We start from the raw sequence: 144,179 nt of genomic DNA on the forward strand, positions 1-144,179 counted from the left end.
GTCCCTTAGCTCACAGGCTGACCATCTCAAATCAGTTAAAAAGAGTTAAAGAAGGACTGGGTCTAAGCTTTCTATTCCTAAATGTGTTATACTGGTACAATGCCTATGAGAGTAACAATATTTGTCTCACTCTTATATCATTAAGAAGCTCATGCCAATGAAAACCTTAAAATTTGTAATCAAAGTAAATTGGTGCCATTTAAGAATTTATATCTTCATCTTAATACTGATTATACAAATTTCTACTAATAGGTGATGGTTATGCAATAAATCCTAGCTAATCCTCTCTATTCCCACAAAACCACTACTTTTCCCTAGAAAGACAGCCCAACATTTACCACCTTAGTCCCCAAGCCCAGGGAATAGGGGCGCTGACTCTTCATTAGCTTCTTCAAGCTGATTATGGGCATTGAGATATTAGAAGAGGAGTGGGGGGAAGAGCAAATTGATAAGCCTCTGATGCTGTGTCTTCACTGCCTCCAGATGGAATTCCCAGACCTCAGAGGTTTGAGCAGGACTGCCCAGCTTGCTTGTTGAGTAGATACACCAAGGCTGATCATTCTGCAATATACAATTCTCAAAACAAATTTTAGTATCAAGATAGTTTTTTTTAAGAGGGCTGACATTTTATTAAGATTGTTGGTTCTACTTGCTTTTCTATTTTCCCCTCTTTTATTGGATATAATATTTACATTTCAAATTTTATCCCCTTACCATATTTCCTCCACCACCCAGGAACCCCTTATCCCATCCCACCTGTCCAGATTACCTTACATGGATAACTGGCTTTCAAAACATCAGAAATCCTTAGAATTGACATGACAAACATTTCAGTATTAATGTTCATTTTCATTAGAGACCTGTCTGCTCTGGACAGCTTCCTATGTTAAATTCTAAGAAGAAATTGAGCATCTTTGGAGTTACTCCAGTTGTGGTGAGACAGCCACTAGGCAAGAATTGCCTCTTTCCATCTACAGACAAATTACTGTCCAGAAAAGGACACACTTGCAGAATAGTCGACTGATTATATCTGCCTAGACAGAGTAATCAGCCCTTAATAATTCTGCAGCACTACGGTCTGTCAGATGATCCTGGGCCAGAAGGCGGAAGAACAGATGCTCCAACGTTTTGAAGTAGAGGGACTGTCCAGGTGTTCAGAGGTCTCTGTAAATTGGCTAAATTTTAGAAGCTATGCTTTGTGCCTCCCACAATTGTAGTTAACTCAGTCATTCTGGATCTCTGAAGGGGTTGAAAATTTATAGCCTCATAGCCAATCCTGGCTATTTACCTTGAGAGAAAAGATTTGAGTGGATGGTTGTCAACTGACACTCATCCTAAAGCCAGGTTCAGAACTAAATGTTTTAGTTAGGATAGACGACAGAGGTGCTGGTTAGTCAACAAAATGATGGACTGGGTATTAGGACTATCTTGTTCCTCACTGGTACAAATCGGCATAATTATGCTCTAATTGTATTTTGAGAGAAAAGTTTCATTTTAACAGGAAGGGTGATATGTAGGTGGAGCTAAGGTGGGAGGAGTACTGAGAGGAAGAGTAAGAAGAGGAGGAGAAGAAGGAGAGGAGAAGCTAGGTGATGAAAGAGAGAAAGAGGTGGGAGACAGGGAGGCAGACGTTCATGTATCTCCACCAGTCAAAGATAGTTGATATATCTTGGTTGGGTAGTGGGTTACACCTCTGATTGAGCAATACCAAACTTATAAAGCCTATGATTAACATTTTTTTAAATGTATAAATGCAAAAAGGAAAAGGGGGCATGGGATAAGGGTTTTCTAAGTGGGGGAATGGGGAAAGGGGATGGCATCTAAAGTGTAAATAAAATATCTAATAAAAAAAAAGGAAAAAATGTATGAAAGCAAAAAGGAGAAGTGGGGATGGAATAGGGGTTTTCTATGGAGGGGAAATGGGGGCATGGGATAGGGGTTTTCTAAGTGGGGGAATGGGGAAAGGGGATGGCATCTAAAGTATAAATAAAATATCTAATAAAAAAAGGAAAAAATGTATGAAAGCAAAAAGGAGAAGTGGGGATGGAATAGGGGTTTTCTATGGAGGGGAAATGGGGAAAGGGGATGGCATCTGAAGTGTAAATAAAATATTCAATAAAAATTTTTTAAAGAGAAAAAAAATAAAATAAAATATTTTCCCAATCAAAAAAAAAAAAAAAGATCTTTTTCCAATCTGTCGGTTACCATTTTGTTCTATTGAGAGTGTCTTTTGCTTTACAGAATCTTTCAGTTTTATGAGATCCCACTTGTCAATAGTTAATATTTGAGCCTGAATCATTGGTGTTCTTTTCAGAAAATTTTCTACTGGGCCAATGAGTTCTAGGCTCTTTCCCACTTTCTCTTCTATCGAATTCACTGTATATAGTTTTATGTGGAGGTCCCTAATCTATTTGGACTTGAGCTTTGTAAAAGGAGATAAGAATGGATTGATTTGCATTCTTCTACATGCTGACCTCCACTTGAGCCAACACCATTTGTTGAAAATGTCTTCTTTCCATTGGGTGGTTTTGGCTTCTTTGTCAAAGATCAGGTGACCATAAGTGTTTGGGTTTATTTCTGTGTGTTTAATTCTATTCAGTTTATCTACCTGTCTGTTTCTGTACCAATACCATATAGTTTTAATCACTATTGCTTTGTAGTACAGCTTGAGTTCAGGCATGGTGATTCCCCCAGTTGTTCTTTTATTGTTCAGAATGTTTTTTAGTATCCTGAGTTTTTTTGTTATTCCAGATGAATTTGAGAATGGAATTGAACTGAATCTGTAGATTGCTTTTGATCAGATGGCCATCTTCAGTATGTTAATCCTGCTAATCTACATGTATGGGGAATCTTTCTGTTTTCTGAAGTCTTCTTCAATTTCTTTCATCAGAGACTTAAATCTCCTGTCATATATATCTTACACGTGCTTGGTTAGAGTTACGCCATGATATTTTATAATGTTTATGAGAATTGAGAAGAGTATCATTTCCCTAATTTCTTTCTCAGCCCATTTATCCTTTGAGTAGAGCAAGGCTACTGGTTTGTTTGAGTTAATTTATATCCACCCACATTGCTAAAGTTGTTTTTCAGCTGTAAAAGTTCTCTGGTAGAATTTTTGGTGTCACTTAAATATACTATCATATATCATTTATAAATAATGATAACTTGAATTCTTCCTTTCCAATTTGTATTCCTTTGACCTCTTTTTGTTGTCTAATTGCTCTGACTAGAACTTTGAGCATGGTGTTGACTAGACTGGGAGAGAGTGGGCAGCCTTGACTTGTCCCTGATTTTAGTGGGATTGCTTGAATTTTCTTTCCATTTAGTTTTATGTTGGCTATTGTTTTGCTGTATATAATTTTTATTGTGTTTAGGTATGTACATTGAATTCCTGATCTTTTCAAGACTTTTGATATGAACGGATGTTTTATTTTTGTCAAATGATTTTTCAGCATCAACTGAGATCATCATGCTGATTTTTTTTTTTAGTTTGTTTAAATAGTGGATTACACTGACAGCTACCCATATATTGAATCATCCCTGCATCCTTGGGATGAAACTTACTTAATCATGGTAAATGATCGTTTTGATGTGTTCTTGGAGTCAGTTTGCAAGAATTTTATTGAGTATTGTTGCATCAATATTCATAAGGGAGATTGGTCTGAAGTTCTCTTTCTTTGTTTGGTCTGTGTGGTTTTGGGATCAGCATAACTGTGGATTCATAGGACAAATTAGGTAGTGTTCCTTCTGTTTCTATTTTGTGGAATAGTTTGAAGAGTATTGGAATTGGATCATCTTTGAAGGTCTGATAAAATTCTTCACTAAAACAATCTAAAACAATCTGTCCCTGGGCTTTTTTTTTTTTTTGGTTGGGAGACTTTTAATAAATGCTTCAATTTCCTTAAGAATTATGGGACTGTTTAAATGGTTTATCTGATGCTGTTTTAACTTTGATACCTGGTACCTGTCTAGAAAAATCATCTATTTTGTCTAGATTTTTCAGGTTTGTTGAGTATAGGATTTTGCAGTAGGATCTGATGATTTTTTAATTACCTCTGTTTCTGTTGTTATGTCTCCCTTTTCAGTTCTGATTTTATTAATTTGGATACTGTCTCTGTGCCCTCTGGTTAGTCTGGCTAAGGGTTTATCTATCTTGTTGATTTTCTCAAAGAACCTGCTCCTGATTTTGTTGATTCTTTGTATAGTTCTCTTTGTCTCTACTTGGTTGATTTCAGCCCTGAGGTTGATTATTTCTTCCGGCCTACTCCTCTTGGGTTTATTTGTTTCTTTTTGTTCTAAAGCTTTCAGATATACTGTTAAGCTGCTAGTGTATGCTCTCTCCAGTTTCTTTTTGGAGGCACTCAGAGCTATGTGTTTTCTTTTTAGCACTGCCTTCATTGTATCCGTAAGTTTAGGTATGTTGTGCCTACATTTTCATTGAATTCTAAAAAGTAATTTCTTTCTTTATTTCTTCCCTGACCAAGATATCACTGAATAGAGTTGTTCAGCTTCCATATGTATGTGGGTTTTCTATTGTTTTTGCGGTTATTGAAGACCAGCCGTAGTCTGTGGGTGATCTGGTAGGATGCATGGGATTATTTCAATTCTTTTTGTACTGGTTGAGGCTTGTTTTGTGACTGATTATATGGTCAGTTTTGGAGTAGGTACCATGAGGTACTGAGAAAAAGGTTTATTTTTTTGTTGTTTTAAGGTGAAGTGTTATGTAGATATATGTTAAGTCCATTTGATTTCTAACTTCTGTTAGTTTCACTGTGACTCTGTTTAGTTTTTGATTCCACCATCTGTCCTTTGGTGAGAGTGGGGTGTTAAAGTCTCCCACTATTATTGTGTGAGATTCAATGTGCTCTTTGAGCTTTAGTAACATTTCTTTTACAAGCATGTGTGCCTTGCATTTGGGGCATACAGGTTGAGAATTGAGAGTTCATCTTGGTAGATTTTCTTTTGATGAGTATGAAATACCCTTCCTCAACTTTTTTGACAACTTTTGGTTGAAAGTCAATTTTATTTGATAGTAGAATGGCTACTTCAGCTTGTTTCTTGAGACCATCTGCTTCAAAAAAAAATTCCCATCCTTTTACTCTGAGGTAGTGTCTGTCTTTCTGAGGTGTGTTTCCTGTATGCAGCAAAATGCTGGGTCCTGTTTACATATCCAGTCTGTTAGTCTATATCTTTTTATTGGGGAATTGAGTCCATTGGCGTTAAGAAATATTAAGGACCAATGATTGTTGCTTTCTGTTATTTTTGTTGTAAGAAGTAGAATTATCTTTCTATGGTTCTCTTCTTTTGGATTTCTTGTGAGAAGATTAACTTTTTGGTTTTTCTTGGGTGTAGTTTTCTTCCATGCATGGGAGTTTTTCTTCTATTACTCAGAATACCCATGATACAACTCACAAAACTTGTGGAGCTTAAGAAGTAGGAAGACCAAAGTGTGAATGCTTCAATCCTACTGAGAAGGGGAAAAATAATTAAGGGAGGTAGTGGGTGGGAGGGGCTTGGGAGAGAGATGAAGGGGAGGGAACAAGGGGGGGTAAGATCAGGTATGTGAAGGGACAGGAGAGAAATATAGAGCGTCAGGAAATTGAACAGAAATATGTATCATTAGGGGATAGGGAACTGGTAGCCACTAGAACATCCCAGATGCTAGGGAAGCAAGAGGCTCCCAGGACCAAACTGGGATGATATCAGCTGAAATACCCAACAAAAGGGAGATAGAACTGGTAGATACCATATCCAGTAGATAGGCATGCTCCCCAGTTGAGGAATGGGGGCACCCACTCATCTCAAATATTTTTAACCTTGAATTGGTCCTGTCCAAAGGAAAGACAGGGATAAAAATGGAACAGAGACTGAAAAAAGGCCACCCAGAGATCGATCCCATCTGCAAGCACAAAACCCAGACACTATTGATGATGCCAAGAAGCACTTGCTGACAGGATCCTGATGTGTCTGTTCCCTGAGAATTTCTACCAATTTCTGACCAATATAAATGCAGATATTCACAGTCAACCATCAGACTGAGCCCAGGGACCCCAATGGAAGAGCTAAAGGAAGGACTGAAGGAGCTGAAGGGGATTGCAACACCATAGGAAGAGCAACAAAATCAACAAACTGGAATCCATAGAGCTCCCAGGGACTAAACCACCAATAAGGAGTGTACAGGGAGGGATTCATGACTCCAGATACATATGTAGCAGAGGGTGGCCTTATCTGACATCAGTGGGAGGGGCGGCTTTTGGTCCTGTGCAGGCTCAATGCCCCAGAGTAGGGGGATACTAGAGTGGTGAGTCAAGAGTGGGTGAGTGGGTAAGCACCCTCAAGAGGCAAAGGTGAGGGAGTAGATGGGGGATGGGATGGGTGGGTTGTGGAGGGGTAACCAGGATGGGGTATATCATTTGAAATATAACAAATAGAATAATTAATTTTTTTAAAAAAGTTTAAAATGTTCATTCCTTAAAGGAACATATCTTGTACCTCTTCCTCCCAAGGCTCAGAGATCATTTTGGAGAAGGAGTAGAAAGGCTATATGAGAGTCAGAGGATGGAAACAAAACTGGACGTCTGTATATCAGATGGATCCCCAAGTGGGACAGTCTGTGGATGGCCTTTCCTTCAGCCTTTGCTCTACACTTTGTCACCATATTTCCTTTAGACAGGAGCAATTCTGGGTTAAAAGTTTTGAGATGGGTGGGTGGCCTCCTCCCTCAATAAGGGGGAGCAGTTTGCCTCACCTCTGGATATGGTCTCTACAGGTTCTTCCTCCCCTTTGTTGGGTACTTCAGCTAATGTCATCCCTGTGGGATCCTGGGAGGCTCTTGCTTTCCTGGTATCTGGGACTTGATGGTGGTCCTGTGAAGGCTCTATGCCCAGTGTAGGGGAATGCCATGGTGGAAAGGTTGGAGTGGGTGGGTGGTTGGGGGAGTACCCTCATAGTAGCATGGGGAGGGAGGATGGGATAGGGGGGTTCTGGAGGGGAAACCTGGAAATGATATAACATTTGAAATGTAAATACAAAAAAAATCCGATTAAAAAATTTTAAAAAAGAACAAGGCAGCTGCACATATTGGTGTTTGCATCTGCTCCCATCAGATGTCAAAGGAAACCTCTCTGATGATGATTGAGCTAGGGGCCAATCTATGAATTTCTTTTTTTCTTTTCTTTACTTTTTTTTTCTTCTCTTGTTTGTTTGTTTGTTTGTTTGTTTTGGTCAGTATGTGTTTGGTTCTACCCTAGGTCTCTGAGCCATCCAGCTTCTGGTTCCTGGCCATTCAGGCGGCATCCTGCCTGGGCTTCCTCTTGTGGCCTTGGCTTCAAGTTAGATAAGTCAAACTCCCACAGGCTCTGGGCCACCATGGCCCCAGCACATCTTGTAGGCAGGACGTGGTTCGAAGGTTTCATGATGGGGTTGGTCAGTCCCACCTCTGGTAGCCCAGCTTGCTTACAGAAGATGGCCAGTTCAGATTCCATAGCCTCCTTACTAGGGTCACCCTCATAGGTTTTAGAAAGTTTCGAGCCCTCTAGGTTCCCACATTGCCCCCCAAATGACTGCTCTTCCAGTCATCTATATTTTCCCTCATATTTAATTTTAATTACTGACAAGTTCTTTTGTGTGTACATTGTTTTTGTGATCGTGTTTGATCCTGCTTACTCCGTCTTATCCCTTCCACTCCTGCTCCTTTGCTTTCTCCAATTAATTCCCGACCTGTTTTCATGTATTCTTTTTGTGACTCACTGAGTCTAATTAGACTTGCTTTCCTGAGAACTGATGATGGTAGGTCTGTCAGTTACTGGATCTTGAGCAACTTCCCAGGCTATACACGGAAAAAAGTGCCCCTCTGCAGCAGCCACTAACTACAAGCGTATTCAAGTAAGGTGAGGCCACTTGAGCCACTTGTCTGTCCATGAGGGGTGTTGAAGTACTCAGTTTTGCGTAAGACTTGTTCAGGCAGCCACAGCTACTTTCTGTTCAGGATTGCAATGGTCCTGTCACAAAAAGACAGCATTTTATAACAAGTGCTCTGCATCCTCGGGCTCTTTGCTTCCTGTTCATTCGTTGGGGAACTCCTTTGAGTTTTCTAAGGGGTTATTTAGATGTATTGTTTAGGGGTAGACAACAGCAGTCCCTTATGGCCAGTAGATTGATCATGTGTCTCTGCATTAATCAGAAATGAAATCAGTACAAATTTGTATATATAAACATACACATTAGAAGCCAGTTTGACCACATATCCATTCAGTTAAGCAATAGTAGTAAATGCTTACCTTCCCCATGACTTTGTGACCTTCCCAGCTACTGGTTTTTGAATAAGTTTATAGTAACTGGCATGTATTCCCCCCATGGAATAAGCAGGTTTCCAATCCAATGAGAAAGCAGATGAGAAAATGTAGAGTTTTAAGCATTTGTAATGAAACCAGACTGTTTTATCCTTTCAAAAAGTTTCTGAAAATCTATAGTTCTGATAATTTTACTAAGCTAAACAGAAAAAGGTTCATTTGTTTCCAAAATGAAAGACGGAACCTCTATGCCAGAAGCCCACATTCCACAAAATTGTTTTCTATTTCAGAAAGGTCACAGTTGACAATAACATACTAACTTTTCAAACACGGAGCTGGCAAATGCATTAAGATTTCTCATTGGAATTCCACACTTTAATAGTTTAGTGAATGTGTCTGTGTGTGTGTCTCTCTCCCTCTCTCATACACTTTTTTCTCTCTCTGTGTATAATAAGCTGTAACTCATGCATATTACCATTGTAAAACTGCATTTGACAGTGTATTTTAGTATGTATTAAATTACTATTGTGTCCCAGGGCTCCTTGTAGGAGCACTACTACTCAGTGATGAACTCATTATTGATATTCAGGAATTCCCTTGCTACCTATAGCAAGCTAGTATTTCGATGCCCAAAGTGTTAGATTAACAGATATAATTAGATTTGTCACTGCATTAACATTATATTTTCCCCATAAATATTGAAAAAATATGTACTCAGACCTAGAGGGAAAGAATATATTCTTAAGTATAGAAATGAAGAAGCCATTGTATACTTATAATTCTGGGAGTAAAGGTTCAATACAAGCCAGCACAAGTCATAGTTGGGTGTATATCAACTATTGCTTTTACAACCCAAATAAAAATGAAGTCTACTTTTTTGTTATTTTTCTCCTTTTTATTGAAATTTTTTCTTTTCCCACATAATGTGCCCTGATTAGGTTTTCTTCTCCTACTCCACCGAGTTCTTCCCTATCTCCCCTCCCATCCAGATTAGAAAGGAACCTCATTAGAAAGGAACAAGCTCCTAAGAGATAATAATAAAATACAACAAAACAAAATATAATAAAATAGAACCAAAAGAGTAATATCTGACTTGGACAAGATAAACCAACAGAAAGAAAAAAAAAAGGCCCAAGGCATGGTAGAAGAATCAGAGAAGGTCTCATTTGCACAATCAGGAATCCAATTACAAAACAAACAAACAAACAAAACAAAAAACCCCAAACAACAAAACAAACAAAACTAAACTTGAAGTCATAATATCCACTACTTGGTGCAGACAGGTACAGAACCTGTGCTTGATGCTTCAGTCTCTGTGAGTTGTCAAGGACCCTTTACCCTTTATCATATTAATTTAAAGGTTTTTGTTTGCTTGATATCATCCACACCCTGAGACTCTTAACATTCTTTCTACTTCTACCTTGGCTGGGTTCCCTGAGCCCTGAGGCAGGGATTTGTAGAGACTTCCCATTCATGGCTAAATGTTTCAAGGTCTGCAATTCTGAAGATAAAGTCTGGGCTGGTTCCTGTATTTGTTACATCTGAAGCAAGAGGAAAGTTCTCTGAGGATGGCTGAGCATGGTACTGGTATTTGTTGTAGATTGTTTGTTTGTTTCATTTGTTTTTGACCAGTAGTATTTGGTATTACCCTATTCTCTGATTCTTGGGTCACCCAAGCAGTGTCCCGTATAAGTTTCATTTCATGGAGTGGACCTTAGTCAAATCAGATATTGATAAATTACTTCCATAAGCTTGGTGCCACTAGTCCCTAGCTTATCTTGCAGGCAGGACACCATTGTAGATCAAAGGGTCTGTGGCTGGATTTGTGTTTACTTTTCTTCCTATACCAAAGACGTAAGAACATAGGAGTGAAAGCTCTATGTAGGTACCAGCTCCAGTTCTCCAAGTTCAATGAGGTGTATAGGTGTTGTTTTAAGGAACGGGGCTTTGCATCAGGTTGCCATACTATCCCTCAAATGCCTCTTAATTTTAGCTGTTTTTCCAAGTTTTCAGAAAGGAAAGGGTGAGCCTATTCATCAGTAAGCCTCCTAAATGACAATTACATCTGGTAAGTAAAAGTTTTTACCTGGATGGCTGAGGAGGGTTAGAACAGGAGGATCAAATGGAGATAGGGTGAGGAGATGGACTTAAGAAAAAACTGGGTGTTTTGGCTCAAAATTCCTCTTCAAGCTGACTGATTCAAACTCACTTCTCTTGGCTTCAGACTGATTGATCTGCTTGGCCTCCAACTCTGACAATTTGTTTTAACCATCTGGGTCCTTCTCATTCTCTGGCTCATTTTGTCTTCACTTACAACCTGTCCTTGTAAAACTGTCCCAGCAAAACTTCCTTCTTCTCCTCCTCCTCTTCCTCCTCCTCCTCCTCCTCCTCCTCCTCCTCTTCCTCCTCCTCCTCCTCCTCCTCCTTCTCTCTCTCTCTCTCTCTCTCTCTCTCTCTCTCTCTCTCTCTCTCTCTCTCTCTCTCTCTCTCTCTCCACATCTCTTTTAAGTCTTCTTTATTTTCTGTGATGTTCTGTTCAGTGTTGGGCATATCCTATCTCTGACTCATTCTTTCAAACCCTTCTCTGGTTCATCCATTGGTGATGTTGCTTTGGTCATTGGCTACATTTGAAAATTTAAAAATGTTGATTTTTTTCCACATTTATTGTTTTCTTGCAAGAAATAAAAACTTCTCTGATCATACTAGGGATATTTTCTTGTGTTGAAATAGTCTCTATGGTAAAAGTAAAATACATGGTTGATTTATTCTGTTGATTGTTTATTTTCAGACTATGTAAGTTGGTATTCTATGGATACAAGAAAAATAGCTTCCACTGACGTTTATGTTTAGGAGTAGATCTCTTTGAGGATCTTGACTCAACTTAGAAAATTTTGTATTTAATATGTTTCCATCTTTCACATCTATTATTATATTTGGGAGCCTTTGTGTATTTTTGGCATGAACATATTAGTCTTCAAAAGTTTCCTCTTTATTATAACACAATGACAAAACCTCTTCTTATTCATTTTCTATCTATAACCTGGAGTTAGCTATTTCCCCCAAGGTTTCCGGTTATCATTTGTGGAGGATAGATTTTTAACGTTTATGTATAATTTATAGTTTTCATTCTAAATTATTTTACAGGAAAGTGGTATTATTCAGTGTTAATTTAGGTTTATTCTAATGTCAGTTAAACATGAACAAACTAGAGCATTACAGAATATACGTTCTTTGGGGGTTTTGTGTATATGCAATTCAGAAGACAAACAGAAAAATCTTGTTGAACTAACAGCATTATTTTAATATCACATTATATTTTTGATGAAATTAAATTGTAGCTCATACATGAGTATGACATCAGTAGCATATTGGATGTGGCTTGCCCTGTTGTGTGTATGAGATGACTCACTCCACCCATCACTCTAAGTACCAAGATATTTTATTATGCACAGCACACTGGGTAGTACCATATAATTTACAAATGAATTCTCACTCTTGTTTCAAATCATCCCAGAACAATTAAAACAGTATTATCTAGTGTCAACATGTTTGTAAACAGAAATATAAATATGAATGTTGACAGTGTATGACAGTATTTATTTGTAAAGTGTTTTAGGTGACCCAGAATTTGCTTATGTTCATTCATTTTGTATTATTCCGTGGGAGTTGCCTAGGTTACAGTGAAAGAGAGAAGAGAAATACAGTTCATATACGAGATTCCGTTTAAAGCGAATATAGCTGATGACAAACTGTGACTGCAGAATCATTTAAGAAAAAAGAGACAGAAATATTTGATTTCTAAATGTACCGTAGCAATTCACTATTAGTTGGCTGAGGTTATTGAAGAAATCAGTGGGAGTGAATTAGACAATCTACAAAACAAAGCACACTATAAATTATACAATTTATAGAACCTGATTATATTATTGGTTCTAGTTATATTATTGGAGCTAGTATGAAACTGTAGAGGCACTAAACTATCAACATATAAGCAACAGTTAATATATTTTGAAAACATCACAAAAAATTGCTTCATGCTTTTTTATCCCATGTGGTAGTCACTTTCCTCCTTTAAATGAGTATCTTTTTATGGTTTGATTTGATTAGAATTATTTTTATTTTATTAAATTGGGTTATATGAAAGAAAAACAAATCAGAGGAACATTACAATGGTCTCACTTGCTGAGAGCATCAAGTAAGAATGGAGTGTGGAGACTCAATTCTGTACGTTTTTTTCTGGCTTGAAATTTTGGGATGTCATGACTAAACAGACACAAAAGGATTGCTTAGTATAGTGTTATAGTAATGCAAAGGAGATGGGCTGTGAATTGGAACAAAGGATTGTGAGTTTGGTGAGTTCTACAGATGTTAAGGAGGTAGAATTCTTGTGACATTTTGATTGGCCAGATGTTTAAGGAAAGGAGAGAAAAGATGGATTTGAAATTATTCAAAATTATCAAAGTGCTGCCATTCACAAGGTCACACACACACACACACGCACACACACACACACACAACCCCACTTTCTTTCCAAGTTTCTTCTAAGTATTCAGTTGGAAATGTCACAGAAAAAGACCATTAAGCAGGATTTGGCAAAGTATTAAATACAGAAATATGCCATTCTATACACTCATAAAAATACCTTTTTTCATCTAGGAAAGAAAATAGGAAGTGTAAAGACAGCTAAACAGATGAACAAACTATGACCCATAAGTCAAATCTGGATATGGACAAGTGTCATTTTCTTCTTCCTCTTCCTCTTCTTTCTCTTCCTCCTCCTCCTTTCCCTTCTTGTCCTCCTTCTCCTCTGGCCTCCTGGTCAAATAGTACTCAAGGGTGTCATATCTTTCTAGACATCTAAAACCTCCCTAGAGGTATATAGTTCTAGATAACTGGATAAACGATCACAATTATCTAGAAAAAAAACATCTTTTAAAATATTATTTACTCAACAATTACAAGTTACCCTTCCCTTCTCCCTGTTTAAATAGTGCTATAGAGTGAGTGATCATATAATAAGGCTTAATTCTCAGAACATAAGACAAGTTAAAATTACAACCTAGTTCATACCTCCTTTTCTGTCACATTTCATTTTTTTTTTTTTTTTTTTTTGCACATCGCCAAATTTTTCACCTTTTTACTTTATGCACCCAGAAGTTAAATATTCCGGAATATTTAGTGTTCATTTCATTTAGTTCCCCTGTCTACCTTTTTATTTTTGTGTTTTAAAACTTTCTTCCTTAAATTATCTCCATTATAAAAGTAATGAAGGGGTGAAGAGGGAACATGCAAATCATATCCGTGGACTGGCAATATCTCCGTGGTCTCCAGGGCGGCAAGTGCACACAGACACACATAGAGATAGTTTTAAATGACAACTAATATGTATTGGAGGTGAGAAGAGAGAGAGAGAGAGAGAGAGAGAGAGAGAGAGAAAGAGAGAGAGTTAGTTTTAAATGACATCTAATGTCTACTAGAGGTCCAGCGAGTGGTCATTCCGCTTTTCCCTCTTTCCCTTCATCCCGTCTGGGAAACCTGGAAAACAAAAATCTTCCCACGGAAACTCCTCAGGGACGTCCGAAGATCGGAGCTTGCGCACTCGGACTCCACCGGCGGCGCAGCCTTTCGCTGCCTAGTCCGCGGGGTCTCCTAGCACGAAGCCAGCGCGGGCTCCACGGTCGGCGTGGCGCGCGCGTGCGCGCGGTCCCCCCTTTGGCCCCCTACCCTGCAGCAAGGGTAGCGTGACGTAATGCAACCTCAGCATGTAGGAGCGCTATAAAGCGGGACGAGGCGGCGCGCCTCTCAGACGCAGAGTAGCTCGTGATTGGCTCGGGCTGCGGAACCTCGGAATCCCGAACGCCAGGACCTTCCAGGTCCACGGCTGCCGCCCCCCCGCGGCAGTGGAGAGCCCGGCCTCCGACTGACTGGCGGCGGGGGAAGGCGGTGACGGTGGCGGCCCCGCGGCGGCGGTGACAGGTAAGGAGACTCCTGAGGAGAAACTCGGGAGCGGCGGCTCTGCCACGCTCAGCGTGTCTCCGTGAGGGGAGAGGCTCCCACCCAGCGTCTCGGGGAGGGCGAAGGGAACAATGGAAGTGGCGTCTAGTCCCCGAGCTTCACCTCTGCCTCCGGAGCCCCGGCTTCCTCCTCCTCCGCCACCGGAGGCCAGGGAAAGGTTGGGAAGTGAGGGTCTCCTCCTCGGTCAGCCCCCTCCTCCCCTGGCTCGGAGCCCCCCGGGGGGAAGCTAGAGCCGTCGTTGTGGCCGTCGGTGGTTTAGGGTGACAGGAAAATGGCGGAAAACAAAACGGTGGAGAGTGCGGCGTCCCCTTGGCATTTTCTCTCAGCGACCCCCCCACCCCCTCCACGTTCCTCTCGCCCGCGCCCCCACGTCGTTGCGGCCGCTCGCGCGGCGGGGCGGCGGTTGACGGGAGCCTTCGGCAAGGCACGCCCGAGGGCTAGCAGGCTCCGCGCTGCTCAAAGTGGCCCGGGGCCGGGTGAAAGGAGGGAGTGGGGTTCCGGGAGCCGTCAGAGCCAGGCTGTGTGTGTGTGTGTCTGTGTGTGGGGGGGTGCCGAGTGCGGCACCAGTCGCCTCAGCCCGATCACCACCATTTTGCCTGGTGGCCGGCTCCCACGTACGGCGGGGCCCGCCGGAGGAGCGAGGGGCGGTGAGCCGGCTGGGCGGCGCGGGGCGGGGGCAGCGCCGGTGACCGCTGCGCCGCGGGGGAGCGGGGAGGGCGCCGCGGGGGACGCCTCCTAGGCTGGGTCTCAGCGCTCCGCTGCGAACGCTCGCCCCGCTCGCTCGCTGGCTCCGCTTGCTCGCCCCGCTCGCTGGCTCTCTTGTTCTTGTTCGCTGGAACATCAGTCGGCTGGGCGACAGCGGAAAGGGCACGTGTGTGCGTTCTGCTGGAAATGATGGAAACTTGGCACGATCGTGGGAAAGGGAGACTTCTGCGGGAAGAGTGCAGCGTCCAAAGCTGCAATATTGCTACTTGCCAGGGCTCCTTTGTCTATCTCCGCAAATACTACTTTCCCATTCTCTTGTCCAGCCGCGTTACCATCATTTCTCTTCCTAGCCCTTGCCCTGTTGACAGCGCAGAGAAGCTCGCTCCCCAACGAGCTGTTTAGAGGAGACCCAGGAGAGTGAATTTTGATTTTTGTGTTTTCGGCTGCCCGTGCATTGATAGAAGGGTGTTTACTTGAAGTGTACTTGCTTGGTTTATCTCACTCAGTTCGATAATCGTCTGTGGTACTCTTGAGAAGGCTGAGAAGCTTAGCTATCTATTGGTTATTAAATACCATACTGCTCTTCCCTTCTTACATTATTTATTATTGATCTTATTGAAACTTGCTATATGTGGCAAAGTATTCCACTTTATTTCTTTGCTATTCGAACAGTATGGTACTTCCCATAATACTTGCCCTGTATGTTGTAGTCTTTACACTTCATTGAGTGCTAGGGCAGATTTTTCTGTGTGGATTTGGCAAAGATAAACCTTGCTCTTGCCTTTTCTTTACTTTCCAAAATAAGGTGTGTTTTTAAAAAACAATTTAAAGAACATTTGGGCTTAGTCAAGCAGTTGAAGGCTAAATGTAATAATATTTTTATATTGTAGTAGGTGTTGGGGGGAATGTCTGGGGGCATCCCTTTGGCTGCTTTTTAGAGCATGTGAGCTTTTTGAAACCTCACCTTACAAGTTGAAGAGTAAAGAAGAACATTCTTAAGTTGTGTAAGAGATTTGGCTAAAAATGTCTTGAACTATCTGATTTCTATTTCCATAATAGGTAAAGACGGTTTTCCCAAAGAAAATGCATTGTTTTGAAGGAAAAAAATAAGAAATTTTGCAGAGTTTACTTTTCAATCCCTAAGAAGATCTACAATTTTTCTTCAGTCCACTTTGTAAAAGGTGATTAACAAATTACTTATTCTTTTCTTGAGTAATTACATAAAAAGTTAAACCATAGAATGGCATTTATAATTGTTTTATTAGTTATCTGATAAGGCAAGCAAATGACAAAATTGTCCACATAGTATACTTTTAAGTGTCAAAAATAAATCCTTATGGTACTTTTATTGAAATATATGGATATAAAGGTAATTTATGGTGAGCTCCATTGGCCTTTTGTCCTCATCTTGGATGACAGCTAGTCAGAAAGCATACTAATTTGAAAGAAAGGCAAAATACAGCTAAGAAGTCCCCTCCAATAATTTTGCTCTCACACAATTTACGTAATTATTTTCCTACTTAGACACAATTATCCACTGATAGAGCATATTTTTGTGTCCAAAGTATACAGCTTAAATGTTTAATAAAGAGAACTCCAAGACTCTTCTGCCTGTTGGGTAGCTGTTTCTGTACAGCAGGGGTGGGGGTGGAGGGAAGCTTAGCCATACCCTAGTACTTAAGAACTTATTTTGTTTGTGTGACATTGTTCTAAAATTTTCATTATGGACATACCTTTGTGTGATATGGGTCAATATAACAAACACTTCTGAGTAGCAATAAGATAAATACCTTTAAAAATACACACATTTTTATTGTTTGGTTAGAATCTTTTGTTGCTAGGGCAATGCACGTGTGATATGCATTATAAGTAATACATTGAGTGACAACCTCTGGCTTTCTCTTTTATATTGCTTGGTTGCCCTAATGTAGGAAATGAAAAGGGTTCAACTATTATTTAAAAAATTCCGTGAGAATAGCATTATTTTTATTAACATTACTGAAAAATATCAGTGTACAATTCTAAATATTTATATGTGATTGATCTTATCTTTAACCATATTTAGGAAGCTGTCATGTTTCATGAGTCCTCAAAACTGTGACACAAGAGAATGTAGTAGAGTGAGGCCAGAAGTCCTTACTGGTTCAAAGAACTCCGGGGAAACTTGTGATAGAACATTTTGCATTATAAGTAGAAACCCAGGAACCAGAGGTGAATACAATATCTGCAGAGCTCCGCTGCAGGGCTGATCTGGTTCTGGAAGAAATGGATGAGAGCTACTGGATGAAATTCACTAATACTAGACACCCGAGTCCTCTAGTAATGTATAAATATCACAACTATTAATCTGTCGTCATCTTTTCATGTATTAAGTATATTTTAACTGGACCTCAGTCTTGCAGTTTTGTTCTTTTGCTTGTTTTTTAGTCATATTCCTATGGCTCATTACCATAACTGTGCCTCATTTTCTGTTACCTTGGCTTTACTTCCACTTGTCCCTCTTACTTATGGTTCTCACATAAAGCATCTAAGCAGTTTTGAATATTTCTTTTGTAATGAGCTTTGCATACCTGATTGAAATACATAATTTCTATTGTATTTTCTCAAAACAACTAACTTGAAATAAATGCATTTAAACTCTTTTCCAAACCATTTGTTTTACAGATACTTGTGAATGAGCTTTGCTAAGAATGGATTCAGGTGGTGGAAGTCTTGGATTGCACACTTCAGATGCTAGAATGGCTCATACCATGATTATGCAGGATTTTGGTAAAGCATTTTCTTTGTTGTACTTAATTATTATAAAGTAAGAACATATTAAAATAAACCAAGGAATTATAATTACAATGAAGTTTTTAACTTGGAAAATAAGATTGCACAGTTTGTTTTATTAAAGGCATGTATAAAAACCTATTTAAGGTTACATACTTTGTGAAAAGGTTGAAATAAAGATTTTGGATATAAAAGTAGTATTTTAGTAGAAATGAAAAACTATGCATAAGTGCTTAATTGTATCATGTGATAGTATATATTAGTTTTCAGATATAGAAAATGTTAAATCATATTAAGTTGCATTGTTCACAAAGCTAAAATGGGAAGTGCTTCTGTCAATACAAAAAAATAAGATGATTATAAAGACATAAAAGTAAATCATACACTTGGCAATCATGTCCAGATACCATTTCCTCAAGGTTATTACCAATAGAATACACTTCTTTTTAAAAGGTTTATTTATTTGTGTGTGTGTGTGTGTGTGAGAGAGAGAGAGAGAGAGAGAGAGAGAGAGAGTGAGTTTGTCTGTCTGTCTGTCTGTCTGTCTGTGTCACATGTGTGTTGGTACCCAGACAATCCATAAGCAGACCTTGAATTTCCTGGTGCCAGAGTTGTGGATTGCTGTGAGCTGTCTGACATGGGTGCTTAGAACTGAACTCAGGTCCTTTAAGAGCTAGCTAGCACTCTTAACGATTGAGCAATTTCTTCAGCCCAGCTTTTCCTTTTTCCCCCCTAATAAAAGATTCCTTACTTTTATGCCCATTTTTAGTAGCCTTAAGAGAGTAATAATCATTTTGATGAATATTTTAAACTATATTAATAGTCTAAAATACCCTAAATTTTAGGAAGCTTTGTCTGAGTTTTAGAGGAGATAGAAGCATCCAAATTAAAAGAGGCAGGGATGGGATACTAAGAATTGAAGAAAGGATAGGAATAAATGAAAATAGAAATGATAAATTGGTGTAAGAAGGACACAGGACCCATAGGTTAATGTGGAGTTGGTGAAGCTGAAATCAGTGACGGGGGACTACAACTAGTAATACTTTGCTCAATTAAGAAGACGCTGCTATTATTCTCAGTGTAGTGTAATATGCCATTTGCTGCACTATTTTAAGGTTCACAGTAATAAGAATTAGAGGAAGTATATTCTAGTCTTGACAGTAATGTTATTGGCTGAATTACTAATCAACTTTTATAACGAGGAGGTTGACCTAACATTTAAGGTCCTCTTCTATGATTATTTGACATTTGTCAGATTAATACAGTAGGTTACTTCTAAGGTTGAATTTAGTAAGGATTGAGATGATTTTTAAGACGATATATGGAGTTATGAATTTATTCTCCTAAAAGTTATTAATTTATTGAGTGGGTATTGTTGTTTATGAATGATTTAGAAATGATTTGGGGTGGGTAAAAATGTACAGGATTGTGCTCATTAATCTTTGCTGGTGACATGACAGGTTTGAGAGGATCTTTAGAGGTTATCAAAGCACATGCTTGCATATATCTGTTAGTGTGTTTTTACAGAGGATTGAGTGGGACTAAAGACCCAGCTTACACATGAGCATCTCCATCCAACAAGGGATCTTAGGGCATGCAATAAAATAGGGAGAATGGAGGATGCCTGCTACCACAGGTATACTTTCTGTCTGCTTCCTTTTCTCCGTGAGGTTAGCTGCTTTGCTTTACTACATGCTCCCTGCATTCACTCACTGAGGCCAGACCCAGCAGTCCTCTGCTGTATATGTATTGGGGGCCTCATATTAGCTGGTGTATGCTGCCTGTGCTTCAGTGTCCGAGAGATCTCTGGTCCAGATTAGTTGAGACTACTGGTCTTCCTATGGGGTAGTCCTCCTCCACAACTTCAACCATTTCCTAATTCAACCACAGGGGTCCCAGACTTCAGTCCATTGGTTGGGTGTAAGTATCTGCTTCTGTCTCAGTCAACTGCTTGTTGGACCTCTCTGAGGGGAGCCATGCTAGGCTCCTGTTTGTAAGCACACCATAACATCAGTAATAGTGTCAGGCCTTGGAGCCTCACCTTGAGCAGGATTCCAATTTGGGCCTATCACTGGACCTCCTTTCCCTAGGGCTCTTCTCCATTTTTGTCCCTGGAGTTCTTTAGACAGGAACAATTCTGGGTCAAGAGTTTTTGACTGTGGGATGGCAATCTTATCCCTCCACTTGATGCCCTGTCTTTCTGCTGAAGGTGGGCTCTACAAGTTCTCTCTCCCTACTGTAGGGCATTTCATCTAAGGTCCCTCCCTTTGAATCCTGGGCATCTCTCACCTCCCAGGTCTCTGGTACATTCTAGAGGTTCCCCCCTCCTCCTACCTCCTGAGGTTGCCTATTTCCATTCTTTCTACTGGCCCTCAGAGCTTCACTCCTGTCCTGATCATGTTCCCCCTTTCCCCTTCTTCTCCCCCCTCCTACCCAGATCCCTCCCTCTGTCTGCCTATGATGTATATTCTCTTTGTCTATCAGTTTTGTAGAGTTATGGTTATGTCTTTACTTTCATTTTTTTAGATTATAATATAATTACAGTATTTCTGTCTTCCCTTTTCTCTCTCCAAACCATCTCCTGCATCTTTCCTTGATCTCTTTTAAGTTCATGACCTCATTTTTCATTGATGTATATTTCTAAATATTCTTCATGCATGTATATTCCTAAATATAACCTGCTAAGTCTCTGTAAGATTACTTGTATATATAGTTTCATTACTGACTGTTTGGTATTGTATAAGCAATTGGTGTGCTCTTCTCTGAGGAAGACTATTTCTCTCCCACTCTGAGTATTCCTTAGTTTTCCTGTAGTTCCTTGTGTAGGGGTGAGGCCTTGTGTCCATTTTGCCATGACTATTGTTATGTTCTTTTGATGTAATTTAGGATTTTGGTAAAAAAATTTAAGAATGTTGAAAAAGATTTAGAATAGCTGAAAGGGAGGTTGGGTGTGTTGGCATGTGCCTGTAATTCCCGAACTCCTGAGGCAAAGTCAGGTCAATCAAGAGTTCAAGGTCAGCCTTGACTGAATAGCCAGTTTGAAGCCAGCCTGAACTGCATGAGGCCCTGTCTCAAAAGTCAGTACAATAACAATGATCCCAGAGTCTTGGTTGAAAAATCAGCTTCTTTTTTCATTCTTAGCCTTTAATCATTAATAATATAAGCTGGTTTTCATCTTTAACTTCCTGATGAATTGACTATAAGTTGCTTGTATATCTTTACAAAGATAATAGTATCTTTACATTCTTTTAGATAGTACTTTATAAAAAATCATTTGACCTAATGAGTGATCATTAGGTTAAAAAGGCTGTGTACTGGACCATTTCATGTAGATAATACATTTTAAGTAGACCCATAAACTCATATGTACCACTGTAGGATGGAAGAATTTAAAATTCCTCAATAAGGGAATTTATCTTTTTACAGTATGTACAAGCAAGTGGGACTTGGTGCTTACTATGCTTCTCAAAAGAAAAATTAACCCTTTCTCCCTCTTTCAAACTTACTAATATTGTCAAGCTAAATCCTAGTCTAATGTGAGTTAAGATTCTTTCCTCCTAAATCAGGTGTTAAAAGGTTCTAAGGTTAAGTGATATAGCAATTCTTTTTTTTTTTTTTTTTTTTTTTTTTTTTTTTTTTTTTTTTTTTTTTTTTTGGTTTTTTGAGACAGGGTTTCTCTGCGTAGCCTTGGCTGTCCTGGAACTCACTCTGTAGACCAGGCTGGCCTCGAACTCAGAAATCCGCCTGCCTCTGCCTCCCAAGTGCTGGGATTAAAGGCGTGCGCCACCACTGCCCGGCACTAGCGATTCTTTTAAGTTAAAAAAAACCTTAGTGGAACGTCTGTATATTTGTATATTTGTATATTGTATTTGTATATTTGTCATATAATGTATTAATTTATAACAATATCCTGTTGCTTCTTTTTTTTTTCAAAAATTATAGTCATAGAGAGTGGGAAAATTACTATTCATTCTTCCCAGTGCTAGTATACTATTTAACATTTGTATAATACCAAACTCAATAATATTAAAGTTTTAGATAATTCCTGTTCTTTAAAACTATATACCTCATCCATTTTCTATCATTTGAACATATATTTGTGTGTGGATTTTAATTTTTATTTATATCTTGTTTTTTAATTATTTATTTACAATTCAGCCATTGTCTCCCCTCTCGATCCCCTCTCCCACAGTTCCTCATCCCATTTCTCCTCCTAGCCTCCAAGAGGGTGCTCAACCTCCACTCCCCACTAGACCTGCCTCTTTCCTGGAGACGCAAGTCTCTATAGGATGAGACACATCTTCTCCCATTGAGACCAGACCAGGCAGTCCTCAGCTACATATGTACTAGGGGCCTCAGACTGGCCCATGTATGCTCCTGGTTGATGGTTAAGTTTCTGGGAGCTCCCTGAGGTCTGGATTAGTGGGGACTGTTGGTCTTCCTATGGAGTTACTCACCCCTTCAACTTCTTCAATCCTTTCCCTAATTCAAACACAGGGGTCCCTGACTTCAGTTCAATGGTCGGGTATAAGTATCTGCTTCTGTCTCACTCAGCTGCTGGGAGGACCTCTCAGAGGACAGCCTTGCTAGGCTTCTGTCTGTAAGCACATCATAGCATCAATAATAGTGTCAGGCCTTGGTGCCCCCCACCCCCATGAAATGGATCCAAAGTTGGGTCTGTCACTGGATTGCCTTACCTTCCCTTCAGTCTTTTCTCCATTTTTGTCCCCGCAGTTCTTTTAGACAGGAACAATTTTGGGTCAGAAGTTTTGACTGTAGATTAGTAACCCTATACCTCCACTTGAGTCCCTGTGTCTCTACTGTAGGTGGACTCTTCAAGTTCCCTCTCCCCACTGCTGGGGATTTTGGGTAAGGTCACCCCTATCGAATCCTGAGAGTCTCACCTCTCAGGTCTCTGGTACTTTCTAGAGGATCCCTCCCCACTTTCTACCCCCAGGGGCTGCATATTTCCATTCACTTTCTTGGCCCTCTGAGCTTCTCTCCTGCCCCCCCCACCTGATCCTGTTCTCCTTTTCCCTTCCTGTCTTTCCCTTCCCTCTACTTCCTGTGATTATTTTGTACCCTTTCTAAGTAGGATTTAAACATACTTGCTTGGACCTTCCTATCTGTTAAACTTCTTGTGGTCTGTAGGTTGTATCCTAGGTATTGAGTACTTTTTGGCTAATATCCACTTATCAGTGAGTACATACCATTCATGTCCTTTGGGTCTGGGTTATCTCATTTAGGATTATATTTTCTAGATCCATCCATTTGCCTGAAAAATTCATGATGTCCTTGATTTTAGTAGCTGAATAGTATTGCACTTTGTAAATGAACCACAATTTCTGTATCTATTCCTCTGTTGAAGGACATCTGGGTTGTTTCCAGCTTCTAGCTATTACAAATAAGGCTGCTGTGCACACAGTGGAGCATGTGTTTTCGATCTTAGCCATTCTGATAGGTGTAAGGTGGAATCTCAAGGTTGTTTTGATTTGCATTTCCTTGATGACTAACAAGTTTGAACACTTCCACTTCATTAAGTGCTTCTTTGCCTTTGGAGATCCTTCTGCTGTGAATTCTCTGTTTATCTCTGTACTCCGTTTTTAAGATTGGGTTATTTAGGTTTTTGGAGGTTAGCTTCTTGAGTTCTTTATATATTTTGGATATTAGCCCTTTATCAGATGTAGGGTTAGTGAAGATTTTTTTTCCCAATCTGTAGGTTTCTGATTTGTCCTATTGCCTGTCTTTTGCCTTACAGAAGCTTTTCAGTTTCATGAAGTCCCATTTATCAATTGTTGATCTTAGAACCTGAGCTGTTGGTGTTTTGTTCAGGAAATTTCCCCCTGTGCCAATGAGTTCGAGGTTCTTTCCCACTTTCTTTTCTATTAGATTCACACTTTATCTGGTTGTATGTTGAAGTCCTTGATCCACTTGGACTTGAGCTTTGTGCAAGATAATAAATATGGATCTATTTTCATTCTTCTACATAAAGACCACCAATTAGACCAGCATCATTTGTTGAAGATGCTTTCTTTTTGCCACTGGATGTTTTTGTCCTCTTCGTCAAAGATCAAGTGTCTATAGGTATATGGGTTTATGTTTGAGTCTTTGATTCTATTCCATTGATCGAGCTGTCTGTCTCTATACCAATACCATGTGGTCTTTATCACTACTGTTTTGTCATACAGCTTGAGGTCAAGTGTTGTGATTCCCCAGATCTTTTACTGTTGAGAATCATTTTGGCTATCCTGGATTTTTTGTTTTTCCATATAAAGTTTTCCATGTCTGTGAAGAATTGTGCTGGAATTTTGATGGGGATTGAAATTGAATTTGTAGATTGCTTTTGGTAAGATGGACATTTATTTGTGTGTCAATTTCAATTTTTTGTTTTATCTTACTCTTATTTCATATATGTATCACTTTCATTCTGACTATTCTCACCTTTTACTTCTTACCACCCCGTTCACTCTTCCTCGCAACAATTTTCTCACATTCATATCTTTTTATTTCACATTGTGACCTACCAAGATTATCCAGAGCCATCTTTGTGATGGAGTTTAGAGCTAACCTTTGGAGTCTGGTAATATGTGGAGAGGTTATACAGCCAAAGACAGTGATTTCCCTCTCTCCCATATTCTATACGTAGCTAATAGATGAGAGGTAGATAGATCCCCAAGAGCAGTTCTCCTTTCTTTGACTGTTGACACCAGCTGGTCTTGTATGGGTCCAATACAGGTTATGAGAGTTAAAAATTACAATAGTCTAGGTAATGCTATTTGTAACAGTTCACCCTTAGCTTTGGATCTTATGTATATCTAACTCTCTTACCATCTCTTTTTTAGTGTTCCACTGGCTTTTGAAGTGGTGACTTAAGTAATTTTTTAGGGAAAGGCCCACATCTGTCATTTATTTTTTTCATTTTGAGTAGCAGGTCCAAGTTAGGATAAATTTCCATAGATTTTTTTTTTTTCTGGTTGTTGGTTGTATCAGCACCTTACTTGTATTTATCACTGAGTAATAAATTCTGTGGAAAGAATATAGCAGTGTTGATTTAACCAAACATTTATTTGCTGATGGATTGATATTTGGATAATGTTTATTTTCTACTATTATAAATAACAGCTATTGTGAACTATTGTGAATATTTAAGTGTAGTTTTGTATAAACATGTTTTACATTTTCTGGGGAGAAATGCCCTATTTGCAATTGTTGGTTTGTATAGAAAATGAATGTTTAGTTTTGTCATAAACTGTCAAAAACTATTTTTCTGAATGGCTATTAACATTTTGCATTTCCCCAAACACGTACGAGACATATATTCTCTCTGTTTACAAGCTTGGTTTTTATTTTAGTTATTTTAATTAGAGTATAGAGATTTCTCATTTTGACGTTTTTGCTTTTAAAGGACAAATTTTTCTAACATCTTTATTGAGATTTTTTTTGGTTTTTTGCGTTTTTACACTGACCTTTAGCCCTATTCCAAATAATGATGGTATTTTTAGTACAGTTATCAACAATGCTTTTAAATTTTTAATCAAGACATCTAGTACATATTTAAACTATTTTATGTAAGTAGATATTAATTATACATAATGCTTTATTAATAAAATAACTTTACCTTTTTTGAATAATTGTTTGTATTGTAGTGGCTGGAATGGCTGGTACTGCACATATCGATGGAGACCATATTGTAGTTTCAGTTCCTGAAGCTGTATTAGTTTCTGATGTTGTCACAGATGATGGGATAACTCTCGATCATGGCCTTGCAGCTGAAGTTGTCCACGGGCCTGATATTATTACAGAAACTGATGTAGTAACAGAAGGGGTGATTGTTCCTGAAGCTGTTCTTGAAGCTGATGTTGCCATTGAAGAAGATTTGGAAGAAGATGATGGAGATCATATCTTGACTTCTGAGCTAATTACAGAAACCGTTAGGGTACCTGAGCAGGTTTTTGTGGCTGATCTTGTTTCTGGTCCTGATGGACATTTGGGACATGTAGTCCAAGATTGTGTTTCAGGTGTTGACTCTCCCACAATGGTATCAGAAGAAGTTCTTGTAACTAATTCAGATACAGAAACTGTGATTCAAGCAGCTGGTGGTGTTCCTGGTTCTACTGTTACCATAAAAACTGAAGATGATGATGATGATGATGTCAAGAGCACTTCTGAAGACTACTTAATGATATCTTGTAAGTGAAACATAAAATCAATTGCTTGAGATATTAATTTCTATAATATGGAAAGTTATTCTGAGATCAAAGAGAAATTCAATAGCAGTAATAGAAAAATCTTTTTGAAAATAATTTCAAAGCTGTGGTGTTGAGATACCTTTTGGGTTTACCTATATTTTTAATATACTCTGAAATTGCACACCAGAGTAAAGTGGAAGTCAATTAATGTTGTAGAATAAGTATATTTTTGAAAGGCCCAACAGAAACATTAACTAATACAAAATTTTAATGATAAATTATATAATTTCAAAGTGAGAGTTAAATTATGTTGTCTATGCTTTTAAAAAACATAACAGGTACTGGTATTGTCAATAAGCATTTATATAAGAACCTAAGCATAATGTATTTAGATATAAGTTATATGAATTTTTAAAATATTTGTTAAAGCATAAACTTAGTTTGTGTCCTTTCATTCTTTCTAGATTTATGTTTATTCTGCTTGAATGATTATGTATAGTATATGCAAAACTATTTGATGCATTTACTTCAGACTGCTTTGAGGTCTTTACAGCATTCCATTTGAAAGAATAAAATAGGAATATTTTATTATCAGTTTGGGTGTTAGATTTGCAAGAAAAACTATCAAAGATAATAAAAACATCATGTTTTTATGTTTATAAAAGGAGGGAATCCTTCTAGTAGGGGACTTGACTTGAATGTAATCCCTCCTCAGCACACGTGAATGTGGATGTACACATGCACATAGGCCTGTGCAAAAGGAGTGGATATGTTCTTCATAAAGTTTGAAGGAATCATGCTACAAATAGAAAAGGATTAGTTGCATGAGGTCCTGTTTATCAATTTTTGATCTTAGAGCGTGAGCCATTGGTGTTCTGTTCAGGAAACCCCCCCCCCACCCCAGCCATGCCAATGAGTTCAAGGCTCTTTCCCACCTTCTCTTCTATTAGATCCAGTGTATGTGGTTTTATGTTAAGGTTCTTGATCCACTTGGAATTGAGCTTTGTGCAAGGTGACAAATATGGGTCTATTTTCATTTTTCTACATACTGACTACCAGTTAGACCATCTCCATTTATTGAAGATACTTTCTTTTTTTGATTGTATATTTTTGGCTTCTTTGTCAAAGATCAAGTGTTCTTAAGTGTGTGGTTTTATTTCTGGGTCTTCAATTCTATTCCATTGATGTTTTTTGAGGCAGTTTCACATAGTGCAAGCTGGCCTTAAAGTTGTCAGGCACCCAGGATTACCCTTGAACTTCTGATCCTATGAATCCTATGAACTCTTGATTCTGTGTTGAGAGCATTAAGATTGTAGGTATATGCTATCAAGGCCAGCCTGGAAATACTTTGCCACTAAATATTTACATTTTCTCTAACACTACTAAAAGTGTTTGAGGGTGTAAATATGATCAAAATACGTTATATACATATATGGAAATGTTGTGAAACATGTTACTTTGTAAAAATTAGTATATACTAATAAAATTATATGTTATGTATACAAATAAGCAAAAACTAGGTACTTATATTATTCATGGATGTTTTGATTTTCATACCTTAAGTTCATGGGTTCTATGTATGTGCTTCTAAGTCCAATTGAAAAACTTTTTTTCAGAAAAATATTTTGCATATAAATCATAGAAAACATCTAAGGTATGACTACTCAGAATTTTCCCACATTTTGACTGTTTTTACATTTGAACTAGTTACTCTGAATATTTTTTTCTCTTCTTTTAAATCTTCATTTCATTACCTTTTGGTGTCCAGTGGCCATTGAGTCTTTCAAGAAATTATAGAATAAATTGCTATGAAAAAATCCATTTTAAACCAAGATGTCCTTTACTTTTTATCCTCAAAGTATAGACTTTCCAAAATATTTAAGGGCTGAAGTTGAAGACTTAACAGATTCTAGCTTCCTCTTAGGGTACTTTTAGGTCTTGTTAGGATAGGCTTTATAGTTACAGAATTGCTTTTCTCTGCATCTGAATTCAGTCCATATTCAAACTAAACCTTACACCTTCTTTATCCTACCACATGTCTAACATTGTCCACTTGTGCTAAGTAGCTTTGGAATTAATATACAATAACTATGTTTGTCTAATGTTCCAGTTGAACTCTTTTTAAAAAAAATCTAATATTTAAGACATTTTGGGTGATTGTTTCCTTTGTGAAAAGCTTCACTGGAATGAGGAATTTCCTTTATAATGATGCACTATAATGTAACTAAGACTTTTTGCTAAAGAAAGTGAATTCATATAGGAAAGTACCATTCAAACCTCACAAATTTTAATAATAAAAGAAAAATGTTGATATCTTTGCATCATTAAAAATATAACTAGTTTACCAAGATAGAACTTATATACTACAAAATTCCCCTATCTAAAGATTTAAATTGTTTGTTCATTACCACTTCAATTTAAAAGGTTTTAATTATGACAAAATTAAACCTGATAAGCTCTTGAAGTTAATCCCTACTCTATTCATTCTCAGGCAACAGTAACTCTGGTATATAAATTTTGCCTATTTTATTTATATATTTCATGTGAATGGAATCATGTAATATGTGACCATTCCTTTCTGTCTTCTTTGTGTTTCTCAAAGGTCATCCATATCATAGTATTGATCATGTGTGGCATTGATGTTATTACTAAATGAGATTCTATTATACATGTATACTCATTTTGTCACCAGTTCATCAGTTGATGTATACTTTTATGGTTTCTACTTCTTAATTAGTATGAATAAGGATGATAGGAAAAGTGTGTACAAGTTTTTCTGGGGGTAAATATTTTGACTTCTTTTGGCTATGTACCTGAGAAATTTAAGTATGATTTTTGTTTTTCTCATTTTCTGCATTACAAAAGAGATTTTTGCTTAGTGTTTAATCACAATATTATATTAGTATGTTGTATAGTTATATAATACCCACAACATAATCTTATTGATGTACCATAAACATGGCCAAACTCAAAAGCCTATATGTGGCTTTAAAAAGGAGGTCATTAATTTATTAGGTATGTGGGATTGGATATAGAAGCATAAGAGGCATGAAGGAAATGATATAATTACATTTAAAATAAAATTTTCAAGATTAGTAATACACTGTATATTCTGATAAGATGAAATTTTAATCAAATTGTGCCAGCGATCTACAAAAATATAAACAAACAAAAAACCTTCCAGCCTTTTCTGTGCTGCCAAACAGTGTACCTTACTTATATTGTCTTTAATTCTAAAAGAATTTTTTAGGTGTGTTATATTGCTCACTTAAAAGTGGGTCAAGAATCAGTATGGTGGGGTATGCTTTAAGATAAACAAAAATTAAGCTTGAATATCATTCACTTTTTATCTCTATTAAAAACAGTCATTGAAAAGTAGTGCTATTCCTATAGTCAAGGTACATTCCTATAATCTCAGTACTAGAGAGGCAAGGTAGGAAATTTGCCAGCTGTAGGCCTGCTTGGGTTACATAGACATAGCTCTATGTCCTCAAAATAGGAAGAAAAATATTTGAGAATTTATCAAGTCATTTGCTTTCCTAGTAAAACTTTGTAAATGTTATAGTTTCTATAACCAATAATACAAAATAAATATTGGTAAAGCTAAACTCTTCAAAGTACACACCCGTTTAAAAAATATCTATTATTTATTAGATGAAAGTACAGAACAAATTCAGTTTCTCCACACATTTAAAATGCTTAATCTAAGCAGAAAACAGTGGATACATTAAAGTATGAAGCTTTTTTAAAAGCAAAAGTAAAATCAGAAAAATGCCAACAGAAAAAGCAGTGAGGCCATATCAACTATAATTTGAATATTTAAAGGTAAAATTGTGGTGCATAGTTTAGAATTACTCCCAAAATCTATTTTATTACCTGGATCTTACATTTCAATTATAATTTTAAATTAGTGTGATCTAGACAGAAATATGTCTACTTAACCTATTTGCATGTAATAATGAAGTATTTATTAAGTGAGGGTATTTTATTGTCAACTTTGTATTTTGGACCTTTTGACTTTTTTTTTCTTTTCTTTTCTTTTCTTTTCTTTTCTTTTCTTTTCTTTTTTTTTTCTTTTTTGATACACAGTTTCTCTGTTAGCCTTGGCTGTCCTGGAACTCACTCTGTAGACCAGGCTGGCCTCGAACTCAGAAATCCACCTGCCTCTGCCTCCCAAGTGCTGGGATTAAAGGCATGTGCCACCACTGCCCGGCGGACATTTTTTTTTTTAATAAACACTTTTAAAATTGATGAATGAGCAACTTCTTTTTCCTTAATATTTTGTTTGTTTTAGTATTTATATTATCTCATTTTATTTATTATATATATGTGAGATGTATATATATATATATATATATATATGAAAAACCATTAAACAATAACATATTTCATCATCTTAATTCATGACATTGTCACCCCAGAATTGCTAAAAGTGTAATAATATGGTTAGGAGCTATAGTGAGATGGAAATATTAGGTCATTCTTGTATCAGTTAAGTGCTAGCTTTCATTGGCAATAGAATATTCAAACTTTTAAATAGAATGGAATGATTTATGTTTAAACAAGGTAAAAAAAAAGCCTTTCAGAGTTAAAATAATTTGTGAAATGTCTTGTTTTCCATTTCATATGGGCAAAACATTTTTAAGACATATCAAAGGTGAAACTGAACTAGGTAAAGTATATACTTTGACTCCTTTAGATCTACATAAAATTTTAAGTACCAAGGTTATAGCTCTTTAATGCATCTTATTTTTCATAGTTTTAAAATTGTAAGATTTATTCAAGAGCTTCGGTATTTTTATGGTTCAAGTATGGTATTCTGAAGTATGTAATAGCATGATTTTGCTTTAGATTATGCTTTAGTTTTTATAGGAACAAGATTTAAATTAAAATACTAGAGACAATATTTACAGGGGATATGTTGCTTGAATATGACTTATGGTTAGTACAAGATTATTTAAGAGTATATATTTCATAGTTCATGTATAGTTTTCATGTGACATGCCATCTCATCCTCAGAGACTGTAGAACAGAATAAGATTGTATATGTATAATAAAATCTTTAGTGATAGTCTCAAATATGGTTGCTTCATCTTTTTGTATTACTTTTCTAATATGCTCTGAAGCACCAGGTTTTTCATAAGGAAAAAATACCATGAAGCTAAGTATTTTCATTTATACTTTTAAAGCAAAGCATATATAAATTTACACACAAAAAGCTTGTGTTTTTCTTCGAATGCTTCAAAAGGAATATGAACTCTCAGATAATATTTTCTGGATGATTTATGAAGTATTTTTTAACTAAAATTATTTGGACTTTTCTTATCATTTAAAATAATAGGTTTGATTCATTAATTGGCCTTAGAAACAACTGCTTTTTAATTTGGGGTTTGTTTATGTGAACTTATTTTATGGAAGGTATTTTTTTTGTTATTGATCTTAGTGATAAGATTTTATAGGATCTTATTTAAAATGCAGGCTATGCTTCATATCTTAATTGCATATGAAGCAAATACCTAACTAGATAGCTTGATGTTTCAGTGAATATAGAAACATCATATTAAAAAAGCAAAGACACCGTATTTGAAGTCACCACTTATATTTATATTAAAATTATATTCTCTGAAGTTTTAGGAATTACATTAATATCACAGGGGTAGTGTATATGAACTGTAGTGAATAGATATTTATAAACTGCCAAAATCACAAGTCATATTTAAGAAATATGGCCTATGTAAATACATGTTTGCTATATTAAATTTCAGTGCTTCTTACACAGAAACATAGTTTGGGTAATGTTAATTTAAAAAAATATTTTAATGCAATTTTGATCCTGTTATAGCTGATCTTGAGTATTATTTTTCCATGAAACATACCATTTTTAGTGACTGCACAATAGATCACTAAGGGAATATAGCAGGTAGTTGTTTAAAACATTATTTTGTCATTATGCTTAACACTCATTAAATGTCAGTAGTACTTTTACTGAAATAGTTTCCTTTATATTTTGCAGTGGATGATGTGGGAGAGAAGTTAGAGCATATGGGGAACACACCATTAAAAATTGGTAGCGATGGTTCACAAGAAGATGTTAAAGAAGATGGATTTGGTTCAGAAGTGATAAAAGTATATATATTTAAAGCAGAGGCTGAAGATGATGTTGAAATAGGTACAAAATTATTTTAATTCCATGATACAAGAGACATTAGAATTCTTATCTTTCATGGGGATTATTCTAAAATTGTCAAGAGACAAAAATGTTCATAGGCTTCTTAGTGTATTTTTAAAACTGTATATGAATATCTACATATAAAGTGGGAATGGGGAAAATGTCACTCAGATTTTTTCAGCTATGAAACTATTATGGCAGAAAGTTTTGAAACAAATGAAAATAATTTGTATCAGAATAAAGATTATGATGAATGTGTAAAAGCATTGATGACGTAGGAAGGTATTTTGGATTTTAAACCTACTTCTAGCACTTAAATGAAAAAAAAAAACCTTCAATAACTTGTATGTTCTCCCTACTACCTTGTTTCTTCATCTGTATGATGGCCATAATGACAATGACATAAGGTTTTTATGAGAAATGAATGGGCAAATATATATGAAATTATTATAGTGCTTGTCACATAAATGTGATATAACTGTTAACTGAAACAAATGATGAGTGTTTAAGGTATAATTTATATGAGTATTTTAATGGCACTTTGAAGTTTGTTAGAATATTTATATACCCTGTATATCCTCATTAATTCAGAGATTTATTCCATGATATATTTTTAGTTTATGTGTGTTTTAATTTTTAAGGTGGGACAGAAATTGTCACAGAGAGTGAATACACCAGTGGACATTCTGTAGCTGGAGTGCTTGACCAGAGCCGAATGCAGAGAGAGAAAATGGTTTACATGGCAGTGAAAGATTCTTCCCAAGAAGAGGATGATATCAGTAAGATAAAAGGCTTATAATGACTTATAAGAAGCAATAATACAACTTTGAAAGCAATTGATAACAACCATAGATGTACTGGATAACAGCTAAGTTAAAAACAATAAGCCCGTTCTTGCAAATATGGGTCCTTTTAGACATTCCTGAGCCAATATGTTACTCAGATAAGAATACATGAACAATACTCAAATAATATGTTACAAAGAGATGAAGAGTTTATAGTTTTGATGTAATGAAGTTCAAAATATATAGAAATCAAATCATATATTAAATGTATTATATATTATATACATGTATAGTGCACATAAATTCACACAGTCATATAAACACAGGCATAAATTTAAAAATATTTAGATCTGTTAAGTTTCATTTCATGTTAATAATTAATCTCTGAGGTAGAAAATATTATTTTTTATAAGGCAAGTAAATCCTCAGGGAAAATAAGTTGCCCAAGACTGTTACCACACTAGAACTTAAGCATTTGTCTAACTCTACTGCCGATGTTTCCTCTACATGGCAGTAAGCACTTTTGGCCTATCTGGATTTAGCAGTGAAAGGGCTAACTGGTTGATCTCCTGTCACTGAAATATTGGGTGGGTAAGTATTTATACAAGCTGTTCTGCTAGGATATTATGCTGTTCATGGGTAATTGTTTCCTGGGACTCAGGATCACAAGGTAAAATATCCTATTCACATTTGCTTTCTTTTGTCATTTTTCATGCTTTTTGTTTATTTTTCAAGACATTTTATTCTTTTCCTACATTGTCTTCATCTCATTATTCAGTCTTGTCTGAGATTGTATTTGTTTCTTTGCCGTGCTGACAAAACACTATTTTATCACACAAGGGCAAGAGCCTTTTTTTTTCACAGAATTATCTTGATAGTGCTATGTTCTATTTATGCTGCAGTCTAATAACTATTCCTCATGTCTTTCTCTAGCAACCATAGAGAGCTGAATTCTACTTCCATATCACAGCTGAAACTATCAAAACATTTGCTGCTAGGGAATAAAAACGTTTATTTAAGTAATGTTGGTTTCATCTTAAATCTTAAATTTTTAAACTCACTAATTAAATAAGAGGCATGGTAGGTTATGGGAAACTGAGGTATAGGTTTATCTAATGCCATAATTAGATAGGAACATGGAAAACTTAAACCAGCATCTATGGCTATTAAAGAGGAGAAACAAGAAAATATCTTTTCTCAATTGTTTTTATATATTTCTTTTATAATAAATAGATGATAACATGTTTTTAATTATAGGAAAGGCATAAATTAAATTTGATGTTATATTTATGACATTAAATAGAAATATTTTTCACAAAAGTATATAAATTTTCCCTTTATGTTTAAATATTTTAAACCCAATACTATTATCTTTAAATAGTTTTATTCTCTTAGTAGTATACTTAAAACTTTAGCTTCTTGAAGAGTGTCTACTAATTTTTGACAACAGCATTTTATATTTTATGTACATATATATGTATAATGATTATAATTATTTTTAAGTTTATTCAATGACTAGTATATTGATTATTAATCATTATACTAATACTACTATCAAAATAGTATGGGAAAACATTTCTTACTCTATATTATATTGAAAATACTTTCTGACTTTCAAAAAAATCAGGAAAATTTATAGAATAGCACACTTTTCATAAGTTTCCAGTGCATTATGTGTTATAAGACCCTCTTCAAGCATAAATGTTTTATAGATTTAAAAGCCATTTTTAGAGCCAGGCGTGATGGTGCATGTGTCCTGTAATTCCAGGATACAGAAGGCTAAAGCAATAGGATTGTAAGTTTTAGATCAGCTTTGGCTGCAGAGCAAGACCTTGTCTCATAAAGAAAAACAAGCCATTTTTATGGGACTCATTTTTAATATAGGACATGAATAATTTGGGGAAAATTTGTTTTTAGGAGCACTACTTTCCAAAAATATTGAATATAAACTTAATTTAAATTTATACATTTGAAATCAACTAAGATGAAATCTTCAAAACCTAAAGTTTTAAATTGTTTGGAATTTTTACCCATTTATTAAATACTTGAGATTGTAAACAAGTAATTATTTCCAAAATTTAGGTTATGCTGAAATACCAAATGAACTGTACATGGAAGTCATTATAGGGGAAGAGGAAGGAAGTCTCCTTGAGATTCAGCTTGAGGACTCTGATGATAATAAAACAGGTTCCCCTGTTGTCTATCCTGCATCATATGGTAGGACACTAGTATTTTTACCTAAGTACGTAAAGTATGTATTGACTATGCCTTTGAGCAATTAGATATTCTGTGTTATAATGCCACGGTGTGTTGGCTAATTGAATAAAATATTCTGCAGTAAATTGATTCATCACCAGTTACTTTACATGACTTTTTATTACATATCTTATACCACTAAACCTTGCTTAATGCATTTTTGTTAGAATATATTCTAAATCCTACCTGTGTAAGTGAGCAACATAAAATATTTTATTTTGCTGAAATAGAAGTGATCTTTAAAAATTTATCCTCTTTTACAAAAATATATTTCAATTGTTGACACACAAAAAATAAAATTGAAGTTCTGGGAAAAAAATCACATTCTTTAGAATGTATGTTAATTCATTAAGTTTTGTTACCCCATTATGTCTTTTGTTAATTTCATTATTTTTATGTAGCTTACACTTTCCAAACTTCCAGTGTACAATGCATTAATTTATTTAAAGTTTTCTCAAAGTTTTTCATTCAGAAGTCATGCATGTATTTGAACATCATCATTGCTAAGGATATTTTGCAGAAATAGCTACTCAGTTTTTACTTAAGGTGTATAACTGTTCTAGATATTTCTGATTGTAAGGAGGCAGATAATAGTCCCTATTTTCAGTGGAGGGGATTGTTCAATTTTTGGAAGTTTTCAATAGCAAGTGTATTTTATTGAGAAATTGGTGGCAATAGTAAAACTTTATAAACTAAAATATAATCTGGTGGTAGTTCTGTAGGGAGTATATCAATTTATAACTAGTCCTTTTTTGTAGATGAAAGACGAGTTTCCCGAAGGTATGAAGATTGTCAAGCAACAGGTGAGAGAGCATTGTGTAGGAGACAAATTAAATGTACTACTTGATAAGTGAAAACTAATTAGATTATGACTTTAGACAAATTTGTTGGATTTACCTAGTAGAACTTATATAGGAGTTTGCCTCTTAACAACCAACATGTACATACAATGTTTATTAATTTGTGAATGAAATCTATTTTGAATTTCCCTGATGATACAAGTATTAGACAATTTAACACATGGGAAATAAAAGGTTGCTATAGAAAAAATTATACAAAATACTTGAAGAGAAAATGAGTAAGTGTTCATATCAATCAATTGTTAATGTCATTCTTGGATTAAAACTGTCTTCTTAATTTCTATGATCAAATCTAATATGTATATATCATAAATTTATGTCCCAGCTTACTAATAACATTTTTAGTTTAATAGAATTTAGTGTTATTCTGTGATAGATTGGTTTCTTTTCCTTAAAGGAGACTTTTATTTCATGACAAATTATATAATTATTGTTTCTTCCATTGTATAGTTTGACTCTAAAATGTAGGTTTAATACAAATAAAAACACATATATCACAGCACATATGCTAGTCTGACGATTTTATAGATTTAAAATATTAATGTGTGTCTTAGTTCCTGTTATATTGCTGTGAAGAGCTGTGATCAAGTCAATTTTTATTAAAGAAAGCATTTAATTGGGGACTTGTTTATAGTTTCAAAGGGTTAGTCCATTATCATCATGGCAGGAAACATGACAGCAGGCAAATAGCAGGCTTGGGGATGGCAACTTAACCTCCTTATCTACAGGCAGGCAGGTCAGCAGAGAGAAGCTGCATTTAGGGTGGGGTTTTGACACCTCACAGCCTACTCCCACATTCTCCTATAAGGCCACATGCCTCCAACAAGGCTCCTAATCCTTCCCAAACAGTTCCACTAACTGAGAACCAAACATTCAAACATACTAGCCTGTGAAGTCCATGCTCTTTCAATCCACCACAATGTAATTATATGATAGGATAGACTTTCAAGAACTCGTCTTATTAAAGACTTTATTTTGAATGTACTGATCACATTGAAATTACTTGTCATGTCCGTTTTAATACCAAACGTCAGTCTAAAGAATAAATTTTGTATTATATGCATTATTCTAACCTATATATGGATCATCTGTTTTACTTATAACTACCATGGCTGCATTTGTGAAAGTAATTTTTACTCAACAGCTATAATAATCTCCCAAAGGTTTACTACTGAATAAGCTTATCCTTTCTAATTCTTTCTAAACTCTGAACCTAACTCTGGCAATCTATTCCAATCTTCTGGCTCCTTATTCTTTGGCTCCTTCTGTCTTCACCTACCACCTGTCTCTGTAAGAGTATCCAAGTAAAACTGCCTCCTCTCCCTATCTCTCTGTTCTTCTCTCTTAAATTGCTTCTCTTTCCTGTGCTATTCTTTTAAGTAGTCTCTCTTTTCTGCCCCATTCTCCTGAGAGTTGGACATATCCTATTTCTGACTCTGCCTCAAAACTTTCTCTGATTCATCAGTTTGTCTGCCCCTCACTTTTAAATGTGGTTGCTTCTTTCTACAGCTAACCTTACCTTCCTTGTTAGAGATTAAAGGTGTGTACTAAGGGCACTGTCTGTATTTGAGAAATAAGGATTAAAGGTGTACCATTCCAGCTGGATCACAGAACCTAGAAAGTCTTTGGATGTGATGCCTTGCCACAGTAGCCATGTTGCTGGTTTAAAATTCATTTACATATATTGACTAACTTAGTTATATATATTCCGTGACAAATTCCTTCAATTTTCTCAGGTTCTACTTATGAAAAGTTGGTTTGATGCCATAAATTTGTATAGGTTCTTAAAATAATGTTTCTTATGTTAATCTTACCAGTTACTCCTTTAGGATGGTCATGTTGAAGTAACTTAAGTTGTATACTATCATACCAATGTGCTTGCATGTACACAAGAGAATATGAATTAAATTAATGAGAACTAGTGAGAAAATGTGTATACTTTGTGAAATTTAACACCATAATTTAGTAGTGTCACCTGAAGTAATTTACCTACCAAAACCCCCCAAATAGAAATATATGCGGTTCAACAGTTTTTTTTCTATTTGTTTTCAGGAAACACTTTTGACTCAGCATTAGAAAACAGAAGCACTACAGCAGCACAGTACCTTCAAATTTGTGATAGCATGAACACAAATAAAGTACTTAAACAAAAAATCAAGAAGAGGAGAAGGGGAGAAACAAGGCAGTGGCAAACAGGTAAGATATTTCTGTTTTATGAATATTATAGTAATTTTATATGTAATTTTATCTAATACAAGGAAAAAAATCAATGTTTGCATGATAGTTATACCCCTGTATAACCCTGTATATTATATAGATAATTACATATATATTAAGATTTACTTTAAGTCATGTTTTATGTGTGTGTGCATGTGTGTGCCTGTGTGTCTTGTGTGTGTATATGTTTGTGGAGGCCAGTTATAGGTAGTTGTGAACTGCCTGAAATGGGTACAGAAAAACAAACTAAGATCCTTTGCAAGAACATCAAGTATTTTTAATCACTAAGGTATTTCTCTGGCCCTGATAATTATATTTAAACAGTAATATGATTGATGCTTTAAAAGGGCATATTTTCCCCTTATTCAAAAGATATTTTAAAGACAATCTTCAGATGGGTTTAATTATAAAGATGCTTGATGGGGCTGGAGAGATGGCTCAGCGGTTAAGAGCACTGACTGCTCTTCCAGAGGTCCTGAGTTTAATTCCCAGCAACCACATGGTGGCTCACAACCATCTGTAATGGGATCTGATGCCCTCTTCTGGTGTGTCAGAAGACAGTGATGGTGTGCTACATAGAATAAATAAATAAATAAATAAATAAATAAATAAATAAATAAATAAATATGCTTGATTCTTTTTTTGTATTTTATGGCATAGATGAGTAGTCTAGAGAGCCACTTATTCAGTAAACAACTTTACTACAAAAATTTTGTAGTATGCATTTTTATTATATAAGGCTTTTTATTCAACTAGTATTTTCACATAGTAAATTTTTGCTAGTTTCAAGAAACTGTTTCAGAAAACTTTTTAAAGAAGTGTGATCATGATTTCCTTTTCCCCCCTTCCAGCTGTTATAATAGGTCCTGATGGACAGCCCTTGACAGTATACCCTTGCCATATTTGCACAAAAAAGTTTAAATCCAGGGGATTCTTAAAAAGACACATGAAGAATCATCCTGATCATTTGATGAGAAAGAAGTATCAGTGTACAGATTGTGACTTTACAACTAACAAGAAAGTGAGTTTCCATAACCACTTAGAAAGCCATAAGCTCATAAACAAAGTTGATAAAACCCATGAATTTACAGAATACACTCGAAGATACAGAGAAGCTAGTCCACTGAGTTCAAACAAACTCATTTTAAGAGACAAGGAACCGAAGATGCACAAGTGCAAGTACTGTGATTATGAAACTGCTGAACAAGGACTGTTAAATAGACATTTGCTGGCTGTTCATAGCAAGAGTTTTCCTCATGTTTGTGTTGAGTGTGGAAAGGGTTTTCGTCATCCTTCTGAACTCAAGAAACATATGAGAACCCATACTGGTGAGAAGCCATATCAGTGTCGGTATTGTGCATTCAGGTGTGCAGATCAATCAAATCTGAAAACTCACATTAAATCTAAGCATGGTAGCAACTTGCCATATAAATGTGAGCATTGTCCTCAAGCATTTGGTGATGAGAGAGAGCTTCAACGACATCTGGATTTGTTTCAAGGACATAAGACACACCAATGTCCTCATTGTGATCATAAGAGCACCAACTCAAGTGACCTTAAGCGGCACATCATATCTGTCCATACCAAGGACTTTCCTCACAAATGTGAAGTCTGTGATAAAGGTTTTCATCGTCCTTCAGAGCTCAAAAAACATAGTGATATTCATAAGGGTAGGAAGATTCATCAGTGTAGGCATTGTGACTTTAAAACATCAGATCCATTTATTCTTAGTGGCCATATCCTTTCAGTTCATACTAAGGATCAGTCATTGAAGTGTAAAAGGTGCAAGAGAGGATTCAGACAACAGAATGAGCTGAAGAAGCACATGAAGACTCATACTGGAAGGAAGATTTACCAATGTGAATATTGTGAATACAGCACCACAGATGCATCTGGCTTCAAACGACATGTGATTTCAATACATACAAAAGACTATCCACACAGGTGTGAATTCTGCAAGAAGGGATTCCGAAGACCATCAGAAAAAAACCAGCATATAATGAGGCACCACAAGGAGACTCTTATATAGTAACATCGATATAAGGAAAGAAGTTATTTACAAAATGAAACACACTATTTGGGAGGAAAATCTCACTGTTTTATCTGGTTTCAAAGCTTGATATTAAATCATAAATTTACATTCTTTGTATTAAAGATCTTAAAATATCTGGACTAGAAAGGCAATGTCATAGCCCTTTGAAAATTACCTTAAAAATTTAAGAAGTACCATAGTATGGTTGCAGAGGAACTTAACTGTATTTAACAGTATTATATGCATAACTAAACTACTGAGGGGGAGAGTTAAGACACCATATTTGATTGATCACACTAGAGATAAGTGTTTCTGAAAGGAGAATACATAATTGATTTAGAAATGCTTTGCTGTAGCAAGCAGCCTCACTTCTATGCAATTTTAGAAATAGGGTGGGGAAAGAAAATGCAGTCATCCATCAGTCACTTAGTCATTGAACCCTTTATATTGTACCTGGACATTGGATTCCAGAAATGGCAAATGTTTTGTGTATTTGTTACAAGGAATCTCACTCTGAAAAAAACAAGTTACAATGATTCAGTCCTAGTTTAAAAAATAAGAACTTGAGAGTTGTTGATATTTTATCACAAAATATGAAGTTTAAGACATAGCATTCTGTGCTGAAAAGTGAAGTGAAATATAAGAAATAAAAAGTTCCAGTTTTGATGTTCAAGTAGATTCAGTATGGCATATATGATAAAAATGTATTCGAGTCAAATGTGGCTAAAATGGATGCAAGTATGTTAAAAAGTCAACATTATGTTTCTTATAATCTAAATGTTAAACTGAGAGAACAGTTTTCTTAAATATTAAAATATTTAGAATTTTTAGGGCAGTTTTAATAAGTATGACTGTTCAAGTCTTACTTGCTCTAATGTTTAAAGGTGCAATTTTATGCCATTATTGAAAAATTAATTTTTAAACTCTATATACCATATTCTTAACATAAATTTTCAATGAGGTGGTATTTATGCAGTATTTAACAGAACAATATGCTGCCAATAGAGTTTGGAGGTGGGTATTCATTTTACAGTGTATAAATTTAAAATATGCATCCCTTAACAACGCTTTGTGTTAGCATGCTGCAAATCAAAATGGCGCTTAATATTAAAACCTGGTGTAGGGAATTTTAATGAAAATCCTGTTCATAAATGTAATGCATATGATGTGTACTTTTAAGTTTTAGTTGCCCTAATTTAGTTTATATTCAGCTACTCAGCATATGTAATTTTACTTCATGCTATATTGTGGCTTTGTGTTTTAAGTAATATTCACATTTCTGTTTTTGCACCAGATAAGAATCTGTTACTTGAAAATAAATTTTTTATCTTTCTTAACTTCAGAATACTAAATTTGGAAAATCTACTAAACTTGTGTGTTATGTGGCTGTAAATGATGTACACGCTGTAAAATAAGATTGTTACTGTTATGTGGACTTATTATTTCTAAATGTTACTCATCGAAAGGAGCATACAATAAAAAGCATTTATTGCACTTCAAAGTTTTATAAGTTTATTTAAAGTTCTGCTGTAATTTAAATTCCACATTAAAGACTTTTCATTTAAAGTTTCTCTTAAGGCAGTTTGATCATTAAATATGTTTTGTTGAAATTTTTGTGTTAATGTGAGTTATGGATTTAAACAGTCATGATTACATCATATTTATTCCTCAACAATAGGTATCATTTGATAAAACCATGATGAAATGTTATAAATAAAGGTCCTCATTTTAAGACCTGAGATTGACTATTAGAAAGGAAACTAAAAATTTTTAAACTGTTTACATGAGTTCAGAGAAATGAGAATATTTATTTTCCCAATATACATTTAAAAAGTAAAGTATTGATTCAATTATTTGGAAGTTGTTACTGAAAATAAGCATAACATAATTTGATATTTTCCAATAATTTTTATTTAACAGGATTCATATTGTCATAAACATTAAAATTTTGCCAATTGAATGATTCTTTAAAGCCCATTAGCAGCAGAAGAAACCTCTTACCTTCGTGTATTAGACCAGTGCTCCACAAATTATAAGGTTCACCTAGAGATCTTATTAATTTGAATTTAGTTGTAGTAATTACAGTTTTACATTTCCAGTAAGATCACCTGTTGTGCTTTTGAGTAATGAATGTTAGATGAAAAGCATCTAGTATTACTCTAGAAAACATTGGTGCTCTTGATTAAATAACTGGGTAAGTGGATAAAGAAAATCCATATTAGGGATATGCCATTAAGAAAAAGAAAGGAAACCTATAAATACAAATAATCTGAGATAAAATAACCTGTTGTGAGACAATGAGTTAGTAGGACTGATAAGGGATGGAGTCTTAGAAGTTTCTAGTAGAAAACCATTGTAGGCTTAAAAGAAGTGAACACAATTTTTTTTGTTTGTTTATATTCAAAGATCATTTTGGAGAGTGTAAGGACTATTATCACAGTTGCTGAGGGAAGCAAGGTACCATATAAGAAGTTGTTCATGGTTATAGTGAAATTGAACAAAATATCTATTTATTTACTTATAAATAAATGGTCCCTAAAAATTTAGTCCACGCAAGATAGAAATCACATTATAAGTTAAAGATTGTCCTTAAAAGAATAGGTTTTCCTGGCACATGACTGCCCTGAATACCTGTAAGGGACTTACACTGTAAAGTCCCTTTTACAGACTAGTTCATAGCCATCATGTGCAGTTAAAATTGTTCAACTCCATTTTTAAGTGATCTGTGGCATGAGCAATGTATCAGGAATTATTTTCCCAGAAAGAGCCCTTGAATTCTCTGATGTCTCAAACAGGAAAACTTTCAATATCAACTTTGTGCCATCCATAAAAACTTATATATATATATATATACAAATTCAAGAATAGCTTTTATGTAGCCACTTAGACATCTTCAATGATTAACATTACTTGACAATGCTTGTTTCATTTATATTATTCCCCTAACAATGAAGGTAAAGTTAGTTTGTAGAAGGAAGCAACCTTATTTCAAAGTGAAATGTAATAAAGGGGCAAAGTGATGAAACTGCGAAAAGATTTCACAGAATGATTCAGAGACAGGATGTGCCCAGCTCTCAAGAGAACAAACAGGAAAGAGGCTACTTAAAAGAGTGCAGAGTGAGTTAGGAGTGGGGGAAATTCAGTAAGTGCAGTTCTCTTGAGTTCAGGCAGTGCAGTGGAGTTGAATTCAGTTGAATTCAGTTTGTACAGTTCATCAAGTGCATGTCAGCAGAGTTAGTTTGAGGACAAACAGAGAAATTCAGTCAGAATCCAAGAGAAGCCAGTTTGAATGAGTTTGCTTGGAGAGTTTTGAGCCAGAACAGCTGAGTTGAACCAGCCAGCCAGAGAACAGAAGGAACTAGAAAGGGTGAGCTTATTCAGCAGTAAGCCTATGAGATGAAAATTATATATGGTGAATAAACATTACATTTAAAATCATGTCTTTATACATTTTCAGGTAACTATTCCAAAGGGAATATTGTTTCATTAAAGATTGAACCGGTTGGCAATATTAATAGTGCCTCATATATCACTTACTGTAAGTCATACCTCCCATCTGATTTACAAACTATTATCCTAGGAACAGATATTTTCCACAATATGATTGTCTCATTGGACTCCTTTAGGAAACTACATTAAAATACCTATATAGTCTTTCATTTAAACACATTGGTTTCCTTTTTATGTGTTTGAACCATATAGAGTATTCAACACTGATTGCATTAACAATCTATAAAAATAAGGCATTATATTGTAAAGTCTCCCCCATTAAAGGATCTCTGTAGCATGAATTTCAAAACACGTAATATGTTGGGATGGGTAAAAAAAGGTTTATAAGCACATTTTTTTTTTTTTTTTAATTTTAGAGACATGGCTCCTTTGTGTAGCCCTGGCTATCTTGGATCTCATTTATACACTAGGCTGTCTTCAAACTCAGAGGTCTACTTGTTTCTACCTCCCAAGTGCTGAGATTAAAGGCATATGCCACTATGCCTGCCTTTTTATAAACACATTCTTAATAAGATGAATTCAAGAAAATTACTGAGACTGACAATCGATACTATCATGTAATTGTATCACATAACAATCTCATTATTCCTTTGTAGAATAAAAAGTTATGTCTTGTTCTAGAGTAAATATTAGGCACTTTTTACCGAAATACTATATTTACTATTTATCCTAAAGTAAGCATGAAACAATATATTTTTCAGTTGAACAAAAATTACTACAAAATCAAGTAAATTTTGTAATGGTGTATCCTGGTGAAGATGGGTCATTTGAAGAAAGCATTTGAAAACATTTACTTTCAAAAGAATTTCTATTTTCCAAAGGAAAATTATAAGTTATAATAATGAGAAAGAAAGAAATGCAAAGACAGACTTTTGCTAAGTTGATGTAAATTTGATAGTTAAATAATTTTTAAAAATTGTGCTCCTTTCATATTGTTCATGTTTGAAAAAAGTAATATGACTAAAGCACCAGTACCAAGATGGGAAGAAAATATCTTAGCAAACCATGTTTAGGCTTAGAAAACTAAATTTGTAAGCAAAGGTATATTTTGCACCAGCTGGATATCAAACTTTTGTTAAAGTTCCACCTCGTTTAGGCTACATGAAGAAGAATTTTCTTTTGTGCTTATGTTACAGAATTGCCTCTTAGCTCCTATATAAATATTCAAAGGATAAAAAACTTCCTGGTAAAATAGGATGATAAGCTAAAAGTCTTTTCTATTTGAAGTTCCACAAAGACAATACAGATGCTTAACATATTTTATTTAGACACATAAGAATATTTTGCATGACACCCTCCAGTCTCCATTTTATTTGACAAATCTAAAGTGAAAACATATGGAAATAGAAATGAGATAAACGGACATTTTCACCTGATGCCTCTGGAGTTTTCATTGAGTAACTACATGGACTTGGTGAATATAGGAAGCACCCTATGTAAAAATAGCAGGTTAGATTCTACACTGTCTGCATTTAGAGTTTAAACACAAAGGTTTTTTTCCCCTCTCATTTGCATGGTGTTTTATTAAATACATCAATGTATAAAAACCTCATGTCTCCTGAATGACTGGGGGAACTCATCTCCAGAATTAAATGTATAATTTAATTAATATCACTTTTATTCCTCTTATTTCTGTTGGTCTTAAAACATTGGTAAAAATAATGAGAAACTTTTATATGACTCTAATTCACTATCATAGATCAAACAGACTGTCTTCTTAATTGCTCTTTAATTCTGGATATCGTTAGTTTTCAGTAATTTTAAAAAAGACTTACTCTCATTTTCAAACTGCAATTATGGCATTTTTTTCTCTCAAGGTAATTAAAACATTCAATTGTAACTTTTGTAATAGATGAAAAACAATACTCTTTTGCCATAATTGCATATATGAGTAGCTAGCAAAGGGGGGAAGTTATCTGTTCATAAAAAGGAGTGGAATTGTAAGAATATGAAGCATTAACATTTTCTACCATAAAATATTAATAAAATAGAAATTTTATTCGTGTCAGAGAATAATGCTTATCTTAAGTATTATAAGAATATAAATAAGACTTAATTTCATATCAAGACCTTTTAAGTATTTCTAACTCATAGGTCTAGTTCGTATAGTACCACAGCCATGCTTATATTAACTGCTTCTTAGAATAATTAGAATATGCCTATAAAGCATTGAAGAATTTTATAAAGGTTTCTGTAGATACTTTAGTACATAACTATGAACTAAACATGTAACCTGAATATCTTTGTTACAGTAATCCTAATTTGATGAACAAAGTTTTGTACCTTTTGATTGGGTTATATTATGAAATTTCATTATTGTAATATAATAAACAAATACTTGTATCACTTTGTAAAGTCATTGTAACTCAACTAACAAATTTCTAACTACATCAAAGACTATAAAATATTCTCCAAGTAAGATACAGATATCAAGTATCTTTTACTGCTAATTTTGTTATTTAAAGATTTTATGACTATGCAAAATTTCAATGCTATGTCTATATATCACTATGAAAAATTCTACATTCTTATTGCCCCACTACTACAGTACAGTATAATGTTTTTTACAAAGTGAATGGGATCACTTGCAGAAAATATTTTTTGAAAGAACATATTTTCCCAGGTACTAACATGTACTTAGAACCAAGTTGCGCAATGTATAATTAATTAATGCATTTATTTAAAAGATATTTGCTCATATCAATGATTAACAAAATTAACCTCCACCTTTGACTCAGCTGTTTCCAAGATTTTTTAGCACTGTTGTACTCTTTTTAGTCATAAGCTCAATGTGAGAAAAGTAAATTTAGGCTGTATATTTCATGTTCTATTTAACCTATATTTTTAAATTTAATTGTTATTTGCCCCCTTTTTGCTGGAAAACAGGACTGAATCCTGTAGCTAAGTTGCACATTTAACATAATATAATAACTTGCAAAGACTCTATTGTATGTATAAGTTCAACATATTGGAAGCACCTCATATAAAAATAGCAGGTTAGGTTTTACACTGTCTGCAACCAGAGTTTAAACACAAACGTTATTTTTTCTCCCATTTGCATGGTGTTTTATCAAATATATCAATGTGTAAAAAAAAAAAAAAAGACCTCAGATCTCCTGAATGACTGGGGAAATTCATCTCCAGAAGTAAATCATCCCATTAAATCCATGGGGTAGTACCATGATTCACAATTTGATTGCAGTTAGCAATAGAAAATGACAATTAAAATATTTATGCAGACAATGAAAATTTCCTTTGGGTTGTAGTATTGTAGAATGGATCCATTCATGGCTAGAAAAGAAAAAAATGTATCTTAAAATCGGTTCACAGTTATTTTTTAAAATACTGCCATTATTACATGTACATAGTTACTAAAAAATATTCAGTTGAGTATGTATACTGCAAACAGAAATGTATCTCACTTTTATATACTATTTTATAGAGTATTCAATAAAATGATAATCTCCAACTTAAGGAATGTGTTTTAAATGACTGTAAGGCAAGAGGGGGGAGGTTGGATACAATTTGTTCTTATTGCAATATTTAGAGGTTAAATATGTGGTAAAATATGTCAACTAATAAATGCAGTTCTATCATTTATGAACTTATTGAATATATTTGGGACTTCTTCCTCTATACTCTTTTTCAACCCTAACTATAGATTTCATTAGAGACAGAAGAAATGGCTATAATACTAGAGCCTTTAATTCCACAGATTCTCACACTATTGTTACTGCATGTAGTCAAGCAATTGTTTTTTATTTGTTTTTAGATTTATTTATTTTATGTGTGTGAGCACACTGTAGCTGTCTTCAGACACACCAGAAGAGGACATTGAATCCTATTACAGATAGGTGCAAAGCACCATGTGATGCCTGGGAATTGAACTCAGGACCTCTGAAAGAGCAGTCAGTGCTCTTAACTGCTGAGCTATCTCTCCAGCCTCATCAAGCAATTTTTTGAATCTTAACTTTTAGGATCAAATTATCCTTTAGTGAAAGTTTTTATCCTGTGCAGACATATTTTTGCTACTAATCTGATTCTTAAGTTATCAAGCACTTTTTCTCACTTGATAATTAGTAATATTTTTTCAACAAGATTAAACTTTTTTTCAAAAAGATTAAACTATGTATGTATTTTCATTTTTGTTGGAGATTTACTACACACTGCTTACTCTCACTGATTAGTTAAAATATTGATGCCTTTTACTGTAAAAAAATTAAAACTGAAATCATCATGATTTCTTATTACTACTGAAGTATTTGAGCTTGTTTGGCTATAAGATAAATACTTTTCTCTTTTCTTTTTTTCTTTTCTTTCTTTTTTTTCTTTCTGTGTCCCCCAACTTTTTTTTCCAAGAGAGGGTTTTACTATGTAGCCCTGGCTGTCATGGAACTTAGTGTGGGCTCAAACTCACAAAGATCTGTCTGCCTCTGCCTTACACGTGCTGGAAACAAAGGAATGTGTCACCACTGCCCAAGATATATATTTTTTTAATGCATTATCTAACAACTATTGAATTTTAGTAACAGCATAAGTAAACTGTAATTTTAAGGTGCAGTATTTTTTCAACATATATATTAAAGCACAATGAAATGTAAAAAAAAAATTATAAACCTTTGTTTCCAAATTCCACACATATGCTCAAAATCACAAATCTCAAAAACCAAAACATTATTAATAAACTGGATGCCCTCCTCATGCTCCCTTTCAATCTGCCTCTACTTTTTGAGATTAAGCACTTTCTTGAGTTTACTAACTATGGAATATATATATATATATATGCCATTTGACAGGTAGATGATAACAACACTGAAGTTACTGTTTTGAATAAAATTATGTATGGTTTGAAAGCTGAGATTCTAAAATTTCTCTGTCCATTGTACAGGAGGAACGTTTCACATTCCTGTGCTCATGATCAGTAAATTACTATTAAAATATCTTGCAAGATTATAGAAGTATATAATTGAGAAAAATGAAAGAGCATTTTTAAATATTAGCAAGTTTTCTCAAGCTCAGAACTAATTAAAATTTGGGGGTCAGATGATTTTTTTTTATAAAGGAGTGTCCTGCACACTATAGGATTCATGGCAGCACTTTGGTCTATACCCAGTAGAAGTCAATATAGTTGACCTCTGCTGAAAGCTGAAAATGTCCAAATACAGTAAATGTTCTGGAGTTGGAAAGTAGATATCACTGTAGAGACTACTGTGCTGGAGAATATATATTTCCTCTATGAAGATCATTATACTAAAGGTTAACAAAGCAGTAAAAGTCTTAAGAATGTAGCTGGCATCCATGTACAAGAAGAGATTTTAAAATAATCAGCCTTGTAGTAATGGGTGAATTATTTAAAATGGTGTTGATATTTATTTTATCTGGTCATGTTGGAGGAGGAAGTTGATGTAAGTAAATTTTAGAGTAGATGTTACTGGCATGGTTATTCAGCTCCACATTAAACCCCAGAATTTAAACCTGGAGTATTTTACAGTCTAGATAGAAAATAGATACAAATCTCTTTTCCATTTTTAAAGAAATAAAAGGTAATAAATATCCACATTCAAGATTACAAGACAAATTCTATCAGTACATGCACATTTATGTTTCATTCCTCTTCAAATTGTCTATGACATCTAATATTTTACCTAATTTTTAAAGCTATAAATATGTAATTAAAACAGGGTAGAAATACCCAAATAAACTTACACAAGTCCATTTGTCTTCAGTTTTCTCAATCACAATAGTTTGCGTATCACTCCCTGGTGGTATATATTCATAGTCATCGTACAGGAGACCTAGGATTGGATATTGTGTTCTGTACCTATGCACCAAAACCAGAGTTATAAAATAACTTTCATTTGTAGTTGCTCCTATTTCTATTTCCCTGTTTAAGTCCATTTATTACTGAATGATTAGTTTCAAATGAAATGCCTTCTGAAATATAAAAATACAACTCTTTTATGTTTAAAAGGGAGGAACATGTACCTCTGAGTCTGATAGATCACTGGTACCACAGAACAATAATACATAGAAAAAATAAAATAAGTACCATAATTGCTGAGCTCACTGCTTGGAGTTTTTCATGTTTACAGGATAGGAAAAGGAAAGTCAACTGGATTCTAGAAAGTTTATCAAGTTAAAGTGACACAATAATGCATGTCACAGTCATATCTTGTGTGGTAGAACTGTCTAGTGATGTTTCATATATAGAAAAAAAGCAGTATCCTGCCTCTGCCCTAGTCACCAACACTTCCAGATATTCCTTCCCAAATATGTTCCAAAACACTAATTAAAAATTTCCCCAAATAAATAATTCTTAAGTTATATTGTACCATTATAAGTAGGCTAATAAAATCTTGTCTTGCTATACTACATGTAGTATGTGAGTTATTCTTTAATGTATCTGTACTTTATATGCTAATCAGTCACTGACTCAGCTTTTTTTATTATCAGATCAATTGGTGATATCACACATAACCATTTTATTTTCTAAAGCGCATAATTAGCGATGCTTAAAATTCAGATGTATACATTCTTTAAATGAACAGACTTAAAACATCTGCACTTAATGAAAAATTATATGCTGATCTTTATAATATATGTTTTAAAATAAAAAAAAAAACAAAGTTTATATAAGAGTTTATATTATCCAAGGTTTCAGGCATACATTGTAATTAGTGAAGCATATACCTTTCACATAAAGGGTTACTAATCTCAATTTGAATAATCAGGGCAAGATAAAGACTGTTTTCCACAACTTAGTACAATCAAATATCTATCAACTGATAGCCCCAATGTCATAAACAACTGATTATTTGTTTTTATTTCTATAATATTTAACATACTGTAAATATGATACAGAATTATCCTAACCATGATATCAATATCTTTTTAAAATATTCCTTCTCCAGTAGATTGCTGACAAGTAAAATGATCTAAACCCTTTTTAGTGATATGCACATCAACTAAGAGAATAATACCTTAAATTTTATAATAACTTGGCACATTAAAATGTTATTTTAAAGTACATTACTTTTTTGTGGTGATTGTAGTCCTTCCTCCACCAGAGGATTGGTTATGGGATGAATATATTTCTTGTCTCAACTTTGAGAGTTCCTTACAAATAAAACACAGTAATCATTTAAATAGAAATATAAGCATTAGGTAATAAGATTACTAAGGACAACCCCAACCACTCCTCCTGTTTTATAATTCTACTAATGTTGATCCACAGTAGCCAAAATTTTATACACGCCTTTTAAGAATTCCACAAACTGAGGTAGGATGTTGACAATTGGATGGACATTGTTGTCAGTATGAAGATGTAATTTTTTGGTTTTGTTCTGAGCAGTTGAAAAGTAAGGCCAATTAATAATAATAACAACAACAACAACAACAATAATAATAATAATAATAATAGTGAAATTTCTACAAGGCAGTAAATTCAGAGTCCTAACAAATTTATTATTAATGTTACTGTGAGTATCATTTTTAAAATAATAGTAGTTTCTTTAGAACTTATTATATACCATATTCTGGGCTACATGCTGCTGATTCAATGTAGATCCTTAATGAAGGAAGAGTTCATGATCTAACAATGATCTCACAGGCTTTAGAGAATTTCACAGAATTTCACAGAATTTAGAGAATGTTAAAATAAATCCAGTGTCTTAGAAATAGTAAATGTACAGCACCCATCTTTTTTTAACTTCAATTCCTTCTTTCATTTCATTAAGTGTAAATTTTACTATTCATATACATACATTAATATGAAGTAAAGTATATATTGGAAATGTGTCCTTTCTTTGGTGTTTTGATTAGGCGCCTTGAACACATAAACCATCATTCCCACTCAATGTGTCCTTTCCTAACCCATGGGAATTATTTATTATACAGAACTTAATTGTACCTTTGCATTTTCTCTCCTTTTTCTTACCTCTGATTGACGCTTTATTAGTGAATCCTTCTCTTCCAGCAAACTTGTCAATTCATGAAGCTTGAATTGGAAATCACTACAACTTCCTTCTCTTTTTGAAACATCTTTTTGGTACTGGTTTAATTGGGACTAAGGATTTAGAAATAATAATTATTATAATGCTTTTAAAAATACAATTTAACTGCAATATAGTATAATTAGGTCAAGTCACATAGCTAGTCATATAATAAAAACTAATATATCAGTTTTCATAAATGTCTATAGAATTTCATTGACATTAAATATAATTTGAAATGCCAGAAGTTTCTCATCTTAAAAGCTGTGTTCGCCATTTATGATTAGTACTATCTAAGCAAATGCTTTAGGCCATAGCAATAAAATAAAGCTAAGAAAAAAGGCACTTTCTCAAAAACAAATTAAGGCACCTTCAATCTTAATGTTATGCTGTTCATTCACAATGTTATGCTTTCACTTAATGTTATACTTTCAGTTCACAAAATGACTCCTGATGCATGTCTTAACTGAATATTCACAGCATCCCAGGGAGATAAGCATCTCAGAAGTAATCCAGACTAACATAATAACAGCTGCAACTCAAAGCAAAGATCCTGAGGACAAACCTTCTCTTCCTCATGTCCACATATGTAGATATAGAAGCTGCCAGGCTACGTGCTATTAATAATGTTAGGTTGGATAAAGAGAAAATCAGTAGAAGAAATTTGGTAGAATGATCAGGAGGCCTATTAACAAATTAAGTTTTGTTTAATTTCTTTTAGAAAAAAATCACTAATATTAAGAGAGAAAAATCATTGGCCATTTCATCTCTCAAGATATTTAAATGTCAGGGCTGAACAGATGGCTCAGGCACTAAGAACACTGGCTGCTCTTCCAGAGGACCCAGGTTCAATCTCTAGCACCCACGTGGCAGCTCACAAGGGCCTTTAAACTCCAGTTCCAGGGGATCCAAGATCTTCACAGAGATAGCTCAACAATCCACAGAAAATAAAAATAAATCAATCATAAGATAGTTAAATGTATTTGTCTACATTTAAGACTCAGTAAATTAAGGGTTAGTTATATCAATTCAACATAGAATTGTAACTAAACATACTATATACTTACTCTTGCAAGTATCCTAATTTTGTTGTCCATTTTAGGTAAACAAAGTCCAGCATAATTTTCATGAGTAACAAAACTCTTAATATGTATAATTGTTAAAATACAGAGAACAAATGATTGTGATGTGTTCAGCCACAATTGATAGGTGTAAAACACAATTTTTGAACCTAAGCTTCGGGGAATATCAAGAGAGAGGGGGCAGTAAGATTGTAAGTAAGTAAGTAAGCCACAGGACAAATAAATTTGCTGTGAGATTGACTCTTACAGCAATGGCTGGGAAAATTCACTCATGATGCCTCCATATGGCTTCCTAAACAAGACCTAAAGAGAGATAGTATCAATAGGCATGCTAACATAAAAAAAAAATCTCACCAGGCCCCATCCATAGACAACTACAGGCAACTAAGAAATGCAGACAATGGGAGAAATAGGTTTCCCTATGTATACATCCCTTAATTGGTTATTCAGTACTGAATGGTCTGCCTCAAAATTATACAGTAACACTAAATAAGGTGAGTAGGTTGTATTTATGTATTTAGGCATTTGTAAAAATATGTAATAAGATTTTTTAAAAAAGCATGGATCTGAAGAACAAGCAAGGGATGGTGTACAGAAGAGACTGGAAAGAGGAAAGAGAAGGGGGAAATGGTGTAATATTTTTTAACCAAAATATTTATAATCACCCATCTAAACTATGGCTTAGCTGTACAGTGTTACATATTACTCTTCTCTGAATAAGCATGCATTAAGCAATATTATGAAGGACCCTTCACCCATCTCCCAAAAAAATGTTGTTAAAAATTAATAAAAATCAAGACAATGAAATTAATGTCCTTTTTGACCAACTGAGAAAAAATAACCTAAAGTATAAAATAATTTAATTTGAAGTACCAACTAGAAGTTTTGCTGCTTTTTTAATATACAGAAGTATAAGAAAAGCTTTTAGAAAATATAAAAAAGTCTTCAATTTAGCTTTTCTTTATTTCTTTAACATTGTAGCAATATTTATTTATCTTTTTAATAATATCCAGGAAATGGAGTGGGGATGATAGTGATAATTATAATTTTAATAAAAATGTACCTTATACCTTATCTATACATGTATGATAAATATATGTGCATGCTTATATGTGTATGCAGAGGCTAGAAAACGGTAATAGATTTCAGAGAGCTGTAGTTACAAGCATTTGAAGAAAGAAATGCATGGCTTCATACATGGGTGTTGGTACCTAAGCTCTGTTTCTCATGGTTGAACAGCAAGTTTTTTTTTTTTTTTAATCTCTGAGTTATCTCTCAAGGCCCAACAATCATTATTGTTTTAAAAAGTCTCTGTAGACAATTTTATGCAATGTAGGATCAACATACCCTTAGCTTGCTTATTTCTCTATCTTTCTCAAGTCTCAAATTTTTTACCATCTCCATATAATGGTTGCCAATCTCATCCATTTTAGCCTGTAGTATCGGGCCTGTGCAAGTCTCAGACACCTAAACAAACAAACAAACAAAAAAAAAACAAAATAGCTTTCTGTAATTAGGTTGTTAAGAAGGAAATAAATATTAGGTTTCAAGATTTATTACAACATGAATACCATGTGATTAAATAAGACATTGAAATAATAAAAATGATCTTGAGAGGCAGTTTGATAAGGTTCAAATGTCAGCATGACACAACTTTCACTTAAGGTCAACAGAAAGGAGTCCAAGTACTACTCAAGGTGAAGTTTGTGTATTCTATTAACAATTATAGCTTTGTAACTACATAACTGATGCAATTCTATAAAATTTAGTACCTGTATTCTAAGGTTTTTATTCTCTTGCTCTAAATTACGTTTACAATACTCAAGTTCTTTTAGTCTGTATTCCATGTCCGACAGTGTATGTCGAAGAGAAAGGTTATTTTCTTCCAATGTCTGACACTTTGAACTTGAGTCTTGAAGTCCTTGCTGTAAAGAAGACACAAATCCATAAGAAAAATACATTTTGAGTTGACAAAGTAAGTGTTCTTTTAAGTGATTCATTGAAAAATATAAAGCAAAACTTCAAACTAAATCTTTTAGATTCTTGTCTTTAGATAATATTTTAAACATCATACATTTTAATCTTTTCTCTAATTGTATTTGTCTAACAAGTAAAAAGGAATAACATTTATGTAAAAATTTCAGTCCCAATTTAGTTATTAGATCCTTGTTAGTCTGAGTACATCATACTATACTAGCAGTCTCTAAATTGATTTTGCCCTTCATTGTGCTTAATAGATTAACTTCATAAAATCTTTGGGAAAGTCATGAGACCAAAGGGAGAGAATGAACTCTGAAGGCTCATCATTGTTTGGTTAGAATTATCTCTGCTCAAACAACATAGAATGCCTATAGAGTTCATTTTTATGTTTATCCTGTACACAAACATAAAATGTACAATTTTTCCCATTTAGCACACATCATTAGATTAAATGACTGAGTCAACTTAGACTTTCAGTGACAATTCTTGTGGCCTCAAAATGTAGAGAACTGTGTACTTTGTATACTATATAACATATAAGGTTGCCTATTTTTTGAGAGGATATTCAGTTGATGAAAATATGCAAAGCTGTTCAACTCTCAGATGAACAATTTGTCCCATCACACTTTAGTATGGTCTGTATTGTATTTCAGGACTTCAATGTGCCAGTAATTGTGCCCCTACAAAAGACAATAACTTACTTGCTGTTGGCGATTATTTGCTCTCACTGATGCCAAGAGTTCTTCATACTCTTTTATTTGATTTTCTTTGAATGCCAAGTCCTTTTCAAGTCTTATCTTGTCATTTTCCAGTGACTAAAGGCATAAATTACTTATTAGGACTCAGAGTTATATAAAATTGTTAACAGGTAATGTCTTGATCATGTTGTAAAATTTAAATAAAAACTCGTTTCATCTGTAATTGCTTAACAAAGTGGAATTCTTCAAAGTCAAGAGAAATATAAGATACAAATGTACAAACTTTGAAAACCTGTATTGAAAGGACTTTTGATGGATTGGCTACTGCTAAGTGCAATGAAGCAGAATGCTCTGAATAATTTTTATGTTTTATTTCAATCTACAAAGACTTCTTAATCTCAGGAGGTGGAAAATCTTCAAATTAAAATTTAGCTACATTTATGAGACTGCAGAACCTAACCTGAAAAGTAGGGAAAGACACTCAAAAGTCCTTGAGGTGTTTTTCACTAGAGTGAAATTTCACCAGAATGTATCGAGCTGATGGCACCAAAAATATCAATTAAAATTAAAAAAATAAAATAGGTTAAGCATTGGGAGGAAGGGGTTTTCAAGTTGTTTTCTTTAAAAAGAAATTTAAAATATTCTTTACCATTACAGAAAAGAAGAAAAATTTTATTAAATAACTACAGTTGTTCTAATTTTGTAGACAACTCTGCCTTTAAGCATTAAATTACCTTAGTGGGAAATTAAATGATTCGTACATATCAACACACATTCATGTACTCATGAGGCAGTTCTTTCTCTTATTTCAATGCTAATTAGCTGTTTCACAAAATAATTCATCTCTATGGATGAGTAACATTTCTGTTTTACAATCTATTTTTTAAAGTATATTGAACATTTTTCATCTCTGTGTGAAGAAGCTAACCATCAGAAAACAGGGGAGAGAAATATCAAAATAAATCTTACTGTCAAATCATTTTGAAGATGTCCAAGTTCCTCCCGTATGTTGCTAAATGTGGACAGCACTAGTCTCAGGGACTTATCAGACATACTCCTCATCTGGAGGAAGAAACACATCGAGGGTTTGTTTTTTACTAATGCTTCAAAATGGTCAAGACTAGAAAGTGTAGCTTGTTTCTTTGTATTTTTATTCTACTGGTCCAAAAATACTTAAAATTTTTTTTAGTTTTAATACAACATTTTTGGAGATAGTTCCTCAAAGTGTAGCCTTGACAGGCTTGGAATTTGTTTTGTAGATAAAGCAGGCTGGCCTTGAACTCACAAGAGATCCACTAGCTCCTCCCTCCCAAATGCTGGGACTAAAGGCCTGTGCACCAGCACACCCAGCATTTTATACATGTTTTCAATCAAAATAATTTCATCACTTTCCCCTTTCTTTTGCCTCCCTCTAGACCCTTCCATGCACTCTCTTCAGAACCCCTCACATGTCCCTCTGAATACTCTCTTAAGCAAGTCAAGCAACATTCCTGAAAAGATTTTAACTAAGCCTTTGAACAACTTTTTTTTCATTTGCATGAAAAAAGTAGTCTCCTTCTCACAGCAGAATTCTATCATCAAATTTTAGCTTTTGCTTTTATTCTTTATTTAAATGATTAGTGAAGAGATGACACACTTAATCTTCAAGCCATAAAAAGAACTTGCCTAAGTGTGCTGTGATGTCTATGGATTCTGCCTGAGGTGTGAAGAATTAAGTTTTATGTGGACTACAGGTTTCTTTGCCTTAAGCTACTCCAATTGTAGTTTTCAGGCAGTAACTTGCCTTGAGTGACTCCACCACCACTCCATTCCCCAGCTCATTGTTACATCTAAATTGTAGGCTATCTCACAACACAATTCTTAAAACGATGTGCTTATTTTACATCGTGCGTATGAGTGTATGCATGTATGTATACATATGCATCACATGAGTGCTTGGTGCCTGTGGAGGCAAGAAAAGGGCATCAAATCTCCTGGAAGTGTAGTTACTGAGTGTTGTTAACTTCTATGTGGGTGCTTAGAACTCAACACTAGTTCTCTACTATAGGAAAAAATGGTTCATCTGTCCTGCCTCTCAAAATCACACAGGGCTGTTGAGGCAGAGTAGCAAACAGAACTAGTTACCTGATACCAATGACACCCTGTTTAGTTTGTTGTAAGCAAATAACCACCTACCTACACAGCAAGAACTATGAAGAAAAATAAATCATCTGTCAAGGTTTTCAACCTTAGGGTTGCAACCACTTTGGGGGTAAAATATCAGATATCCTGAATATCAGATATTTATATTATAAATCATAACAGTAGCAAAATTATAGTTATGAAGTTGCAACAAAATAATTTTATGGTTGCAGGTCACCAGAATATGAAGAACTGTATTAAAAGGTTGTAACTTAAAGAAGGTTCAGAACTACTTAATTAGATGAGTCAAATATCATCACCTATAAACTTCTACAACTAAAATTAAATTAAGAATACACAGAAATATAGGCATATAAAAATCATATTAAAAAACCCAAGTTCAAATGTCTATCATACACACCAGATTAAAGAAGGATGGGACACACATATAAAAGGTAGCAAACCTCACACGGATGGGTGCAGGCTTATTGACATATAATTAGATCATGTTGTAGATGGATCATGCTTATCAATAAGTGATAAACTTTCAGATCTGACCTGAGAAATACAGCTCATAATAGTTCTATCTTCCTGACATGCTTCAATGTAATTGATATTAATTGGGAAAGCCTCATATAGACTATACTAGAACATGCATACTCATTGAACCATGTAGACTTTGGATAGATTTTTGTCTTGCAAAACTCCTTCAGGACAGGGTTTCTTAATATCTTCCCTAACTACCTCCAATGTCTCTCATTGTATGAATGCTCAGGCCTTTAGTTAGACTTCTTTGAATCACATAGTCATTTTAATGATTTCTTAGCGTGACTGAAGATCACAAGCATTTATACATAAAAAATATTGAAAGCTCAAGATAATGAAAGAAACAATGCAGAAAACTGTTAGACAATTAATATTTGATTCAAACCAAACTCCACAACAGGTTGGTTTGGAGAAATTCTCTTATCTTACCTAAGGATAAGAGGATGAGAAATAAGCCCAAATTTCTGCCAGTATCAGAATTTAAAGAGATACACCAACACTACTTATTAAGTTCACATCAGGAAAAACAGAGTTGAGAAATGAGACTTTCATCCTAACAGTACAAAAATGATACCCCAAGCTCTGTCATATCAACTGATACCATAAAGCCTTCTGTTGTATCATGTGTAGAAAGGCCAATTAGAAGAACATTCACTTCCACTTGGCAGTAATAGAAACTTTCCCACTTCCTCTGATTGTTTACCATAGGAGGTAACCTTCTAAAACAAGATATCCGGATAAGACTTTCATGTGTTAAGAGTTTTATAACACAGTAACCAAAAGCTCAGGTTTTCATCAAGATTCACTAACCACTGAAAGACAAAAAAAGAAGTCTCAAGTTGATAAAGAAATCAATTTTTGATAGATATCAATATCAAGATAAAAGTAATTGTTAGAGTTTCCTACGAAAAGCTTTTAAGTAACCATAAAATCCTTTAGCAAGAAATTACAAACACGGAGAAAGAGGAAGTCACAGACATTTCCATAAATTAAGCCAGAAATGCCTGACAAAATATGTGACTGAATATCAGTTCTCGACAGACAGACAGACACACAGACACACAGACACACACACACACACACACACACAAACACACAAGCTGTAGTTCTCATGATATTAAAAGTTATAAGAGAATACTGCCATTTAACTTACAGAACCAAAGCTATTCAAAAACATCATCTCTCTAAACAAAAAAATAACACATAAAATATAGAAAATCATGGACCAATAAATTTTAAATTATAAAATTTAATTACTGCCATTTAGTAATTACTGCTATCACAGTTTTTTTAAACTTTCATAAAAACAAAGAAGCTACTCTGACCAGGATGCAGGGGGATGGGAATGTAAATATATTTCTGGTAGGAATGTAAGCTTGTGTAATCACTAGGGACATCAATATGGAAGATTTCACAAAATATTACAAAAGAAACTACCATATAATCCAGGTACAACATGTCTAGGTATATACTATGTATATATGAATTTTATTTAGTCATAAAGAAGAATAAAACTGCTATGTCAAGCAGTGGCTAGAATGGCATATCCTTTAAGCAAAACAAGACAAACAGACTTTATATCTTTCCTATTATACATAGAATTTAGAAATATATATGTATATATATATATATATATATATATGTACACACACACATATATATATATATATATGCACTTGTGTTCTCTAACATGGAGAGAGAAAATCATATAAAAGAAGTAGGTGTATTTTGGGGAGTGGTGTGGGAGGATCAAGGACAAAAATAATGAACAGGTAGATGAATACATACAAAGTACAATGCCAGATACATGTGAAATTTTCCTAATGAAATTATTTTCTTCATTAATTAAATACATGATCAGAAATTCAAGGCCCATAACTAAACACAATAAAAGGAAGTTACTGCAAACCAACAGCCAATATCAAATTAAATGGAGAGATATTCAATATAGTACTCAAAGTTCTAGCTAGAGCAATAAGAATACAATAAGATATCAAGGGGATACAAATTGACAAAGAAGAAATAAAGGTATCACTATTTGCGATGATATGATAGTATGTATAAGCGATCCCCAAAAACTCTACCAGAAAACTTCTCCAGGTGATAAACTTTAGAAATATGGCTGGACATAAAATTAACTCAAATAAATCAGAAGCCTTTATAAACAGGATAAAAAAGAAATTAGGGAAACAACTCCCTTCACAATAGCCACAAATAATATAAAATATCTTTGGGTAACTTTAACCAAACAAGTGAAAGATCTATACAACAATAACTTCAAGTCTCTCAAGAAAGAAATCAAAGATCTTAGAAAATGGAGAGATCAAAATAAATAAATAAATAAAATAAATATAAATAAATAAATAAATAAATAAATAAATAAATAAATAAAAAAGAAAATGGAGAGATCTCCCATGCTCATGGATTGGCAGAATTAATATAGTAAAAATGGCCATCCTACCAAAGGCAATTTACAGACTCAATGCAATCCCCAACACAATTCTTCAAAGACATGGAAAGAGTAATTCTCAAATTGATCTGGAAAGGCACAAAACCCAGAATACTGAAAACAATTCTTAACAATAAAAGAATGACTGGGGGAATCACCATCCCTGACACTATTACTGAGGCTATGGAGCACTCACCAAAAGGAACCTATCATGCCTGCCCTCCAAAAGACCCAACAGGCAGCTGAAAGAGTCAGATGCAGATATTTGCACCCAACCAATGGTCAGAAGCTGCTGACCCTTGTGGTTGAATTAGGAAAGGCTGGAAGAAGCTGAGGAGGGTGACCATGTAGGAAGACCAGCAGTCTTAACTAACCTAAACCTCTAAGATCTCTTAGACACTGGACCACCAACCAGGCAGCACGCACTAGCTGATATGAGGCCCTCAACACATACACAGCAGAGGACTGCTGGGTCTGGGTTCAGTCAGAGAAAATGTACCTAACCCTCAAGAGACTTGGGACCCCAGGGATTGGAGAGGACTGGTAGGGTGGGGGTGGGAGATGGAGACATCCTCTTAGAAACAGGGAGGCAGGGAGGAGGTATGGGATGTGGAACAGTCGTCGGGGGGTGGACCAGGAGGAGAATAAAATCTGGAGTGTAAAAAAAGATTAAAAAAATAAAGAAAAGCTGATAAAAATATTTTTTCAAATACTCAAAGAACAAAAATGTCAACTATGAATTTTATATCAAAAGAAATAGAGTTCCCTTCAAATGAAGAAAACAAATCATAGTATTTTTCAGACCTAGGAAAATGGAAATAACAAATCACTATTAGACTTACCTTTAGACCAGCTAAGGAATTTCTCTAAATAGAATAATATTCTAAATCACTTGAGCATTAAGAACAAAAAAGTCATATGGGTAAATACAACAGGCTTTAATTATGTTGAACTTTCTTATTCATATTTGATAGATGAAACAAGCTTTATGATACTAATATGTTGTTTATGATTTGAGAAGAAATGTTTCAGAATAACATAAATGTATGGTAAAGAGACATAAAACCCTCAAAGCTTTCTACGGTTTCTGAATCTGGTAAAAATGCACTCACATCTACATATGGGATTAAGTAATTTGATTGCTAGAGAAACTACTAAAACAGATGTACTTCAAAATAATAACAAATCTAAATTGAATTCTAAAGTAGCATGTATTTTATAAAGAAGCAGAACAAAAAATTTAAAAAAAAAACTTCTGTGGGATATTGTCTTGATTAATGATTGATATAAGGAGGGCCCAGGTCTTTTGTGGATAGTCCCACCTTTGGGAGGGTGATATTGAGCTATTTAAGGAAGCTGATTGAGCAAGCCAGAGGCAGTAAGCCAGTAGTAGCATTCTTCCATGGCTTCTGCTTGAGTTCCTGCCATGACTTCCTACACAGATGGACCGTTACTTGGAAGTGTAAGGTGAAATAAACCGTCACCACAGTAATATAAAGCCCAAGTAGTTTTGTTTTAGTTTTTGAGAAACCTTCATAGTGATTTCCATTGTGTCTGGATGACTTAGATTTTCATAAGCTATATATAAAGGTTCCTTTTCCTCTGTATCCTGGCTAACATTTGCTTTTGTTTCTTTTCTTTATGTATACCAGTTTCAGTCATATTTCCTTGGCTTCTATCTTTCCTGCTTCTATGGATTCTACCCTTACACAGCAGTGGCAAGGGAAGGCAATGCCTTTCCATCTTTCACTGAATGTACTTGGAATGGGAGAAGTGGAGTATGAAATTGGCATGAGGAAGAGAAGACAAAGACTGATTTAGAATCAGGTTCTACTAAAGTGTGGAAGAGTCCATAAGAACAACTCACAGCAGGTAACACTTCAAGATCAATTTTCTGAATGCTAGACAGTCAAGTTTTTCTGTTCCCGTGGCCTGACTAAGCTAAAATGTGATATTATCTAATTAAAATATAGTCAGCTCCCGTGGAACATAGCTTTTATTTGAGATTATCCATTCTTATGAGAATCGTGCTAGGCAGCAGTTTCCTAGGATTGGTTACTTTTAGAAAACAAATTTTAAGTTTATTATGAAAAAATTAAAAATAATATATGTGGTAAAGTAATCTGAAATGTAGCATTACTACTTTAACATTTTAAAATTGAAAATAGACTCCTTTCTCATACAATGTATCTTATTTATAGTTTCCTCTCCTTCTACTCCTCCTAGCTCTACCTTACCTCCCCTTTCCTCTGGATACACTCCCTTCCTGTCTCATTATAAAAGAACAGGCTTCTAAGAGATAACAACCAAGCGTGACAAAATGAAATATAATAAGATGAAACAAAAACTATTATATTAAAGTTGGACATTGATCCCATCTTACCTGCAGAATATAACGAATTTGCTGTTTTGTAAACTCTGACAGTCCCATGGGAATCAATGACTCAATGTCTTCTGACTGTAAGAAAATGAAATTAATCTATTGAAAACATCATCAGCAATTTAATCTCATGGGCTGAACTTCGTAGACTTTTGTGTAAAAGTAGCATATTTTGGGGGGGATTAAAGAGGATTAAATAACTTTTCAAAGAATAGTTTTCACTTTTAAATACTCAGTTACATTACATAGACTTGGAAATAATACTAAATTCCAGAGATTGTTAGAGAAAAGATTTGGGCAACCAGTGAAACACTCCACTTCTGTTTTAAAAATCAGTTTAGGGTTAGGGTTGAGAGGCACAATGTGTGCATAGCATTACAAGTTCCTGGCTTTGAACTCCAGAACCAAGGGGGCGGGTGCAATAGCAATTTAAAACAAAGCGATACTTACCTCGATGTAGTAATACATGCCTACATTCCCAGTACCTTAGTGTCTAAGGCAAGAGGATCAAGGCTAACATGTGCCACATAAGGTCAAGACTAAGACATGATACATAGCCACATCTTGCCTCAGAAGAGCAAGTAATAATGGTGATGGAGATAATGAAAATAATGCAGAATCCAAATTTTACTTGGAATAGCATCACTGTATTATCCAAAATTAACGCTTTTTGGATGGTAGATATGTTTGAAAAACTTAAGGTTTAAATAATGAAAACTGTGAAATAAAATTATAGATATTATAGGACTTAAAGAAAATTTGCTTGAGGCTATTATGACTTTTTGAGCGATTATATGTTACCACAGCAACATTTTCCAGCTTCAACTAAATGTAAGAGAGAAGCCAAAATAAGTGTTTTTCATAGGCAATTTAGAACTTACAAAACTACTTTACTGAATATAGAACAGCAATATACAGGAAATAATGATAAAATGAATGCACAAGAGGTGATTGTTATTTTTATTGTGCTAAAATAATTTATCTGATGCTTATTAGATCAAAATAAATTATTTTAAAAATGAAAAATGTAATGGAGTTGATACTTAAGATTTTTTTACTTCAAGTTGCTGTTGCATATGGTTTTGAAACATATTAGATAACATTTATTTTTATTAGCTAAATTTCTATTTTCTAAGACAGTTGTTATCAGGTAAATTTTAAATGTATTTTAAATGATGACAACTTAAATCTTAGTTATAGTCACAAACTATTCTTTGTGATTATTACTTTTATAGCCATTACAAAGATATAAACATCAGGTAATTTTTTTTACTGACCTGTGATTCCAGTCTGATAAATAAACTAAATAAAGGGATATTATTAGTACCACAATCAAAATGTACTTCATTTTCTAATGACTTCTGAACTTACTGTATCTGTAGACTCAAAATCTTGTTTGCTGTAAAAATGACCAAAAAGAGACAATTTTAGAAAAAATGTATTCCATAATCACATACAAATATTTCTGTTCCACTTATTTTATATTTTGTACATAATAATAGTACTGGCTTAAATTGGAATCACAAATAAAGTAATTTAAATATCAAAAATGGAACTTTTACTTAGTTTGACTAAAATATTTTTTCTGGAATTAGCTGATATACTAAAAAGACTAATAAAATATGCAGAATTAGAACATCATCCATTTTCATAGTGCATCTGAGAGCAAATGTAGAAGTGCTTGACAGCAAATGGTGTTTGGTGAACCAAATCACAATTACACGTTTTCTCATTCTCCCTCCATTGTCCCTCTCTGGGTCTCACATTTAGTTCTGAGCTAGTTTTTCTCTATTATTGTTTTCATGTTATTTATTTCATTTTATCAAAAGAAAAGATTTGAAGAACAGGTCAACTCACTTTATCTATGTATACTAGAAAGAATGGGATTTGAATGTACATCCAACAAATCACAAGTCAGAATTCTAGTTTGATAAGAGAGCAACAAAATGAATATTTGGAAAGAGAGGTTGAGAGTGTTTGTGGAGCCAGATTAAGAAGGCAATTTTTTTTTATTATCTCAGGAGAGATTTTATTGAACAAAATAGAAATGTTCAGAAGGCATGATGATGATTAAATTCATTCTGCTTTGGAAATTATCTTATTTCAAAGAGGATTTTGTTTCATGACAAAACACAAGAATTGAAGATTGCTTTTCTGATTTTGCTACCTCTAACATATCATATTTTTTCTTTCCTTTTCTTTTTTAAATTGGATATTGTATTTACATTTCAGATGTTATCCCCTTTTCCCATTCTCCCCCTCCAAAAAACCCCCTATACAATCTCTCCTCCATTTTTGGATTTTATACCATTTTAATTATATACAAGTATTAAGGACAGTTCTAGGTTGAGGGTCTAGCAATAAAATAGATTCAAATAGTTAAGGCACAAGCAAGACAATAAACCCAGATAGTCAAAAAACAAGCAAGACAATCAAAAAAATTCTGTGAACACTCTTGTGATCAGTGTTTCTAAGGGCTTATCAGGATGACCAAAATATCTGAGCCTACTTCCTTGTCCTAGCCCAAGGTCATTCTTATGTCTGAAGCCTACTTCTGCTTTATAGCTTAAAACTTAGATTCCTGCTTGAAATTAAAGAAGGCAAATCTTATGGGATTGTCAGTGTTATACAAGTCTGAAATGTGCTGCTGTAGGAATTGTGAAAACTGGGAAGAATACAGTTACTGTGTTGTCAAGGGCAACAGACCGACCTTTATTTTTGTCTAATTACTTCCTCTCTACCCAGTAGAAGAACGAGATATGAACACGAATGGTGAAAATGACAAACAGAAATGTACATGTTTTGACAGGAAGGCAGAAATAATATTTAAGGTATTAGTTTTTGTACATTAGTCCCTACCTTTATCCATTATGTAATTGCTTATGAGCAAAATTTTGCTTATACAGATAAGTGGGTCATTGTGAAAAGCATCTTGCATACATTTATAAAAATATGCAGGTTACTATGGAAAAAGAACTCCAGGTTCCTATTCCTAAAGCATGATTAATACATGTAAAAATAGTTTGCATGTATGCATGTGGTATTTGCTGTGATGTGTCAATTAGATATCTTGGGACAGATCTAGAAAGAAAATGAATATCCACAAAATATAACTAAAATACAAAAGAAGAATGTATTGTAGAAAATCTGAGTGGTAGTATATATATATAGTTAAAAGAATACCCAAAAATGTTTGAATATGTCTCTAGCCTTTGGTAGTTATATGTTATTAATTAATTATTTTATCTGAAATTTTGTGAAGTTGGTTTTTAAATTTTATAAAATAGATAAACATACAATCTCTGGCACATGGTGGTCACTCAATAGGCTATTGAGAGGAAGACAAATATATTAAGATAGCAAACTTGTGTAAAAATAATTGAATGCATGATATGTTTTTAGGCCATAGGAGAAAAGAGAGTTTTTCAGGTAATGTGAGAAGATGTTAATTAGGTATAATGATCAAAACCTAACAAAAGAGAAAACTCACATATTTATAATGGAATAGACCTAATAATTCACTGTATTTTACTCCGGTGTATCATGAGTGAATTAACATTACTCAAGGCATACATTTAGTCAACAGATATGAAGTCCTATAATAAGTAGCATGAATTCCAAATTATATAAAATGGCCCTTGTAGAACTCTAAATTCTATGGATAGTACACAGTGAAAAGTGAATAGCAAAAATGGTAGTAGAGGTAGGGGACAGAGAGCCAAGTAAGAGGACTATAGTTCTCTAGAGTAAGCACTTTGTCAAGTGGGATGGACAATTAGATAAGAATAGAAAATAGTTGAAAAATGGTAAGAAAAGGGTTGTAGGAAGGTAATAACATTTATAGAAAAGATATGAGTATGAGATGAAATGAATATAGTAAAGGCACTAAACATAAATATTGATTTGGCAAACATATGACTTCTTTAACTTAAAAAGTATACAAAATTGTATATATCGTGTCATATACTCCATATTTATATGCTATATAAGTTTTATAATAAAAATATATAGTAGCCAATGAATGTAGTCATTGAGAATTTTGAATTAAAAACCTATTGACATTCCTTTATCTTCTAGATTACTTTGAATTTGTTGTCATATCTATGCTTTGACTATATAGCATTAGGTAACTAATTTAATAGGATGTGCTATCATGTACAAATAAATGATACCCTCAAATACCAGGGAATCAGTATGCTACTGGTCTGTGTATGCACCTGTAATCATTCAGTATACATAATATCATGCAGACACATACATATACACATAAAAAGATAAATTTATATATTTGTATATATAGTTGTATGGTATTTATTATATTAGGCAGAGTTTTCTATTCACAAATACATAATTCTTCATAATATATGTTACATACAATACATTATATAAAATAATATATGAGAAATATGTATAAAATATAATATCTACAGATAAAATGTATAAATTCAGAAAACATCAATAACATACACATGGTGGTGTATTGGTAATAAAAATATATTCTATTATAAATGTAATATGCTAAATAGTTCATAAGAATCATGTATTTTTACATGACACATAGAACTATATGTATTTATGAGGCACCAAGTGATGTTTACATCCATGTGTAAACAGTGCAATTTTCAAATTAAAAATTATTATATCAAACATTTTCTTTATGAAGAGCACACTCACGATCAAAATCCTGTCTTCTAGATTTAAACTTCAAAGCTCATTATCATTATGTGTAGTCAGCACTCTGTATTAGCACACTAGACCTTACCCTCACTTATCCGTAATTTCTGGATTTCTGGATCACGTGGTGATTCTAGTTATCATTTTAAAAGTCCTTCATACTGTTTTCCAGAATGACTAGTGTCAAGTCCCACAATAGTCCATTTTCCTTCTTCACATCTACCCCACCATTTATCTTTTGTCTTTTAAACATGCCATTCATTTCATTTAGTTTCTTTCCCAAGTAGTTTTTGTCATCAAAGCACATTACAAAAGAAGATATACACAGTTCTTAACTGATCTTAAAGTAATGAGATCTTTGCTTATTTCCATAAAGCACATTAACTGTTTGTTTGGTTTTGACTTCTTTGAGATATAATCTTGCTATATAGCACCAGCTGGCAAGATAAGATATGTAGCTCAGGATGGCCTTGAAATGAAAGAGGTCCTCTAGCCTCAGCCTCTTGAAGGCAATGATCACAGGTTGGGAAGTCACCACATCGGTGTGATTAACTTTTAAAGTAAAACATTTGCTCAGTTTTTTCATGTAATCACCCTATTTTCTCATTAAGAGTATTGGTTTTCTGCTGTGAATCTGGATGTACTCTTTCAAAAAGATTTTTTTTAAAGGGCTAGCGAAATGGTTCAGTGGTTAGGACCACATACTGCTCTTTGAGAGGACCCAAGTTTTATTCCCCAAATGATGCTAGGAAGCCCTCCACTGGGTGTAACTCAAGTTCCAAGGTCTCAAGTCCCTCTGGACTATGTGGGCACCCAAACACATGAGGTGGAATAAACTCATGGAGGCACACACATATGCATGTAAATCTTGAAATGTCTATTTTTAAAATTATAAAATTGTTACTAAATATTTGGCAACTGCAATATCAAGATGAAAAATCTATATAGTACCTTCCTCCAATTCTTTCCAAGTGTTCTAATAAGCAGTGATATAGGTCTGTGTTCTTGCGGCTTAGGTCAGCAAGCAACTCTCCAAAGTATTTGGGATCCAATTTTTCAGGGCCATCATCCTGAATTATCACCTGAAGCAAAGATCAATTGCAATTATAAGCAATATTGATTTTCCAAGTTCATAGATATATTGATATGAAAAATTTTAAATTTATTAATTTTTATTCTTTATTCCTTTTTACAGTCTAGACTCCATGCTCATCCTGGTCTGCCACTGAGTGCTCCCCAACCCATACCTCCTTCCCACCTCACCTCCTGTCTCCAAGAAGATGTCCCCACCCCCACCCCACCAGGCCTCCCCATTCCCTGGGGCCTCAAATCTCTCAAGAGTTAGGTGCATCTTCTCTCACTGAAGCTATGAAATTTTAGAAAATAAAAAAACTATTAAAATCATCACTTAAATCAAGTCAACAAATTTTTTATGCATTAGATATGTATTTTTTCAATAGGTGAGGAATTGAAAGGACAAATCAACATTGAAATATTTTTAATTTTATTTCACTCAATTTTAAATGATCTAGTAAATGCAAAACTTGAAAAACATTAATTTTTCTTTCTTTTATTAAAAATAGATATTTTTCATACAATATATTCTGATCATCGTTGTCCCTTCCCCAACTCCTCTGAAATTCCTTCCACCTTCCCTCCCATCAGAATCCACATGCTTTCTGTTTCTTCTTGGAAAACAAACATATATCTTAAAAATAATAATGAAATAAAATAAATAACATTTTTTTTAAAAAGTAACCAACTGGAATAGAAGAAAAGAAACAATAAAAACAGAGTCAAAGGAAAACATGAGTTATTCATGTACATCCAGAGAAACATTTGTTTGGACATATAGGAATCACTTAAAACTGTAAAAGTATATATGTTTACATATATGTACATACACACATATATATGTACATATATACACATACATATATAATGTGGAGAAACTGCTCATTTTTTAGTCTGTCAATTCCTACTTCAACGCATCCTTGATAAGTATTCAACTGATTGATCTTTCTTATTACTTTTGCTCCCAAAACACATTGTTTATACCTTCCTAAGGAAGATGATAACATTTTGATTTGCATTAAATTTTAGGTCCTACCACTTTCCTCTATTAGAGGAAACTAAGCCAAAGCAAAATTAAAGATTAAATTGAAGTGTACAGAGGTACTTCTATTTGTCCAATTATGACCTATAAAATAATGTTTTCAAATGATTTAATATCATGGGTATTTTTGTCATTATCAAGCTATATAATGTAAGAAATTATACAGACTGCTCTAGAGGTTAATGTTTCCATACACACAGAGGAAAGATAATTTTAGGCTTTTTAAAAATATGGGAACAACATGAGTTTTTAAATTATTTTTAATTATGTTTTACCAATATGGCCAACATATATATTTCTAACCATCAGTCCTGAGAAATAATACCATGTATATTAATAAAAACAATACAAATTCCTGTATTGGAAGCTACTTTCTTTTTTCTTATTCTTTTATCTTTTAAGAGATGTCTATGAGAGAGGTCAATTTGAAATTGGAGTTAAGTACAAATGATGTTTGAATCTCCATTATTCAGTCATTATTGTTAGTGTTTACCAGATTGAAGAAAATCATTTTTTCCTATTATCACTTGTGCAGCAGATGTTTACAAGGCTCCAAAATCTTCACAACATAAATTAGTCACTCAAGATTGTATCCAGGGAGGTTTCTCCTTAGCAACTAAGTTTTGGTTTCTATTTTGTTATAATACACAATAAAATATAAGTATAGTCTGACTTGAATTAGTATAATACATTCTCAAAGAATATATACAGCAACTAATTACAAGCTGGTGAAATGCTATCATTAACAATCATCTCAGATGACAGCATTTCTAATTCGTTGTTCATTTGAATATTATATCTTGTTAAAATGGTTAATGTTGAACAACTGTTGGGCTCATTTCTAAGGATCAGTTATCAGTCACAGTTAAATATTCATGAATTGAGTCATAACTTCATTCATTTAATTAATGAACCTGGATGATTTTTATCATTTGAAAGGAATCTGGGTAGTTGTTTTTTAGAATGTTGTAAAAACACAAATACCACTGGTATAATAATTCTTCAATGTTTGGATGAAAATTGAATGTGAGTGTTAGACTACTGGAGTAAGACATATTTAAGAACTTACTTAATTTGGTATGTATTGAACTGATTGATCTTACCTGTTCATGTATTTGGCTTGGTGTGCCATGACAGAGTTCATGCCCAATATTTGAATCATTTTCTGTTATACACTGGATTTGATGGCTAGAATGGGACTGTTGACAATGTGGCGAATGGATGATCTGGGGTTGCTGGATGACATGATGATGGCATTGAATTTGAGGACAGCATTCCTAAAACCACAACAAAATAATTAAGTGTAGAGTTTGTAATTTTAACTAATGACATTTTTAGTTTATATATTAAGAAAATTTTATTAGAATTTGTTTTTATAAGGAAAAGGGGGCATGGGATAGGGGTTTTCTAGGGAGGGGAAATGGGGAAAGGGGATGGCATCTGAAATGTAAATAAAATATAAAAAAATAAAGTCATACAAAAAAAGAAAAAAAAAGAATTTGTTTTTATTTAATCAGTAGCTATGGCCATCAAAATACTCACCCAAATAAGCCATAAAATTTCATGTTCTAATTAAATTGATATTTAGTTGTAAATCTAAAATTATTATGAATATTTTAAGGTTTCTTTTATGACTCAGTAGGCACCCTACTATCTAATTAAATAATAATTCTATAATGCTGAAGATGCAAAATAATTTAAAATTAGAAAAAAATACAATACAGTGATTTTCAATATCAGGAAGCATGTTTGTAAGTCAATGAACTCATGCTTATAAAACTTGAGAATAGGGTTTTTAAAAAACATTGAGAATCATTAATTGGTGCTTTTGATTCAGGAAATGTAGGCCCTTATTTTAATTCTACTAGATACTATTATTCAACTATTGCTTTTATTGAGTAAATGAATTGTCTATAATAAATGTGTATTGTTATTATTATAACATTGCTGCCACCAAAAACTTTAATTTTATTGTTATTTATCTCACTAAATTTGAACATAGAACTAGTACTCTCCCAAAGATGACAAAAGTCTAATTATGTACTTCTAATGACAAAATTAATAATGACAAAATTGTGACTGGAATTCGTGAATTGTTCCTCAGAATTTAAGGGTATAGCTGTCATTTATATTGACTGCAGGGATATCTGAAATTTGCTTTTAGACCCAATCTATTTTATCTGCTTGTTTATGTCATCATGACTTTGTTTTCTTAAACAGTACAGTGAGGAACTAACGTTTGTATACATCCACTGGGAGAGCTTTCTGCATACTTGAGCATTTCTATAGTATGTTGTTGTCATTCTGCTTTGAAAAGAGACAGCTTAATAGAAGCCTGCTTTTGAAGGCAGAGCACTCACGTTTTAGTCATGATGGTACATTCACTCACATACAGTCAAGTTTGAAAGGATGAATTCAGTGTGAATTTTCTTTTGACTGTGAAGAGTTGACTTATTGAAAAGTAATGTAATTCAAGAGTTTAGACTCTTAGATGCAACAATTTTCAAACTATGTCATATGAAAACAATACCAAATTGCAGAACAATGAATACAGAATTCCCCCTCCGGTTTAACATGTAAAAAAATCTACATACATATATGTATACATCATATACATACACACACAGACACATACACATATCCATTTATATGAATAGAGTTATAAACTTCTAAGAGTGGCTATCTGCAAAAAGAAACTAGAGACATGAAGGTCCAGATAGAGAAGCCAATTACCATTAACATTATTTGTGTTGTTTTAAAAATTCTTTTTATAGTCGGAAACTTCTTACTCTATATGAATTGCATTTTATTGCATAAAATACTTTGAAATAAAGAAAAATATATGAGGAGGCATATATTATGAATAGAAACTGCATCCATAGATATATAAAGGTCATCGAATCAGCTCTGGCATTCCTTTCTCTAGACTGTTTAAATATGACTCATTTTACAAGTGTGATAGCACTGAGATTTTTGCAGTTTAGAAAACTAACCATATGCTGTAATCATCTTTGCTACAAATTAACAGATAAATGTATTATCTGTTCTTTTATGTTATACAATGTCAGCATGTAGTGTTGGGATGTTAAAAAGAATTGTATTTACTATTTTTAGTCTTGGTGTTAAGGTGGAATCCAGAGCTTTAGCCACACAAGTGCCTACCCCTGAGTTATGGCTTAAGTTCTTATACTCAAGTACTGAAATCATTCATTGTTTTAAAGGAAAATGTTCATATTGTGTTCATATTTTGAAGGACATCATAATTTAAATGCAAAAGTGCAGAATATTAAACAGTTATGAACTCTCAGTGGTTATTCTTTTAGATAGAGGGGGGAAAAGAATAATATAAAATACAAAATAGTTTGAAAGTATAATTAACTTGCTGCTAGAACTACCTTACCAACTTTTTACTACAGAGGCCTCTTTTTTCTTGGATAAGTGCCAGTACATTGTTTTAATTGGACCTTGGCTTCATCTAGCAGACTGTGGTATAGCCCCTATCACTGAGGAAATAACAAAACAAAAAATTATGCTTTGTTCCATGGTACAAATAATTGTACTTTGGATAGCGTACATGATAGTTACAAAAACTCCTAAATGATTAAAATCATTAGTGAAAAAGACGTTAGCACAAATAAATACTAATGTCAATAGTAAGCAAAAGTAGTGTTCTTAAAAAAAAAAAAAAAAAAACCTATCTTCCTGTGCATGCTGACAGGAGCCTGATATAGCTGTGTCCTTAGAGGTCTGCCAGAGCTTGACACATTCAGAAGCAGATGCTCACAGCTAACCATTGAACTGATCAAGGGGTTTCCAATGGAGGAGTTAGAGTGAAGACTGAAGGAACTGAAAGGGTTTGCAGCCCCATGAGGAGAGCAACAATGGGGAAAGAGGATAACATCTGAATTGTAAATAAAATATCCAATAAAAAAGAAAAAAGACTATGTTCCTTAATTTTTTAAGCTGCATGGGTGGTAAGACAATCTGTATTATAGAGACCATTGTATTCTCTCTCTCTCTCTGTCTCTCTCTCTGTCTCTCTCTCTGTCTCTCTCTCTCTGTCTCTCTGTCTCTGTCTCTGTCTCTCTCTCTCTCTCTCTCTCTCTCTCTCTCTCTCTGTGTGTGTGTGTGTGTGTGTGTGTGTGTGTGTTTCAAGACAGGAGAACATTGTATTCTAGAAGCCATAAAGTGAAAAAATTATTCATTTTCATTAAAATAGAAACTGGAAAACAGCATTAAATAATGTACCCCAAATTCTCCCATACTACTTAAAAAGCGTAAAATGTATCATTTTTGATAGCTTAGTTGAATAAACACAAATGTAAATTAACAGCTTTAGAAACTATTATTTGGAAGATCGAAAACAACCAGTGATTTTTTTCTACTTGATAGCATAATGTTGGGTTGTTGTTTGAGAACACTTTTGTTTAATCTACCAGGTCTTTAGACACTATTCAGCATAACAGGCAAACTAAAAGGGAGACATTTTGATGTTATCATTCTGAAAATTTATGTCATTTCATTTTTACTAGGCACCAAATAAGGAATATTTGATACATAGCATGTTATTTCCTACAAGTCTACTAACAATTGCCAATAAGTGCTTATAAAAATAGAGCATGTTCTCATGCCAAGAAGTTTTAAAACAAAATCTAATACATTTGCAGTGTGTTTTATTTACATATGAGAAAGATAATTTTGTTTTCCAGACTGATTTTATAATATTTCACTGCTTATTATGTCCTGAATTTTACCCATACTCCAAATTTATGGTGACGTTTTAAGTTCCAGAAATATAGCATTTGCTTTTCTTTAAAATATAGTCTTTTCAGATAGAATACATTTAGAGCAAGGTTACTAGGATGAGATCCAATCCAACATGAGCAATGTCCTCATAAAAATGAGAGATTTTACACTGAGACAGCCATGCTGAGAGGGGTGCTGATGCGAAGATGCTCCTGTAGGGGACCATGTGATAAGAAGGGGTTTGGAATGTGATTATGCAATCAAAAATGCCGGAAGGTGCCACAAGCTAAATAAACTAAGAATAAAAGGGTTTCTTTCCTGACAGTTCCAGAAGGATGATGGTCCTGTCCCACACAGGAGTTTTCAATTTCTGCTTTTTAGAATTGTGAGACAATAAAATTCTTTCACCTTAAAGCACCTCATTCAAGTATGACTTAAAGCTTCAGCTTTCTATATTTTTCAGAATGTTTTACTTACCTGCTATACATACTATTAATATAAATCTGATCATATTAAAATAATGTACATAACATTATAGCATTTTGTTTTTGTAAACTAGTTTTTAAAAATATATATATTTAAATATATATGACATATATCATGTATATCTTATATATATCAGAAAACATATACTATATATTAGGTTCAGCTTTGGCCATTAGCTTTTTATGTGACTTCAATTCTCTTTCAGTAAAATGAGCTTCATAATAAAATATAAAAATATTAAGGACAGAATGAAGGACCATAGACAAGATGACATACTATAACTCACAGTGGTCTTGGCTGGTGCTTGGTAATTAAGTATTATTTCAATTCTATTATAATATTCATAATTCATAATTTATATCTATAAAACAAGTTTTAAAATAAATATTACTTACCTGATCTGGGTTTAGTTTCTCCACTTTTCTTATTGTTTTTTCATAAATTACATTGTTTCCTGGGAAGAACTGACCTCCTCTTAGGAAAGGAGACAATGGTTCCTAATAAAAGATTTAAAAATATGTTTTGATTTGAAAGGTGTTTCCATAGCCACTCCAACAAATACATGGTATCTACTAGGCTCTGATGTAGTAACAAATTTTAGGAAGATAATGGAAGGATTCATCAATAAGTTTCTTCCAGGAGAAAGAAGGAATTTTAAAAAATAGTTCATTAATGAGAACAATTTGAATTCCTCCTAATTTTTACTGGTTCTCTGGGGGAGATCTAAAGGAAGTAGGAAAGATAACATTCGTTTTTTCTGGATATGAAATGGGTGAGAAGTATAAAGTAGATTGGGTTTGAGTTTCTGTAACCCCGTTGGCTCTAAGACAGAACACAAGAAAAATGTCTGTCTTCTAAGGTAGTCTTGTGTGAAGTTGACAACATTTAAACTGGGGTCACAGTCAGGTTTCTTTCTATGTAAAGAAATTATTAGAGAAATTTAGAATAAACAAAATTCAGTCTGAACCATAGAATTTACTAAACTATAAAGTGGGTACAAGTGCATTGAACTATTTTTTCTAGGACTCGATTTGCATGTCATTGAAGTGTACAATCCATATTTGTTATGATAATCAAGGCTACAATTCTCAGTACAACATATGTTTTGAGTACTGAGAACAGGGCAGAAGCTTTAAGAGCCACTGTATCTCCATATAATCAACTAAATTGCTATAATATTAGTCAAGTGCTTAGAAGATGTCAGTCAATGAAATAAAGGCCCGTGATGTGTCTTAGATTGAAAGACTAATGAAAAACCAGACAAGGAGTCCAATGTAAATGTAATGTACATCACATTCTTTTTTTCTCCACTGTTTTTCATTTTGAGAAAGGGTCTCACTATAGCCCTCTCTGGATGCCCTGGAGCTCATTAGCTCTTGCTGGCTTTGCATTCAGGTATCTACCTATTTCTGCTTCCAAGTACCAGGGGGTTAAAGATGAGTGCCACCATTCTCAGTATTTTCTTTCTTCTGATTTTTATTTGAGTCATGAGGTTGTTTTGTTCATCGATTTACCACAAAACAAAAATATATGAATTTATTTTTAATGTATGCATAGTAGATAAAACTGCTAGTATATGGCAAATAGTGTTGACTGGAAAATATTAAAAGTACTCTTAGTTCTTCAAGTAACTGATCTAAAAGACTATTGCAAAGGGAAGAAATTCTGCAGCTCAAGTCTGCAGACCCAGATTTCCCAATGAAAAGATTAGAAGCTCTGCTTAGTAATCACACAACTGCTCAAAATGTGAGGGAAGACAAAAAATACCATAAAAAATTCAGAGAGAGAAACTTTCAGCAAGTTCGTAAGAAATTGAACACAAAAATACTTGAAACATTAGTGGATAAGAACTACAAAGCAGATTGGATTTTAGCTGTTATGAATCCACTGACTCTGACTTCAAATAAGCAGTGGAAGCAGGACAAGTAGAAAAGGAAGGTATGGTGTCATAAAACAAAAGTTGCAGGTCTTTCTCCATCTATATGCAGTGGATTCATGTAAGGCATTAACATTTTCTGAAGCTCAGTGTGCTTATCAAAAGGACAATATACATAGTATCCTGAAGCAAGTGAAATAATTTTAAAGTACCATCAATTTTTGTACATTGATTTTTTAAAATATGTAGTATCATAATATTTAATATATTAAAATGTTTTCTGAAAAACTTATATTTCTAGGATTTCAATTTAAATTGTTCAATATAGACTATTTTAATGGCAAAGAAATTACTGTCCATAAATATTCCATAGTAGATGAACAGATTATTGAATGAAAAGGGATGGTAGTTACTCTTATCTTGGGGATTTAGAATTTTCTAAAAAATAAAAATGAGTATGAAAATATAAGATTTTCTTCTGTGTAAAATGCAATTCATTTGAAATCTATTATAAGTTTTTACAAGACTTAACACGACAATAAAAACTCATCCAAATTTAGATTAGTAGTTCACTAAATTTATAAGAAGGTAAAAATATTCATATGAATAATTACTGTCGCAAAACAGATCAGCTAAATAACTTTAGTCAAACATTTTAGAGTTCTTAGCAATTGAGGAACTCAACAGTTTTACTGCTTTGGTATCTTCTTCTCTTTAGTCTCTACATTTGATTTGCTGCCAAATCCACCCTAAAAATTAGCAGGTGTTTTCCAAACGGTTGATGTTATAACTTTAATTGTTACTTTCAAAACCTCTCACAGAAGTTCTCACATTTAACAAAGTGTATAATTCCCAACATCTATTGCAATGTTCCCAGGCCACAAAGCTATAATAGAGAAACTCTTTTTTGAAACCAACATAAAAATTTGTTGATTACAAGTTCAAGTTATTTGGTTTCAAGAATCACCGCCGAGCTTTGCGATCACACCTGGATTAATCAAGTTCCTTAACTGTGGTTCTAAAGCCTTTTATTTTCCACAACCCTTGTCCTCATGCTCACCCACCCCTTTCCTTCCAGAGAAAATCAAGATAACATGGCTATGTGATCTCACTACCTTTCTCCACACTGCACAAATGTCTCTTTGGTTTCTGTTCCTTCCAGCACCTTAAAGAGAAATTCATATCTTTTTTTTTTTCTAAAGTTGTGTTTCTATGTGTACCTGAAATTTTACCACTTCTTTTCTCCTTCAGAATCTTATCTCATTTGTTTTTTTTCCTTCTCCATTACTGATTCATTCTATCTCCAAATGTTCCAGGGTCTTTAAGATCCAGCTTTCTCCTCTACTGAAAGCTTCCTTCTTGTCTTGGACCACTATCTTTTTCAGAAAAGCATCCCCTACTTATTTCTTCTGCTTCCTTTTGAGAAGTCTACCCATGAACTTCCTGCATCTGGATTTTGCTCCCACAAGCATATTAAAACTGTTGTTTTAAATACCAATGTCACTTTCTTAACTGTCAAAGCTCTCTCCTACTTACTCTTTTTGGCTTTATGTTAAGTTCATATGGTTAGTTAATACTTTCCTCTATTTGCTTCAGTTGCTCTGTTTTTAGAACCTTCTCTGAGAAGACATTTTCTTGCAGTGGTTCCATCTTTCTGGTCACTTGAAATAGATATTTCCCAAGGTTCTGACCTTAGCCCTCTCCATTACCACACAGCAATCCCACTCCTGCTTTTATCCTTGGTGATAAAATTTAGATACCAACCCTTTTACTTCTATCTCAAATGTGACCTTTAGCGGTGTTATTTTAAATATCCACTAGTCTTTCTCTATTACCTACCTCAGATACCACCAGCTCAAGCAAGCCTCATGGTATTTCCCTTTAATAAACCAACTACTCCACATCTCTTCTTAATTTTTTCTTTCAGGTCACCATATCCCCAGTATCTCCACCTATCAAGTTTTTAGGACCACATTTAACTTTTCTTCTGTCCTCCTCCTTAGCCAGTAAATTTTTAAAACTATGCCCAAATTAGCTGTCAGAAAAGAAAAGAATTTGTGAAGACCTGAACAAAGCACACTTATTTGAATTTAGATTTTCTTATTATTCTAACATCATGTTAACTGTACCAATATATTCTATGTCAAAACAAGACTTTTCTTGATTTTCCACACACAGCAAATGTGTTATCTCTAGTCAAATTTCAGTGTGGTGGTTTTAATGTGAATGGCCCCCTAGGTTCATATGTTTTAATATTTGGCGCCTAGTTAGTGGCACTATTTGAGAAAGATTAGGAGATGTGACCTTATTAAAGTAGGTATGTCACTGGGGATGGGCCTTGAGATTTCAAAAGGTCACACCATTCCCTGTTAGTGACCTCTGTCTCTCTCTCTCTGTGTCTCTCTCTCTGTCTCTCTCTGACTCTGTCTCTCTGTCTCTCATTCTCTTTCTCTCTCTCCTTGTCCTTGGTCCTGTCCCTCTTCCTATCCCCTCCTCTCCCTTCTTCTCCCTCTCCCTCTCCCCTCCTCTCACCCTCTTTCTCTCTGCCTAGTGCTTGTGGATTAGTTATAAGTTCTCAGCTATTGTTCTCCTGTCATAACTGCCTGTCTGTTCCCAAGCTTCCTGCCTTGATGGCTATGGACTCTCCCTCTGGAACTATAAACTATCAAACTAATCTCATTCTTCTACCATTGCCTTGGTAATAATGTCTTATCACGACAATAGAAAAGTAACTAAACCAGGAATTGGTGCCAAGGAGTAGGCTATTGCTGTGACATACCTAACCATGGAATCTGTTGTATTTATTTATTTATTTATTTATTTATTTATTTATTTATTTATTTTTGGCTGTTTGTGGTTTGGGGGGGAACTGGAAAACTTTGAGACTTTGAACTGGAAAAGCAGTTGAATTCTTTAAGTGGAGCTTAATGATCCATCCTAGTAAAATGTTGAAAACAATAGGGTTCAGAGCAATTTGGACTATGGAGGCCCAGATCAACTGGTTTCAGGGGCAAGCAGTATTAGGAAGTAGGCTACCAGTCATTCTTGGCATATTTTAACAATGAATGTAGCTGCTTTTTGCCTTTGTGCTAAGAATCTGTCTGAGGTTAAACTGAAGTGTTTCAGACTAGTTTTTTGGCAGAGGAGATTTTGATACAGCCTAGAATTTATTGACTATGTCATGTGGTTATGAATGATCTCTCTTATGCAGATCTAAAATGAGAAAGAGAAAGGGTAAAAAAGAGAAAAGGAGCACTAGGAAATGTCATGTTGAAGCCTTAGTTTGTGATGAAAGATATGGAGAAATGCAATAAAAGTAGTGATATCCTCAGGGTGAGACCCCGCCCAGTTATAAGCTTTCACTACTGCTCCAGCACCATGCCTGCCTACTGGTTGTTGTGCTGTGAGTCCTACCATGATGGTCATGGACTCAATCTCTGAAACTATGTGAAATCCCCCAATTAAATGTTTTCTAAGTCGCCTAGGTTAAGGTATTTTGTTACCACAAAAGAAAACTAAGACAATTCGATTAGTGGCTATCACATACACAACCATGTATTTTACAATGTATTTTACACAGCTAATTGTGGTCATACCTTACTTTACAATCTAAAAAAATGTATGCACCTTTGGTTTAGGAAGAATGCCTTATTTCCTTATTCCTAGTTTAAGGCTATAAAGTAGTGGCTTAACCTGTGGGTTGTGACCCCTGCTGGGGTTCGTTTTATGTGTTGTGTATTCAGATGCTTAGTTCTGTACCCCGCCCCCCTAAGATCAGGTTACAGTCTAGACATGGACATTTTATTGACTAATGTGCTGTAAACAAATGCTCCCCAAGAATCTCTGACTGGGTAATCAAAATCTAGAGCCTGTGACTGGGTAGGGGAGAGAGGAAGGTAGAACTTTAGATCCAGTAGGGACTCTCAGGTTGGGACCAGGAGAAGAAACAACCAAGGAAGAGAAGTGTGGCATGAGAGAAGCTCACCCTGAGGACACAAATGGAACACAGCAAAATTCAGTTGGCAAGTTTCACGGGGTTTATGGCTGGGATATAGGTTAGAATAGCTCAGAATCTGCCCAGGTTAGGCTTGCAATATGTTAATAAAAATACCAGGTTTCTGTGGTTTTCATTTGGGAGATATATGACCAAAAGGGGGTATAGCAAACCCCCGCCATAAAATTACTACTGTAGACATGTACAGGGGTCGCCTAAGAATATCATAAAACACCTATTTCCAATGGTCTTGGGAACTTCTCCTCCATCAATCTCCAGGTGGGTCTGCTCACATGCAGATGTACCCACATACCAATACTCAGAACTATATTAAAGGTCACAGCAGTAGAGAAGGTGGAGAACCACTATTACAGAGTGTCTTCTCCACATCAGAAGCATTATAATAAGAAACAATGAAACTGATAAATATCAGCTGGATTTCATCCACTAATGAAATGAGTGTATTTTCTTCATTTTTGGATAAAAAGTAAATCAGCATTCATTAATCTTTGTAATACAAAGACAAATAGAGAATAGAGAAAATTAGGAACAACTTTAAATAAAAATCCTGAATAGAGATAGAAGGAATCATAATTAGAGACATGGCTTGGGATCAGTTTAATTCCAAGGAGAACTAAAGCTTAGAAAAGCCAGGAAGTGAAAGAGGGTGAGTTACAATTAAGAGCCTCAACTTATTGTAAACATTGCAATTAAATTAAACTAAGTCTTCTGCCTGAGAGATTTAAAAGTACAAAATACAAAAGAATTACACTTAAAAAGAAAACAGGAATATATATATATAGAGAGAGATCGATAGATAGATAAATAGATGTTTTGCAAAAACAGGTTATTTTTATTTTTGTTTACAAAGCATGTGTCTTGAAACTTGTTTTATCGTTCAATAAAGGACAGAGTTCAAATCTTTAAATGACTATTTTTCATTATTATTCTGTTAGATCTTCCTGAGAAAATGTTTGTAGTTCAAAATAGCCTGAGATAATGAGTTCCTAGAGAAGTAAGTCCAGTGTTATTAACACATCCTTACTTATACACATACTTCTAATTTTGCTGCCTTTGTAAACAACATAGTGTATAAGCAAATTTGTAGCTACATATTTATCTGGTAATCGTTTAACATCCATTGTGCCTTGTCCTTAATTTGCTATTTCTTATTCTGCATTATTCAAATCCATTCCTAACAGTGTCACTTTGTAGCTCTCCGTGTTCCTGCAGCACTTAAGAATTTAAGTTTTCTCAAGACTAAAGAAAATATGTTTTAAAGAATGTGAGTTACAGGCTGGAGAGATGGCTCAGTTGACAAAATGCTTGTTGTGTAAACATAAAAACCAGAGTATGGATGCCCAGCATTCACTAAAAATCTGGCCCTGTTATCATATCCGTAATCTTAGCCCTGAGGAAGTAAAAACACATAGATCCCCAGAGCTCCCTGACCTGGCAGAATCTGGAGCTCACTGACCAGGCAGGCTAGTCATGAGCTCCAGGTTCAGTAAGAGACTTTGTCTCAAAAAGACAGGCAAAGAGTGGTTAAAGAAGACACCTGATGTTAACTTCTGACCTCCCCATGTACTTGCATACGTGGATACACATAAACACACATATACGAGGATATATACCTATGTAAATATAAGGACAACTATATGGGTAAAAAAGCAGAAGATGAGATAGATGTAAGTACAGAACATACAAGAAATGCTGCCTTTGTAAGAAGCCAATATTCTAGGCTATATTAAGGTAGAATGCATTCAATTCCCATCACATATTGAGAAGGGGCACAGGAGAGGGGCAAAGGTAGGGAAATATACGTCCCCATCACCCCTTGTCCAGCCACCTCGCCCCTGTTTTCAGACTTGCTGCTTAAATATTTGATTATGCAAAAGAAGGAACAGGCAACTGCTTTAGCTATAATCACATCCTCTTTCAATGTTTACACAAATTTATGAAAACTCAAGCAAATATCCAAAGCAATCATCCCCTTACTTAGATCCTTTGTGTACACAAATTCACACAGACATGCATACACAACTAGCAGCTTCCTTGGCTAAGGAGCCCGGAGAACATGATTTTAATAAGTAAATTAAAAAATAAGAGGTGGAAAAGGTAGTAGTAGAAGTATATCCTCCACTCCACCTAGATTAGTGGCAAATGAGAAAGACTCTGGATTAACTGTTTTCTTTCTGCAGCTGGAGTACATAATCTTTCAGGATAAAGACTGTTTCTTGTTATAATGGAGAAATAAAAGGTAAAGAAAAAAGTCATATCTCTTTCCATACCACAGTGTTTCTTTTGTGAGATTGATTCCTTAATACAAACAACAACAAAATAAATCCATACTGTTGCCACTATAGAGACATGTGTGCATGGACATGTATGTGTGTACATCAGGAAGGTTTATTATTATAGAAAATGTTGTCTTAATATTCTTCTCAAATTAGACAGAGAATAATGTATACTTTGGAAAACATATGGTTATTTATCTTAGTAAAAATATAATAATGCAAATTTTTAAGAAGCTTGTTTCTAGGTATGTAATTCATGCCTCACAGTCTACAAGCACATGAAACACTTTTGAACTTTTAATTTTTAATTATCATCTTCCTAGTCCACATTTGAAAGGGAAATTCAAATAAACTAACTCCTGATGTGGTGGTTGGTAGATTTTATGGAAAGCCTGAGAAGACCTTTGTCCCTTTTTCCTCTGCTTCAAAGTGCACAAAAGTCCCTTACAGTGTGCATGGGTGGGGCTATAGAAATGAAAGTACTATAACAGCCAAGCTGCTTAGAACTTTTGGACTCTTTGTCAGACTGTATGGGTGTATGGCTACTTGAAGTTAAAATAGGGTTTTATATTAATGGTTAGAAGTTCACTTTGTAACTGGAAGATAGGCCAGCATTCTGCATTTAAGGATTTGATAACTAACATCCACTGGAAAAAGAGATCACATGATACCTTACCTGTTCAGGGTTTTGTACTATGTATCTCCTAATGGTGGTTTGTGGATATGTAGTAACTTTCACTGTTGGAGAATGAAGTTCCTGTGAAGAAAAATTAAATCCAAATAACTATAGAAAATTATCATTACTTGGTAGCTTGGAGCTATCAAAAGTAAAAATAAGGAACATTTTTCATAGCGAATATTATACAGTCATTTTGTGAACAATATATGACTTTATAATTTATTTAATGTTAGTGTTGAAAGTACTTAAGCAGCATTTGCTCAGTTCTATTGTAAGTAATTGCATTATACTAATTTTCATTTTTACCATACACTTTTACATTTTATTATGGTTTTATTGTATATTTGTTTCTACTAAAGTTTGGTAAGTAAAAACTCTATAAGAACTAAAAGTTTGTCTTTAAGTTTTATCCTACCTCTTAAGATTGATTAGTTCTCTAGACCCAATGACTCGGTAAATACTTTCCAAAAAATTATGAAAGTATTTTTCTTTCATAAATTATCAAAAATTAATATTTCCAAGATTCTAATTCCTAACTCATTTTTATATTTTCATACTGGAAATATATTGAAGTAAATGAAAACTGCTTAAATGGTGCTAAAGCAGATTAAATAAAATAAACAAGTTTCCCTTCTATTGTGCTTCCCTCCTCATTCTGGAAAACTGTTGCTTTTGTTTTTATGTCTAAGTTTCTTTGAGTTTTCTAAAGTCTTCTGAACCATCCAAGACTCAAGCAGAAATGCTACTGTTCATGGAATTTGAATAGAATCATAGAATTATGTTATTTCTGTTTTCTTTCAAAGCCCGTTTACAGAGAAGGCCCTCAGAATTGCCATAAAATAGCTTCAAATTGCTTCCTTCTCTCCTACCCAGTCTGGTGTAAAAGTATTTGGAAAATTAACAGTCTAGCAAGGTGCCTTGTATCTATATAATATTTAGTTTGAAGTGGGTTTCTCCAAAGGGCATACTTATTTTTTAAGGAATTCATTGTGTAGCTCCCTTTCCTTCATTTTACTAACCCCCTTTCTAGACTTTCTCAGAGTCAATAGTGTTGCAATGACATGTTTAGATAAAAAGTTAAGCGTAAATAAATTCTTATTAAATAAGTTGTATATAAAAACTACTCATGTTCATGATTTCAATTGCTTTTCTCTTGGACACATAGGATCTGGATGTGAATCAAATAACTACGGCTTCAGAATCTTCAGGAGGTTTTTGTTGTTTTGTTTTGTTTTGTTTTGTTTTATTGTTGTCCCCATACACTGCCCATCTGGCTACTATGAGTATTTCCAAGGATACAGACAGTCTTCATACATCACAAGGATAGCACCATATGGCAAATCCTACAGCCTGGGGCATACCCACAATGTAATCAATAAAAATAATTTATGGATATGCACAAAAAAACTAAGTGGGGTCAATCACCAGATTAGCACAGCTTGCTTATGTCCAAAAGTCAGACTCTTTATTCCTTGCTGGTTTCCTGGAACTGTTTGATGTAGTCATCACTTAAAGAAGTCTCGCTGTATTTCTGTCTATTGTTAGAAGCCTAACAAACCTGCTTGTACATACATGCTTCAGATTATGTTGCTGATAACCCACATCAGAACTTTTAATATGTCTGAGAGTTCAGTGGAGAACTCAGTGCTGAGGAGGTTAGGAATTCTCACCTACTTGTTACAGGTGATGAGATGCATGCTCCCACCACAGAAACAGCACTAGGCGGCCACTCTGACAATCTCTATGAACAATGTGAAGCAGATACAGTCTTGGCCTATGGACATTTATATCTCCATAGTGTTTTCTGTCCCTAATAACATCCTTCAGAGGAAGTCTTCAGGCTTGATATGGTCAAAGATACCAATAGAGCCATGCTGCCTACCACTTGCTTGGAAAGGAGCAGGGACAACTGGGAGCTCACCAATTACCTTATATGCTTACTTCCTTAAGAACTTAAGTTTTCAAGTCATTCATCATTCACAGCTAGCGGCTGTGAATCTTTGGGAAGGCTAGCTGCTTCCCAAATCTAACACTTTGGGGGTCCATTTCCTTTACAAATGCCTTCAATTCATGGACAAGTTGGATCATCAAAAGTTCTAGATTTCATTGCAACATCTTCATTGCACACCAGACTTGGTATGTTTTTGGTTGCAATTACTGTGGGTGATACTATAGACAGACCGGAAATTGTATTCACTCTTCTTGCCTGTGTGGTCATATTCTGGCTGCTCTTTTCTTTCAAAAGTCTGTTGGCCTGAATGTAGATGGCTTAATCTTGGGAGTGGTTGGTGGTTTAAAAGAGAAATTTCCCTTATGGACTCTGGTATTTAAATACTTTGTGCCCAGATAATGGTACTGTTTAGATAAGTTGGGAAATCTTTAGGTAGAAGAATCTTGCTGTGGGAAGTACTTCATTGAAGATGGGCTCTGAAGGTTTATAGCCTCAATGTACTTCCAGGATATTTATGTTACATGTTTGTGGTTAACATGTGACCTCTCAGATACCTGCTTCAGCCACTTGCTATCATAGCTCTGTTACCATTATGAACCCACCCTCCGGATCTGTAAGCCAAATGAACTCTTTCTTCCTGTGCTGCCCAGTTTGTCGACTTGATACAAGGTAGAGTCATTAGAGAGAAGGGAGCCTCAACTGAGAAAATACCTCCTTAAGATCAGGCTGTAGGCAAGCCATTAGGATAAGTTTAAATTACTAATTGATGTACAAGTGCCAAGTATAATCTAGGTAGGGCCACACCCCTGGACTGGTGGTCCTGGATTCTATAACAAAGCAGGCTGAGAAATCCATGGGGAGCAAGCCAGTAAGCAACACTCTTCCATGGCCTCTGCCCAGTGAGCTCTTCTGCCAGAGCTTGAACAATCAGAATGCTGAGAGCAGTGCACATGATGAAGGCCTGGCTTCAGAGAAAAAGAAAAGCTTCTATCAGGTCATATGTGTGAAGGATCTGTGGTATCTGGTCAGCTGGACCTGACTAATCAACTGTGACTAAACAAGAGACCCAACCCACTATAGGAAAACCTCTACCTTGCTGTGACAATGGATGCTGGTCAGCTGGGGCTGAAGAATCAGCTGGGCTCAAGAATAGACCAGCATCACTGATATGAATTCTTCTAGGAAGTGTTTCTTTCCTAAGAGTTAGCACACAGAAGCTGTGTTTCAAATGTGACCTCGGTTGACAGTATGGTGTAAGAGTTTCCCAGGTGGTACTGGTTTTGAAGGCATGAAGGGGTCACAGAAAACAGCTGAGGCTTGGCACTGTGAGAAGCCAGGAGTGTCCATTGATGAAGGTACAGCCTTAGTAGCAGTTGAAGCCACAGAGTTTCAGGGGTCATGAAGCAAAGTTGAGGCTTGGCAACATGAAAGGAGCCTGGGAGAGGCTATTGGTGAAAGTACTGCCCAGTTGCAGCAAGAGACACCAGCATTTTAGAGTTGACCGTGCCATGGTCTAACCACCAAGAACAGCAGCAGCAGTGGAGTTGAGCCAACTGTAACCTTCAAGATAAGCTGTATGTAGTGCAGATAGTGGAGCCAGAGAAGTGGCCTAAGCCCTTTGGAGGAGTCCTGAAGTTCATATGTGGATGCTAGACATCAAAGACCAAGTTATTTATATTTGGAGACTGTTTTTGCATTTTTCAGATAGTTATTATGCTTTGGTTATTCCCTTTTGAGGTAAGGAAGTATTTAACATAGTTATTATTTTATAGGAGCCTGCCACTGAGAGACATTTGATGTTAAAAGACATTTGATTTTTAAAAAGAGATTGGGTATTTTAAAGAAATTGAATATTTAAGGGTTTGAATTTTTAAAGACTGTGAGACTTTGTAAGTTTGTAAGGGTTTTTTACTATAATATCAATATTAATGTGTGACCTTGGGGATGGATAAGACAAGGAAGGTTGTGGCTTAACAGTGAGTTATTTGTGTGTCACGTTGACAAGAGGTCAGTTGTGCTGGCTAATTTTATGTGAACTTGGTACAAGTTAGAGCCATTAGAGAGAAAGGAGACTCAATTGAGAAAATGCATCCATAACATCAGGCTGTAAGTGAACTTTTAGGACATGTTCTTAACTAGTGGCTAATGTGGGGCCATGCTTAGGCTAGTGTTCCTGGGTTCTATAAGAAAGCAGGCTCAGCAAGCCAGTGCAGCAAGACAGTAAACAACACTTATCCACAGTTTGTTTTCTGCATCAGCTTCTGCTTCCAGCTTCCTGCCCTGTTTGAATTCCCACCCTGACATCCTTTGATGATGAACAGTGATGGGAAAGCATAAGCCAAATAAACCCTTTGCTCCCCCAAATAATTTTTGGTCATGGTGTTTTATCACAGCTATAGTAATATTAATTAAGGCAGTTTTCTAAGTTACCTTTGGTTATAGTGTTTTATCATAGCAACAGGCAAGTAACACTAATATATGGTATGTAAACAATTATTATTCCTCCGTATAGTCCCAGCCCCCATTGTTTTCCCTCACCAACAGAAAGGGCTTTTGCCAGCAGACTTGTAAGTTGTAGGAAGCACGTAGGTACTTGTCCTCACAGATAAGCACCAGAGGAACCAGGAATGCCAAACAGTTAAACATACAGAGTTATCTTTTCAAAAGGAGAGATGTATAACTTTTTTTTAGGTCAGAAGGCTGGGAACGGATGTGGTTAATAGCCTGGCGACATCTGCTCTATCTGTATGGCCAGGCAACTCTGGCTCCCACAGACTTATGTTTATCTCAGTCAATCTGTGGGGCTATCTTCCCAGAGACCCTTATCAGGAACACTGTTTACCTCGAGCCTTCTTCCTTAGTTAATTTATAGAACCCACCTTTTGTCACTTGTATTTTACAAGACTTTCAATGTAATCATGTTTTAAGCCTTGCTGTACACATGGGATTTAATTATCACCAGAAACTATTTTCCAAACTGTGCTATGCTTAAATATGCCTAAAATAAACTGTCCAGTGTCAGATTCTCAAAGTTTGAACCTTAACCAGCTATGGAGCCATGTTTAACCAAACTTTTTGCCTCACAGGGACATCCTACTGGCTATGGTGTTTGTAGAGACTCCAAGAGCAAGTCAAAGAATGAGACTGGCTATCTTAGACCCCAGATGGGGATATTTAAAGGTTTCCAAGGAAAGACTTTGAACAACCTCTACAATGACTTGGGTAGTCGTATTATTTCCATTGCTATCAGCTTTGTAAAAATCTAGAAAGTTTCATAGATCAAGGAGAGTGCCCAGTCTCTCATCTGATTTGCTTTCTGGAGAAGGGATGATGAAGCGTGCTCGGTTGTCAAATGGTCTTCTGGTGCTTCTTTGGGGAGAGTGAAAACCTTTTCTGATGTGGAGTCACTTTTGGAATAAGGTGATTCTTCAGCTAAGGCTATCTGATGTGGCAACATCAGGCATATTGAAGACCACACAGTGTGACCAAGAGTAACTCCAAAAGAAACAGTAGCAGCTTGGTGACTAGGTATCTCTGCACTTGGTGATATATATTTTAAGTACTTGTTTCTTTTTGGATGCATCCCCATAGGGTTAGAACAAAATATTGCTTGAAGTGAGTCGATTAAAGTTTTAGCTTTATCTAGGCATAGTAACATACACTTTGAAATATTCCTTGGGTTGGAGGTGGAGAGCCATAGACATTAAAAGAAATGGAAAAACTGTATATGGTGATACATGCCTATAATATAGACTTAAGAGGCTGAAGCGAAGCAAGAGGATCTAGATTTCCAGATTAGCCTGATGCACATACCGAGATTTTGTCTCAGAAATTTATCAAGAAAGAAAGACAAGAAAGAAAGAAAGAAAGAAAGAAAGAAAGAAAGAAAGAAAAGAAAAGAAAGAAAAGAAAAAGAGAAAACACTAGGACAAACTCATTTGTAAACTTTTAATGGAAAAAGTCAATATCGTTAACATAAGAGTTGTTATACATCAATGAGAAAAGATCTGTAAATTCCTAGTAAGATGATCAAATATATGTATAATTTAATAAAGTAAGGCTTATGGATTACTAAAGAAGGGTTAAGAATGTGGGAAGAGAGCCAGAAATCATGGATATCTGCAGCAAAACACTATTTGCTGAAATGACAAAATCATTGTACACATGAATTCACAGTGGCTATAACTGCATGTATAAGATCTGACCAAGATCAAACAAGCCACAACACCAATATGGTTGGGAGAAGGAATCATGAAGTCCTGCCCCTATCAAAGGAGCTACTGGGAACTGATGGATGCTTGGGGATACAGAGTAAGATTTTGTCAGGGACATGGCTTCTAAAAAGCTACTCATGCAGAGGGTCCAACACCCATGCTTACACAGGAAACACTAACAGGACTCTGTATACAAAATAATAAAAGTACATGAAGGTGGGAAAAAAGGATGTTGCAAGGAAAGGGGAAGAAATAGCTTATTTGATCAAAACACATTATATGCATTATGAAATTCTTAATTAAAATATGAAACAAAAGGAAATGGTTAATAAACCTCAAATGATTCAACCAAAGTAGGAATTAGAGTTTAACAACTACAAAATACCTTGGGTTTTCCAGAAACTTCACTCTTGTCAGCACCCTAAGTTGTATGTCCCTCTCCCATGCAACTACAAATATAATATGATTTATATTTTCTTTCCTTGGACTTCAATTTTTTATACATGTCAATTAACTAAACATTTTATTACAGAAGTAATTGTTATTACAGCCCACATTTGGATGTACAATACTTACATTAAAACCTTATAAAATAACTAGGATTATTGGGCCATAAAGGTGAAAGGAAATAAGAGTCTGTGTGTCATTGAAATCATAAACTCATAACAAGAATAATATTTTTGGCCAATAAGTATACATTTTAAAGTGCTATCACTCACAAAGTCCGTTCCTCAGTCAATCCAAATTCATGTATTTTATTAGTATTCAAACCAAGAACCCTTAAACTATCTGCATTCACTAGAAGATTCTCAGCTAAAATTAAACTACACCTAAACTAAAAACAATATGAGTGAGAGAGAATAACATATAAAAATGTAATTCATGGCGTTTGCCATATGATCTTTTCATAGGCAGAGCTTATATTCATGTATTAGAATACCTTTTTTTTTTTATTTGTGAACACTGACATTTTGTGAAGGTGTAGTTCTACAAAGATGTAACAACTGCCCATACATATGAACAAGACTTATATAAAAAGAAGAAAACATAGTCTAATGTAACACACAACACTGTTTACCTGTTCAGCATTTTGTGTTATATGGAGAGTGCTTGGTGCACAAGTAGATATTTTCAGAGTTGGTGAATGGAGCTCCTGTTGAAAAAAACAAAACTTTCAGAAATTGTTTCTGACCACTGCAATTTGAAAGTCTTCAGTTACTGGGATTGCTAGCCCATTCAATTGAATGGATGAGGTATCCTTTATTTTTATAATAATCTTATTAGTCACAAATAAGAACATTGTGTATAGGCTTTCTTTGATGATGTGTATCCAAAGGACACATTTACTGAATTACTTGGACAACTTTTAAAGTAACCTAATAATAAAATAATTTCTAGAGCACTTTTATAGCAACACCATATTGTATTATTAAATTTTCTTTTTGCCTTCTTTGACAACTGTGTTGATATATACCACAATAGTATTATTATGTGTCTCCTGTGAAGCAAATGAAAATTTTGTCGAGCAAAGACAAAGAAAAATTATCAAACTAATAGATGAAGCTACCTTTAAAACATTGACTATTACTCTTAGTTTACTTCAAGTTATATGTTATCTGCCCTGCTACCAGCTTAATTCTAGAGTCAGCAGTACTGTTTTAAAATCATTCACAAAAAGGAATGAAGGTGGTATTCACACTGATTAGACAAATGATTACTACACTACCATTATTAATATTTCTCCCCAAGTTTGGAAAGGTGCACTGCCTCATTAGTGTGTATAGAGAATTTTTTTTTCATGGTACTGGGGATCAAACCCAAGACATCCTATGTTACTCAGGGGCTTACCATTGGGCAGCTTCCCCATCTCTAGGTTGCACAGACCTGATAGAATTACTCAGGCTCCTCACACCCTCCTATAATTTATAAAGGATTGCCATGTCTCCAGGTTATTTTCCCACAAACAGAAAAATGTTTCTTTCAAGAAAGGAATAATTAAAATCAGAATCACAGGTATACCAGGTTAACAATGAAAGGTTTATCAGAAGCCAAGACATTTGCCCAAACTAAAGAGGGTTCTGGACACTTGAGCACTATTATTGTCATCTTCCCCTTTCTTTATTTTAACTTCAAATAATATAGATCTGGTATTTTCTGGATGCCTCCAAATAGGTTACTGGATTTCCTGCTAGAAGCTAAAAACTCTTCAGATAAATGCAGAAGGTTACAAACTGTAAAAGCAAACAGGCACATATCATTCACTTCAGAAAAATGATTCCAAGTACAACCAAGTGTTAATGGCTCAGGCTCACAGATCATGGAGAAAAAATGAGATTTTTTGTTTTTTGTTTGTTTGTTTGTTTTGTTCTACATGAATATAATTCTGATTTTTTTTAAGATTAGTGAGATGTTTTACTAGCATATTAACTATAAAAGTAAGTGGTTTCATCATGATAGTCACATGCCTATAATATACTTAGATCATATTTATCCCCTTTATTAATCTTGGAGTCACTTCCTGTTTCATAAGAAGTGAAAAAAATGTTTGTGAAAGAATCAAAAAAAGCATGTCATAATTTTAAGGTCATACTAAGAATAAGGACTTCTAAGTGCTTAGTTTTATATAAATCACACAAAAAGAATCAATAAGAGTTAGCCCTCTGAGAAAATCAACAAGATAGACAAAACCTTATCAAATCAAATTAAATACACACACACACACACACACACACACACACCACATCACATAGAGCATTAATATTGGAATCATTAAATTCAGTAAATTCAATGAGCAGTGATATTTTTGGTCCACATGTCCTTCTTACAGCCAGCCTTTCATTCCTGATAAGTAGTTTAAGGTTTAAGGCACAGATGAGGTACTTGGTTATCATGGTACAGTAGAAAGATACCTGGGCTAGGAGTCAGGCTCCTTGGATTGGAACCTAGTTATAGTACTGCTCATTTTGTGCTATTGGTTATCTCATGTCTCTTCCATAAGCTTCAGTTTCTTCATGTGAGAAATTACATATGATTGCGTGTCAGTGTGGCTTACACAATCCTTAATCTCTGTTCCATTTCTGATATTATATAAACAAAGGAGTTAATTTTTAACTTATTTTTGCAGTTTGGTTCTATGTTGAGAAAATAACTTTAAATTCTTTAAGCTTGTCAATCTTGTTTTTCTTTGAGCATGAGAATGTTACTAATGCTGATGATGGTGCTAACAAATATTAAGAGTTTCCTATAACAAACATCTTTCATAGAGCTTTGAAATTCAGTACCTAAAACAACCTCACAAAGAAGGTACCAATATGACTCTATTAGACTTACAAGTAATTTTATACAAAACAGCCTAATTTAATAGATGATAATTATAGAGTTATTATTTGGTACTAGAGCTCAACAAAAATAGCAATGACTCCAGAAATGTTTTAAATCACTCTATATTTTGCCACATTTATAACTTTCTTGATTATATTTTCAGTTTTACAAATTGTAGAATCTACTTATAAGATAAATCATGATTAGATCTTATATGAGGAGCCTAAATATATTTTTATTTCACTCTTTCAAATTAGTTCTTGTAAAAAGTAACACTTACATTTTTGACTATTGGAGAATAAGTAGGAATCTTTGGTGCATGCTGGAAAAAGTGCTTGACCACTACGCTATATCCTGGCTATTGTCTTCTGTGGTAGGATTTTAGTATGTATGCCAGACTGGCCTCATGATTCCCCTGATTTAATTAAAGCATGCTGGATAGGTGTGAATCATCATACCTAGTTCAAAGCAACTTTAGTAGTTTTGAAAACATTACACTGATTTAAAGGTGATTGCATAAGGAGACAGCCCTGATTAAATGATTTAAGCTGCTCAGAATTCAACATGATATATTTGCAGAGTATGGCCACAGGGCTCTAAATCAAATAACACACTAAAGTTCTATTTACCACTTATGTCAGTTAATCCCCAAAATATACACTATATTATTGAGTCATCTAGTCTTCTGCCTCAGAAATGATAAACATTACCTTGCTTTCAACTTACTTTACACAGAAGTCTGGTAAAATCAATGTTCATCATTACACAGGCTAGATCTGGCATAAAACGCAGGTTGGTTTGTCCTGTGCTGCCTTAAGTAATGCATTTTAGCTTTTTACAAAGTAGTAACAGTGTTCTTCCTTCTCTTCCTCATTTACTTTTTATGAAGTAGACATGGCATTGGCAATTTTAAAAGCAAAGTAAGTTGAAATCAGTTGGCTTTCTGAGAGAATTTCGCCACATCACTCAAAATAATTTTCTGTATCTTAGCACATACTATATCAGAGCCAAGAACTTTGGTTTCCAGTAGAGAATTCACTATTCACAAAAATGTATCCACTTTCAACTGTTAAAATAGATATGTGTTTTTCAGAGTTAAATTAGTTGAAATATAAATGGCCCAAGTTTCTCAGTTATTTACTCTAATCACAGTGTTTTTGAGTATCACAGTGCAATGGAAAAAGAAAGAAAATTAGAAGCTGAAAAGCTGCTATTTCCCTCTAGACATAGAGAAACCATAAAAACATAGGCTATGTTCTGAATTTAAGGATTATTTAAGAAATAAAATTAAAAATCAGAATAGATGTTTTTTGTTCTTTAATGTATTTTTATGCTGTTCTAGGTTGATAAAGATAGCATAGTCAATAAATTACATAACAAAAATAGAAACGTGTTTAAAGTGAAACACTTTATTATATAATTAAAATTAACTGAAATAGACAATTGATATTATGAAAATTTCAAAAGTAAGTGTCTAAATTAAATGATTCATGATTCCTTAAATTAGGCGTGCTAATCTTAGACTGCTGGAATATTGGATATTTTAATTTGTTTTTTGTTTTTTTTTTTAGGAAGCACTGTATTGAGTAACCCAGCTGGTCTTGAACTTGCTACTGAGCCAAGAATAACTTTGAACTTCTGATCCTCAAATGTATATATGGAACACACACAGTTTATGTGGGTACTGGATATCACACAGGGATTCATGCTTCATGCATGCTAGGCAAGGACTCTACCAACTGAACTATATTTTCAGCCTTCTTTATATATGTGCAATGTATATTACCTGTTATGTAACAGAGAAGTCTAAGAATTAACAGAGTATAATCTCTATTCTTGTCAAACTTATAGTTGGACAGCAGATAAAAATTGACAAATCACAGTGAAGTAAGAACTATACGGAGTTACTACAGGAGCTTTATGTGTTAAGAGGTAAAGTCAACCTTGGATAATTAAAGATTGGATCACAAGGAAACATATGAGGAACAAAACAAATTTCACAATGGTTTTGACATGTATTGGTGAGAGGTGTAGAAATTGGGGGCTTATTTAGAGAATGGTAGCTTATACATTGTCTGAAGCACAGGGCAGTAGACTAGGATTTCAACAAAACAGGTCCATAAGGAGCAGATCAAGAGTAGATCTGAAACTCAACGAAATTTATAGACTGAATGTCACCAAAAGATTAATGGGGAGAAGAATGAGATGAGGTATTGGTAGAAAACCTGAGGAATTTTTTCTAAAAAAAGACATTTCAGGTGTAATTAGATTTATAATGAATTTACAATAATTTTATGTTGGAATTTTTATATCTGATTCAGTCACTTTTGCATAATTTTGGTCAAGTACAAAAATAGGCTAATGTAAAAATTATTTTATTTTGACTCATGGTTTCAGAAAGTGCTCAGATGATTGGTTGTGTGTGATTTAAAAGAACAAGGTGTCAGGAACCTGTGGTAAAAGAAAGTTGACCACACTATGATAGATTGACAGAGAGAGAGAAGGGAGGGAGGGGGATTTATTCAGGAACTGGCTAGGGATAATATACTCTGAAGAACCTATCCAAAGTGACCTTATTCTTTTAGGAAGTCCACATTTCCTTCAAAGTTTCTAGACTCTTCAAAAATAGTGCTACCAATGCAGGAGTAGATGTTTAAAACATGAACTGTGGCTGTCATTTCATAATTGAGCTAGGATAACATCTAAACTAAAGTTTGTGGAAGAAGATAAATAGGTAAGTAAATGCTCTGTTTGAAGCAAAAATCTTTCATTAGAAAGTTACAAATATAGTTTTGTGTGTGGATGAAGAGTTATAGCAGTTTTCATAAGAGAATTCTTGGGCACAAAACTAATATGTCAAACCATTAGAGGATTATGGAATAAAATTTAATAAAGAAAAGCACTTCACCTTGACAGAATTTCATTATCAGGACAAGAACATGGAATATATCTAAAAGCAACCTAACTAATGTCTTCGAGCAACAATGGCTCAGGGAACTGATGTAATGACCAGTCAAAATACCTGCCCTTTAACATCACATGCCATAACAATTATGACAAATATTTATCCATCAAAACCACAAGCCAAATATAAACAAGTCAATTGTAGATGCTTTATAAGACCTAAGATCTGGAGAACAAAACTAATTGACTCATCAAATAAATTCTTTATTGTTTTTAGTTTATGTGTTGTTCAATTTTTTTTTAAAAAAAGCAATATTTGGCTTTCTGGTTTAATTTCAAAGAGAGCTTGGGTAAGAGTGACAGTCTGAAATAGTTCCAGTTAAGAACTATGTCTTTACCAAAACTCATATTCAAGAATTAGGGAAGCCATAATTTTCTAAAAGGAAGAAAAACCAGAGGAATAGAAGAGAAAGGGAGGAAAGGAAGGTGCATAAAAGCAGGATAAAGAGAAAGCATATACATTTTATTTTCTAGAACATTTATTTCCATTTGTTATTGATTCTTGATTTTACAAATAATGTGTCAACCTTTAAGAGGTGTAAAGTCTGGGTGGAAGAAGAGAGTAAGGAAGTAGTACAGTACTCAGTATTATGTGTATGATTCTTTAGTTAATGCAAACTAATATTAGGTGTAAAAGGAGGCTACATCTGGGATAGCTGTAGGTGAAAATTTTGGGGGTAAGAAAAAAAAAGAACCTTAGCAATGACTTAGCAAGATTTGAATCAGGATGAATTATTTACAGGGCCTAGAATGGAAATACCAATGGTGGAAGTGGGGAGCTTGGCAACATGTGTTTGCTTATCAAACAGTCATGTGGATATCTGTAGCAGAATGAAAAGATGTAGCAAATGGGGGATAAACTAAAAGGCAGGATGGGAGGTCCCGAAATGGTCCTTTGGCATCATTAAAGACATTTTGCATTATTTAGTTCATAAATTTCATATGGAGGTAAAGGGGGATCTTATTCTTTCAGTATTTCCATCAAAGCTATCCCAGGGCAGTTGGACCTTTGAAATAAAAATTAATTTCTTGCATCATCATATATGTTGATTAAAAATCAGTGAAATTAATGAAAAATTCTTTAAAAATTAATTCTGAATGACAACAAAATGTTTGTTCCTGAGAAAGAACATATTTCAGACAGAATGGCATTCATGCTACATTTTCTTAGAAAGTCTATGATGGCCTCAAAGTCACTATGTAGCTAAGACTGAACTCAAATTCAGTGTGATCCTCTTACCTCAGGAGACTATATACCAATTCTATCATATGTTTTTTTTTAATGTTCATCTACATTATCTTAGGTGGTTTATAATGGGTATATACAAAGATGGTGATGAAATACAACAATGAATAAACTAGCACAAACTTTGTAATGTTAATGAGTCAAGTGTACATGCCAAGAATATTGCATATTGCTTATACATGTAGACCTGTGACTAACTGCTAGGTTTAAATTCCAATTTTAGTATGCACTAGCCTTATTCCAAAGGTTATATTACATCTCTCCACTTCATGGACCTGCTGTGTAAAAATGGAAATGAAACAGAATTTCATTTACTGGATACCTTTGCATTTATTTCATTCAGTAATCACTACAGTCTGAAGAAAGCCATTTATTTTTTCTTTCTAAATACATGAACAGAGGTTCTAACAAGTCCAGTGACTTATATAAGGTAATATAATACTTAACACTTACCTATGTGTCAGGCATTGTACTATGTGTTTTCCACTGTATGTAATTCTATAACTGTAACAATAACTTATAAGTTTCTTTGTATTGTTGTCTCATGTTATAGATGAGGAAAATGACATATACAGCTAATGAGTTCCTGTACCACGTATTAAACTCAAGCTTAAAATCTAAGTTGCATTGTTTCAGAGTTCTATTCTACCACAGTCCACCTGAACATTCAGTATGTGAACATTTCAATCCTGAACATTTAGTACTTACAGCCCTGCCTAAGACATCCCATAAAGAGCAATTTGATAGGAATTTTCTCTGTAGCAGCTGTTTAGACTGTCAAATCTGAACCTCTTCAAGAATCTCTATCTGGCTTTCACTTATCTCTTGGTGGCTTGGGGTAAAGAGCTAAGATATTCAAGCAAGAGAGAAGAAATAAATGAATTTGGTAGTAGAGAGTATTATATGCACAGTGGAGGAATTTTTTTCTTTATATATTTGGAAGCATACTATAATGAACATGGAACTTCTTCTGACTTTTAATTTGAATTTCAATTTTTTTCTTAAAGACTAATATATGTTTCCCAGTGAAGATCATGGGAATGTTATGGGCATTCTTGCTAGTCACAGTACTTACAAGAATCACTGAAAGTAATAGTACTGAGTTAGAATAGGTATAGAAACAATATTTTTAAAGGAGGTACTTTTTTCATCTTCATAGTTCTTATTTATTGAAAATAATTTCTTTCACACAATATATTCTGATCCCAGTTTTCCCTCCAACATCCACCTCCAGAACCCCCAACTCCAGATCCACCCAATTCCAGGCTTTCTTTCTCTCCCTTTGGACAAACAACCAAAAAATAATTAAAAGCTTAACAAACTAAAGTAAATAAATAAAATAAAAGGATTAGAAACACACCACTAAAACACAAAAGCTGAAAACATAATGTATTTCAAACTACCTGACATTTATCCTGATGGAATTTCACAAGGTAAATTATTATTTGAATTAAGTCCCTGAATAGTGTGGAGAGCACTTGTTACAACATTTCAAAATCAGTAGCATCATCAAACACCTACCTGCCTTAGGTTATTGTTGAGATGTTTTTCAATGCTTTATAAAGTAAGAAACATATAAATTAACAACACCTTTTTAAAAAGAGGAGACAAACACTTCATTCAATTAAAATAGAAGTCTATGATTGTGTTACCATGATAGGAAAACAAACAAAAAAATAGTTCCATTCCTTTCTTCTCTCAAGCCCACATCTCTCACTTAAGAGGCTTATTTCTGATTGTTATTCATTCTCTCTCTCTCTCTCCTTTGTTAAGAAAGCTATAAAATGGAGAGGGAGCAAAATATACAGTTCTCTCTCTCTCTCTCTCTCTCTCTCTCTCTCTCTCTCTCTCTCTCTCTCTCTCTCTGTTTTTTTTTTTTTTTTTTTTTTTTTTTTGGTTTTTCGAGGCAGGGTTTCTCCGTGTAGCCCTTGGCTGTCCTGGAACTCACTCTGTAGACCAGACTGGCCTCGAACTCAGAGATCCGCCTGCCTCTGCCTCCCAAGTGCTGGGATTAAAGGCGTGCGCCACCACCACCCCCGGCTACAGTTCTCTTTTCAGTGCATGTTCTCTATCTTTAGCTTCTACTAGGCTATATGCTACAGAAAAGTAGAGTTTCTACTGGGATAGCTGAGGATGTGTCAGTTTAAATATATTTATTTTGAAAGGCTTCGACTTTTAAATGAAGCTTCAGAGCATGACAAATCTCTCAGTAGTTTCACCAGAATTTGTGAAGAACATTTGACACAATGTTTCTTCTCTTTTTCCACTGGCTACATTCCCTGCCCATCACCACATCACAAGGACAGCTTGTGAGTGTTACAGCCTGAAAACTGGCCCACAAATTTATCAGACCTGCCTTTACAAGAGACAATTGCCATGAACATTTTCACCCAGCAATTAGGTGCACTAATAATTTCTAAAGCTTCATTTAATTGTAAGCACAAAGGGGATGACCAACTCTGAAAACACCAGCCCCTTTATTCCATGACCTCATTCTTTATTCAGGCAGCCTACTTCCCTGAACAATCATTCCCTTTACTGACCACACCCTTGAACAACAATTTCTCAGAGCAACACACCCCTCCACACAGAACAGGAAAATTTTCTAGTAGTAAATAGAAACTTTAACATAATAGGGAAGTCATTCTCGGTCTTTGCAACGAAAGACAAAGAAAAATAAAGTGTAAACAAATCTATGTCACAAGTGAATACTTATTGGCAATGCAGATCATTTACAAATTCACATCTACCTATAGGCTACTCTCTGAGGTTAGACTTTTGAAAAAAGATTTATTTATTTTATATTTGTGAATACAGTGTTGCTGTCTTCAGACACACCAGAAGAGGCCATCTGAACCCATTCCAGATGGTCGTGAGGCACCATGTGGTTGCTGGGAATTGAACTCTGGACCTTTGGAAGAGCAGTCAGTGCTCTTAACTGCTGAGCCATCTCCCCAGCCCAAGGTTAGACTTTTTTAGTTGCAAGTTTTCAAATGAAAAATAATGGCAAATTTTAAAGCCACTCTTTAAACCCAATATCCTATTTAAGAAAATCTTCATGACAGCATATAAACTAATATTTTTATGTAGCTAGGCCACTGACATCTCAGACTCTTTGTGTTTATCCTCCAAGTGGACTTTCCTTGGATAAGCAAATGGTATTTGTCCAGATCGCAGCATTTCCTGTAAAATAGGCACTTAAGAAGCATCTGTTCACTGAATGACTGGAATTTAACATATTTAATTTTGATCCGTTTTTCTTTCTCAAAACTCAGTATTCATGGAAAATATCTTGACCTTCATGAATACTTAAATTAGCCAAAGAAAAAATATAAGTCCAATGAATAATTCACACCAGTGTTGTTCATTTAAGGCAGTATGCCATTTTGAGTTAATTATGGTGGTTTAATATTTAAGTGTTAAGGATTGAATTTTAAAGCATTTTGTTGTTATTGTTTTCTTTGGCTTTAAGTAGCTTCGATAACATTATTCATTTATTTGTAAAACCACATTGGGCTTAAAAGTGTTTCTGGCTTTGTATGACTATACTTGTTTCTGTGGGTAAACCTAATAATTTAAATTCTACTATTAATTCAGATAAGGTAGGAGCAACTGGTATCTACATTTAACTTTATTTGAGAAATACCATATTCATCAGGCAAAATAATAACCCAGAAAACCATAAGTATGTCTCATCAATGATAGATGAGAAATGAAAGCAACATTATATGTCATATAGAGGGTAATATAAATGCTTATATCCTTCAACATAATTTTAGTATATAAGAGAAGAGTAGTAGAAAACATATTCTAAAATGCCAGAGATAGAAAATACTAAATAATTATAAATGGTATTTTGTTAAGTCTAAGATTAAGATTTGCAAAACAAAGCAGAGTAGCATGAATTATTTCTCAAAGGAAATATATTTTATAACTGTCAAGACTTATTTTAAAATCTGAGTTCTCTAAGTATCATACATTCATCAAAACAAAGTAAAAGGTTTAACTGAATCCATTGTGACCAGAGATTGAATGCTTATCCTCATTGTCTTGCCTTCCCCTGTAGTAAACTCTGAATTAGTTGCCACATGTCAACTTATCTATAACACAACACATTAAGAAAAAAATTATTGAAACTGTAAAAAAAAGTTTTGAGTAATCTCTACTGCCTTGTGCCTGGATTACCATGTAGTAGAGGAACCATGACAGTGCAGACATTTTGTAAGCAAGAAGGTAATTTTAGGTCACATCTAGGACTACTTTACATACTGCCATAATATCCCACCAACAAAAAGGAAGGAAGAAAACCTAAATAGAAGGGTATGCTATTCATTGTCATTGTGGTCACTGTCTTTAAACGCTGTTTGGTTGTAGTGCAATTCATCTCCAAGTTCATTGGAAATTTTATAGTCAAAGTTTATTTTTGGCCACCAAGGAAATAGGCTTCTTCTTTTCCTCTACAACATAGCTTGAATTTCATCTCTCTCATGTCCATTCATTCATTACTTTTATTTCTCTCTAGTCACAAATAACCCCATACCCCACAATGAACTCCATTACAGTCTCTTAGCTACTAAGGTCACACTTGCAGGCCATAAGGGTATATATGGCTTCTCTACAAGGAACTAAGTTTCAGGATGGAAAGAGTCTTAAAGAGATCAATTTGGCAAATTCTGTATAAAAGAAGGAAAGTTTTATAAGAAGCTTAAGCATCTTAGTTTGACCCTGACATTATTATTAAGAATAAAAGTTGAACCAGGGAACAAACAGTAAAATACAATTCTCAAATTTGTCGTATATTCAGTATTACTTTTAAAAAAGAATTTTGCTGTTAAGTGTGTATCTATCATTCTTTTACTAGCATGTTCACATGAAACAAAAAGGCTGTGGGTTGAAATAACTGAAAAGTAGGATGACTTCAGCATTCCTATGATAATTGTAATTATTGTTTTTAACCATTGTTTTGGAGGTATTAAGCATCTAAGATAGTATCAGGTCTGGTAGTCATTAACATGCTAATGTTGAATATTGGAATGTAAAGTGGAATATTAGAATGACCACTTATACAACCTTGGGTTTCTTTAAAGTTCATAGTTTTCTACCTACTGAACACAACACATATGAAGTTTTTCCTAGCTACAAACAGAAAAGGTGTGGATTCAGATGGGAGGAGTTGAGGGGGAGCACTAAAACAAAATTACTGGTATTAAATGTTTTGTATTTTCCCTGCATTTAAACTGTTAAATAAAACAGTAGTAAAATAATTGTGCTTATAATTTGGAAACCATTTGCATCTTTGAGAAAATATTTTTTAAAGCTTCACTGTACATTTTAAGAATGTTACTTTATATTCCATTGGAATTATGAATTTTAGAAAAAGAACATGTACTGCTTCCAGTTCATATAATAATGTAAGATAGGATAAGACCCCAGCCTTCACGAGGTCTTTCCAGTACAAATATTGTGAAAATACACTTTCAGTGTGGATAGAAGCTCACAGAAAGCTTAAAGGTATGTACACTTGGTATAAAGGGAGCTAGAGACATTAAGCTGTCATTTTATATTATCTTTCCACGTTATTTTTCATGTACTTGCAAGCCTATTAGAACAAGTATTGGTGGTAAGGAAAAAAAATTATCTCATTTTCAAGAGTTTCTTAGAGATCCATCTCTTATAACTTTCATATGCCTGCTTACCTCTTTCTTGCTTTTCAAATTCTATAACCTTTCTTCTCCTAAAATTCCATAAATTATTCAGCTAGTACGTATAAGAATCAACGTGTCATTTTGACACCTAAAAAAATTCTAAGACATGTGCACCTGTCACTTACCTGGGATCAGCATACTATTAGCTGAACACAAATAACTACACGTCACTCCATATGTGCTATTGTCTCTATATCATTCTATTTGGCACAAAACACCTGTTTGCTCGTGATATGATATGAATTAGTGGGGAACTGTTCTAAAAATAAACCTATTACATTCAAGTTGATGACTACTTTTGCCGGTAAAGGCAAAATGGCTTGCCACTTAGAACACATCTTTCAATCAACTTCAATTTTAAAAATATGCCTTTCTATACTCTGGTTAGGTTATGTAAATCATTAGAATGGCAACCAACCAACCACAGGCCCTGAAAAAGAAATAGATAGCTAAGAGACAGAATTTAGGAGACTAACATATACATAACCGAAATCCACCAACACTATCCCGTAGATTCCCACAAATGAAGCAGAAAAAAAAGTGAGATTTAAGATCTGTTTTCCTCTTTTCACGATGATAATCTAGAATAGCTGTCTTTTATTACCTGGGAATGGTCGCTCCAAACCAAATTTTGGTAGGAGGAGGCAGGCTTGAGAGGGGAGAGCACTTCCCGTGAGCCGAGGGGGTCCAAGGCCTGCACCACCTTGTTCATAGGCCCACTGTAGGTCCTCACTCGCTCATACACTACATTCTTTTCTGGAGGCTGCTGGACTTGACTTGAATGATGGTAGCAGTGGTATTGCTGGGGCTGACACTGCAGGACCTCTGTGGGCTGCTGGGTCCCGCAGCTGCTGCTGCTCGTCTCACTCCAATAGCTTGAGCTCATCATCTTCTAGGTGGTCAGAAACAGTTTCCCCAGAGTTTCCCCAGGTGCTCTCCCTAAGGGGGAAAAACATTAAAAAGATGATAACAGAGAAGGCAGGCACGCAGGGACACGCAAAGAAGGCCTTTATCAAGCACCTTTTATCCTTGGTGTTGCCAGTAAAAAATGAGTTACCCGAGCAGCAGCAGGAGCAGGTCTGGCAGCTGCAGAGTAGACTGCAAAGTATTTGAGCTCAAATGAAAAGAGGAGCCACCCTGGGAGATTGCTCCAGGAAATGGTACTGACACGCCTCTGAGGGGCGGATTCACCTGGCAGGTTTGCGTGCCAGGAGAGGCCCTGCCTTGCCACTGAGATAGCAACAGGACTTCCCAGTAGGTAAAGCAGTCTAGAAAAAGCAGAGACAGAAGTTCAGGGCAGGAGCCAGCTCCTAGGACTGGAAATCTGAAGACAAAGATACCAGTGTCAAAACCTGTTAGAGAAAACAACACGACTTTCCCATGGCTTGTAAATTTAGCAAAGGTGGTTTCAAGCCTAACTACTCATTCCAAAACCTCAGACCAAATTAAAGCCTAGGGACAAACTAATTTTCAGAGGTAAATTTGCATTCTTCACAAAGCCCTGGTGATAATGCAGATAAGGCAGATTGCCAGGGGGACTCCAAGACATTTTCTCTAATTTGTGAACCTGTTTATCTGGCTCCAGTCAACGTATGTGTTTTGAAAGACACAGACAAAGATGTATCCAAACGACTGAATTTCTGTCCAGAAGTTGGAAGTGTGCTGTGGGAATGGTTGAGGAAAATGGTGCCATGCCACAAGTACTTTGCGCTTTGTTTTTTGCTTTTAATGATTTGCGTTTTTTACAAAGGAATTTGCCCTGACTCGTGTGTGTGTGTGTGTGTGTGTGTGTGTGTGTGTGTGTGTGTGTGTGTGTGCGCGCGCGCGCGCACGTGTGCGTGCCTCGGGAAACATGGAGTTCCATTGCTTCTTTAATCCCCAGTTGTTAAAGGCACTATAAACCTTTATAGTGCCTTTTGAGGCAAAATGAGATTTAAATGTGTTCAGCACTTATTTACAACTACTTGCAAATCCAATCATAATGGTACTTACCCACAAGGTAATGCCTTGCAAGAAACTCCAGCAAGAAACTGAACTGCAAAATACTACCTGAGTGTTCCTTTAAAAAAAATGTGTGTGTGTGTGTGTGGGGGGGGGTAATAGTTTACTAGTCACTTACTATGTGCCAGGGCACATTCAAGAAACTTTGCAGGAAGTGTTACACTCTCACAACTTTGTAAGGTTTTACCGGGTGAAAAGCTGAGGCATAGGTATAGAGAAGTTGAAAAATGTTCCCACAGTTAGATAAATATTAAAGATGGATCTGGAATCTGAATACAGGGAGAGTCACATCAGAATATAAGCTTTTACAAACTACTTAATACTGCTAAGCAAAGTTTTAATTGTTAAGCACATAGCCATCTAAGAAGTCTCCTAGGTGACAGCAAAAAAAAAAAAATATTAGAAATGACAAGTTACAATGGACTTTAAAAGTAACCTGAATTGTTATGGAAGGAAGGAAGGAAGGAAGGAATATACAAAACACCTGAAAATTAACCTTTAAAAATGCTTTAAAATAACTTGTTCTTATTACACATCTTGTATTCAGAGCTTTCATGCACACTTTCATGTTCATTTATATGTTGTTCTACAAAAATCAATGTAAATCAGCTGGACCTAGAAGTATGTAACTATAATTCTAGTACTTATGAGGCTGAGACAGAAGGATTGCCAAAATTTTGAGTCAGTACCAGCTAAACAATGAACTTCAGTTGAATCTGGGCTACAGCTTAAAACCTTGTCTCAGCCAAAAATAATTTTAAAAAATTAATGATAAATGAATTAGAAATACATGACTTACCAAGTAACCAGATATAATATTAGATTCATAACTCATTACTAGCATTGGCTATCTAATTTTGCAGAAACTTTGTATGGATGAGGATTGGATATAAATGGTGTAACCTAGTTAACACTGATTGAAATCTGAAACACACACACACACACACACACACACACACACACACACACACACACACTGCTGTTAGTATCTGCTGCCAGTCAATATGTAACTTTGTGTGTAAAAAAGTTGAGGTGAAGAATGAAAAGTTTCCATAAAATACTGACTGTATCTCCCTTCTCTGTTTCTTAGAAATGTAGACTATCAACTTTGATATAGTTGGGCTACAATTAATGTGTGAAATAGATATGTTCCCTTGGTGATTTTTATACACCACTGTTTCCCATCCCTGAGTATAAGGAATACAGCTTGAAACTGAAGAATACAGAAATGAACTTAAGCATTACCTGACAGACAGATCACATTTAACTTCAAAGCAGACATTGAGCATCCTTGCTCAAGTCCAAGAATTTAATCAATCATTCTCAAGAAAGATTCAATTTCTTCTGTGAGAACTCCCTTGTGAAGTCATAATCTGCACTGCCAAATATTTGTATTGATAAATAAATATAGATGCACTTATCTATGTAACAATAGTACCTGCACCATGTCACAATTGAAAATCCAATGGGTTTGACAATGTATTTTACAAGCTTCATGATTGTACTCTCGTTTTGCCTATGGTATACGGAGTAATAAGAGTTCATTACTTATTTTTAGCACTAGACTTGTTCAGAGAATTCTTGATTATATTTCCAGCAGTCTTTTTTTTTCTTTTCTCTGTAATATAGATACTTTATATTTGGCACCAAAAAACTAATTTAGAATGTTTGATTTGGGGGACTAGAACAGATATTCCCTTAGAAGATAATTTAATTACAATACAGCTAAAAAATTTATTCATTGTTCCCAGCTATAAAAACAATTCATTCGTTAAGAATGCAACTGAAGGAGTTACCAACACTTGCTGTTCTTGCAGTAAACTGGGTTTAATTCCCAGCACCCACATGGTGGCTCACAGCCGTCTGTGACTACAAGTAGAGAGTTATTCATGCCTTCTTCTAACCTCTGAGGACACTAGCCATGCACATGGTACACACATATACATTTGAGCAAAAGACTCAAACATGCTAAATAAAATGGCTTAAATCTAAAATAAGATAAAAAAGGTTAAAAATTTAAGAGAGCACAGGTACAAAGTAGAAAAATGAAACTCCAATATTAGTGATAGACATAAGGATTAAAACATCAAATATATTAAAAGCAATAAAAATATTTACATTTTGGATGAGATGTTTTGAGGGTCATTTTAAAAGTATTCATTTGCTCTATAGAGGATATGGGATAAACAAACTCAGAAAACTCAGACTCTTTTATGGTCACAACTTAGAACACTCTTGTCACGACTGATGTGTGTGTGTGTGTGTGTGTGTGTGTGTGTGTTGTGGGTGGAGATTTCTCCTGCATACTAAGCAAGCAGTTTCTTCCACAGACACCACCTGGGAGCCCTCTAATTTAATTAATTTTGACATTGGAAGCTCAATCCTACAAGATTGTCTGAGAGCCTTTATTCTCTGTACATTATTGTTTCCTGAAGCCAGTGATGATCATGTAGGTACCTAAGGGCGGCCAGTGATTAATCAATTAATTAGCATGTCAAAAGCACAAATTGTTTTAGGAATTATATGCTAGGATAAGAGGAAGAAGATAGGTGTTCGTGTACCTATGTGTGTGTGTGTGTGTGTGTGTGTGTGTGTGTGTGTGTGTGTGTTAAACATTACATCTACCTCACACACTTGTTAGGCTCAAACATGAAAATGCTTGTTATTTGCAATATACTACCCAAGCATAAGATTTTAAAATATATTATTCATAGAGTTTAGTGTAATTTTTGTAAATTAGTCATTTTGGAAATCAAATTAAATGTCCAAGTGAGGTATGGTCCTAATTTATGGAAACTTTAGCTACCTGAAATCATTAAGATAAAACAAAGCACCAATTAATTTATCAAAATTGATGTGTAAAACTTTATTAAACAATTAAATATCAAAAGTAATTATAAATTTGTCACCAAATACATTTCACCAGCATCAGCAGTTTTTATGTGTATTAGTAATCCTTTACTCCACCTTCTGTTTTATGAGAATGATGCTTAGATCTATCTCTAGCCTGGGCTTATAGCTTGGGGCTAATGATACAAGAACAACAGAAAGATTTAACACAAAGTTACTTAAGCTCTTTTGCTTCTGCCTTCTCTATGATCAAGAGAAGAATGTTCATGTTATAAAAGGTCAACAAGCAAGGTAGGTGAGACCATTGTATGAGTATATGAAAGCAGCTGTGTATTATTAACTAAGCCTAATTCATTTGTTCTGGCAGAACTCCATTCCAGCCTTCTGACAGGACTTAACATAGATCTTGTTTAACTGCTGTTGGGAAATTTTTGACTGGGCAATGTTTCAGGATATGAGGTATGAAAAAGATATTTGTTTTAATTTGAACAAAAATTAAAGGCAGCATTTATAAATGGGTTTAATCTGTTAAAACAAGTTTAATCTGAAGTTAATTCAAGTTAAAATCCTATATCAAAATGCCAGTTGTCTAACAAATACATATAAACAAAATGAAAATAGATATTCCCTTATAGAACCTATAACATCACTGCATCAGAGTATCAATTTCTCCTCCTAAGATAAATTTTACTGGCGATAGGTTTCTATCCAGAACTAAGTGACTTGTTAGAGAAAATAAGACCTGGGTTCTGGACAGATTATCCAACTCTGTGTGTGCACATGAAGTGGAATAGGCTTTATGATTCTGTAAGATTTTTAGGGTTACAGCATTTCCCAACATGTGTCAAAAACAATACTAGCTGTACAAAGAAGTGCTTTATGACCTACTAGGTTTAATATGTATCTGGTTAAATATAATTTGTGGAATAGCTTTATTGCTATTGTATCCAGAGTCTTTAATAGATGATATACATTATGAACATAGTCTTCAAATGGATCTACTGTGTGTGGTGTTTATCAATTTTTGGTTGACAATGAAACATGTTTTATGTACAATATATCTCAAATATATTATTTATGGAATAGTGTGTGTTCATACTTTTCTGTAAGGCTTTTTACTCTGGATATATTTGAATGAATTCAGAAAGTAAATGAGAATCCATATCTGGTTTTTAATTCTAACCATATCATTGAAAGCACATCAAAGAACATTTGATCATCTGTATAAGCATATCTATCATACTCAGAGACAGATCTTTTGGGGCCAAAACCATCAATCTCACTGGAAATGTTTTAATGCTTTATCCCAAAGCCAGCAAGTCAGAACTCTAGAGCTCTAGAGCTGTGGTCCAAACATTGATTCTAATAAGCCTTCTTAATAATTAGAAACTTCTGCACGCACGCACACACACACACACACACACACACACACACACACACTGAAATTGGCCACGTAGCTACTAACCTCACAGAAATTAAAAGGATAATCAGGTATTCTATGAATAACTCTATTCATATACATTGTTTAATTCAGGAAATGGAGCAATTCTTTGGAAATCACATATTAGTACAAATTAGCCAAAATGAAATGTATGAAAAGAGTTTGAAATCACAGTTATTACCTTTTCACAAAGACAAATTCTGAGAACATTAAACATTCAAGAAAAATCTATCTCTGATTCTGTCTCTCTGTGTCTCTTCTCTCCCTTTTTCTCCCCTCCTTCCTCTTTCCTCTCTATCCTTCTCTCCATCAGCTGAACCCAGAGCTTTATATTTGCTTTTAAAGACATTATTCCAACACTTAACACCAGAAAAAGATGTTATAAGAAACCTACACAATGAAATCCAACAAAATATGAACAAACTAAACAACTTTACAAAACTTAATGTATTTTTGACCAAGTGGGTTTTATGTAAGTGTTGTGGTTTGATTAAGAATGGTCCCCATAGATTCATATACATGAATGTTTAGTCTTTAGCTGGTGAAACTATTTAGGGAAGGGTTAGAAGGTGTAGCATTTTTGGAGAAGTTACATCATTAGAAGTGGGTTTTGAGATGTTAAAAGTCCAAACCAGAACCAGTCAATCCCTCCCTCTACTTGTAGATGACTACTGCTCTAGTGTCATGCCTGTATGCCTGCCTTCTGCGATGATCCCCACTGTAATGCTCATGGAATCACACTTAAAAACTATAAGCAAGCCCCACATTAAATAAAAGCCACACAGTATTGATACAGAGACAGGCAGGTAGATCAATTGAATAGAATTGAAGACGCAGAAATAAACCTACACACACCTATGGACACTTAATCTTTGACAAAGAAGCCCAAACCAGCCAGTGGAAGAAAACAAAGCATTTTCAACAAAATGGTGCCAGTTCAACTGGCAGTCAGCATGCAGAAGAAAACAAACCAATTCATTTTTATCAACTTGTACAAATCTCAAGTCCAAGTAGATCAGAGAATCTCCACATAAAACCAGATACACCGAATCTAAATAGAAGAGAAAATGGGAAAGACCCTCGAACACATTGGCACAGGGGAAAAATTCCTGAACAGAACACCTGGCTCAGGCTCTAAGATCAACAATTGACAAATGAGACCCCATAAAACTAAAAAGTTTCTGAAAGGCTTTGTCCATAGAACAAAACAGCAACCTATATATTGGGAAAAGATCTTTACCATCCCTACATTCGATAGAGGGCTAATATCCAAAATGTACAAAGAGTTGAAAAAGTCAGACTCCAGTGAACCAAACAACTCTATTTAAAAGTGGGATACAGAGCTAAACAAAGAATTCTCAACGAGGAATCTCGAATGGCAGAGAAGCACCTAAATAAATGTTCAGCATCCTTAGTCATCAGGGAAATGCAAATCAAAATAACCCTGAGATTCCACCTCACACTAATCAGAATGGCTAAGATCAAAAACTCAGTCAACAACAGATGCTGGCAAGGGTGTGGAGAAAGAGGAACACTTCTCTATTGCTAGTATGATTCCAAGGTAGTAAAATCACTTTGGAAAACAATCTTGCAGTTCCTCAGAAAATTGGAAATAGTTCTACAGGAAGACCCAGCTATACCATTACTAGGCATATGCCCAAAAGATGTTCCAACATATAATAAGGAGACATGCTCCATTATGTTTATAGCAGCCTTATTTATAATAACCAGAAGCTGGAAACAACCTGGATGTTGGAGAGTGGATACAGAAAATGTGGTACATTTACACAATGAAGTACTATTCAATTATTTAAAAAATGATGATTTTATGAAATTTGCAGGAAAATTGATGGAACTAGAAAATATCATGCTGAGTGAGGTAACCCAGACCCAAAAGGATACACATGACATGTACTCATTATAAGTAGATATTAGCCCAAAAGTTCAGAATACCCATGATACAACTCAGAGACCATATGAAGCTTAACAAGAAGGAAGACTGAGGTGTAGATGCTTCAATCCTACTAGGAAGAGGGAACAAAATAATCACAGGAGATGGAGAAAGGAACATGGGAGAAAGAGAGGAAAAAAACAGGGGTGGGGACAGGATCGTGTATGGGAAAAATAGGAGAGAAGTCCAAAAGATTGGGAGAATGAATAAAAATATGTAGTAGTCCAGGTGGGGAACAGGGGAACCTCTAGAAAGTCCCAGATGCCAGGGAAGTGAGAGGTTCCCAGTACCAGTGGGGATGACATAAGCTGAAATACCCAACAAAGGGGAGATAGAACCTGAAGAGACCACCTCTAGTAGATAGATATGTCCCCCAGTTGAGGAATGGAGACACCCATCCATCTCAAAATTTTTAATCCAGAACTGTTTCTGTCTAAAGGAAATGCAGGGATGAAAAATGGAGCAAAGACTAAAGGAAAGGCCATTCAGAGACCACCCTACATTGGGATCCATCCCATCTTTAGACACCAAACCCTGACACTAATGCTGATGCTAAGAAGTGCTTGCTGATAGGACCCTGGTATAGCTGTCCTATGAGAGGCTTTGCCAGCACCTGACTAATACAGATACAGACACTCATAGTCAACCATAGGACTGAGCCAGGGAGCCCAATGGGAGAGTTAGGGGAAGGACTGGAAGGAGCTGAAGTGGATTGCAACCCCATAAGAAGAACAACAATAACAACTAACTGGATCACCCAAAGCTCCCAGGGACTAAACAACCAACCAAAGAGTACACATAGAGGGACTCATGGCTCCAGCTGCATATATAACAGAGGATTGCCTTATCTAGCATCAATGGGAGGAGAGGCCCTTGGTCCTGTGAAGGCTTGATGCCCCAGAGTAGGGGAATGCTAGAGGAGTGAGGCTGGAGTGGGTGGGGGAGCACCTTATTAGATGCAAAGGGGAAGTGGGATGTGATGGGGGTTTTATGGAAGGGAGACCTGGAAGAAGGACAACACCTGGAATATAAATAAATAAAATAACCAATAACCAATAAATGTTTTCTTGTATAAGTTGCCTTGATCAAGATGTCTCTTCAAAGCAATACATAGGTAATTAAGTCACTAAGAAATGGTGAATGGAACATTCAAAAATTAATATAATTCAATGTCTGAAAATGAATGAGTGTATAGTCTTCTTATTAAATGAAAACTACTGTACTTGTCAAAATCCTATGCCCATGTCTAATAAAAATTCTTTAAACTAAGAAAACAAATGCGCCTCCTCATTCTGATAAATTATGACCACTTCTCTCATACAGACACAGACAGACAGATAGACAGACAGACAGACAGACAGACAGACACACTTCTCTCATACAGACACAGACAGACAGACAGACAGAGACACACACACACACACACACACACACACACACACACACACACCTCACCTAACCTCACCCCTCACCTAGAGTGGACATCCTACCTACCTAATGATGAAAGGGTAAATGCTTTATTTTACATTAAGGAATAAACAAGATATCTATTCTGACTACTCCTATTCAATATTATACTTGAAATCCTATAGAATGACAGAATAAATGAAAATAAAATGGTTTACAACTACAGTTATTTACACATAATATTATTATCCAGTTACAAATCCCAGGGATGCAACTAAACCTTCTTATGAATAATAAATTAATGTGAAAGACTTGAGGATAGAAAATGAAGTTACAAATGTCAATGGCGAGTCTACATATCTTTGTGACATAAGACATGTTTTGAACAAATTTAGTGGCCTGTAGCATCTTCTTGAAGATTGATCATAGAAACTGCAATCTTTTCTCAATTTTTTTTACTCTTGGAGCTGACCATAAATAATTTAGCTGACCTAACCTGAACAGATAAATACTACACAGAGACACCAAGTCAAAAAGGAGTAGACAAGTTTTTATGTGTTCTCTTAGCCAGTCTCTTAGGAACCATATCTATACAATGTACTCTCCATAAAACCCCAAAGTGCAATGTTTGGTGAGTTTCCTGCTAGAGGAACATGGGGAGGTTCCTGGGGGATGGCACACACAGAGTGTGGGGCCACCATGATCTTTTTCTCCAGTCCTAGCCCCATTTCACATCTTTATCTTTATATTTTACAATATTCTTTATAATAGACATGTGTGTCTCTCTGTTATGTGAGCTACTTTGGAAAATTAATTGAGCCCAAAAAGTGTATTGTGGCAATCCCAATTGTATATGAAGTCTGTCATAAGCATAGGTAAATATAGCCTGGGGCTTGTAACTGGCATCAAAAGTGGGAAGGAACAGTCTTAAAGATTGAGTTCTCAACCAATAAGATATGACACTATCTCCAGGTGGTGTCAGAATTAAATTGGATTAGAGAACACCCAGCTGGTGTCCACTACAAAATTGATTGCTTGATTGCTAGTGGGGTGAAATCTTTACACGTTTGATCTCACAAAATTTTCCTGTGCTAATTGTAATGTGAGAGTAGATGGAAAACAAGATATAATCATAACTGAACAACAGGAAATATAAATTATTCAACAATAGCATTTATAATACTCTCAGTAAAATATTAATATGTATATACCAACAAAATATGTGTAAAATATGTATACTAAAACCTATAAAATTCTGATAAGAGAAACAAAAATGATACAGTTAAATGGAAAAGCATCCTAGTGTGAATTAGAAGATTCTGATTACTTAAGATGCCAATTTCTTCAAGTTGGTTTGTGTTTAATAGTTACAATATAAAATATAAATCAGTTCCTGTGTAATTCAAAACAAGATTATTTGAAAGTCTATTCTGAAGTTTTGTGTGAAAGATAATGGATTAAGAGTAGCCATACCAATTTTGAAAAAAAAAATCACAAGAGTGGAGGACAAGGGAATTGAGGATGTACCTTAGAGTCAGAGTGAATGTTTAGCATGCCCAAATCCCTCCCTTCAAAGTTCTAGCAGCCTGACATTTACTAGTGAGATTAACTGTAAACTTACAATAGTCATGTTAAAAACACAGATCAGTGGAATTGGAAGAGAATGCCCACATGCTTATTAAAACAACTATGGTTGAAAATATAGTTTAAAGCCAAGGAAAAAGCCAGGTTCAGAACTAAGTGGTTTAGTTAGGAGAGACGACAGAGGTTCTGGTTAGTCAACAAAATGTTGGACTGGGTATGAGGACTATCTTGTACCTCACGGGTACAAACTGGCATAATTATGCTCTAATTGTATTTTGAGAGAAAAGTTTCATTTTAACAGAAAGGGTGATATGTAGGAGGAGCTAAGGTGGGAGGAGTACTGAGAGGAAGAGAAGAAGTAAGGAGAGGAGGAGAAGAAGGAGAGGAGAAGCTAGGTGATGAAAGAGAGAAAGAGGGGGGGAGACAGGGAGGCAGATGTTCATGTATCTCCACCAGTCAAAAATAGTTGATATATCTAGGTTGGGTAGTGGGTTACACCTCTGATTGAGCAATACCAAACTTATAAAGCCTATGATTAACATTTTTAAAAAATTGTATATGTGCAAAAAGAAAAAGGGGGCATGGGATAGGGGTTTTCTAAGGGGGGGAAATGGGGAAAGGGGATGGCATCTGAAGTGTAAATAAAATATCTAATAAAAATGAAAAAAAAGAAAAGAAAATATAGTTTAGTGGGGAAAGGCAAGTCCTTTCAACAAGTGGGCAATCATAACTTCATTTTCCTGGGCAACAAATGATGAAGTTAAACCAAAACATCTAACCGTATACAAAGATTAATTTAAAATGAATTATCAGTTTAAACTTAATACATAAAGTATATAACTCAGGGATTGATACATAGGGACAAACTTTTATAATATTGGGTTAAGCAAAGACTTTGTTGTATAAAACCCCAAAACAAAGTTTGTTTCAATAATCAAATGGAATTCATCAATATTAAAAAGCTTTTTCTCTTGGAAAGATACAGTAAAGAAAATATAAGCCAAAGACTGTGGGAAATATTTTCAAATTGCATATCTGGTTATTTGATTAAAATCTTTGTATCCAGAACACAGTATTTAAAACTCTCTAGGGGCTGGAGAGGTGGCTCAGCTGCTAAGAGCTCGTTGCTCTTCCAAAGGATCTGAACAGGGTTTTCAGAACCCACACCTGGTGGCTCACAGCTGGCTGTAACTGCACAGGATTCAATGCCCTCCTTTGGCTTCCATAGCTGCACATGCACATGTTCTCACACTCATGTACTCAAACCTGACAGACACAGACACAAAGACACATAAATCAAAATAAAATAAACCTTAAAAACACCCACATCTTAACAGGAAAGCAAACAACTTCATTTTTGTAATAAAGTATTTCAATAGGCCATTCACAAAAAATGGGGATGTGGCAAGTAAGCATATGAAAGATGCGAAGCATCGAGTCCTTAGGGAAACTACAATTAAAACTACAAGTCTGTACCATTAAATAGCTATTATGATGAAAATAAATAATGGTGAAAACTTTACTAAGTACCCACAAGGATAAAGAGCACCTAGAACTCAGTACCATTTGCTGACAGAAATGCAACTGTGATATAGCCACTTCTGAAGACAGACAGTCTCTTATAGAATCAAAAATACTTAATACATGATCCATCAACCATACTTTTAGGTATTTTAGACTATGTTCACCCAAATGTCTATGATTAAATATTTATTGAAGCTGTAATCATAATTACTAAAATCTTTAAAAAGTCCAGATGCCCTTCTACTTCAGAACATTTGTTAAATACAATTCTATTCAGCAGTAAAAAAAAAAAGGAATAAAATATTTGTATGCTAAATGCATAAATTGAATGTTAAATTCACTTCACTAAGTAAAAGAAGTCAGACTCAAAAAGCAATGTAATATGTAATTTTATTTATATGGCATTTGGAAAATAAAAAATTCAGAAAGTTAAAAACCAGATTAATGTTTGTAAGGGTTAGATTTGAGAGGAATAGCAATTATAAAATGTCAGCATGAAAAATTTTCTGTGTCAACTTTGATAGTAGATATAAAAATTTTGTCAAAAACTGTGGAACTGCACACTATAAATGATGAGTTTTCCTGTATGTGAACTATGTTTTAATACTTAACAACTCACAAAATTCCCTGTAAGTAATAAATGAGGTGTAAACCAAGTTGTGATATGTAGAGAACTATATTTTTATTATTTATTTCAGATCTTGTTTCCATTTTGGGGAAGATGGAGATCAAACCCAGGACCTTGGACATTCTAGGCACTCTACCATTAAGCTACATACACCTCCCAAATTGTCTGCTTTTTAAATGCTCTTTTCTTTGATGTCAGGTTATTTATAGATGTAATTATTGATTTCTAAGAATATATGGACTTTTGTTTAACTTTTTACTATTGATTTCTAGCTTAAAAGGATTGTGGTTACAGAACATGATGTAAATGATTTTAATTTTTAAAAACTTGATATTTTCTTTATGACTTAATATAAACCCAATATTTAGAAGTATATGTACTAAGGAAATGTATACGTGGCTCTTAAGGAATATTCTATTTTATGTGTGTGTGTTAGCCATGTTTGTTATTTGCATTATTCAAACAATGTATATCTGGAAATCTTTTCTTCCCCACACATCTGTTATAAAGAGAGGGATATTCCAGAGCTCCCAGAGACTAAACTACCAGCCAAGGAGTACGCATGGAGGGACCCATGGCTCCAGCAGCATATGCAGCAGAGGATGGCCTTGTCAGGCATCAATGGGAGGAGTTGCCCTTGGTCCTGTGAAGGCTCAATGCCTCAGTATAGGGGAATGCCAGGGCAGGGAGGTGGGAGTGAGTGGGTAGGTGGATGGGTGATCATCCTTATAGAGGCAAAGGGGAGGGGTAATATGATGGGGGGTTGTGGAAGGGAAACCAGGAAGGGGCATATATTTGAGATGTAAATGAATAGAATGATTTATTTAAAAAAAGAGAAGAGGGTATTAAAATTGTCCTGAGGATTTTTCATTTGTCAGTTTTACATAGTACTTAAGAAGTTTTTGATTCATGTATTTTTGTAGTATCTGTTATATTTAAATATATTTACACACACACACACACACACACACACACACACACAATTTTGGTCACATCTGTCCTCTACTTCTTCCTTCCAACTCTCTCCACCCCACCCAAATATCTACTATCTACCTCCTAAATTCGTATCTCTTTTTAAAATAAAGAATTATAACTCACACATATGCTCACATATGTGAGGTCATCCACTGAGGTACTGACAGCATACTAATGCCCACCCCCCAACAAAAAAAAAATGACTACCCATCCCTTAGCAACCATCAACTTCCATTAGTTTTTCAGGTATGGGTGGTGTATCAAGAATCACTCCACACTGAAATTTTTAACTCTCTTGATTGGGTAGAGGTATTGTGGTGGTAAACACAGCTGTTGGGAATTCATGTGTGTAATAGCTATGTTATGCCCAGAAAACAGTATTTCATAGCATTCCTCCTTCTTGTGTCCCTGCTCTTACATTCTTTCTGTCTCCCCTTTTCAGGGTCCCCTAAGCCATGGGATGGGGTTAATATAGATTCTCCAATTACAATTGAGCACTCAGTCACTTACTCTCATCACCTAGAACAATTATGACTTTGCACTCACCAGTGCATTCTGCAATAAGAAGTTCCCCTGACTAAGGTTGATACTACACAGAAATAATATAGATATAAAAGGTGGTTTGGAAACATGATCATTTAGCAAAACAAGGTCAATAGATTCTCCCCTGTAGCATACAGATTCCTTAGCCATGGATTTGGCTATGCTTTCAGTACCAAACATGAATTACTCCTGTGGAGCAAGCTTCAATTCCAAGTCTTAAATCCAATCATGTGAATGATTAACCCAACAAATAATCTTGCAATTATTACACTAATGAACACATATTGCCTAGCAGGATGTTATGGTATGGGGCGAGTTCTGGGTAAGATTACTGATGTCTTTTCTCTTACAGTAGCCTGCATAGCAATTTCCAGCACTATGAAATTTAGCCAGCATATTGAGTACATTCAAATTTCATATATATTACCTTCCTATGAATTGAAGGTTTTGGTAGTATTTTTACTTTTATATCTCCACTAATGTGTGTGTGTGTGTGTGTGTGTGTGTGTGTGTGTGTGTGTGTGTATGTGTGTATGTGTGTGTATGTGTGTGTGTGTGTGTGTGTGTGTGTGCAGGTAGAGGTATATACTGGCTATTCTTATGTCAACTTGATGCAAAACTAGGATTATCAGAAATTAGGGAATGTCAATTGAAAAAATTGCCTCCAATAAGATCAGGCTGTAGGGCATTTTCTTAATTAGTGATTGATGGGGGAGGGCCCAGCTCATTGTGGGTGGATCCATTCCCGGACTGGGTTCTCTAAGAATCCAGGCTGAGCAAGCCACGAGGAGCAAGCCAGTAAGCAGCAGCCCTCCATGGTCTCTGCATCAGCTTCTGCCAACACATTCTGCTCTGTTTTGAGTTGCCGTCTTGACTTGTTCTATGGAAGTGTAAACCGAATAAACATTCTTCTTCAACTTGCGTTTTGGTCAGTGTTTCATTGCATCAGTAGAAAACCCTAAGACAAGGTGCATATGGCAGAAGTAAGTGCTTCCATGTATGTGTGCTGTCATGTATAAACCAGAGAACGGCCCCATCTGACCCCCAGTTCCAAAGACTTTACTGTTTTAGAAACGATGATCCATCCACTCAGTGGGATAAAGAGCTGTGTCCAGGAAACCATCAGTAGTGCCAAAAAGGACTCTGGTTTATCCACAGCAATTCAAACACCCAAACATGGCCACAAGACTTATAGTCAATCAATTTTTCAGCCTTAAACCATAGACCAATCCCTTTCTCTGCACTGTCCACTGAATTGCTGCCATGAATGATGTTCCTGCCAACCTGAATGCAGAAATCCCCACAAACGGTGTATGGTCTAGAATCGGCTGGATTGGTCTCTCCCAGCATCACTTGGCCTGTTTTCACCAGATTGAGCCCCTCCCAGACCACGGCCACCGTGGGCCCTGAGTTCATGCACTTCACCAGCCCTGGGAAGAAATGAAGTAATGTTGGTTGAAGTGTTCGTCAGAAGCCTGAAGGAACATCATGGATATTAGGATGAAACCCTTCTGTACATAGCACTTGAAGCTCTCACCCACCAGAGAGAGCTGTGAAAGCTGGGAGGTTGGCTGGTGTTTGAAATGTGTGATGAGAGTGAAGATACTCCCGAGAACAGGTTTAAAGTCATTCTTTGGGTGTGCAATCTACCATTTACTTTAATTAAATTTGATTTTATTAAGGTAGAGCCTGGCACTATGTTGAAACTTGTCAAATAAGCTGGACTATCGGTCCAGTGAGCAAGTGACCTCTTATGTTCACCTCCCCAGTATGCCTAGCTTTTGCTAAAACCTGGTTTCTGAGGGTTAACTCTATGGACAGCCTCTCCAGTAATGCTTTTTAGGTTCAAATTATTCTGTCCTATCCTGACATGTATAACTTCATTTGTAAAACTTCATTTATTTTACCTTTCTTTCTCATTTTGTGGTGCTGCAGATTGAAATCACTACTCTATTAACACTAAAGACACTCTACTTACCACCTTTAGCTTTTATTCTATTAAGCTACATACTGAAACTTTTCCCTCAAATGTTCACTCCTCATACTAAGCATTTTACTTATATAAACATTTCCTTAGATTTTTAAATAGTTCAGGCAATCTTCCTTTCTAACTGGAATTTTATTATATTCACATATACTTATTGCCATATTTTATGTTTAAATGTACCAATTTATTCTTTTCACAAATTCCAAGTAGTTCACAGTTCTCCTTTCTCAATTACCTTATTTATTTGTAGTGTGACTGTCTTAATTAGGGTTTTACTGCTATGAATAGATACCATAACTAAGGCAACTCTTATAAAGGCAATATTTAATTGGGGCTGGCTTACAGGTTCAGAGGTTCAGTCCATTATCATCATGGCAGGAAGAATGACAGCATCCAGGCAGGCATGGTGCAGGAGGAAGAGTTGACAGTTCTATATCTTGATCCAAAATTTCCTAATTTGGGGGATTGTTTTAATATATACATATGCAACGGTATTGAAAGAATTCTCCCACATCCTTGAAAGGCATTTTCACTGGTAATAGAAGTTCATGTGGCCAGTAATTGCTTTAAGTATAATTGAAGATATAAATTGCCTTTTTCATTTTGTCTTTTGGTTATAGAGATAATTAGTTGCCATTTTAATATGCTGTTTTACATAATTCTTTTTTCTTATGTATTCAATTTTTTCTGTTTTGTCAATTCTCTGTACTTTCACTATATTTCAGTATTTACTAATTTAAATGTAATATATTTATGTAAAATTTTGCAATGCTGGGACTCAAAGACAGGGCTTTATACATACTAAGCAAATGTTCTACTACTGAATTAGAACTCAGTGAAATTTTAAAATTTTATTTCACTAAATTCATTGGGTACATTCATTCACGTTCATTCACCTTCAGAAATGTTATCATTATCTTTCCAATGTTGTTGCTGCTCCATTCTTTTCAATTTTTGTGATTCAGAATAGGTATTGAGTAAAAATTCTCACACTGGGGCTGGCAAAATGGCTCAGTGGGTAAGAGAGCTTAGATGCAGGTCTGTCAGTTGGAGTTTGATCCCTCAATCCCAAAAAGATGACAGGAGAGAACAAACTCACAAATGGTATAGTCTGACTTACACAAATCATGGAACACATGCACATGCACATGCACATGTGTGAGCATGTGCGTGTGCACACAATACAGACAGAAAGAGAGAGTAAAGATAAAACAGAAAAAAATATTTTCACATTGTTTACCTCAGTATTTTCTCATGTTGTACACAATCTGATATTAATACTGTCCAATGACCTGTAGTTGTATATTTTTTATCATGGGAATATTAGGATTTAATTTTAACTACAGTAGGTTAAGTTGTGGTCAGTCAAATAATTTTACCAGAAGGCCAACTTTGTATTCTCTGTTAAATTCTTTGACAATTTGACAATTTGACAATTTGACAATTTGACAATTTTACAATGCCCTATCCCCCAAATTCTCTGGTATTCAGTATGAGAATGTGGTGAGCATTCAGGTAGTGTCATGGTTTGAATATGCTTAAGGCCCAGGAAATGGTACTATTTGGAGGTGTGGCCTTCTTGGAGAAGGTGTGGCCTTGTTGGAGTAGGTGTGTCACTGTGGGTGTGGGCTTTAAGACCCTCATCCTAGCTGCCTGGAAGTCAGTATTCTGCTATCAGTCTTCAGATGAAGCTGGAGAACTCTCAGCTCTGCCTGCACCATGCCTGCCTGGATGCTGCCATGTTCCTGCTTTGATGATAATGGACTGAACCTCTGAACCTGTAAGCCAGCTCCAATTAAATGTTGCTCTTATATGAGTTGCCTTGGTCATGATGTCTGTTCACAGCAGTAAAACCCTAACTAAGACAGGTAGTAAAACTCACACTATTGTCAGTGCCATTTATAATTGATTCCCCTTGGAAATTTTATTTCTCAGCTTTATAAAACCAGCCTACAAGAACTCATTGATTATAGTATATTTTCCATTTTGGCAAGGGTTTGCATGGATACCTCTTATATATTTCTGCTCTGGTAACTTGCCATGTTCTGCATCTACCTATCAATCTCACAAGTTTTGGGTTTAGTAGCTTACACATATAACTTCACTTCCCTAATAAATCTATGAAGAATTTTCTAATTTTCAGGTTTGGTTTTTGTCTTGTTTTAGGTTTGTGATGCTTAGAGTGCCAATTGTCGAGCTAATTACATGCAAGGCCAAACCTGGAAATTTGATAATATGTAATTTTTGTCCAACATTTATTGTTTGTTATGTGAAGAGCCAAGATTAGTGCCAAAGTTTATCTATCTACTATTCTGTTACAGACTAATACATTAAAAAGAAACAGGCTGTAGTACTGGTCTAATAAAATTTTATTAAAATCAAGCTAGAGATGTAGGAGGCAAAGTGAATGCTTAGCAATTTTTGTGTGCCATTACTATAAGCATAAATGATTGTAAAATTATGTAGCAGTACAGCTTTGTTGATAAAATGCTGTTTGCCAAATCCTGGTTTAATTTGACAGTTTATGAATTATATGTCAAATTGAGCTTGATTTGTGTTCTACATGTGAATGTATGTGTTCTATATATGAATAGGTACATGTAGAAGTCAAAAGTAAACCTTTGTTATTGTTCTCCAAGTACCATCTACTTTATTTGTCTAAAAGTAACACTCAATGTTCTGTGTCTGTCCAATTATATTAGGTTGGCTGGACATAGATACTTATGGACATACCTATCTATGGTTCTGCAGCACTGAGATTTCACACCCTTGTCACTATGCACAACTTTTATTGTGAGTACTGGAGTTTGAAAGTTCCAATGTTATGCAGTTGAGCTACCTTCTGAGCTACTATTGCTTGCCTTATAAATATTAAATTAAAGTTGAAGACATTGGCTAAGTCAAACTAAGTCTTAAATGAATAATTGTGTTATAAATACTTGATTTATATTCATATAGGGTCAAAATTACAATGTCAAAAATTACTTTAATACCCAAAGTAGACAATGGTATTATAAGAATATCATAGAGCAGTATCTCTCAAGAAACTTCAATGGTATAATAACAAATATAATGTACATAAAAACAATGGACTCAGATATATCATATATGTGATATATATCATATATGCATACATGTCATACATGTGTGTATGTGTGTGTGAGAGAGAGACAGAGAGACAGAGATAGAGACAGATTGGAAACTTATTCACCAAAAAATAAGGAATAGCATATGGATGTCATATCTCATTCTTGCTTTTCAATACTTTACTGAAGGTTCTAGTCATTCTGGTAGGACAAAAGGAAAAAAGGAGAACACATAGGACAAAGTAAAAAAAGTGACGAAAAAATAAGGTTCCTGCCCGGTAGATCAGTATTGGTAGAAAAAAAAAATTGTTGTAGTTGTTATGGGGTAAACTGATTTCTGCTTATATTTGAGGCCTGCTTCACAGGAAGGAATTCATGCCTCCTACTGTAAACACAGTCAAAAGCCCATGGCAGGAGAAGTCACTGGCCATACTATTGCTATTTTGCTAACCAGTCATGTTTTCAAATGTGACTTGTTCTCAACCATGGTCAGAGAAGCTTCTTTTTGCAGTAGTAAAAAGTCAGTGCATCTATGAGGCTGTGCCTCCACCTACACCCCCTACTCCCACCTCCCCACCCTCACATTCCCCCCACTCGGTGTTCATCATGAAGAGGGGGGATGGGATAGGAGGTTTCTGGGTGGTGGGGGAAGTGAGGTAAGGGGATAAAATCTGAAATATAAATATAATACCCAATTTTTAAAAGGTCAGTGCAAAGACTCATAACTGGTCAAAGTGCTGAGAGTAAGTTACTGTGAGTGCTATGCCTGAATCAGGGCATCTTTATCACTCCTGAATCCAGCCACCCCACTTACAAGGCACAGAAACATTGCAGGGAAGGATGCAGAATAAACGTAAGAACAAAAAGATGGGGAGATGTGCAGTGAAATTCTGTATTCTGGACATGGATATTGTACCCATAAACTTACAACAGCTGTTAGCAGCACAAGATCAAGACAAAACATTTCATCATAGATGAGATAGACAATCGACAGGCTCCAGTCCTAACTGAGGAGATATTGTCAGTTAAAAGCTAGTGTGCAGGGCAGATGTGGGATGCCCCCTTACTATATAAAAAAATATTAGTTGAATTTGAAATTAAAATTATCATTTACTTTATTACCACCAAGATAAAATAATTGGGTATTGTTAAAATATATTAAAACTTTATGAGAAAACCCTCAAACTTCTAATGAAGTAAATTACAATAACTAAAGAAATAAAAAGTAATCTCATCCTCTTGGATAGAGAGATGAATGTTTTCAAGATGTCAGCATCTCTCAATTTGATATATAACATCAATAAATTCCTAGTCAAAAATACTAACAACTTATTTTTGACTATCAACAAAATGAATTGAAATTTACATGAAAATGCAGAAGGCTAGCTGGTATAATTTTAAATGAGCTGAACAAATCTGGAATACTATACTACCTAGGATTTAGACTTGGTATAAAGACACATTAATCTAGACAATGGGGCACTGGTCAAAGTACAGATAGATAGATTAATGGGTATAATGAGAGATCAGAAGTGGACAATATAAAGTACAACCAACTGAATTTTGACACAGGTGCAGATGTGTCTTAGTCACTTTTTCTGACATAGCAAAACAAGACAAAACAACAAAAAACCCATCTTGACATAAACAATTTGGGTGAGGGTTTCAGAGAGTTACGTTCCCATGTTTGGCATGTTCCATTGGTGTGTTATATAGTGAGAGAACATAGTGGTGAAGAAAGAAACATGAATAAGGAAAGTTATTCCTTCATGGTGACCAAGAATCAAAGATGTGACACTTCCTTACATGACCTACTTCTTCTAAGTAGGCCTTATTAGTTAAAATTTCTACCATCTCTCAAAATAATGCTGCTAGCTGGAGACCAAACTTCAGCAGAGTTGCCTACAGAGTACATCCTATTCTCAAATCATAACAAAAGGAATGATCTGTAGCAAAAATTACATATTCAACAAATGGTGCTGGAACAACTTGATATTCAAATATGTGCATAAAATGATGTACACCAAAGTTTTACATGCACCAGAAATATACTTCAAAAAACATTACACACCTAAATGTATAATAAAAAACTATAAAGTGTCTATAATATCACAAAGTAAAAAATAAAGGTGACCTTGGGTTTGGTGATTATTTTTAGATACAGTATCAGTATCAAAGGCATAATCCACTACAGACAGAATTGATAGACTGGAGTTTATTAAAACCAAAACATTTTGTTCTATAAAAGATACTATCAAAAAATGAAGACTCAGTCCACAGACTGGAAGAAAATATTTTTCAAATGCATATCTGACAAAAGCTACAGTAAATAAAGTACTACGAAATTCAATAGTAAAACCCCAACTCAAAAAAAGCAAAAACGTTAATAGAAACTTCATCAAGCAGACACATCAAAGATGAATAAGTGGCAAGCATGCCTATGGACAAATACTTAATGATTTATCTCATTAGAAAAATGGAAATCAAAATACTTGGTCACTACTATACATTTTTTTAGAGTGTTCAAAATCTGGAGCACTGGCAAAATAAAATGCTAGTGAAGTTTTGGAGTAACAGCAGCTCCCATTTTTGTTGATAAGGAAAAAGGCATATCTATTTTTTAAAACAGTTTTATGGTTTGCTATGAACCTAAGCATAATTTTATCACAGGACCTGTGGGGTGGTGGGCTGTGAGAAGCAGCTTCGTGCTTAGTCGAGCATAAGCCTGGAACCCCCTACCCTTATTGGATGGCAGGAGTTCGGCTCTGCTCCTGGGTCCTGGTTCTTTACATTTAGCTTCAGCCCTCCACAGCCCCTCCCACAGAGAGGTCTGTGGCCATCAGTCATGAGGAGCAGGCCTCAGGCTCTAGAGAGATTTACATATTAATGAGATGCCTGAAGGCCAGAGGGTGGAGCCAGTTAAGCATTCTTCCCCAGTCCCTCCCCCTTCTCTCCCTCCTTATTTAACTCAGGTCTGCCCTGAGTTTCAAGGGGGGTGCACATCCAGATCCATCTACATCTGCCATGAAAATAAAGCCTGTAAAACTCATGGACTTTCTTGTGTCATTGGAGATGCCCAGTGAGGAACCGTGGAGAAGGCCTTTAATGATGGTCTCTGTAGTGGCAGCTGCTGTGCCTAACTTCCCCCTGGAGGAACTTTCAGCATTCCCAGCCACACTACCCACAAGGACCTAACAACTTCACTCGTTGATATTTACCCAAAAGAGTTAGAAACATCTATATAAAAGATACAGAGTGGTGTTTATAAAGTAAAAAAAATCACTAATAAACCATGAAATAAATGAACAGTGGTATTCTGGGTCTTCAATTCTATTCCATTGATCAACCTGTCTGTCTCTGTATCAATATCATGCAGGTTTTTTTAAATCACAGTTGCTCTGTAGTATAGCTGGAGGTCAGGGATGATGAAACCCCCAGAAGTTCTTTTATTGTTAAGAACTGTTTTCTCTATTCTGGGTTTTTTATTTTTCCATATGAAATTGAAAATTGCTCTTTCCATGTCTGAAAAGAATTGTGTTGGAATTTTAATGGGGATTGTGTTGAATTTGTAGATTACTTTTGGTAGGGAAGCCATTTTTACTATGTTAATCCTACCCATCCATGAGCATGGGAGATCTTCCATTTTCTGAGGTCTTCTTTAATTTCTTTCTTGAAAGACCTGAGATAGTATCCACATTAATAAAATTAGAAATAAAAAATAATGTACTATTTTTAAATCACTTTTATAAAGGACACACAAAGGTGAAATGTTTAAAATTATTCTTTCAATTATCAGAATAAGCATATGGATATCAGCCTGTTGTAATCATTATTAATTTTCTGGGCATAGTAAGAACAACATTTAAAATCTATTATTGGATGAGAGTTATGCTGCATCCCTACAGTATAACACTTCAGGAGGCTGTCAAAATATGACCAACTTTTAAAACTTTAAGCTCAACCTTGGCAGCATATTGAAACTACATCTCAAAAACACAAATATTAGAGAGAAAAATAATCAAATGCACTTTTTGAGTGTATGATATAATACTATAATAGAAAATTTGGAAGAATCTTCAAATATGCAATTGGAATTAATTTTTTAAATTGGGAAAGTTAGTACATATAAAATCAATGTAAAAATCAATTCCCTTTATATTTCAGTAGCAAATAGGAAAAAATTAACAATTTCAAAGAAAATCTTCAATATATACTTAGAAGTAAATATAACAAATATTTAAATCTTCTGCAGTCCAAATTCTAATTGTATTGAAATGTGTTTGAAAATACATACATTTAGTAGATTAGACAGTTTTTCAAGAAATGAAAAGCTTAAGATTTTATAAAGTTTAGTGACCTAAAAATGTATTTTTAAAATTATTAACCTATTTATAAAACTATGTAAATGTGAAGATCTAAGAATACTGAAGACAGCCCTAAAATTGAAAGGCGTTGTCTACCATATATGTAGACTATTGTTAAAGTTAGTGTTAAGAAGATGATATAGAATTTGTGCAGATATATTTAAACTAATAACAAAATAGAACATCCATAACCAGACTCATACTCATACAAAGAAAAATAGATTTTCAGATCAGTAGGAAGAAAGATGGAGTTTTCAATACTTGATATTTGAAATAATTGACCTCCTCAGACCCCCTTCCCTCTCTAAGTGATTATACTCTCAATGTATTCACTATCAAAATAACAACACAAATATTCATGGAAATTGAAAAAACAAACCTTCATTTTCATATGAAACCCCCCACAAAAATATAAAACAAAACAGAAAAAAACAACAGAGATAAAATAATCCTGAATTATAAAAGGAATTCAGTAGGTATTATCATCCCAAATTTGTGCTACTGACACTTGATTATTTTTTTACAAAGAAAAAACCCTACATCAGAGCAAAGAAAGCACCTTCAACAAATGGTATTGGTCAGAGTGGATATCTGCCTATAAAAGAATGTGAATACTGACAGGTATGAGCCCCCATGTGGGTGCTGTAAATTGAAACCTGGTCCTCTGAAAGAGCAGCCAGTAGTGCTCTTAATTGCTGTGCCATCTAAAAATATCTATTTTCAGTAGAAGGAAGAAAAAGAAAGAAGAATGAAAGTAGATCAATATCTACCATTCTGTTCAAAACTTAACTTCAGATAGATCAAAGGCTGCAATATAAGACCTAATACCTTGAACCTGACAGAAGAGAAAGTAGTGAAAACACTTGATCTCACTGTCATAGGAAAGGACTTTTTGAACAAGACATCGTTATTTCAGGCATTAAGATCAACAATTAATAAATGTGACCTCATTAATCTAAAAGGCTTCTGTACAGCAAAGGACACCTACAGATTCAAAGCACTCAAGTAAAGAAACAACCTCCAGAACAGAAAAACAGCATTACCATTTATACATCTAACAGAGTTAGTATTGGGAATGTACAAATATCTTTTAAAAAGCTTACCATCAAGAAAACAAATAATCTAATTTAAAATGAGGTACAGAAATAAATAATGTTCTCAAAAGATGCAACACAAAGGGCTGAGAAGTGCTTTAAAAAAAATTTCAACACCCTTTTCCATCAAGGAAATGCAAATTAAAACTACTTTGAAATTTCCTCTTTCTCTAGTCAGAATAGCCAAGATCAATAAAACAAGTGACAGCTCATGCTGGCAAGGATGCCAGAAAAAAGAAGCACTTATTGCTAGTGCAGATGTAAACTGGTCCAGCTATTAAGGAAACCACTGTGAACTTTCCTAAAAAATATGAAGTTAGTCTACTACAATACCAACTATACAACTACTGGGCACATATACCAAGGACTTTATATCTTGCTACAGAGATAATTGCTCATCCACACTCACCGTTGCTCTATTCATAATAGCCAGAAATCAGAAAAAAAAATGGATAATAAAAATGGATAATAAAAATATGGTACATTTACATGATAGATTACTATTCTGTTATTAATAAAAATGAAAATTTGAAAATTTCAGGTAAGTGGATAGAGCAAGACAGAATCATTTGGAGTAAGGTAACCCAGACATAGGAAGGCAAGCATGTTACATTCTCTCCTATATGATATATATGGAATTTAAATCACTTTAGTTTAAAATGTGTGAGGCTACCAAATAAAAACTCCCCTACCAGGAATGGCTTACATCTTTTTGAGGCATTGGCCAAAGAAGTCCTATGATCCTTCCAAAAACTACAGACAATTGTCACTACAATTGTGCACTTTACATAACTTGATGGAAAAACCCTATTGTTGAAGACAGCTCATACTTATGGGACAGAACATGGAGACAGCTAGCTGGTGCCCACCTGGAAGTTTTGCCTTTACTGGCAAGTGTTAGAAGGTGCTCTATGTGTTTCTGGAGGAGTAAAGTAATCGTCAATCTCACACAGATAAGAGCCCTGTGACATATAATAATGTCTCACTTGTAAGATACTGGTATAACACTGAGGCAGATGTTATGGGAATATCCAACCACATTTACTGTATTTAAGGCCCATTCTGTAAGGTAGAACCCTTATCTCATATTCTTAACTAGTCCAAAAATTGAGATTAAATAGGTCAGGGGCCCTGGGGAAAACCTACTGCTATTATTCTTCTCAATAAACAAAGAAGTAAAACAACTACTATCGGACATTTTGCTATATATGTAAGTTAATTGCTCAACCTTAATGAGAGAACATTCATTAAGTAGGCAGCAATCAACACAGAGACCCACAACTGAACAATATTCAGAGAGTGAGAAACTTTGGAGTGCTCAGTCCTGAATGGAGATATGATCACACATCTGCCCCCAAGGGTCAGAGATATATGCAGAAGAAAAAGTGGAAAGATTGTAAAAGTCATACATGTGATGACCCACTAGTTATAGACACACTAGTGCATATGAACTCACAGAGACTGTTACAGCATTCACAAGACCTGCAGAAGCTCAAGCCATCATGAGAGAAGGAAAGTAGGTACAAAGTGCCACTCTTAGCCAAGAAGCTATTCCAGAATAATAGCTTGTGGAAGAGGGAAAATCTATTTGTTCAGTGGAGTGACACTGAATATATCAACTACACTCCAGGGCAGACCTCATGTTTAAGCATAGTTGGCCACCACAAGTCAGATTCCAAGTATTTTTTTTTTAATTTTTCATTGGCTTTCTTGTTTATTTACATTTCAAATGTTGTATCCTTCCAGGTTTCCTCTCTGAAAACCCCCATCCCAACCCCTGCCTCCATGAGGGTGCTCCCCCACCCACCTACCCACTCTTGCCCTACTGCCTTAGTATACCCCTATGCTGGGGCATCAACCCTTCATGAGGCCATCCCTCAGTTTGATGACAGACAAGGACATCCTCTGCTAATATGCAGCTAGACCTCCATGTGTATTCTTTGGTTGGTGGTTTAGTCCTGGAGAGCTCTGGGGAGTATTGTTGGTTGATATTGTTGCTCTTCCTATGGGTTGCAAATCCATTCGGCTCTTTCAGTCCTTCCCCTTACTCCTCCATTGTGGTCCCCATGGTCTGATGGTTGACTGTAAGCATCCACATCTGTATCAGTAAGGCTCTGGCTGAGCCTCTCAGGAGACATCCATATCAGGCTTCTATCAGTAAGCACTTCTTGGCATCAGACTCCAAGATTTTAGCAGTCCCCTTTTTTTTTAAGTTTAGAGAAAATAATATGGTTAGGTGACAGGGTGCAGGGTAAGATCAGCCAGGAAAGAACTTGACAAAAATGTACTATATGAAATTCTCAAAGAATAAATTAAAAGGCAGAAATGAGAATAACATAAAATATTATTGTTAATGTTTATTACTTGACATTTATTTACACAATAAATTTGAATATCATGAATTAGGTGAAGATCAAATAATTAGATATAGAGAGATGGCAAATTTGACAAATATAGTATTCATTTTTCTGAAGTGGAAATAATGCTTTATTATAACTCATCACATAGAAAATGTCTAGTGAGCATAATACTTGAATTTGTATTTTACTTAAGATTACTAATTTATATTTCAGCTACCAGTATGCAAAAGCTTTATTTTTATTAATTAATTATTATATTTATTTACATACCAAATGCTGTCCCTTGTTCCCCCCTTACACGATTCTTTTCCCATCCCCCTCTGCTTGGCCTTTGAGAATGTATCATCCCCCATTCTTTTTCCCTGGGGCATCAAATCTCTATAGGATTAGGCATGTACATCCCACTGAGGCCTGACAAGGCAGGCCTCTGCTACATGTGTGCCAGGGGACTCAGTTCAGCCCATATATGTTCTTTGGTTGGTGGCTCAGTTTCTGGGACCTCCCAAAGGTCCATATTTGTTAATAATGTTGGTCTTCCTGTGGAGTTGCCATCCCCTTCAGCTTCTTTCCCTAACTCTTCCATAAATGTTCCTGACCTCCATCCAATGTTGGCTGTGGGTATATGTATCTGTCTTAGTCAGCTGGTGGTAGAGTCTTTCAAAGGACAGCCATTTATTTTCTTAACATTACTACTAGTATTCATTATCTTTTTACCATTTGAAAATAGATATTCTACCCTCCCTTGGTACTTTTGTCTAAGGTAGACACATAGCTGATCTGCTCCTGTGAAGACACCATATCCTGAGATATACTAGAGGACCCACTACACTCAGAGCAACAGGTAAGAACCCTCTTTCACTACCCTATGCCCTAGAGCTACAACTGGGAGCCTAGGGAGCTCAAGACCCATCAGACACCCAAACTCCATGCTTCCAGAATACCACCCCCCCTTCCAGCCCTCTCTTGATCCATTTGGCTGGGGCAGATACCTAGCTGGTCTGCTCCTGTAAAGACACCTTATCTTGAGGCATTCTAGAGGAGCCACTACACTCAGAGCAGCGAACACCTAGCTCATCTGCTCCTGTGAAGAAACCATATCCTGAGACATCCTAGAGGAACCACTGCACTCAGAGCAGCAGGATTTCAGGATCTCAGATGCAGCCTGAGTCCCAGGAGTTCTTCCACCAAGGAGCTCAGGATCACAGGATCACAGAGACACCTGGACTCCGAGGAGTTCTGACACAAGCAAGATAACTGGAAAGACAGGCTTCAGTCAGAGACAGTGAGTACAGGTAGCACTAGAGTTAACCAGATGGTAAAAGGCAAGGGCGAGAACATAAGCAACAGAAACCAAAGTTACTTGGCATCATCAGAACCCAGTTTCTCCCATCATAACAAGCCCTGGACACGCCATCACACCAGAAAAGCAAGATTCAGAATGAAAATCACTTCTCATGATGATGATAGAGGACTTTAAGAAGGACTAAATAACTCCCTTAAAGAAGTACAAGAGAACACAGGTAAACAGGTAGAAGCCCTTAAAGAGGAAACACAAAAATTCTTTAAAGAATAGCAAGAAAACACAACAAAAAGGTGAAGGAATTTAAAAAAAACCATCCAGGATCTAAAAATGGAAGTAGAAACAATAAAGAAATCTCACAGGGAGAATACCCTGGAGATAGAAAACCTAGGAAAGAGATCAGGAGTCATAGATGCAAGCATCACCAACAGAATACAAGAAATAGAAGAGAGAATCTCATGTGCAGAAGATACCATGGAAAACATTGACACAACTGTCAAAGAAAATACAAAATGCAAAAAGCTCCTAACCCAAAACATCCAGGAAATCCAGGACACAATGAGAAGACCAAACTTAAGGATAAGATTCCCAACGTAAAGGGCCAGTAAATATATTCAACAAAATTATAGAGGAAAACTTCTTTAACCTAAATAAAGAGATGTCCATGAACATACAACAAACCTACAGAACTCCAAATAGACTAGACCAGAAAAGAAATACCTCTTGTCACATATTAATCAAAACATCAAATGCACAAAACAAAGAAAAATACTAAAAGCAGTAAAGGAAAAAGGTAAAGTAACACATAAAGGCAGACCTATAAGAATTACAGTAGACTTCTCACCAGAGACTATAAAAGCCATAAGATCCTGGACTGATATCATACAGACCCTAAGTGAACATAAATTCTAGCCCAGACTACTATACCCAGCAAAACTCTCAATCACTATAGATGGAGAAGCCAAGATATTCCATGATAAAGCCAAATTTACACAGTATCTTCCCACAAATCCAGCACTTCAAAGGATAATTGATGGAAAACTCCAACAGAAGGAGGGAAAACTATAACCTAGAAAGAGCAAGAAAGTAACCGCCCAACAACCCCAAAGAAGATAGCTACACAAACAAAATTCCACCTCTAAAAATAAAAATAAGAGGAAGCAACAATCATTTTTCTTTGATATCTTTTAACATCAATGGACTCAATTCATCAATAAAAAGATGAAGACTATCAGACTGGATACATAAATAGGACCCAGAATTTTGCTGCATATAGGAAACGCACCTCAGTGACAAAGACAGACACTACCTCAGAGGAAAAAGATGGAAAACAATTTTCCAAGCAAATGGCCCCAAGAAACAAGCTGGGATAGTGATTCTAATATCAAATATAATCGACTTTCAACCAAAAATAAGGAAGGACACTTCATATTTATCAAAGGAAATATCTACAAAGATGAACTCTCAAGTCTGAACATCTCTGCTCCAAATGCAAGGGCAACCACATACATAAAAGAAACTTTACTAAAGCTCAAAGTACACATTGCACCTCACACAATAATAGTGGGGGTTTTCAACACCTCACTCTCAGCAAAGGACAGATCATGGAAACAGAAATTAAACAAAGACACAATTAACAGAACTTATGAACCATATGCATTTAATGGGTATCTATAGAACATTTCATCCTAAAACAAAAGAATATACCTTTTTCTCAGCCCCTCATGGTACCATTCTCCAAAATAGACCATATAATTGGTCACAAAACAGGCCTTAACAGATACAAAAAGATTGAAATAATCCCTTGCATGCTATCAGATCACCACAGACTAAGGCTGGTCTTTAATAATGACAAAAACAATGGAAAGCCCATATACACATGGAAACTGAACAACGCTCTACTCAATGATGACTTGGTCAAGGAAGAAATAAACAAATAAATTAAAAACTTTTTAGAATTTAATGAAAAGAAGAACACATTATACCAAAACTTGTGGGACTCCATGAAAGCAGTGGTAGGAGGAAAACTCATAACTGTAAGTGCCTACAAAAAGAAACTGGAGAGAGCATACACTAGCAGCTTTACCGCACACCTGAAAGCTCTAGAACAAAAAGAAGCAATATATCCAAGATTAGTAGACAGCAGGAAATAATCAAACTCAGGGCTGAAAATCAACCAAGTAGAAACAGAAGAACTATACAAAATATAAACAAAACCAGGAGCTGTTTTTTTGAGAAAATCAACAAGATAAATAAACCCTTAGCTAGATTAACCAGAGGGCACAGAGACCGTATCTAAATTAATAAAATCAGAACTGAAAAGGGAGACATAACAACAGAAACTGAGGAAATTAAAAAAAATCATCAGATCCTACTACAAAGGCCTATACTCAACTGGAAACTGGAAAATCCGGAAGAAATAGACAATTTTCTAGACAGATACCAGGTACCAAAATTAAATCAGGAGCAAATAAACCATCTAAAGTTTCCCATAACCCCTAAAGAAATAACGGCAGTCATTAAAAGTCTCCCCACCAAAAAAAGCCCAGGAACAGATGGTTTTAGTGTAGAATTCTATCAGACCTTCAAGGAAGACTTAATCCCAATTCTCTTCAAACTATTCCACAAAACAGAAACAGAAGGAACACTACCCAATTCGTTCTATGAAGCTACAATCACACTCATACCTAAATCTCACAAAGACCCAAAAAAGAAAGAGAACTTCAGACCAATATCCCTTATGAATATTGATGCAAAACTACTCAATAAAATTCTTGAAAACCAAATCCAAGAACACATAAAAACAATCATCCATCATGATCAAGTAAGCTTTATCCCAGGAATGCAAGGATGGTTCAATATTCAGAAATCCACCAGTGTAATCCACTATATAAACAAACTCAAAGGGAAAAAAAAAAAACACATGATCATCTCACTAGATGCTGAGAAAGCATTTGACAAAATTCAACATCCCTTCATGGAAAAAGTCTTGGAAAGGTCAGGAATTCAAGGGCAAGACCCATGTATAGTAAAAGCAATATACAGCAAATCAGTAGCCAACATCAAACTAAATGGAGAGAAACTTGAAGCAATCCCACTAAGATCAGGGACTAGAAAATGCTGCCCACTCTCGCCCTACCTATTCAGTATAGTACTGGAAGTCCTTGCCAGAGCAATTAGACAACAAAAAAAGTCAAAGGGATACAAATATGAAAAGAAGAGATCAAAATTTGACTATTTGCAGATGATATGATAGTATTCTTAAGTGACACTAAAACTTCCACCAGAGAACTCCTAAACCTGATAAACAACTTAGCATATTGACAGGATATAAAATCAACTCAAACAAATCAGTAGCCTTCCTCTACTCAAAGGATAAACAGGCTGAGAAAAAATTTGGGAAACGACACCCTTCACAATAGTAACAAATAATATAAAATACCTTGGTGTGAATCTAACCATGCAAGTGAAATATCTGTATGACAAGAACTTCAAGTCTCTGAAGAAAGAAATCAAAGAAGATCTAAGAAGATGGAAAAATCTGCCATGCACAAGGATTGTCAGGATTAATATAGCAAAAATGGCCATCTTGCAAAAAAGAATCTACAGATTCAATGCAATCCCCATCAAAATTCCAAATCAATTCTTCATAGAGATAGAAAGAGCAATTTGCAAATTCATTTGGAATAACAAAAAACCCAGGATAGTGAGAACTATTCTCAACAATAAAAGAACTTCTGGGGGAATCACCATCCCTGACCTCAAACTGTACTACAGAGCAGTAGTGATAAAAACAGCATGATATTGGTACAGAGACAGGCAGGAAGATCAGTGGAATAGAATTGAAGATCCAGAAATGAAACCATACGCCTATGGTCACTTGATCTTTATCAAAGGATATAAAACTATCCAGTGGAAAAAGGACAGCATTTTCAACAAATGGTGCTGGTTCAACTGGAGGTCAGCATGTAGAAGTATGCAAAGTGATCCATTCTTATCCCCTTGTACAAGCTCAAGTCTAAGTGGATAAAGGACCTTCACATAAAACCAGATACACTGAAACTAATAGAAGAGAAATTGTGGAAGACCCTCAAATACCTAGGCACAGGGTAAATGTTCCTGAACAGAACACTAGTTGTTTATGCTCTAAGATCAAGAATCGAAAAAATGGGACCTCAAAATTACAAAGCTTGTGTAAGGCAAAAGACAGTCAATAGGACAAAACGCCAACCAACAGATTGGGAAAAGATCTTTATGAATCCTACATCAGATAGAGGGCTAATATCCAATATATATAAAGAACTCAAGAAATTAGACTCCAGGCAACCAAATAATCCTATTAAAAATGGGGTACAGAGCTAAACAAAGAATTCTCAACTTAGGAAACTCAAATGGTTGAGAAGCACCTAAAGAAACATATAACATCCTTAGTCATCAGGGAAATGCAAATCAAAACAACCCTGATATTCTACCTCACACCAGTCCAGAATGGCTAAGATCAAAAACTCAGGTGATAGTAGATGCTGGTGAGGATGTAGAGAAAGAGGAACACTCCTCTATTGTTGGTGTAATTGCAAGCTAGTGCAACCACTCTGGAGAATCAGTCTGGCGGTTCCTCAGAAAATTGGACATAGCATTACCTGAGGACCCAACTATACCACTCCTGGGCATATACCCAGAAGATGCTCCAACATATAACAAGGACATATGCCCCACTATGTTCATAGCAGCCTTATTTATAATAGCCAGAAGCTGGAAAAGAACCCAGATGTTCTTTAACAGAAGTATGGATATAAAAATGTGTACATTTACACAATTGAGTATTACTCAGCTATTAAAAATAATGAATTCATGAAATTCACAGGCAAATAGATGGAACTAGAAAATATCATCCTGAGTGAGGTAACCCAATCACAAAAGAACACACATGGTATTCACTCACTGATAATTGGATATTAGCCCAGAAGCTTTAAATACCCAAGATTCAACTCACAGACCACATGAAGAAGGAAGACCAAGTGTTGGTGCTTTCCTACTTCTTAGAAGGAGTAACAAAATACTTAAGGGAGCAAATATGGAGACAAAGTGTGGGACAGAAACTGAAGGAGGGCTGGAGGGCTGTCTGTAGACCATTCCACCTGGGTATCCATCCAATGTGCACTCACCAAAGGTAGACATTGATGTGGATGCCAGGAAGTGCATGCTGATCGGAGCCTGATATAGCTGTCTTCCTTAGAGGTCTTCAAGAGTCTGACATATTCAGAGGTGGATGCTCACAGCTAACCATTGAACTGATCAAGGAGTTCCCAATGGAGAAGTTAGAGAGAAGCCTGAAGGAGCTGAATGGGTTTGTGGCCCCATGAGGAGAGCAACAATACCAACCAACCAGAACTCCCAGAGTCTAAAGCACCAGCCTGGGAGCACATAGGGAGGGACCCGTGGCTCCAGCTGTATATTTAGGGGTGAATGGCCTTTTTGGGGATAGGTAGGAGAGTAGACCCTTGTTCACATGAAGGCTGGACGCTGAGTGTGGGGGAATTCGAGGTTTGGGGGGGGGTAGTAGTGTTGGGGGTAGGTGGGGCATATCCTCATAGGATCAGGAGGAGGGGGGAAGGGATAGGCTGTTCCTGGGCAGGGTGAGGAGAAATGGTGTAATGGGATAACATCTGAAATCTAAATAAACTATCCAATAAAAAATTTAAAAGAAAGAAAATAGATATTCTAACAGGTGTGAGGTGCTGTTTCATTGGGAATTGTGTATGCATATGTACTTGTTTTCTGGTGTATGTGCTCGTATGCTTGCATCCATTCATGGGAAGGGAAAACATTGTGCACATGTATGTATTTTTTTGTGGGATTCCAAGGTTGACCTCAAGTGATATCTTCTATTGTTCATGTTATATATTGAAACAGTTTTCCTACTAACCTAGAGCTCACTTTTTGGTTAGAGATGCCTAACCTACAAGCCTCAGAGATCCTCTCGGCTGCCTCTCATAGCATTGCTATGCTGAATTCAGGTCTCAATGAAACACAGGGAGAACTTTACTGATTCACACATCTCCCAACCTTCACAGAGGTTTCGATTTGTATTTCCCTAGTGATGAGTGATGTTGCACTTCTTTTTACAAATACTTGGTCATTTTCATATCTCTTTTGAAATTGGCCCTTCAGGTTCTTTGTCCAGTTTTAAAATTGAATTAGTTAATATCATATTAGGGAGATATTTTACATACATGTTCTCCAATACCTTAGGTTGCCTCTTCAGTTTGCTGATTATTTTTTTTTGGTACATTGAACAATTTTAAAAGTAATTGGTATTGTTTCTGTTTCTATGCTTTAGAGACCATATCATATAACTTTTACGATTTTTTTTTATAATAGAAGAGGTTGCTTTTGTTTTGTCAATTTTGAGATGGAAATCTCAGTATTATCCAGAGTAGCTTCATATGTCTTTTCCTCCTTGCCCTATCTCAGAGCTGGGTTTACAGGAGTGTACTGCCACACCCTTGGTTTTCTGTTAGTGGTTTTATAGTCACATCTTGTAGAGATTATTGGATGATTTCCATCTGGAATGACTTTGTCCCTGCCAAGGAGTGCAGGTCTATACTCATTACTGTCCTTGTTGCTGTGACCAAATACCCGATAAAAACAAATTAAAGGAAGGGTGTATTCTGTCTCATAGTTACAGACTGCACTCTGTCCTGAGAGAATCATGGTGCTGAGAGCTGGTCTAATTGTGGCAGCAGTAGCTTGAAGTAGCTTCAGACAGGAAGCAGAGAGTAATAAATGTCAGCCCTAAAGCTGGTTTCTCATTTTGTACCTCTTATTCACTTATGGTTCCAGTCTATGGAACTGTACTATTGACACTAGAAAAAAGGTCTTCCTTTCTTACTTAAACCTTTAAGAAATGCCCTCAAAGTCACATTGAGAGATTTGTCTCCTGGATAATACTAAATCCAGTCAAGTTGGCAGTGAAGGTTAACTAGCACCATTTCCAAGAATAGTAGTTTGACATGGATCTTGAATTTTTAAGGTAATGAAGTTGCTTATTCATCAAATCATAATATGGCATGTGGTGTCACAAAGCAAATATAATGCTAGAGACATCCATATAACAGATATGAATTCACTCCTAAAGGCTCTTATAAAAACCAACCAGCAACTACCACAACAATTTGAGGTCGATGTGATAGTCTAGAGTGAACTACTTAAACATAGAAATTGTAACTAATCACATCCCCAAATCTAGTAATGTTGCTTGAAATGAATAAAGCCTCATAAAGAGTATATGCAGTCACAAGGTAGGTGTAAATTACAAGCAATCTTAAATGATTACCTGTGATTATCCTTAAAACCCATGAAGGTAAAAAAAAGTCAAATCCTTAGCTGCTATTTACAGTTTTATACACTCCAGGTAGATAGAGCATATCCTATCATGAAGATTCAGCTTATGACTTAAGAATTTCTACAATGATTGAGTCATTTCATACCAATTAATGTACAAATAGAACCCTATACTAGAGATGCAGTAGTTGTCACACTAGCTTCAAGTCTGCACACCCTCCCATTTACAGCATCAATGAGGAAATTGACTTACTGACTTTTAATGAGAGTAGCCAAGTGAAAGGAGGCCCAGCTACCACCATGAACTTATCCTTGTAACCTTTTAATCATAGAGAGCAGACACAAACTTCTTTTTCCAAAATTATCCATGCTTTAAATTCAAACTCAGGTGAAAAAAACCTGCCCTGGTAATGTTTCAAATCTAAAGGTTGTAGTAGCATTAATTAACTTCTGAGAAAGGACGGTGACCAAATAAAGAAAATGACATTATGAAGTAACATTTACTTAAAGAGGTACATGGGCCACAAGGAAATTGTTTCAGGATGTCTTACTAGGACATAGTTCAAAACTGCTAATTGCTTGTTTCTTATAAAACCCTGGAACACAGGGGAGACTGATGGAGAGTCAATTTTCTTATACTGCTCCACTGGCAAGTGAAGTACTTAATTTGTGTCTCATGGGCTCAATAATTGGAAATAAATCCTACAGTAGGGGGAAGAAAATTGTCATTCTTTTATGGATATATTATGTGTCAAACTATAACTTTCTTTCTACCAAGAAAAATATATTAGTGTTTTCTGAATCACTATGAACCCTTACTCTGAGATTCTTCAACATGATTATGTAGCATCAAATTTGTCTGTCTATGTTGGAATTCTAAACTCAATTATTCTTCATGCTGTCTTACATTTGCCAGCTTGTTTATTTACTAGGACAAGCTTAATTTTATTAATATATTCTTTTTAGTTATACTACTGCTTCAAACCCTTCAGTATCTTGCCACTAGTTTGTATAACAAAGTCAACAGTTAAGTATTACTTGTAACTGCCTTGCCATTTGAAATCAGTGCTTATCTTTTCTGTATGCATGTTCAACTTTCCTCCTTCCAAACATTCTCTGAACTTTACATCCTGTAAGTGACTTATTATGGCTATTGGATGCTATAAGGAAATCACAACACTTATTGTTAACATAGGATAATAATTAACCTTATGTTTTTGAAAGAAATAGCATGCTGATCAAAGAGGACTGTGGTATCCTCATATCACACATTCTATAATAACTTTTAAAGCTTCATTTTTAAGTTTTTTCAAGAAAAAACATTTTTTCTATTCTCATGGCATTAGTACCTCATAAATGCTGATGTGCCTCACTTTAAATCTCCAATGTGTCTTCCTTAGTTGTGGGTTTATGGCTAGTTGACCTCTGAATACACCCCAAACCAAGCTTTGATTTCCCTGGGGAACAATACCTGCTCTAGTTCTTCATTTCAATACTACTATTACTACCTTTATTAAAATTTCCTGGAGAATTTTTTTCATTTCTTCATATTTTCACTTTTTACTTGATATATATTCTGTCATCAAGTCTGTCAATATTTTGGTAATACTTCATCTTGAGTTCATTTACTTTTTTATTTGTAACTGTATTGTCCTTGCTTTAGTTCTGTCAGTTTTCTTTCTTTCTTTCTTGTTTTCAGCTCTTTGGTTTCATTTATTGTAAATAGTACATATGCAGTTATCTATTCAAACAGAAAAATGTAAAACTCTGGAAGTTTGCATACTGTATTAGATATTTTTATTGAATATTTTATTCATTTACATTTCAAAGGTCATCCCCTTTCCCCCATTTCCCCTCCCTAGAACCCCTATTCCATCCCTCTCCTCCTTTTTCTTCCTCCTTTTTGTAATTACATGCATGTAATTAAAATGATATAAAGTTCTAGGTTGAGTGTCTAGCAATCAATAGCTGCAAATAGTCAAGGAACAAGCAAGACAATAAACCTAGTTTTGTCATTTTTTATCTGGCCTAGAAGAAACATCTTCTAAATACCCTGTGTGCTGTGGGCTTGGCTGTGCCTACTCCCTCAGAAGATCACACACATAAAAGCAGACATAGAAGGCATCCTCACTGATAATTCTGCCTCAGATAGCTAGCCTCCAGAATTTTGAGAAAACAATTTTCTCTTGTTTATTACACTCTGTGACACTTTGTTGTAACAGCCCTAGGAAAATGTTATACTGTCTCTATTGTTGTTGCTGTTGCTTTTGCTGTGTGATGGATTTTTTGTAAATGTAATAATTTAAAACACTGTTCATTAACTCACAGTTCTGTAGACCAGGAGTCTCTGGTATGGTCTAAATGGACTGTCTTCTCAGAATGTTATAAGGAATGAAATCCAGGTCTTCACTGGAGTGGGCTTTAATCTAGAATCTCTGAGGAAAATTCAATTTCAAGTTTAATTTTTGTTAGAATTCAGTAACTTATGGTTTTTTACTCTTGCTGGCTCTGAGAGGACACTTTACCTTTTGCTTTATGGCTTTTTCATTTTCATGCCATCAGTGACACATAAAACCAAACTACTCTTAATACTTCTTCTATTTTGTTTTAAAGACATCATATGAAACTAACTTTTATTCCCTAGATATAATTGTTGTCTAGTAGCCTTCCTGCTGAATAAGCTCACACCTTCTAGTTCTTTCTGAACTCTGGCTGGTTGGTTCAACTCAGTTGTTCTGGCTCAAAATTTCTCTCCAAGTTGACTGATTCAAACTAGCTTCTCTCAGTTTCTCATTGAATTGCTCTGCTTGGAAAAATTGCCTCTAAATTACACTAATTGAGTGTCATGAACTCATGAACTCCACTGCTCTGCATTCACTGCACTGATTCCCTACTCCCTCTACTGACTCTATGAACTGAATAGAACTGAACGGAACTACGTGAACTCAACTGAATTCAACTGACAAACAGACTGACTCTCTCCCTTAAATAGCTTTTTTTTTCCTGTGCTGTTCTCCTGAGAGTTGGGTGTATACTATTTCCACTTGACTCATCCAGTCAAATCGTTTTCTGATTTGTCACTTTGTCTGCCCAGCAATGAGGTGTTATTGTTTGGAATTAAAGTTATGTACTAAGGGTGTGTCTATATTGCAGCCAGATCACACAGACCTAGAAAGTCTTTGGATATGATCGCTTGCCAGAGCATCCATGTTGCTGGATTAAAATTCCTCCATATACTCACCTGATTTCATCAGACTCACCCAGATACCTTTTCTATTTTAAGGTCAGCTGTTTTGGAGAGCTGGCTTCTTCATTTGTAAAATTGTCTCACAGAATTATCTAAATTAAAGTTTGGTTGAATTAACTCAGATTAAAAAAAAATCGTCTGTACCAGAGGCCAGAAATGTTAGGAGGCTCTCCTAAAATTTAGCTTACTTCATATTTTTATTTTATAACTTTTTCTGATCCATTCAATACATGATACTGCTAAAACATTTTAAGAGTAAATTATTTATTGTTTTCTTGCTTAATATAGCCCCAAAAGTTATATCAACATAGATATATTTGGGGAAACTACGTAGCACTGAGACTTATAATTTTTTTGAGACAGTACCCTCACTATGTAGTCCTAACTGGCCTGAAACTTGCTATGTAGACTAAGATGGCCTTGAACTCACAGGGATCTACCTGACCCTGCTTCCCATGTGCTGGGAGTTAAGCATGTGCTACCATGTTTTGGTTCATCTTTCAGAGAAGCCTTCACTGATACATATTGTTCTCGTAGACTGAAACTCACTCTCATATATGATTTACATATCAGTTACTTCAAAATTAAGATCTACAGCCTGAACTAATTTTTAGTTCACATTTTGTGTATCCAATTCCTAGTATTGTATGTCTGCTTAAATGTCTAACAAGTACCTTAAACTAAAAATATTCAAATCAATCTAGACATGGGAGCTGAAGCAGAATAGCTGAGAGTTAGAGGCCAGTTTGGGCTTTGTAGTGACCTTTTTTTAAAAAAAGAAAGAAACAAACAACAATAACAACAAATACTCAAAACAAAGTTCTTAATTACCTTATATTTATATAAGTAAAAAACTTGTAGTTCTCCATCAATGCACATGTTTTTATCTTCAATAGAGTTGTTCGGGAGTCAAACTTCATTCCTTCTTCCTCCTTTTCCTCATGGCCCCAATATAATCCATCATCATCTTTGTAGCATTTTGATGATATATCCTAAAGGCTTTATATCTAACCTCCTTCACTCCTTTTTTCTCTTTCCACTGAGACTGAACCCAGGACCTTGTGCTCCTTAGGCAAGCATTCTACCATTCAGCTAAATCCCCTATACTCGAATAATACAAATCATGTACAGAAATAGAAAAAAATGCTTTGTAGAGAAGATACAAATTATTAATAT

At 35.1% G+C, this 144,179-nt stretch overlaps 2 protein-coding genes across 5 annotated transcripts; one reads left to right on the forward strand and one right to left on the reverse strand.

Moving 5' to 3' along the window:
• Window positions 1-13,892: 13,892 nt before the first annotated feature.
• Window positions 13,893-41,792, forward strand: Znf711 (zinc finger protein 711). 3 transcript variants are annotated; one of them, XM_034485364.2, is made up of 10 exons: window positions 13,965-14,267; window positions 16,071-16,192; window positions 17,676-17,780; window positions 25,430-25,972; window positions 31,986-32,141; window positions 32,783-32,920; window positions 35,009-35,143; window positions 35,941-35,985; window positions 38,095-38,238; window positions 39,111-41,792. In XM_034485364.2, the coding sequence occupies exons 3-10, from the start codon at window positions 17,702-17,704 to the stop codon at window positions 40,286-40,288; spliced, it is 2,418 nt and encodes an 805-aa protein (XP_034341255.1). In that variant the 5' UTR covers window positions 13,965-14,267; window positions 16,071-16,192; window positions 17,676-17,701; the 3' UTR covers window positions 40,289-41,792. The 3 variants fall into 3 exon arrangements, with proteins under 3 accessions (XP_034341258.1, XP_034341255.1, XP_076775166.1); XM_034485367.2 differs by lacking the exon at window positions 35,009-35,143 and having other exon boundaries at window positions 13,893-14,267; XM_076919051.1 differs by lacking the exons at window positions 35,009-35,143; window positions 35,941-35,985.
• Window positions 41,793-45,046: 3,254 nt separating this feature from the next.
• On the reverse strand, window positions 45,047-104,447 carry Pof1b (POF1B actin binding protein). Of its 2 annotated transcripts, none has more exons than XM_076919052.1 (17): window positions 104,375-104,447; window positions 103,922-104,256; window positions 91,160-91,234; window positions 83,914-83,994; window positions 75,466-75,567; window positions 70,942-71,115; window positions 68,674-68,804; window positions 64,420-64,447; window positions 63,052-63,126; window positions 56,522-56,614; window positions 55,556-55,669; window positions 54,647-54,799; window positions 54,222-54,341; window positions 51,738-51,866; window positions 50,835-50,917; window positions 49,508-49,622; window positions 45,047-47,092 (listed from the first exon to the last, which is right to left on the reverse strand). In XM_076919052.1, the coding sequence occupies exons 2-17, from the start codon at window positions 104,204-104,206 to the stop codon at window positions 47,087-47,089; spliced, it is 1,764 nt and encodes a 587-aa protein (XP_076775167.1). In that variant the 5' UTR covers window positions 104,207-104,256; window positions 104,375-104,447; the 3' UTR covers window positions 45,047-47,086. The 2 variants fall into 2 exon arrangements, with proteins under 2 accessions (XP_076775167.1, XP_034342137.1); XM_034486246.2 differs by having other exon boundaries at window positions 104,338-104,431.
• Window positions 104,448-144,179: the final 39,732 nt, after the last annotated feature.

This window comes from Arvicanthis niloticus, chromosome X (assembly GCF_011762505.2).
Source record: "Arvicanthis niloticus isolate mArvNil1 chromosome X, mArvNil1.pat.X, whole genome shotgun sequence".
In the NCBI taxonomy this organism is placed as follows: Eukaryota; Metazoa; Chordata; class Mammalia; order Rodentia; family Muridae; genus Arvicanthis; species Arvicanthis niloticus.

Coding starts and splice junctions, on each gene's coding strand:
- Znf711 (XM_034485364.2), top strand. CDS start 17,702: ATGGATTCAGGTGGTGGAAGTCTTGGATTGCACACTTCAGATGCTAGA. Junction 25,973..31,985: donor AGACTACTTAATGATATCTT/GTAAGTGAAACA, acceptor TATATTTTGCAG/TGGATGATGTGGGAGAGAAG. Junction 32,921..35,008: donor CCAAGAAGAGGATGATATCA/GTAAGATAAAAG, acceptor TCCAAAATTTAG/GTTATGCTGAAATACCAAAT.
- Pof1b (XM_076919052.1), bottom strand. CDS start 104,206: ATGATGAGCTCAAGCTATTGGAGTGAGACGAGCAGCAGCAGCTGCGGG. Junction 64,448..68,673: donor TTGGAAAGAATTGGAGGAAG/GTACTATATAGA, acceptor TCATTTTTACAG/CAAACAAGATTTTGAGTCTA. Junction 54,800..55,555: donor CAAATAATCGCCAACAGCAA/GTAAGTTATTGT, acceptor TCTTCTTTACAG/CAAGGACTTCAAGACTCAAG.